At 37.7% G+C, this 132098-nt stretch overlaps 2 protein-coding genes across 2 annotated transcripts; both read right to left on the bottom strand.

The window, feature by feature from the left end:
• Positions 1–38705: 38705 nt before the first annotated feature.
• On the bottom strand, positions 38706–98601 carry CCDC172 (coiled-coil domain containing 172). The gene is made up of 8 exons (XM_030334621.1): positions 98493–98601; positions 98230–98315; positions 74236–74352; positions 72903–73068; positions 54437–54538; positions 53976–54078; positions 39576–39663; positions 38706–38741 (listed from the first exon to the last, which is right to left on the bottom strand). The coding sequence occupies exons 1-8, from the start codon at positions 98569–98571 to the stop codon at positions 38706–38708; spliced, it is 777 nt and encodes a 258-aa protein (XP_030190481.1). The 5' UTR covers positions 98572–98601.
• Positions 63099–65380, bottom strand: LOC115527172 (heat shock cognate 71 kDa protein). The gene has a single exon (XM_030334620.1). It carries the CDS (start codon positions 65296–65298, stop codon positions 63358–63360), a length of 1941 nt encoding a protein of 646 aa, XP_030190480.1. The 5' UTR covers positions 65299–65380; the 3' UTR covers positions 63099–63357.
• Positions 98602–132098: the final 33497 nt, after the last annotated feature.

Raw genomic sequence — 132098 nt, forward strand, 5'->3', positions numbered from 1 at the left:
AAGGTAATTATGAAAATTGAGCTAGGAATTGAAGCCAGTAAAGCCTCCAAACATTGCCCAAATGGTCAGTACCCCCTGCCCTCTCTGCTGTATTTACTTTTTTCTGGCTCTTGAAACACACCTCCTTATTTTCTGTTTTCTTACCTATTTTTTCTATGGATTCTCTGGTTCCATTGCTGGTGGCTTTTTCAATTTTTTTTTTCTTATTCTTCAAATACAATATTTCCTCCAAATTTTCTCCTTTCCCGACACGGTAGATTCCTAGATGTTTCCACCAGTGGCAAGAGCGTCCCCTCCTAGGATTTCACGTTTTGTCTCTATGTGAGAAACTTGCCTCCATCCTCTTTCCGAAGCTTCTGGCCCAGCAAGGCCAATTGTCTTCAGGACCTTTCCAACAGGGTGTTTTGAATGAATCAGAGAGTCATCCCATTAAGCAAAAAACTCTTTTCTCTCCAAGGAACTCTTCCTCACACCTTCCCTGTTTCTACTGTAGGAACTGTTATTCTTTGAGTCATGAGCTGGAAACATCCAAAGCATCTCTGATACTCTCAAGGGTCCTATTGGTTCTTCCTCTGTGGGGTCTCCCTCCTTCATTTCCTGTGAGACTCACCATCACAATCCCCGGTCAGGACTTCATCTCTTGCCTGAAATTTTGCTCTTCTCTCTGCAGTCATGAATTCTAGGTGTTATTTACAGACCCACCATCTTGAATCACATCTCCCATCACATTCTCCTCAACGTCTCTGTTGAACGAAGCTGAAACTATTTAACTTGAATAAAGGACCTCTTTGTCCTCCACTCAATTTAGCTTTTGAGCCTTCAAGTCCACACCCCTCCACACCCATTGCTCCTGTTGACTTGCTGAGGTTTTTGTTCCTGCTCGTTCTTGCACCTTGATGGCCCTTCCCCACCCTTCTCTATATGCTGAATCCTCCTCATAATTCAAGGCCCAGTTCAAGTGTGACAGTATATTTCCTGAATATTTCTCCTGATTCCCTCCAGTCATATAAGATTTCTTCAATTTCTGAATACTCACTGTAACTTGTATTATTTTTATTCTTATAACTTTTCATTGTTATTCATAATTTTAATATTGTACCATTCCATTGTGTTTTCTTTTCTTTTTTCTGTTTACCTTGGCCCCCCCCCCTTCACCCATTTCTCCCCTCCTTCATTCTCAATCTCTGGCAACCACCAGTCTGTTATCAGTATCCATGAACTTGATTTTCTTTTTTTTTTCTTTATACCACATATAAAAGAGACCATAGGTATTTGTCCTTCTCCGTCTGACTTATTTCACTTAAGCATAATGCCCTCTAAGTCCATCCATATTGTTGTAAATGACAAGATTTCATTCCTTTTTTATTGCTGAATATTATGCCATTGTGTGTGTGTGTGTGTGTGTGTGTATGTATGTGCGTGCATATGTGTATACCACAAATTCTTTATTCATTCATTTATCCACTGATGGATACTTGGGCTGTTTCCATATCTTGGCTATTGCAAAACAAACTGCAAATAATTATTTTTATCCTTCTTATAACTTAAAAAAGTCTCAAATTATTTATTTTTTCATCTTCACTATTAAATTGTAATGAACTACATTGTAATGTAGTAAATTCAAGGCCAGGGATATATATTTATATGCTTATTATGATACCTGATGAGTACAGTTTTGTTTTTTCTTACAACAATGATCTTATCTTTTTTTTTTTTAAGTTTACTTATTTATTTGGGGTGGGGGGAAGGGCAGGGAGAGAGGCAGAGAGAGAGAGAATCCCAAGCAGGCTCTGAACTGTCAGCACAGAGCCCGATGCAGGGCTAGATCTCATGAACAGCAAGATCATGACCTCAACCAAAATCAAGAGTCAGAAGCTTAACCAACTGAACCACCCAGGCACCCCCACGTTTGATTACTTTATTCCTCTACTTTGTCTAAGTCCAAATTCACCAGCATATGGTGCATGGCCTTTCTTACACTACCCCCTTGGGCTTCTTCCACCATTCCTCACTTTACATGCCCTTCAAACGGAACCACTTAGAGCACTGCAACAAGCTAGCTCTGCCTTCATTTCAGCCATTTTTGCAACACTATTTCCTTCCCTCCTCTACTGGGTAAAATCTTAATCTTTCATCCAGATCCACTTCAGGTATTACCTACTGTCTGAAATCATACTCAACCTTCAAGTTGCATATCATCACTTACTATGGGCTCCCACATACTTTAGAGACATCTTTAACTCTGACACTATTACATTATAATTAGTGACATGTTGGACTGTCCCATCTGACCCCTCCTTGAAATTAAGGAAATCAATGCCTCATAGTTGTCTTTGTGTTTCTCACTACCATGTAAGGGGCCTGTCACTTGGTGGGCACTCAAAACTTCTAGAACAGATACTTGAATAAATACATGAGTGAAAGAATAAACAAAGGAAGGAAGGAAGTAAGGAAAGAAGTGGTCTAAATAAATATTGAATGGGCTCATCTTGATTTTGCTAAACATATCAAAAAAATAGAATTCTTGCCAATGGTCCAAATTTCTATTAGTCTTCAACAACTTTTGGGAAAGGAAGCAACTCTATGAGTTTATTCATTCCATTCTTCATGTTTCTAGTACATGAGGTTCTTAAAAAAAAAAAATCAACTGCAGGCCTGGTTTCCATTCTCAAGGATCACTGTTATGTATTGCTCTCCTTGATATACTAAATAGGTATGTGTATCCCAATATAACAAATGTCTATATTTCCACAAAAAATAATTCCAAGAATTCAACTTTGGTATTGATGATCATTTGTCTCTAATCAGGCTACATACTGATTATTTCATTAATTTGCTGAATATTATTTATTTATGTTTCCATATTTCCACACTGTCTAGTTGCCATCTTTTTTTTGTTTGTTTGTTTTTAACTTTTAACTTTTATTTAAATCCAAGTTAGTTAACATATAGTGTAATAATGATTTTAGGAGTAGAATTTAGTGATTCATCACTTACATATAACACCTAGTGCTTGCCCCAACAAGAGCCCTCCTTAATACCCACACCTGTTTAGGCCATCTCACCAGCCGATACCCCTGCAGCAACCCTCAATTTGTTCTCTGTATTTAAGAGTCTTTTATGGTTTTCCTCCCTCTCTCTTTTTATCTTATTTTTAATTCCCTGCCCCTGTGTTCATCTGTTGTGTTTCTTAAATTCCACATATTAGTTGCCATCCTAATGAATTTAAATTTTCTGAGAAAAAGATGACCTATGGGTAACTTGAAGATAATTGGGCTTTCTCTTTTCACAAGAGACGCAGTATTTGGGCTGTTATAGGGAGAATGGAATGCTGCTATTTGAGGTTTATTGAATACATATATCCTTAAGCTCCTTATGTGATAAATCACAAAACACATTTTAACCAAGTGCTTATTTCCCTCTAGCAGATTTTATATTTAAATTTTACACGACAGTACATGATATAGAAAAGACAACTCAATTTGACATCTGAAGAGAGTTATGTGAGAAAATTCTCTGGATACAGAGGGATACATAGAAATAAAAGGTCTTGGTCTCTATTTCTGATACAGCCTCTAGCTAGCTATGGCCTAGGAAAATAGACACTAGGTCAATAGACATTTTTTTTTTTTTTGCCATACTTTCTGAGTTTAATTTTCTTCTCTATAAAATGAAGAAGTTAAATGTTGTGATCTAAGCTCCTTTGTAGCTCTCAAGCAGTCTAAGCTTTAAATTCTAAGGATCACATTCTTAGATACTTGGATAACGTCATCTTGTGAGAGAAGGAAAAAATCGACAAATTTGTCTCCCTCTCTCACAGTAATGCTTGTGCTTTAACCATAAGACCAACCTAAAGTATGATTATTTCTTGCTGTCTATGCTGACGCAGTGTTTATACCAATTAGGTAGTGTGACTCTTGCCACCACCCAGACAGGAGCTCCTCTGTTGGGGCAGGATATCGTTAAATAATTTTAAGAATTGGGTGGCTCAGTCAGCTAAGCATCCGACTCTTGATTTCAGCTCAGGTCATGATCTCAGGGTTTGTGGGTTCGAGCCCTGCACTGGGCTCTGTGCTGATGGTGTGGAGCCTGCTTGGGGTTCTTTCTCCCTCTCCCTCTGCCCTTCACCCCACTCACACTCTGTCTCTATCTCTCAAAAATAAGCAAATAAACACTTAAAAAAGTGAAGGATGAAAGACTTGAATTTCAACTAAAAAAAAAAAAAGGAGAAACAAAAACCAAAGAATCAGTATGTCTTGATGAGTAAAGGGACTGATTTAGGTTCAGTCAAACCTGAGACCTTGCAGTGGCATAAGGAAAATTGAAACCACTGTTATTTCAAAGGAACAGGAATTGAGATCAGCTTTTTCCCTTCCCATTGTGGAAGGGGATAACAAGGAGGCAGTAACAAGAAACTAAATACCTTGAAGCTCCACTTTAAGGATGAAGCCCCATTCTTGGGCTGGGAGTCTTCTAAGAAAAGAATGGGACCAGTTAACAGAAGATTTCAGGGGGAATTTTCTAAAAAGAATGTGCCCAAACTTGTTCATTAATCACTTCAATAGTATCTTTGAGAACCTTATTGCAGGGAAAGCACTTGTTATAAATAGGATATTAGGGATTTAAACATTGAATCTGCCCTCAAGGAGACTATAGTTTAGTAGAAATCATCTGCCACATACAGTAAAAACTCCAAAACCAGACAGAAGGTAAAATTTATGAACTGAGTAGAAAGGTAATAAATCCAATGTCAGTGACAATGTTCAAGGGGAGGCTGCATGACTGTTTGGGGTGACGTAAGAGAGATTTATACATCCGGTAGGAAGTTAAACTACATGACCTTCAAGATCCTTTCCAACAAATGCTTTGTGGTTTTATTAAGACTGTCACTATAGTAAGGGTTTTTTAAAACACAAGATTGTCTGATTTTCTGTCCTAGTCACATCTCAGTTAGACGCTTTCCTCGTACAAATGTATCTCTATTATTTGGTATCTTTTTCCAACATTAGTTTTTAGAACAAACATTCTTAATTAATTTACTTAAAGTATGTCTGAGAATTCAACCAGAAAAAGTCAACAGAGATAGTTAAAACTATTTCTAAGAGGCTAATATAAACATTTTTTCCCAATATCATCACGATGGATATTTTTATTTATTTATTTATTTTTTTTTTTTCAACGTTTATTTATTTTTGGGACAGAGAGAGACAGAGCATGAACGGGGGAGGGGCAGAGAGAGAGGGAGACACAGAATCTGAAGCAGGCTCCAGGCTCTGAGCCATCAGCCCGGAGCCTGACGCGGGGCTCGAACTCACGGACCGCGAGATCGTGACCTGGCTGAAGTCGGACGCTTAACCGACTGCGCCACCCAGGCGCCCCACGATGGATTTTTTTAAAGGAAAACTTCATTATTTCATATAATACAAACCAGAAAAACAGGACTAATATAACAATGTGACGTACATTTATACTTTCCATTCACTCTTCATACTATTTTAGCTTTGAGATTAATTGTTCAGAATGTTATTTCACAGCCCCTCAGCTTTTATTGACTTCGATATTGACAGACTTGGTACAAGTTATCAAGCCTTATGTGGCGTGATATACAATTAAAATACTTTGTCTCGTAACTTACATTAATGGGTGCATGGCAGAGAATGCTGATTTGCCTCTGAGAAGAATGTAAACCTCCACTAATGAATGTATCGTGGAAAAGCCTATTAGGGCCATTAACCACCTTGTCTTTGCCTTCCATAGTCAAGTGCTAGCAGCTTAAATTTTTCAGAATGTGAAGCCACTGGATCTGGATTAGATGAAACTTAAAAAAAAAAAAACAACTAGTAAAAGGGCAATTTGGTTTCTAAATTATTGCGGTAAGGAAGACTCTCACTGCTGTTCCTAAATATTCAGACGTGAATTCAGTTGAATGGCACTGAGTTATATAAATAAGTAAGTAGCAGGATATGGTGCGTTGCTTATAGGTCAAGATGCATACTCTGTTCTTATGCCTGAGGGTGATAAGGCTTTAGCAACTAATTTAGCTACCCAAACTGACAAGAGGATGCTATGTTAACCGGAAAGCAAATTTATTAATGTGTAGGAGAAAAATTCACTTTTGAGGAGAAAAGATACTCCGGTGCCTAGTCTGTCCCCCAGGCCAGATCAATAATGTTGCCGTCGCTTGGTGAGCACAGCATCTGATCAAGGATAGCTAGCTGAATGATATTTATGGCTACTGCTATCCATCTGGAAAAAGACCAGCGCATCTATCTCCACAGTAACAATATCCTTGAGGCCCCTGGTTGGGACATTTTTCCCCTAGATAGTGCTGGAGACACTCTGACAAATTCTTGCTATTTGGAGTCTCTGCTTATAGATACCATAAAGGTTGTTTTCTTTAATACAGTCTTCCATCAAAGGATGATTGAGCATCATATAGAGGCATAGGTCAAAGCCAGAGTACTCATTCAAATGCCCACAGGGACCAGCTAGTCACAGAAAGAAGTGAGGTAAACGAGATGTGAGAGAAGTCAAGTGTTGGAAAATAACCAAACTTACTTTATTTTTCTTGAACATAGTGCGAACTGGTATGTATGATATTCTTAGAGATATTTGAAATTTTAAAATACAAAAAAAATCACAGAAATAGAAATGTTTCATTACTTGAGTTCCTTCTCATTTGTTACTTCTGGACTTATCATGGAGACATAAGACAATTACCATCAGATCATGTCAACCTACACCACAAGTCCGTCGACTAGGTGTACTCAGTGTCATATGCAAAATGTACTCAGTGTCATATGCAAAAATGGAGTTTACAGGGGCTCCTGGATGGCTCAGTTAAGCATCTGACCCCTCGGTCGCGGCTCAGGTCACGATCTCACAGTTTGTGACATCGGGCTCCGCGTGTCAGTGCAAAGCCTACTTGGGATTCTTTCTTCTCTTTCTCTCTCTCTCTCTCTCTCTCTCTCTCTCTTTCTCTGGCCTCCCCCACTTGTACTTTCTCTCAATAAATAAATAAACTTTAGGGGCGCTTGGATGGCTCAGTTGGTTAAGTGTCCAACTTTGGCTCAGGTCATGATCTTGCGGTTCCTGAGTTTGAACCCCACGTCAGGCTCTGTGCTGATAGCTCGGAGCCTGGAGCCTGCTTCAGATTCTGGGTCTCCCTCTCTCTCTGCCCCTCCCCTGCTTGCACTCTGTCTCTCTCTCTCTCTCTCTCTCAAAAATAAATAAACACTAAAAAAATTTTTTTAAATAAATAAACTTTAAAAATTTTTTGAAAAATGGAGATTACACACATTGGTGCTACTTAGCATGTATAGACTCTCTTTACACAACGCTTTGGGTCTGGAAATGTGTTTGTTCAGTTCTGGCATTCCAATACCATTGTATTTAACTTTCAGTTATGATATTCAGTTCAATAGTGTTAGTGGGTAGCTCTTGTTTTCATATTATCAGTCAGTCTCAAATTATAAAGGTAAACTTTCTAATGTTTAACTGTTACTTTATTTTCCTAAAGTTTAAAACCCAAAAACCTTTTCGGAATTCCATTTTCAAGCCCCTAGCTTTGGTAATGTAGTTCTAGCCATGACTTTCATTTTAGGAAAGTGATTTCAGTGCAGGATAATGGGCCAGATTATTCTTTGCCAAATTAGTTCCTTAAAGACACAGTTTCACTTCAAGTGAGCAAATTGAATCCTACGTTTGTGTAGCTGTTTGTGAATGCCTTTGTAGAGAACTATTCAAAATTGATAGGTTCTAACATCCACCCGAAAAGCCAAGACTTTAATCCACTTTTCATTGTTAGAGATTGAGTAGAGATTTTCTCTTGAATGACGTAAAATTATCCAAAAATATCCTTTAGCCCTCAGCCACATAAGTCCATGTAACTGCAACAGGCTACAACCGTATACATCTAACTTATAAAAAGAAGCCCTGGAATATCTGTATTTCATGCTACGGAGATTATCCAGTTCATGGTGTTAATTACAAGCACATTCATGGTATATTACATTTTAAATTCTTTGGCACAAAGCAATTCCTGGAAAATGATGTAATCAGGAGACCTCAATCCTAGGTTTCCTGGGGAATGATCCTTTCCTAAATTTAAGTTTTCACATTAACACTGTCCGTTGCAAGAGCTGAATCACACTGACTGATTTTGACCAACTACGTTGCCTTTTGCAAATTTCCCTAGACAGAGATCAGTCATTTGCTGAGTCCAATCACAGCCTGTCATCTTCTGACACATAAGCATTCTTGTCAATATCACCAATTCAATATAGCTGACGATGTGATATTATTCAAATCTGTGCTCTCATCATCTTCAATAGAAAATGCTGCAACTGATTTAACTTTTTTTTTTTTTTGGTACAACTTTTCTGTAGCTGCTAAGACATAACTTCAATATTCAGGTCAACAGTACTTCCAGTAAGATTTCAATTTACAAATGCTTGTCTGTGCGCAGAACCCACAATTTCTGCTGTATTCTATGATGCTCTTTCATAAACTTGCCATCCATAAAAGCTTTTGTGGTCTGGGTCATTTTTTCACTTAATATATAACCTCATTTATAGGAGTATCAGATATTTTATTCATAATCAAAAACAATCACTGACATTTCAATCCTATTCTCAGGTTAAGTTTTTCATTTCTCATCTTCTCCATACACCAGTCCTAAATCTTATTATGATTTGTTTCATAATGGTTTCAGATGGTTTATTTCATATGTCACAGCCTCTTAAGTTGTGGTTCTTTCAATACAGATATCTTTTATTTGCATGTTATATATGGAATAATATTCTTTTTTTTTTTTTTTAAATTTTTTTTTCAACGGTTTTTATTTATTTTTTTGGGACAGAGAGAGACAGAGCATGAACGGGGGGAGGGGCAGAGAGAGAGGGAGACACAGAATCGGAAACAGGCTCCGGGCTCCGAGCCATCCGCCCAGAGCCCGACGCGGGGCTCGAACTCACGGACCGCGAGATCGTGACCTGAGCTGAAGTCGGACGCCCAACCGACTGCGCCGCCCAGGCGCCCCATGGAATAATATTCTTAAGTTAATCAAAGAGAGATGATATCTTCCACTGTGCCTGAATCAAACATCTTCTCCCATATTTGGTGGAGGTAGGCATATAGAGAAGCAATTCTCTTCTAGAAGAAGCAAGCACAAGTGGCAACTGAAATGGGCTTCAACATTAGAGAAGCAATAGAGGGTGATGGTGATTGTGGCTAACAGAAGATCCAATGCTCCATCTAAGGTAAGAGCTGCTGTTGCTCCATATAAAAAAAGGTGGCTAATTATTTTCATGCAGGAGGGCAGATCTAGTAATGCCAACATTTATTTTTTAAAGGAGAAGCTCACAATGATTGACTAAATTAAAAAAGGAAAGGAAAGGAAAGGAAAGGAAAGGAAAGGAAAGGAAAGGAAAGGAAAGGAAAAAAAGGAAAGGAAAGGAAAGGAAAGAAAACTACAGGCCAATAGGCCAGACAGAATAGATTAGCAAGTGGAATCAGTCCCATAGGCAATCAGTACACAAACTCTGCATTAAAGTGTTAGATATTTTCATAGAATTTTACTTTTCAGAGACTATATCAATCACTGTGATTAGGATATTATATATTCCCCAACATCTCAAACATTTGCAAAATAACTTATAGATATCAGTTCATAGTGTGAATCTCTTATTTTCATCATCCCAACAGGTTCTCTCTACCGGTAGGGATGTCGATCGCATGGACCTGCGTTCTCTGCATCCACCGTCATTTAGAGAATGTCACGTGATACGGTCTAGCCACAGTTCTGAGATTTACGAATGGGCACATGACCCAAGCCAGGCCAGTCAGAATCCTCCTTGGGTTTTTGTTTAAACGTTGATATACTCATTTTTCTTGGGCTCACTACCAGAAAGTGCCATGACATCTAGAATTACTTAAGGTCATTTTTGGCACAACACAAAAAAAGAGTATAATTCAAAATTATGCCAATATGGAGAAACCTATCAGAGCCTAAAATCTGAAGAAAAGAGATAAATAAGTTGATCATAATATCATTTGAACTGTTGAAGCACGCCATCTCTAAAACCAGAATTTTCCTTGGTCTTCCTAGTTACCTAAACTTCTTGTCATAGGCTGATTTAGTGTGGGTTCTGTAACGAGCAGAGAGTCTTTACTCCGTCTGACTAGCGTGGATAACTAATATTACCCATTATGTCTGAGTTGTTTGGTAAGCTATATGATCCATATAGTCCTAAATTTTCTCTATTACAATATACTATACTTAATTGCAATTTCTATTTAACATCAATTTTATGTACTAGATTTGGAAAACTTTATCTGTAAAGAACCAGATTGTCAATATTTTAGTCATTTTGGGCCAGAGGTACTCTGCCACAACTAAGTCAACTCTGTCTGTTAGTGCAAAATCATCCATAAACAATCCATAAACAAATGAACCTGGTTAGGTTACAATAAAACTTTATTAATGGCACTGAAATGTGAATTTCATATAATTTCACATGTCATGAAACATTACTCTTCTGTTGATTCTTTTCAACCACTTAAAAAATCATTCTTCACTTGTGAGCCATACTTGGCCTGCAGGCTATGGACTGCTGACCTTGTCATAGATTATAACCTTCCTAAGGTGAGGAGAGAGTCCCATCATCATCGTGTCCCCAGCAGTAAGAGACAGTGCTTGCATAGAGCAGCCTATCACTAAATATTGAATGGGTAAATTAAAACTCAAGGAAGATCAAGATTGTGGAAAATTCAGTTTTCACACACAAAAAAATAGTTACAAACTAGAAATCATTAAAGATTTAAGGAACCCAGGGGCGCCTGGGTGGCTCAGTCAGTTAACCGTCCGACTTCGGCTCAGGTCATGGTCTCGCAGTCAGTGAGTTCGGGTCCCGCATTGGGCTCTATGCTGACAGCTCAGAGCCTGCAGCCTGCTTCAGATTCTTTGTCTCCTTCTCTCTGCTCCTCCTCTGCTCATGCTCTCTCTCTCTCTGTCTCTCAAAGATGAATAAATGTTAAAAATTAAAAAATAAAAAAACTAAAAAAAAAAAAAGATTTAAGGAACCCAAAGGAAGGTCATCACTTCTACCCAGTTGTCAGGTCCCTCCTCTCCCCTTCTCAAATCTCTTTACAATCTCCCTCCTGATTTTCCCAGGAACCTCAACTTTTTTGTCTTCTGTTATGCAGATCCATTTTTTTCTCTTTATAACTTTTACCCCTCAGCTTGCATATTGAAGCCAAAGTATTCGGCTGAACAGAGGGATCTACTCTATAATACATGACTAACCTTCCAGTTCTATTAGTGACGTCCTCAACAGGTCATTGGTCTCAGGCAACACGCTTAAAAACGTACTTTTTTTTCACACATAAAGTGGAGATGGTATCACCTATTGAACCAACTCCATACATTTTCTTTTTTGGTTGTTTGTTTTTAAGTTTATTTATTTATTTATTTATTTATTTATTTTTGAGAGAGACAGACAGAGAGAGAGAGCATGAAAGGGGTAGGGGGACAGAGAAAGGGAGAGAGAATTTCAAGCAGGCTCTGTGCTGTCAACGCAGAGCCTGAGGTGGGGCTCGAACCCACAAAACCATGAGATCATGACCTGAGCCGAGATCAAGAATCAGACCTTAACCTACTGGGCCACCCAGGCACCCCTGAACTCCATACATTCTCTTAAAAGTTTCACATGAACTAGTAAACATATAGGATTCATAGGTTTTTTTTTTAATTCTCAAAAAAAAATTAACACATGAGTAGATTTTAGTAGTTTTCACGATGATCAGTGTTTATAAGGAATGTGATCCTGCCTGCTTAACAAAATAGATCGAATCTGTTACAAAGGGGTGGTCATCGTAATGGAATTTCTTGTCCTAAAAGAAAAACAAACTGGACTTCACAGGCTTTCTAAGAAAAAAAATCAACTACAACCAGGATAATTTTCATACTATATTTTTTCTTAACTGAAAATCTTGTATTCAACAAATTTCGAACTATTAATGCATGAAAATAAAAAATGACAACATCTAAATTTTAATTGTGTAAAAAAAAATTAAAAACTCAGCCAGTCTAATCTCAAAAATATGAAAATTTACACTTTTAGAATGTTATGCCCTAGAAAAATGTGCATATTTCTAAACATCTTTTAAAGTGATATTTGATTCTAGTGGAATCTTTTTCTCTTTCATTAAGCTAGAGGATAAACTTAGGATTAAACTGCCTCGGATTCTGTGTCTCCCTCTCTCTCTCCACCCCCCTCCCCTGCTCACGCTCTGTCTCTGTCTCTCAAGAATAAATTTAAAAATGTTAAAAAAAATTTTTTTTTAAAGTTTTAGTCTTTCATACAATAATGAACAAATCTCTTTTCAAAATCACCTTTAATGTTTTGCATAGCTACTGTTGCTAAGATTCTTCCTTGTTTCTTTTTCTTGAAAAAGAATATTATGTTATGTAGCCTATGGGGCCCTCTTATCTGATCTTAACTTCTGCTATCATAAGTACATAAAACTAAAAATCTACACAGACATATCTTTGTTTAAAATAAAGAATGACACATGGAAGTGGTTAGATTTTAAATTGCTTTAAGTATTTGCATTATTGTCCAAACCATAAATTCTCACAAATGTAGAATTTGGGTTTCTAGTCCATACCCTCCAGTTAACCTGTCCATTTTTGCACTTGTCTGTTTACGAAGTATGAAGCTAAAATATAAAATAACTAATTCTAAACAAATGTGGTTCCATTATTTAAGAATAAGATGAAAATAACCGGTTGCTTTAATACTAAATAGAATTATAATAGCTCTCACTGGTTATCTCTGTTTGGCTCCACAAAATCAAGTGTGGACCTAGGATGAATATTATTTCTCCTCCTCTATTACTGTAGTAAGTAATATCATTTTCCATAGCTGACATGGAGGAAGTTTTCAAAAGAGATTTTACTCTCATCTTTTTTTTTTTTCCCCTTGAGGGCGTGGCATGGGGAAAAGAGCAACAGAGGAAGGAAGGAAACTAAACCAAGTCCAGCTGATTTTCCAAAAAAAGATAATGTGTTCTCAGTACCTCTCAGTTGTAGCTCCTAACTGGTAAAAACCAAAGTTGTTCACAAGTCTAACTTCCCCGTTACACTGTGAGTTCTTCAAGGACAGGACCCTGTTTTACTCATCTTTTTTTACCCCCCGTGCCTAGCACACATGATGCAAGAGAAGTAGGAAGAGTTTAGCAAGAGTGTTGAAAGAATTAATGAATGGGCAAAAGGCCAAAGGTTAAGATTCTAATGGGTAGCCACGGCCCTATGTCCCTTTAAAAGGTAAATGAAGACAATGTCTCATTAGCTAGGACTGTAGGGTAAGCCCCCCCAAAAGAATAATAGTTATTGTTATTGATATAGAAAATAATTAGTGGAAGCCCCTCAAAACTTTGCATTCATCTACTGAGATCTGAAAGGTTGGGTTGGTTTATGATTGATCACAGGATAGTAGGGATGAAAGAAACGTCACTGGATTAGAAACTAACAAAAATTTTGCATGTCAAAGACCATTTTAATCAATTGCTAGAATTTTCATTCCTTTTGAATTCCTGTGTTGCTTATGACAATATTTTAGAATGAGGCAGGGTTAGAATCACTCTTTCACCAAGTAAAGAGCTGCTAGGAAAAATTGGTTTCATCTTCTATATACTTTCTGGAGACAAAGATGAGATTCTATTGAGAAGAAACAATACAGGAAAAGGCATAAATAACTAACTCATTCTCAGTATTCCTGGTCTCCATCCTGGTATTCAAGTAGATCTTTTGTTTTAAAATGAGCACTTTGGCACACACTGATGAGTTTGACATTGATCAGTGTATGTCCTAAGATTTCCTTTGCACGAAAGAAATAGATGTCCCTGTGCAGTTTATGGAATCTGCTCATGTATTTGAATAATGCCTCCCATCGTTATTGCTTTACTTAGAATACTACCATTGATTATTACAGCCACAACATCATACATTGCTCAGAGATTATACCTTCAAAAATAGAACCAAAAACTATGCTGCTTATGGTAAAGGCTGGTATATCTATTTCACCATTTAACATTTTTGGATCTCTTTGACAACATAGGACAAAAATCGAATGTGGAGTTACCAATAAAATCCTCCCAAGTTAATTTCTGACTGAACTCAGCCCAATTAAGTTCGCCAGCCAATGAGACCCCATAACCAAACACCACAATAAGTAAAAACAAAACAAAACAAAACAAAACAAAACAAAAAAAACATATCCTGACACTAATGTTGTCCATATCACACAGGCAGGAATCTGTTGCCCACAGAGTCAACAGAATGTAGGAAATTCATGTGTCAGAATGCAAGGAGACAAGCCAAATCTGGCTTTGATTATGCAGGACCTAAAGCTTTATCTGACTAATTCAAGGATGCAATGTGTCCATCTTCTCAGGACGTGCCACTTTGAGTAAACCTGCCCTTAGGATGAAGACTTACCAATATTATAACAAAGTCTGTAACTGGATGTGAATATTCATGTGAACTATAAACGGTTCTTACTCAGAGGTCCTCCACTAGGGCATAGGTTTCAGGACCTATGGCATAGGTTAGCAGTAGCCCTTAGAAATGGCCATGACTTGTCTACGGCCATACCACCCTGAACGTGCCCGATCTCGTCTGATCTCGGGAGCTAAGCAGGGTTGGGCCTGGTTAGTACTTGGATGGGAGAAATGGCCATGACTTGGCGATGTCCACTGCAGTTCTTGGAGTCAATCAACAGTGAGTACTTCCTCACATGGTCTTTTGCACTGATGAACATCATATCTGACGTGGCTAGAGACAGTGCAGAGAGCTGCAAAGGGAGACACAGCTTACAGGGGGACAACTTACAAAAATGTCTTGGGAAAGACATGATTCATTAAAAATCCAGGTACAATAAAACGATAGTATGGCCTCAGTTGTTGAACAATTTCCCAAAATATAATCTGGGGAAATGGGCACTTACAAACTGTAATTCTATCTAGATTCAGATATTAAGCCATTTTACTTAAAAATGTGTATCTTTTTTTGGGGGGGACTGAAAACCAATTAAATTAATAAAAAAGGGGGGTATCAGACTAGTGAAACAACCCCACAGGCTCTACCCAAGGCCCTACAGAAAGGTTTCAAACCTAAAGCCACAGAACATTTTGAGAGGCCACCAATGATCCATCAAATAAGAATCTAAGCACCCATATTCAGTGCTTACAAGGTACTCAGTTTTTACCATATTTTCATTCAATAAACATGAATTACTGCAGAATTATTTTACAGCCCACAAGAAAAATGTTGTTCCATGATATTAAATTTACCAGCACAGAGATGCTGTTTGGAATATCAAGCAGGTACTGAGTTCTGAATTTGTGCCAGAACATTACAAACACAAACCACAATTTCTTTGGCTTCACATTAAGAAATCAGACGGGGCTGAGGGAGAAAATGTGTACTCTTAAGGGACAATGCCCTCCAAATAAAGGAAGCCCTTGATACTATCTCAGAGTCAAGAAGTTCCAGAATTATGTCTGCAATTATGTCTATATAATTTACATTGATTACAAGCTGTTTTCTGGGCTGCAAGGAGGAAGCCTGGTGGGAGTAGGAAACGAGTGGTTAGATAAATAGGACTTGAACTTTCTGACAGGAATCGCAAGGAGAATCTCAGCCTTATTCCCATGGAGTCAAGTGTCAGTGCCTCGGTAGGAGGAGAGATCCAGAAGAGAATCCTCAGGCTCAGGAATATGTCCTTTAGTGGCCAGGACAGTGTCCAGTGATTGTGTGTGTGTGTGTGTGTGTGTGTGTGTGTGTGTTATCCCAAATAGAAAGGAGACCAGCAGGCTGCATCAGAACCAAGTACTAGAGATTTACAAGGGGGGAAAAACCCACCTGACAGAGGTACATCAGTGTCACCGATACTTCCAATTTCCACAATAGCCTACAGAGGAGGGCATACTTTCCAATTCCAATTTCCACAATAGCCTACAGAGGAGGGCAACCCAAAGGCGGAAAAAAGAATGATCTTTGGCTCTGAGCCACCGGCAACAAAACAGACCTTGATGCCTCAATTATAGTGACTTGCAACTGACAGATGACTAGATAGGACAGTTTCTGACTCAGAATCTGAGTGAATGAATCAGTTTGTCTGTGTTGGTATTAGACAGTCTGTGAACTAAGGGGTTATTTGAACTGCCTTCATGGTTGCCTCCAGCAAATGGTCAGGCAGAAAGGATGCTGTAGATAACAAAGATTATCACAATGAAGAAGACTGCTGTTAAGACTCACTGGGTTTTGCATCACTCCAGGCTCATGTGTCCCACATTAAAAATCAGAGTCTGTCCAGGGCCGCCTGGGTGGCTCAGTCGGTTAAGCATCCAACTTCAGCTCAGGTCATGATCTCAGGGTTTGTGAGTTCGAGCCCTGCCCACATCATGCACACTCCTGTCAGTAACAGTGCCTGCTTCGGATCCTCTGTCCCCCTCTCTCTCCGCTCCTCCCTCCCCCTCTCTCTGTCAAAAATAAACACTAAAAAATAAAATAAAATAAAATAAAATAAAATAAAATAAAATAAAATAAAATAAAATAAAAATCGGAGTCTATCCAGTGAAGACAAGGGGATGGTGCCTCACCTGGCTTCAGCGGTCTCTGAGTAAACTCTTGAGAATTCACAACACAATCCTAAAGGCTGTTCTACCTGTTGTACCTACTTTTCAGTCATTTTATAATAGTGGGTTTTGCAGAGAACTGTGGAGTTACCAGGGTTGTTTTCCACCATGGATATTGAGGAATCCAACTTGGAAACACACAGTACAGTATCCATATATCTCTACACTTCTTTAGGCATTCTATAATTTCTCAAAATAACATTGCATACTTTTCAATGTAGAAGTTGTGTACATCTTTTGTAATATATCTGTATTTTCCAAAGTATTTGATGTTTTTGATGCCTTTGTATTTAGTATTATTTAAAATTTAATTTTTTAAAGCTTATTTATTTTGAGAGAGAGAGAGACTATGAACAGGGGAGGGGCAAAGAGAGAGGGAGAGACAGAAAATCTGAAGCAGGCTCTGCACCATCAGCAGGGAGCTCAATATGAAGCTCGAACTCATGAACTGCGAAATCATGACCTGAGCAGAAACCAAGAGTTGGACGCTTAACTGACTGAGCCACCCAGCCTTCCCTAAAATTTAATTTTAAATTGCTCATTGCTCTTATACAGAATACAATTAATTTTTGAATACTGCCTGTGTATCTTGTCTTCATGCTAAATTCACTGGTTAGTTCCACTATACTTTTGGATGATTCCATAGAATTTTTTAAATACTCACTGATGTTGTCTTTGAATGAGGATTTTACAACTTTTTTCAAATTTAGATGTCTTTTGGGGTGCGTGGGTGACTCAGTTGGTTGAGCATCCAACTCTTGATTTTGGCTCAGGTCGTGATCTCACAGTTTGTGTGTTCAAGCCCCGCCTGGGGCTCTGTGCTGGCAGTGCGGACAGAGCCTGCTTGGGAATCTCTCTCTCCCTGTCTTTCTGCCCCTCCTCTGCTCACACACTTGTGCTCTCTCTCTCTCTCTCTCTCCCTCTCTCTCTCAAAATAAATATAGAAAAATTAGATGTCTTTTGTTTCATCTTCTTGCCTTAATGCACTATCAAGAACCTCTAGTACACTGTTGAATGCAAACGGTGAAAGCAAACTTCCACACCCTGTTTCCAGTCTCAGGAGAAAGGAGTTAGCATTTCACCTTTAAGTATGATGTGACCTGTAGGCTCTTTTGTAATGCCTTTTACCAAACTGAGGAGGCTGTTGTCTATTCGTAGTGTGTCAAGAGGTTTCATCATGATGGAGTATTGAACTTTGCCAAGTGTTTCTCTGCATGCGTTATAAGTTTTTCCCTTTATTCTATTAAGGGGTGTACTCCATTCGCTTGGTGTTCAAGTGTTAAATCAACCTTGTATTTGTGGAATAAACCCCACTTCACCATGATAAATTATCCTTTGTGTATATTACCAGGTTGTTAACAATTTTGTGTTATGTTCGTGAGAGTTATTGATCTATACTTTGCTTTTCTTGTAATATTACTGTTAGGTATCTGGGTTATTCTAGCCTCATGAAAGAAAGTATGAAATATTCTCCCCTATTATACTTTATGAAAGTTTGTGTAGATTGGTTTTATTTCTTCCTCCAATGCTTGGTAGACCTCATAAATGAAGATATCTGGGGTGGTTGTTTTCTTGGTAGGAAGGTTTATGATTACAAATTCAATGTATTTAATAGATACAGGTTATTTAGATGTTCAAGACGTATATGTTTTGGTAATTTAGTTTTAAAGAAATGTGTCTATTTTATGTTGCAAAATTGATTGGCATAAAGAAGTCTGTAACATTCACATTATTCTCATACTGTATACAGAATCTGTAGTGGTGTCTCATCATTCCAAACATTGGTAACTTGTGTTTCCTCTTTTCCTTGATTATATTTGCTGCAGTGTATCAATTCTATTCGTCTTTCAAAGTATCACTTTACAGGTTTGTAAAATATTATTGTATGGTATTTTCTAATTTGCTTTTTTTTTTTTTTTTTTGCTTAAAAATGTATCATGGACATTTTCCAAACTGGTAATATAAATATTCTTCAATTTTTAATAGTTGTATAATATGCCCTTGATTCCAAATTTAAGTCATTTCCAAATTTTTCAAAACTATAAATGTTGCTGAATTCTCATTTACAAACGTTCACACAACCCATGCTTATAATTGGTAGTACCTGCTAGGTTATGAACCACAAATTAAAATGTTGAGATTCCCTGAAAATATCGTAAGAGGATGCTTTTTTCTTCCTAATTTCACCAATACTGCTGTAATCATTTTTTAAAAAATTTTGCCAACTCCCTAAGTGAATTTATCTTGTTTTTATTTGCGTTTCTTTAATTATAAATGAGTTTAAGCATCTTTTTATATGAGTACCAGCCTTTGTATCTTTTTCTATTAATTATTGATATTCCTGGCCCATTTCTTTTTTTTATTAAATTTTCTAGGTTCTCTCTGCATTATTCATGTTAACCCCCCACTTATTACCTGTTGCAAATTCATCGTCCTGGTTTTGTGTGTTCATGTGTCTGTGCGTTTGTGTGTGTGTTGGATGTTTTTCGTTACAAGTATCAGAAATAGATGAATGCTTATAAAGCACCTGGCATGGTGAATAGCAGGCATCCAGTGATAGAACTACTGTTACTAATCCCATCACGTGAATGGTTGATGCCAGGAGCTAACCCCGTTGCTTGTCCTACTGAAGTCTGTTAGGAAGCTAAATGCTTCATTTTCTACACACTTCTGACTTATATCCGACTCCTCCCCCCACACCAGTCACGGAGAACGACTGCTTTCTTACTTCCACATTCTGCTAACCAGCTAACTTTAAATCTTCTACAGGAAATGGAGTTTTAATTAATATAACCCAACTCACACTAAAACACTGATACCATTTTTCATGACAAGCATCAGAAAACAATTTAAATTCTTATGACTCATCCTTGAGAACAAAATGTCCTCAGACAGTGGAACACAGGTGTAACAGGTGTCGGTCAGCCCTGCAGGTCTGTCTTATGCTCCCCAGATGAGAAATCATAAAGTACTCTGGATAAGGAATGAAGAAATGTTGACGTAATTTGCTGTATTCCCTGTGTACCTTCTGCCACAGGAAAATATTTTTGTGGACTATCTTGCTCAGCTTGATCTGACAGGTCTCAATGACATAAACTGTTTGTGCAGCTGTTATTAGATAAGATGGGCATTTAAAAAAAAAAGAATCATAGGACGCATGTGAACCCAGGTGAAAAAAGTGGTGGTTTCCATGAGGAATCAAGAGAGTGCGAGAGCTGACAGTTAACTACACTTGGAAACAAGACTTTTCAAATGGGAAACTCTAATTACTCCTGTGTGCTCTACCAGTAAATCCTTTACCTAAGACTGATACCTTCCTTTGGCCCAGATTGATTAAGCCCAAACCAATTTTCTGTCATTGAGATGGTTCAGCTACTAGGAAATGTTGAAAGCTGGGTGAATATTAGCTTCACAATGATGTGTGTCCTTACATATTTTATCCCATCTTCAAGCAACCTCATCTACATTTTTTAAAAAGTTTTTTACATTTATTTGTTTTTGAGAAACACAGACAAAGCATGAGAGGGGGAAGGGGCAGAGAGGGAAGGAGACACAGAATCTGAAGCAGGCTCCAGGCTCCGAGCAAGCGGTCAGCACAGAGCCCAAGGCGGGGCTCGAACCCAGGAACTGTGAGATCATGACCTGAGCCGAAGTCGGACGCTCAACCGACTGAGCCACCCAGGCGCCCGACCTCATCTAAATTTTGAACAAAAACAGTTCATTCAGTGACTCATTTATTCAACAAATGTCTTTTAACCACTCACTAAAATATTTTTTCCACGCTTGTATTTTTAGTACCTAGCACTGGCCCTGGCATAATCGTTGTTTAATAATCATTTATTTGACAAATAAAATAATAAATGAAATCAGGTGCTGTGCTAGGCAGGATGGGTATGTTTTCATCCCTACCTTTGTTGACAGCATTTGAAACAGCTGCCCATCCCTTTCTTCCTTAAAGTTCTGTTTCTAGGCACACTCTATGTCACACTCACCTGTTTCTGCTCCTACCTCTTGGGGAAATCCTCACTGTTCTTTCTCACTGTTCTTCCCCGACTCCTCCTCTACTTGCCCATTAACTTTTGGGAGTTCCTTCAGAGTCTGTCATAAGCCTTCTACTAAGTCTACTCCCTCTCCCCCGGTCATTTTATTCATCTCCAAGTCTTCAATTACTGCTTCTATGTGGACAACAAATCTTTATTTCCAATCTGTCTCTCTCTTGAGTGACAGATCATAGATCGAATTGTCTCTGGGTTTCTCCCCTTTGATCTTACAGACACCTCACATTCATCTGCATCAAACTGGAGCTTATCCTTTCCTCTTCACCTTGCTTCAACATGCTTCTACCCCACAACAGCAGTCCCATGCAACCTAGTGTTCAAGCTAGAAAACTGGGAGTCATGTGTGAGTCCTCTGTCTTTACTTCTTTCTACTTCGTTCTATGCAACCAATCATGAAGTCTTCTTAATTCTAGGGCTTAAATTTCCCCCAAATCTGTCTCCTCTTCCCCAATCTTCTTTACAATGATTTTGGTCCAAATTGCTCTCAATGTTGACCTCCTCCTACCACAATAGGGTTCAATCTCTCTGCCTTCAGTCTCGTGCCTCTTCAATTTCTTACCCATACTGTAGTAGGAAAGAATGATTCAATGTAAATATGGTCATATTCTTCTCCTTCTTGAAACTCCTTGCCCATTGACCTCTAAGTAAATGCAAACAGATGAAACAGCTTAATAATGCATTCCAAGATCTGGCCTATGCTGTTTCCGTACTATATGAGGTTCAGTTCCTTGAACACTCATGGTATCATTTCTTACCTCAGAGCTCTCACCCAGGTCCTTCTGTCTTCCTGAAACAGTCACCTCCCATCTCCACAACACCCTTCATCGTGCTAACTCATTCATTCTCTCCGTGCCTATTACCACAGTGCTCTTACAACTTGTGTCACACAATTTAACACATAATCTGTAATTTTTTTCTTCCCCATTAAAATAAGCTTTGTTAGCGCAGGGACAATATGTTTATTGAAATCCACCATCTTGCTGGCATTAGCATCAGTCATGTCCAGTACATCGTAGCCACTCAATAAATACCTGTTGACTAAATGAATGAAAAAAATGGCATTCAAACAAAAATAAAATACAGTCTCTGCCCTCAAAGAGGCTGGAGGAAACAGAGAGGCAAAATGATTAATTATAATTGAGCCAAAATTATGTGTCATGACGTAGATATGTGTAAAAGTTAAACGAGAGGTGAAGGGCTGATTATTTTTGCCTGTATTGACAAGGACCCAGAAAGGCTTTATTGAGAAAGTGACACCTGAAGCAAACCTTGAAGAATAAGTAGACATTCACAGTGCTTGGGATACAGAAGCGTACTTTTGCTGGTAATGCCCAGCATTAATTCCACCTCCTCGTTGTAACAGCACTGCCATTTTCTTTTGGAGAACTAGCTTTCTCTTTCCTCAGTGGACTGATCTCATTCCTTGGAACACCCCCCCCCCGCCCCCCGCCAGCCACCCCAGAGTGGCCTGGCCAATCAGAATCGTAGAGAGTGGTTCAGGTGCAGGCACCTAGTCCATGCGGGCCAACGAGAACCAGTTCAGAGACTTGCCAGGATTAGTAGAGAAGGAGCACTCTTTCCATGGGGATAGCTAGACTGCTGATAAAACCCTGAAGCTGCTAGTAGCCATCTTTGCCACCATATCGGCAGAGTTCACCGGCAGATGAAACTGCAAGAGTGGAAAAAGTGGACCTCGCGATGGAGACAGAGTGTGGTGGAATTCCTTTGTTTAAGCCCTTGGACCTAGCTGTGCCGAAGGCTAGTACGTATTCCGGGACTTAACTACTTAAGCATGAGACAGCACATTCCTTCTTTGTTTTTTTAAGCTAGTTTGGGTTGGATATCTGATCTTTTACAAGTAAAAGTGTCCCAACTTACTCAACATTCAGTAATTAACTACTTGAACGTGTACAAAAGTAACAGGCAGAAAACACAAAACAAGGTTTCAGGTCAAAGGAATAAATGGCATCAAGTGAAGGAGGAAATTAAGTTTTAAACAGCTTAATTTAACTTCTCTTAAAAATGGGGGAACGTATATATATTCCTGTTCTCAGCAGCCCATAGATGCAGGGTATTTCATGCCTCTTAAGGCACCTATCTGAACGTTCCTTTTCCCCTGTCAAATTGTCATACATAATAATGATACATTATAAAGAAATTGTCCAGTTTTGTTCAAAGAAGGCTATGTATTTTGTTCATGTTCTGAACAAAAAGATTGAAGGCAGTGTTACAGAGCTCATTTATTATCTCTATTTTCAGCTATTACAATCAATCCTTAAACCAACCATTATGATGTCATTCCTCTTGACACGCACCAGGAAACAATTCCTATTCTTAATTTATAACCAAAAGATTTGCATAATCTGTACTATATTCAAACAGCATATATTATGACTAGAGCATTGCCAGCTTATGATGACGTAGTTTCACTACCTTTCCTATATGATCAAATTACACATCTACTGAAGTAGATCTTTTCAACTTGTCTTGTGTAACTTTAATATCGCAACTTTTCTATACACACAAAACCTCATTTCTCTTTCCTAACATAGTTCAAACATGGTTCTGTTTTAGACAGTCTTATGCCTGACACACCTTTCTTTTTCTTAATTGGAAATCCAAAATTTATATACTAAAGAATTTATGTAACAAAAAATATTAAAAGGGCCTGGTTGGCTTCCGTATCTCTACAACTCAGGTTCTAAATTAACTTCAGCATTTGCTAAAATGCTCTAGTAGACAGAAGTTCATAGGCTTAATATTAGTGCTGAAAATTATACCTGGAGATCCCACTAACTTTAAACATCATGATTTCTATAATCTTAAGAAGGAAACTAAATGTAATATAAGGGAAAAATAGATATGCCTTACTTTAACTGTAGCCTTGCCTAAACTTCCTCTAGTCATAGTACCCTATGGCCTAAAATATCCCATACTGGGTATAGATGTTCTAACATCTATATATTATATAGTGAGATATATATATATATATATATATATATATATATATATGTATATATATATATACACACATATATATATATTATAGTGAATAATAAATGAAAACTAAGAAAATTTTTGGCATTTATAAATTAGCTTGATAAATGAGACCTCATGGATACCCAGTTAAAATATTTAATTTGTTCCAGCGTACATTAAAACAAAACTTTCAAAGATAGAAACTTATTATATAAAGCCTAATTAATAAAGGATTGATCATCTCACCGCTTCTCCATTTAATAGTCCAATTTTTGCCTGTTTTTACATTTTTACCTGGAAAAAAATAAAGCACATTCTGTGGTGGATTACTATAGACTGTAAGTTATCCATTAAAGCTCTATCCCCAATATCCAATATTCTTAAAATTACTGATTCCATCCAGTCAATAACTATAAATGAAATTGTTCTATCCCTTGCTTTGTGTAGAGATTACATGGGTGCTTCCATCGGTAAACACTTATCAAACTCCACTCAAAATCTGTGCATTTTATTGTATATGAATTACATCTCAAACGGTGACTTAAATTTAAAGAAAAAACAACTGCAAAAAAATATATAGAGCCTTGTTTCACATAGCAACAGTGTGCTTTTCACGTAAGCTAGAGAGGACTTTTTTCCTTTAAAAACAAAAACAAAAACATGTACTTTTACTGAAGTCATTATAAGCTGATTTATACTGCCTTGCATGAGCCCATTGTTGTATTTTAGGAACTTTGTGAGCCAGCTGTGAAGCTATTGTTATCTTGAAATTGGCCATGGTGGTAGCCTTTACAACACATTACAAATCAGGGCTCCTCCCACCCCCATCGTCTCAGAGAGCTGGTTTACTAGCATGTCACCGTATTTGATTTATATTAAAATAAAGATGTACTTTGCATGTCATGTTTAGAGTTATGGTCCATAAACAAAGCAAACTTCCCAAAAAATAGTTTTATAAAGATTATTTGTATTAACATAGACTATCAATCTCTCCTTGCCTGCTCCCCTTTACTGCTGCCAGGCAGTAACTTCAACTTTTTTGGCTGTTAATTTTTTTTGTTTATTTATTTTTGAGAGACACACAGAGAGAGAGCATGAGTAGAGGAGGAGCAGCGAGAGAGAGGGAGACACAGAATCTGAAACAGGCTCCAGGCTCTGAGCTGTCAGCACAGAGCCCAACGTGGGGCTCGAACCCACGAACGTTGAGATCATGACCTAAGCCAAAGTGACCCAGGTGGCCTTGTGGCTCTTAATTTTTGAATTTGCTTTCATGTCACTAAATAACATGCTGCTTTTTTTTTTTTTTCCAGTTTTGGCATTATCTGCTGATTTTCTACATGGAGGATATGAATTTAGTCTTTTTTCCCACAAAACATCTACCATCATCACAAACACATTTCTTCCCACCTCTAGCCTTCCAATATTGTGTTATACTTTAGTTAGATCAATAGTCAATGTTTACACTGATATGATTATGAAAATATGTACAGACAAGCTGTGTAGGATTATGATTGGTATTACTCATCCTTCCTTGCACACCTCTTTGTTTTCTCTGGAGTTAGTAATATTCTTGTGATTTACTTTATTTACTGAGTTTTCTATATACTTAGCACTGACCAAAACTCTACTCCAGTTGTTTAAAATTCCTCTCAGTATTTCCAACACGTAAGTATTGTAGACATTCCACTTTGGAAACACCTCTCTAGAGGCTACTCTCATTCAGATCAGTTGCTCTCCAGGCTGATGCACAGCTTTGATCCTGAGAGTTATCGTCTCCTTATCTATAAGATTCTCATTACCTCTCTTGTGAATTGGTAAACCAATTGTTGGATCAGTCATCCTAATATTGTTGAGAAGTTCAAAGCATGCTGACACCTGATCCCTTAGAGGTGACCTAGTTTTCACTTTGTAAGTTCACAGGATCTTACTTTTGTCTTTCATATTCTAAAATCTTGTGATGATGCCATTTGGACAGCAGGTCTATGCATTGATTCCATTAGGTTCTTAATGGGTTCTTTTAATCTAAAAACTCAGGTCCTTTAATTCTTGAAAAATTTCTCTGCTTTTTCTGTTCTCTTTCCAAACTCCTATTATTTAGATATTGAACAAAATGAACTGATTCTCAAAATTTACCTTTCTCTCCTAGTTTTCCTCTTTTTTGTTTTTATGCTCTACTTTCTGGGACATCTCCTCAACTTTACCTTTTAGCTCTTTTATTTTAAAAATCTTCTGCTAACATTTTAAATTTCATTTATTTGCATCTTATAATGGCAAATATCTTCTCATATCTCAGGATATCAAGGATTTTTTTGAAGTTTTCACTTCCCTGCATACTGTCTTCCAAGTTGCTTTTCCCCCTATTTGTTTGGATACGTCCTCTTCTTGTTAAAGGCATGTCTTGTGGATATTGATTGATTCCATTTAAGAATGAGGCTGTAAAATGTTTTAAAATTTCTGGACACATGGGTGGTACTTGTCAGCTGTGAATTTCACTCTAGAGTGATCTGGCTGGACTGTTTCATTGAAAACTTTCTTTCCTTAAGTCTTTTCTGTTGAGCTTCCTCAGAGAAGGATATTCCAGTCTTTTGCTTGGAGTGGTGTGGTTCTCAAACCTGAATGTATATCAGAATCACATAGGTGGCTTGTTAAAACACAGAATGCTGGGCCCCACCTATAGCTTTTCTGAGAGCCCTAAAATTTGCATTTCTAACATGTTCCTAGATAATACTGATGCTGCTAATCCTGAGACCATCCTTGGAGAATATTGGCTGGCCCTTTTAAAGGATATAAATTTGATTGTCCAAAACAAGACCGAAGTTAAAGAGTTGGACTTACAACATTTAGAATGTACGCTTTTCTTAATCTCTCTTTTTTCGGTAATTATACTCCATCCTCAACAGCGCCTGGTACTCTCTGTCCAGAGGCCTTCTGTTTTACAGTTTCCAGAAAATAAGCCTAAGATCTTTTGCCAGAGTTGGGGAGGGGCTGTTCCTAGCTGGAATGGCGAAGAGGATCTAAGGGTCTCAGTGTTTCTTAAATACACATTCAACCAACCAATCCCTTTTCTTTTCAATTCTACCTTTACCTCCCTCCCCTTATAAAGGTACATAAGATTGCCAATTTCCAAGTGTTTTGAGAATTCTTGAGGGGAAAATCAAGACGGTTTTCACCTTTCTCTCGCCAGTTTTGGAAACTGGATCTACTTTCTCAAGTTTGCTAAGTCATTGGCTAAGTCATGTCCCACTCATCCATCTACTTCCAGCTTCCAAATTGTGTCACTACCAGCTCTTCTCCATCATTTTCTCTTTGCCCTTTTATGCTTTTAAAAGAAAATCATTAGGTTAAAGTTTGTGTTTAATCTGCTGCCTTTAACTGGAAGTTAGATAACTCTTTAGTATCCAATAAATGATATTCCCAGACTAATTGTATTTCAGAATATAGACGTGACAAAAGCAGATTGAACCATCCCCTAAAGTTCTGCCAGGCTGGTCAGTTCAGTTGTTGCCGACTTGGCAAAAGCTATAAACTATGTTTGCATGGGAAAATCTGCCTCACAGCTTCAGACTGCACCTCTCCCACAGCCAAATGGGTCATGGGTCTGGGATACAAGCCACACATAGAAATCCTGGTGTCTCAAAGCAAGACATCAACGTGATTGGACTAGAAGGTTCATCTTTGCATACAAAGAACAACACTAAAAACATTAATACCATGCTAAGGTACTCTATCTGTTCCACATGGTCTTCTGCCCAAGAACAATTAAAATGACTCACTGAGCATAATTATGCTAGCTCCTAAGGTCAGAATTATGCTAGCTCCTTTATACGCTCTGTCTCATAGAATCTTTACAACAACCCCACACAATAGGTATTATTTTACTCTTTATTACCAGTTAGGTAACTGAATTCCAAAAGGGTTACGTAACTAACCCAAGGCCACATAGGACAGGGCAGAGCCAGAAGAGGAATGCAGGCCTGTCTAATTCAAAAGCTACCACATGACCATTTTGAAATTGAGTGAGTTAAAAGCAAATACAAATATTTACTTTGGACACAAAACCCAAGTGAATTTCATAAGGCAACACAGTGTACTTGAATTTAAGTTTTTTACAGATTTGGAACACATCTTATTTTGTGTAGGTATGACCTATACACCATTGGAGCAAAACTTCAAGAAATACTCATTAAATTGAATTGAAGACGGTTATAATATATTTAATAGCTCTATGCATAATACACAAGAACAGGTTCATTAAAGATTATTATATCTATGTCTGGCAAGTCACTAGACAGACTTCTGCCAAGGGAAATCAAAAGGACAGATAATCCCTCAGAGAAGTAATACACAGAAGTAATAAAAGTAACATTACTTTTATTATTTACCATTACTTACTTACCATTACTTTGCAATATCTTCTGTCTTTCTAAATAAAAAGATTCCAAACATTTGAACCAACAAGGTGGTTTTTCCAAAGGGTACTCTGAGGGTGGATAATTTTGCTTTAGTATATAAAGGTCACTCCAAAGTTTTATGTTCTTTGGGGAGTCCTCCAAATGAAGATTTGAAGATTTTTACCAGAGAAGAGAGATTAAACTAGGGGTAATGATCACATTTTCCAATCTAAGAAGGGGACCAAACTCCTTTTATTATCCGTGAAAGTAATCCAGTAAAACAGATAAACAAGATAAGAGTGGGCAACAAGGGAAGTGAAAAATAAGAGAAACAAATTTATTAAAACATATTTGGCAGAAACTCAGAAAGACAGAGATGTTAACAATTAGGACAAAAGGAGATGAAGAAAAAAATGCTAACTTAGAACTGCCCATGAAATGTCTTTGTTATAGAACTACAGGACCCACTTGCCTGGGAGGGGGGGAAATCACTCAACTACATTATGTTTTCACTTTATTGCAGGCCAGAAGATGGGCCACAGAATCATAAAAAGTAAAATGCCATTAACTAATATTGAATTTTTCATTCAATTTAAAAGGACTTGCTAAGAAACTGAACACAAAATGTGCCACACAGGTAAGAAGGCAGCTTAGCCTGTTTTAGAGAGCACAAACATTTCATCGATGTGCTAGGCAGAGTAACGCCCCTTCCAAAGACGTGCACATCCTGATCTCCAAAATCTATGAATATGGTGAGTTACGTGGCAAAGAGAAACTGGCTGACCTTGAGATGGGGAGACAAGACCGGACTGTCCAGGTGGGCCTCATAATCACAAGGGTCCTTGTAAGTTGAAGAGAAGGGCACAAGAGGGAAACCAGGGAGACTCAACGTGAGAAGGACGTGGCTTACTGGGCTGGCTGGAGTAAGGTGCAGGAAGGGGTCATGTGCCACAGCATGTAAGCGGCCCCCAGAAGCTAGAAAAGGCACGCGTTCTATACATCCTACCCTAGAGCCTCCGAAGGAACGCAGCTCTGACGTCTCGCTTTCAGTCCAGTGAGGCCCACGTCACACTTCTGACCTCCAGAACTGTAAGATAACAAGTGTGTGTTGTTTTAAGGCACTAAATTTGTGGTAATTGTCACAGCAGCAGTGGGAAACTAATACATCTGACCAGCCAATGCATGTAAACTCATTGTTAGTCTTCCCTTATTCTTTAAAGCAAGCCAGTAGACCCTCATGTTTTGCACAGCAAAAATAAAACGATCACTTTTTTGTTACAACAAAAATTGACTCTATTTTTCAGTTTCAAATAAATGTATTCCCAGTTAAACTCAATTAATGAGGTTTTATGAAAACAGAAATCAGAACTGAATTAAACATGTATTTGTAGCCTGTTTAGTACATCGTCATCATTGCATAATATCGCCGTAGCGTAGCCAAATCTGCTTCTTTCCTCACTTGCAGAATGGAGTAACCAAACATCCTTCCCTAAGAACTTCCTCCACTGGTTTATATGTAGTTCTTAATTCTTTAATTCTAGTCGTCTGTCATCAGCTATGTTTTTCTAGATGCTTCCTCCATTCCTTCTAAAGTGTTCCCATACTGGTGAGTATTCCCAACTCCCCTTTTAACAATATCAAGCTGTGAATGTGAATGGCCAATGGTAATTGGTTGTACCGAGAGCAAATTTGAATTTGGGGGTGGGGGAAATCACCAGAACAAGAATTTGAGAAAGGAAGAATTGTAGGTACCTATTCAAACGTTAATATTAAGTAGGTTGTTTTTTATTTTGTTTCAAGTTTGTATTTCAATTCCAGTTAGTCAACATATAGTGTAACATTAGTTTCAGGAGAAGTACATTGTTCAAATCTTCGCATTCACCTCCTTTCACCAAGAGTACTGAAGATGATTAGGTTTCAAGCCAATCTATAAAACTTAATCAACCCGTTAAGTATGTGAAGTGCAAATTAATCATATGCATGAAGTCTTCCACACCTACTGGGTACCTGCAATGTGCAAGGCACTTTGATATGAATTCGAAATACAAAGATAAATGAAAATTCTTGCCCTCATATAGTTCACAATCCAGAGGAGACTAATAATTATACCACTGCTAGATAGTACTATAATGTGCATTTAGCAAAGGTTCAGTGGGGCAGAGAGGGCATGCTTGATTTGCCTGATGGTTTAAGGAGACACGTGGCAGAGAAAGAAACACTTGGGCAATATCGGAAAGGAATGAATATTCTTATTCCAATTACCTCCACTTGCTGGGAAGGAGGAAGCAGTGGCCACCACTGGAGAAGAGGCAGTTTAAACAGCCCTGGTACCTGGTTAACTTCTCTCTGCATCTACGAAAACAAAACAAAAAACAAAACAAAACAAAACAAAACAAAACAAAACATCTCTTTGTTGCATTTCTAAACCCAGGCTACGTTTTATGAATTGGGAAAGATAGCACTTATTAGAGAGCATTGAATTTAGGTAGTCCTGGGTTCAAATGTGCCTGGAAACTGTCACTGCATTATCTTGGTAATTTTCTCAGGCTTTCAACTTCTGGTTTCTTGGCTATAAAGCAATCACCAACATCACCATTTTCCAAGATAGTGGTGAAGAGTAGAGATGGTTTATATAAATCACCTAGCATGAGAGATCAAAAATGGAATTCTGAATTCGGATTCTAACACCAATCCACACATAAGTCAAGTGTTCACGGATCAGGAAATTCACCGAACTCTTCAAGAATCTCTGCCAAGTTTAACCGAGGCCCCTCAGAAAATAAAGCAAAATGCAACACAACTAAATCCATCTCCTATTTAACTGAAGAATAAATCTAGCAGCTCTGAGTCTGAATTGTTTTGTCACTTGACAACAACAATTCTCAGGAAGAAGTGTAAGTTCTGTAAGCAAAAAGACCACATCTTCGTCACCTTTGGTCCCATACTACAATTATCATGATTTCTTGTGTAGTAGGTGCTAATTTTTCACCTTAAAATGTAGTGATAGTCTGCATGCATGTAAACGATAGAGATTATACTTTCTTGGACATTATAATTTTGAGCTAACAGCAGCGCCAAGAATATATCTCTACTAAATGATTTATAATGTGAGACGAGGAAAATCACTCAAACTAAATCCATTTATTTAAGAAATAAGCTATTTGAGTACATACTATGTGTCAGGCACTGTCCTGGGCACTGGGGAGACAGCAGTGAAAGACTCACAAATCTCTAACTTAATGAAGCATATATATTCCAGTCTGAAAGACTGAATATGACAGAATTTATAACTAATAAAAATAATAGGATAAGCACTAAGAGAAAAAGCAGAAAGGAAAGGCAGGTTATCAGGGAGACTATGGCAGGGTGATAGCCATGTTGTGATGGCAAGAGCTCCCCAGATTCTATAAATATTTTGAAGACAGAAACAACAGGATCTGCTAGTGGACCGGTCATATGAAATGCTGTCAAATATTCAACAACTGGGATATTCTTGGAGTAACAGAGATTTACCCCAATTTCCCTTCATCAACAGAATTGTGCTAGAAACTATTTCAATCACTTAACTCCTGAAACAACATGAATTCTGTAGATGTTCAATGACAAGGAGACAGGAATTTTAAAGTAAAGCTTTAAAGAAAACACATATCTGGTGATAAAGGTGATGGGCAGGTCAATTGCCAAAGAGCTTAAACAGAATGACTGCACTTCATTTGGTGGTCCACCAATTCATGAGTGAATCTTTGAAGATTAAAGATCAACACTAAATAACAAAGGTTAACAACTCAGAAGTTATATAAACAGTCAATTTAATTTTACACTAACTTTTCATGCGGTGTCACAGCACAAGATTTATATTTTTTGATTCAAAAATAAAGATGTCTTGATTAAATAAGTTAGGTTCTTTTAATGTTAGCAAAAGTAGAAATAGTAGTATTACTAAAATTTCACTATTACAGCCCTTAAACTTTATATTTTCTGTAGGATACATGTCATACTAATTTGAAAATTAGTATCAAATACATATTTGAAAATTATATATGGAACAAATGAAAATTATAGATAGAGATTTAAAATCTATATCTACATAAATGGGGGAAGGAGGGAATAAAGGAAGGAAAGGAAGGAGAAAGGAAGAATCACTTGTTTATAAGGATTTGTCATTCCCAAATTTCCTCCATTTTTAGCTCATCTTGTTCAAGGTAGTACCAAAGAAATCCAGCAGATGGCATTCACACATTTTTCTAAATATGGTGCTGCATAAAACCAAGATCGCTTAAACATTGTATTTCAGACCAGAAAGAGCGAGTAAATCACAGTCAGAAGCAAGTGCATTTCAAAATTTTCTATTACCATGGAGAAATAATGCTTTTAAGCTATTCTAATGCACATTCATAGCTTGCAAGCAACTTACAATTTTCACTTCCTATTCTAGTAGCTGGTGGAAAGTAGGCATTCAAAGCCATTACTTGCCAATCAACAGCTTGATAATAGAAAGCTGTAAGTAAACACTTAGAGACCTACAAACTTTTTCCATGATGGGATATGGAATCATTATTTTCTTCTAGTTTCTTTTCAACGCTTTTATTGGTTGTTCTACAAAGATAGGTTCTGAAATTAGCAAACATTATTACTGCCAATTTTTAGCTAAGTAAACATAAGCTCAGAAAGAGTAAAAAATGAGAGGACAGAGTAAGAATCTATCAGCCAGGAAAGAATCAACAATAAATGAATCTAATTTCTTTAACTAGAGAATCAATAGTTTATGTTCAAATTCTCAATTAATAAATATGGGTTACACGAACAAGTTAATTAAGGAGCCATATTTTCACATACACTTATTGAACACTTCCTAAATGCCAACACTGTTCCAGGCTTTGAGAAAAAAAAATGACGTATAAGTAATACCCCTGCTCTCATGGAAATTGTGTTTCAGTGGTTAGAAACAGAAAAGAAAAAAAAAAGACAAGAAAGATATCAGAAATGACAAGTAGTATGAAGAGCATTAAACTTGAATGTGAACATGTGACTAATTTAGATCGACTGTTTAAAGGAGGGCTTCTTTGAGGAGGTGACATTTCAGTTGACACCAGAATGATAGAGCAGAAAACCATAAAGAGATCAGGAGGAGGAGCATCCCAGGCAAGAGAAACGGTTCCCAAAATGATCCCAAGGCCAGAGTGAGCCTGGCCTATCCGGAGAGCAAAAGACCCAGTGTGTCTGGAGAGGAATGTTCAAGGAGGAGAGTGGCATGATACGAGTTCTGAGAGGTTGCCAGGAGTTGGGATGGATGGATGGGAGAACAGAAGGGGAACAGAAAGAAATGAACAAGAGTGCTAATTTCAGGTTAATCAGAGATTCTTTAATATGTTGCTCTTTTTGGAAGTTTTTCTGTTAGTTCACAATCCTGCCTTAGCAAGTACTGAAACATGAATATAACACTTATTATTTGATATTTTAAGAAGATGCCACCCCTTAGGTTATCACCTTAAATTATCAATGACCACAGGGTAGCACTGAAAAAAATACATCTGTAGAAAGTATAATAAAGTGGGATGAATAGGTATTAATTTCAAGCGATATCCGGGAGGTAAATTTTCAGTAATACTTGAATTGAGTCTGTTTTGTACTGATTTGCCCTTTTCTATTCATGGAGAATAAAAGATATTCTTAGTTAATGATATAGATTCACAGATTCTGATCGATGTTTTCTGGTCCAAAAAGGTGTTTTAAGGGATTCTCAAATTTCTCTTATATTCTAATATTTACCTGTTGGTTAAGATTTTATTATAAGCAAATTTTCAAAAGCAATGTATTTTTTTTTTCAACGTTTATTTATTTTTTTTGGGACAGAGCGAGACAGAGCATGAACGGGGGAGGGGCAGAGAGAGAGGGAGACACAGAATCGGAAACAGGCTCCAGGCTCTGAGCCGTCAGCCCAGAGCCTGACGCGGGGCTCGAACTCACGGACCGCGAGATCGTGACCTGGCTGAAGTCGGACGCTTAACCGACTGCGCCACCCAGGCGCCCCAAAAGCAATGTATTTGTAAGGCTGTTGGAACTGAAGCCCAAGCAATGAAAATGTAAATAAAGAGGCCCACTGCCCTCTGTGACCTCACACAAATCAGATTATCAATCAAAATCTCAGTTCCTTCTGCAAAAACTGGGATATATGTTTAGTCTCCAACCAGAATCTCAATAAAGAGATTTGATTTTATTGGATAAAATTATTTTTATAAATACAACATTGACATTTTACAAATTTTAATGGGCAATAGATTCTAGAGCTGACATTGCACTGACCTCAGGATTACTCCCATGTCACCCATTCCCAACCAGAAGCTTTCTTGTGTAAAGTCCACAAAAACTGTCAACAACCACACCATGTAATGGTGGTTTGAATTTGCAAATACTTTCTCTCAGCAATCACAAAGCCATATCCAGAAATATTCATTAGTAATTATATTTGCATCTATTAAATGTAGATTAAGAGGATTTTATTTTAACAAGATTTTATTTACCAACTAATTAGAATGACAATTTATTACAAGTATGAAAATAATTAACTTAGAATTAATAGAGTAGTATAGCTTTTCTGGTTGTAAGAGAGAAATAAAATCATTTCTCTCCCACTCTGTGGGCCTTGTTTTGCAGCTACTTGTATCAGTCATTGTTATTAATTTCACATTTTTACTTACTCTTTATTTTCCTAGACATTTGAATTCTGGTGCTGTCAATTTCATAAAGGTCTTTTAAAGATAAATGTGCTATGTATCAAAAGCAGTTGTTTAAATAAGCTTTCAGTTCTGACAGCTTTGCTCTTGATACTTTTCACAGCAGCAGCAAGGAGAGCATTTTACCGTCAGTCATGGCTTTCTTTGTAATGCTTCCTTTTTCTTCCCCCAATCAAAGTAAATATGTCCTTACAACTAGCATTACCCTGCAAAATGTTTCTTCATGTTTAATGAACATGATCCTCAGTATAATGAACAACAACAAATAAACAAATGAAATCCCGATACTCCCTTATAGAACAGGCAGAATTATTACATTATTTCCTTCATACATCAGTCAGTGTCATCTCCATATTATTTGGTCAAATGTCAGTAAATGAACTTAAAAAAAAAAGTTTCTTTGCCAGCATGATAATTAGATCATTAGTTGGCCAAGCAGAAATTTACTTGACTTGAAAATATAATGTTTAGAAAGCGCAAATGCAAGTAACTATACATTCCTACCTCTGACATTTTCAAATACAACTTCATCTTCCCCTTTCCTCCATCAAAAAAAAAAAAATCTGTTGTCTTAAGATAAAAGGGCCACAAAACTCCAAGACTTAATCCCTGCTTCAGGCTAATGACAAAAAAAATTTTTCATTTTTTTAGTTCACATCCTGAAAAAAATTCCCTTGACAGAAAATGCTCTGAACTAGACTCCGAAAGGCAAATGCATTTGCTTCATTTCAGTTTTTCAGGATGACAAAGGAGAGAAGAGTCATGAAGAAACACAGAAGTTGACCTCAACAAAATCTGTTTCAAATATTAATATATTTTTTAGAACATTGGACAACTCCAAATTTCAAATGTTATGCTAGAAATAAATATTTGAATGACAGAACACCTTACCCTTGTACACCCAGGATTAAAAATCATATCATATTTATTTCTAATCATGTCACCGCACTGCTACTGTTTTCTGGGCTGCAAATAAATGACTTATTCATAATAATGTGACACAGTTATGTATGATTGATTGGTATGAAATAGAAAGGGACTTTGTCCTCAGTGTAAGCTTAGAACAGGGCCTGTTCAGTGCCCGCTATCCGTCCATCTGCAACCAGCCAGCTGAATTACACTTCTGGTAAGAGACTCAGTAGATTTTCTCACAGTATAATATCCACTCTACAATAAATTACCAATCCCAATTGCCTCTGTTTTAAGACATTTCTAGATTGCAGTTCATCATAATTCTATGACTTGAACCTTATTTAGGACTTTTAACCATCTCATCATAGTTTTTCAAGGTTCAAGGAGAAAAAGACAAGCAGACAAAGTACTCCTCAATTTTTGTTTCTCTTATAAGAGAAAACACTGCTATTGATAAAACAATGAGTAGTACAGAAATCTTCTTGACTCTCCATACCTTAAAGCTTTTCCTTTTCTTTGATTTTTTTCCTTCCGTTTCAATAATTAGGCCAGGGAAGGAAGAAAGGAATTTCTAGTCTAGTGGTCACGCTCCACATACTATAATTTTGTTGCCGTTTTTCCCCTAGCCAAATAGTGCCATTAATCAGCAGGAAAAATATGCAGCAAAGTATCTATACATCCTCGTATTGTCCCCAACAGAGAGCTGAGAATGAAAAAGTTGCTTCTGGAAGAACTTCTGTCACAGTAAAGAACTATGGTGGCGTGCCCAGAACCTTGGAGCAGGATCACTGTTACTCTGGGTTAATTTGAGCTTTGGTTATAGATCAGTACAAGGAAAATTTAGCGAATTCACTTAATGAATGAGCATTCATTTAAAAACTGCCTTTCTGTATAGCCAAAGTCTTGCTTCCAGAATAATTAAAGTCAGTCTGAGACACGTTTTTACCCAGAAATTTCAGTTATTTATCCTACTTATGAGGTTTATGAATACTAATTCTTAAAAAAACTAAAAACTGACCAAATCTACTACTGATATTTTACTTTGACAGTACAGTTCAGTTTAGTACACTGTGATTTCTATTGATTGTTGTATTTCCTTTGTTTGGTAAAACTCTTCCTTTGATTACATTGATTCTAGAAGTCCCAGTTATTTTGTCTGGAATCACATGGGTAGTGCTTTGAATTACTCTAACATGTAACACTAAAATATTCATTTGATTGTTTGAAAATTACCTTAAATCTTAAAATATGCATTTTAAGCATTCTGAAATAATGAAAATACTGCATCTTCCATTTTTTCTCAAATTCAGTTCATATGAATCCTGATTCCATTAGTGAATATTTAATCTTGATATTCTGGATGATACACATATGAAAAGATAGTTGTATCAGTAAGAGTTTATTCTGCGTATATGTCATTGCATGTTAGTTATGCAAATAAGTGGCATATCTGTAGTTTACATTATATTTAGCTACAAAACCAATAATGAACAAAAATTATTGGTAAGTGCAAGAGGCTTTATGCGTAAGCTCAATCTGCATATTAATAATAGAATACACATTTAATAAGTAGATATTCATGAGACTTAGAATTTAGATAGATAAATGGACTAAAATAAGACAAAACTGAAGTCACGACTAATCCCAATAACCACTTTCCGCTTTATATTTGCATATAAAATAGGAAGCAACTCCCTGGTACCATTAATTTTTTTCTTCTTAAGCAAAAATAATCTACTATCAAACATTTAAGGAATCAAAATAAGAAATCACTTCTGAAAATGCAAATTACTTAAACAGATGGCAACTGCTACACATCTCAAAGGAGAATTTTAACTTTACTAATTAAAAAAAATAAGAGTACAAAACAACATACACAGAAAACTATACCAAAATAGGACTTGCCCTGAAACTAGCCCACCTCACTGTCGGTAGATAGAAGACATCTGTAAACATCTCATATTTGATGTTAAACTAATTCAACTACAGCCGCAAAAGAAAACATGATTCCAACATTTGCACTCCGAACTTTGCAATATATCCCCAAATAGGTTTTGTTCCCCTCCCTGATTCACCACAGTTTAGGGCATCGTTGGACAATTTCCATCCACTTTTTTTTAGAAACTAGTGAAAAATACACCTCCCTAGGCGGGATTGCTAACTGTAGGAAGCTATGTGTTGCTGCAAATTTGGTGGAAATACCACGTTTGATCCAAACGTGAGTTTTAGTTGCGATGTTTCAGTCCACCAGCGAAATGAATCCTGATGGCCATAAGGAGATCATGCACCTCCCCAGGTGGATGACTTAACTTCATTCTAACCAACACCGGCACTGGGAAGAGGACAGCAGGCACAAAACGCTGGGAAATGGCCGCGGGAGCCCCAGACTTAACTCTACAAAAATATCTAGAGAAAAGGGGAGAAAACTGGCTTTTGCAGATGAAAGGCCTCAGAAGACTTCTGTCAACAGACATTTTAAAGATTAGAGAAGGATTAAAATGAAAGTGAGCATCTTTGTTGAGGGAAATGGCACCGACAAAATGGGATCAATAATCTGATCGTTTCTCCCCACCGGTGTTTGACCAGACCCAAGGTAAACTGCAATAAAGAATGAACATCACAAAGTACAGATCAGCTTAAGGGTCAGGAGAGATAAGAAGCGGAGAGCACAATATCCACCTGTCCCTTTTTCTTCCTTTAGTAACAAAATCAAATCCCATAAGAAGCTTTAAAGTTCCAGCAAGTAACAAGACATTACATTTTAAAAATGGTAATATGCCAATTCTAGATATCAACAACTTTGAACATTCAGAACCTCACGTTTTCCACAAAAATCTGTTATAATGGGCACTGTTCGTGTATCTGTCACAGGATTTGATTTTAAGGTGCTTTGATCAAACCTTGGATAGCTTTGGTCAATTGTCCACAAGTTATTTGTTTTCCTGAAGATCCTTCTGTGCCAATGTCTGAAAAGAAAAATATAATAATTTTTCACGAGGAAAAATGAAATTCTTATTGAAGGAATTCCATAAAGTTCATGTAAATTTAGCACAACAATAAATGGGCTTTTCTCAATTTTATTTTTGAAAATTTTCATAAAAAATTTAAATCTTAACATAAGCTATTGGAACACTTTTAAAAGAAATGTTTACAGAAAATAAATATGAAACAAAATGTAATGTAATAAATTAAAATGACATTTTAACATATTCTAAAGCTAGCTATATATGTCTTCCATTAAAATAGAGCATGGCAAATACTGCATTCATTTTATAAACAACCAAAGAGGTTAAAAGCAATTTAAAGTGCTCCCACACAATCCGAAAATAAGTTTCCAATAATTGAATCCTAAGTTCTTGAGATCATAAAAATCTGTAATAAAAAAGTTTTAAGATCAAATATAATAAAAGTATAATTTGTGCCTATCAAAAACAAAAAGCTTTTAAGCATTATGATAGTTAAAATCCTTCAGTGCATTAATCCTCTAACAACTGTTTCAGTCAAGGGAATGTTGTGAGGTCAGGTTTGAATTTTTTTGAAACTTAGTTTGAAATTGTATGTATTCGCTTTGAAGAGAACTTGCTTTATGTAGCACCTAACTCTCCAGGAACTCAAAAGACTTCACTGACTTCGATCCTGACTTTAGCCTGGTTCGTTGGTGCAGTTTTAATTTTTGTATCTAGTGAAAATCCATGCGAAGGGCAAACCACTAGATTGACGATATGTCTCCCGGCACACCCATTCTCGCCAATGGGTACAATAATACTGGACAGAAGTTAAAGAATCACTTGGTGGCTTACCAACTCCAGAAATTCTATTTCTGTTTGGAGAGCTTCATAAGCAGTTTGCATGTCGTCTTCCTTACAAAGTTCTAATTCTTTCTTAAGTCTGTTTTAAAGGAAAAATTCACGCTATGAGTTCAGCAATAAACTTTTACAGTAAGTTTTGGTTATATGGATAGTGGCAGATTTGAGTTTAACACTAAAGAGTTTGGAAAGAAATTTTAATTCTCTAAAGACTATATAAAATTTGCAGAAGAAAAAAAAGCTTCCATAAAGAAAAAGGCAGACTAAATGCATAATAGGCAATTTTATGTCAGTTAAAAGAGCATCGCAGCTTAGTGGGAAAAATACAGTACTGTCTGAAGAGCTCTGTATTAGTCCTGGCCACTAACAAGCTGAATAACTTGGCTAACTCATTTCGCCTCTCTGAACCTAACCTGAAAAATTTTAATTACAGAAAAAATTGACCTCTGAGATTTCTTCTTGCACTAAAATTAAACATTAACTTTATAGTACACACATGTAATTAGAATATATTTTAATTTTAGAGTAAGAAAGCAATACTTCTTTCTTCCAGTTAAGTATTTAATCCTTAGAATATTCTGAAATTAAAAAAATATTTTATGTCTGTATTTCATGTAAAAAGTAGTGAAGTCTTCTATTTCTAGCATTACAGACTTCCAAAAAGAAAAACATAAGCAAAAGCCATGAATGGCAGTTGGAGAGGTAGAGAGCAAGGGCAGCCGGGCAGGTGAGGCCAACCTAAGGGCGGATACCAAGAGCAATCCTGATCTCACAAACCTAAGCCAGTTGGGCCAGCCCCAAGGTGCAGAGACTAGATCAACTCGAACCTCTGCTGAGCTCCAACCCTTAAGGAAAGTCTGAAGGGGTCCTAGGCCAGTGGCATTCCCTGGACGCTAGGAGAAGCAAAAGAAAATCCTTTTGGAAGGAAAGTTGAACATATTTAGACCTACAGGCCTCCCACAGATTAAGAGGAAACCATAAGCTCAAAATCAGAGATCACCCAGCGTCCAAGAAGGCAAGTAAAAGAAGACACAATAAATAATACAGTATATCCGTAATATATGAAGAAGTACAAGTCAATAAGAAAAAGACAACACAATGGAAAATGGGCATACAAGCACGCGCACACACACACACACACCCACACACACCCATACACGCACCTCTACCAGATTATCCACCAAATGTGCTCAACTTTGTTAGTTATCAAAGAAACAGAAAAGAAAAACACAATGAAATGCTTGACACACATCAGAATAGCTAAAATGTAAAACAAGCAACAAGTATTGACAAAGATTATGACCATATGCCATAGGGGCTGCTTCTTCATATTTGGTTGCAGAATGAAGATGAGGAGAAGTGTGGCTAACTCCCAATGAACATGTAGTGTGATTAAGAAATAAACACTCGGGGCGCCTGGGTGGCACAGTCGGTTAGGCGTCCGACTTCAGCCAGGTCACGATCTCGCGGTCCGGGAGTTCGAGCCCCGCGTCAGGCTCTGGGCTGATGGCTCAGAGCCTGGAGCCTGTTTCCGATTCTGTGTCTCCCTCTCTCTCTGCTCCTCCCCCGTTCATGCTCTGTCTCTCTCTGTCCCAAAAATAAATAAACGTTGAAAAAAAAAAAATTTAAAAAAGAAATAAACACTCACTGCACATCACTGAGATTTAAGGGTTGTTTGCTTCTGAAGCATAATTTAGTCTAGGCCGTTGGGGGTGGGGTGGGGGGCGGAATTAGAAAGTCTGGAGAAACTGAACATTGATGGCCACTAACACTCAAAAAACAAGAGGCACAAGGCCTCCTGATGGGAAAACATTCCATCTATGCTATAGCTTTGCCAAAAAATTTCAACCTAAATTTGATCAAGCTTTTAGATCCAATTACCAATTTCCAAAAAATATATTAGGTCAAACAAATACATTTAACCATACAATGGGAACATAATCAACTACATCCAAATTGTGGGAAACTCTACAGAATAAAAAATGTAATTTCCTTAGGGTGCCTGGGTGGCTCAGTCGGATAAGCATCGGACTTCAGCTCAGGTCATGATCTCACAGCTCATGGGTTCAAGCCCCACATCAGGCTCTGACATCTCTCAGAGCCTGGAGCCTGCTTCAGATTCTGTGTCTGCCTCTCTCTCTGACCCTCCCCCACCCATGCTCTGTCTCTATCTCTCAAAAATAAATAAATGTTAAAAAATGTGTTTAAATCTTAATTTCCTCAACAAATAAATTACAAGTTTAAAAAATAAAAGAAAATAGGGGAGCTTCAAGATTAAAAGAGATTTAAAAGACATCAGGTCACTGTCATATGTAGACCTTATCTAGAACATAATACAGACAAACAAAAAACTGACACCTATAAATTGTAAGTGTGAATACTGACTAGATATTTGATATCAGTTAATTATTATTTGTTCAATTGCTATTAATTATTTTATGTGTAATAATGGACTCCATGGTTTTTAAAAGTTATTTCTTAAGAGACATACTAAGATAAATACATAATAATGATATGATGTATATGATTTGCTTCAAGTAATACAGAAGAAAAACAAGTGGAGACATAGATGAAACATGACTGGCCATAAATTGATAACTGTTAAAGTTGAGTGATCAGTACATAAGATTCATTATATTTTTCTTTTTTACCTTTGTATGTGCTTTAAATCTTCTAAAATAATTCTCTTAAGAAACAGAGCTTAGCAAAGATAGCGGTCATAAAGTCAAAACACAAAAATCTGTTATATTTCCATGCACCAGCAATAAACAATTAGAACATGTCACTTAAATTAAAACCACCATTTTCAACAGCATCCAACACTGCAAGGTACCTAAAATTAAAACTTACCAATGATGTGCAAGATCGACAAACAGAAAATTCTAAAGTTTTATTAAAAGATATTAGAAAAACAAATTGAGGTATCCTAAGTTCATAGACAGGAAGTCTCAGTTTAATAAAGACATACAGTCTCTCAAAAGTAACTATGATAGTAAGTACAACTGTAACCAAAATCACAACAGATTTTCATGGATATGATAAGTTGATTCAGAACTGTATATAAGGACACCTGGGCTGGGTGGCTCAGTCTGTTAAATGTCCTACTCTTTTTTTTTTTTTAAGTTTTTTATTTATTTTGAGAGAAAATGGGCAAGCAGGGGAGGGGGAGGGAGAGAGAGAGAGAGAGAGAGAGAGAGAGAGAGAGAGGAAATCCCACACAAGGCAAGGCTCAATCTCAGGAACTGCGATCATCATGACCCGAGCCAATGGGACACTTAATCGAATGAACCACCTAGGAGCCCCGTAGCATCCTACTCTTGATTTCAGCTCAGGTCATGATCTCAAAGTTCCTGGGGAGAAGCCCTATGTCAGGCCCCACACTCTCAGCACAGAGCCTGATTGGAATTCTTTGTCTTTCTCTCTCTTTACCCCTCTCCCGCTGACACATGCACAGTCTCTCAAAATAAATAATAAAATAAAAACATTAAAAAAAAGAAATGTACATAAAAAGTAAACAGCCAAGTATAGCCAACATGCTCCTGATGAAGACCAAAAAAGACAAAGGGGGTGTCATACCTTGTATCATGACTCCTTATCAAGTAATTAAATAGTTAAAATGGAATAGTATGCATTTAGTAGTAATTAACACAGTCTTACGCAGAAATCAATAAACTGACCAATGAAACAGAAGAGAAAGTATAATATGAAATATATCCATGTTATTTTATTATTTTTAATAAAAGATGTGACACTGTAGATCACTAGAGGAAGAAGAAACCATCCAATAAATGTTGCTGGGACAAGTGGTTATCCATGTGCAAAAAAATAAAAATGGATCTTGTTATACACATAAAATCAATTTCATATAAACTAAAGACTTAAATGTGAAAGGCAAACCTTACAAATTGTTAGAAAAAATATAGGACAATATCCTTCCGATCTTAGATGGGGAAAGAGTTCTAGAACAAGACACAAAAATGCTAACCACAACAAAAAATGACTGATAATTTAAACCACAGCAAAAGTAGGAACTCCAGTAAAGCACAACAATATAAAGAACTCCAAAACACAAAGCAAAAACAAAAAGCTTCATAAGTTGGGAGAAGATATCTTCAATGTGTAATAGACAAAATCCAAAATTATTAAAAAATATAAAAATAAAAAACTTGTAGAAACCAGTAAAAGACAAATACTCAAAAACCCAGTAGCAAAATAAGTATGAAGCATTTTACAGAAAAGAAAACACATGGTCTATTAACATACGAAAAGAAGCTCAATCACATAGATGGTAGGGCAATGCAGATCAAGACCACAAAATACCATCTTATGTCCCTGAGATTGGCAAAAGTTAGTAAGTCTGAAAATAAAGTATTGAAGAAGTTGGAGATCAGTGGGAAATTTTATCATATGCTAATGGAAATATAAACGAGTTTAATCACTTTGGAAAAATAGTTTGTTGTTATCATGTAAAGTTCAACATTCATGTGCCTTATATGCAGCAGTTCTGCCAGGAGTAAAACTTTTACGCGTGTGCACCAGGATGATCACCTGAGCACTGCCAGTGAAAACAAAAACTGGAAGCAACCCAAATGTGCATTGAAAAGAGAAAAGAGTGGCGCCTGGGTGGCTCAGTCGGTTAAGCGTCTGACTTCGGCTGTCATGGTCTTGAGTTTGTGAATTTGAGCCCCGCATCAGGCTCTGTGTTGACAGCTCGGAGCCTGGAGCCTGCTTCGGATTCTGTGTCTCCTTCTCTCTCTGCCCCTCCCCCACTTGTGCTCTGTCTCTACCAAAAATAAATAAAATATTAAAAAACAAAAAAAAGAGAAAAGAAAGTTGTGATATATTCACATATCTACACTCAACAACATAGGTGAGTTTTAGAAAATAAGTTGAATAAAAACAGTATCATACCATTTTTACATAACTCAAATATAAACAAAAATAAACAATATGCAGACATATATATAAATGTATGGCATAAATTTAAATAAATCATAAGGTAACAAAGAAAATTATATATAAGAAAATGGACTAAATGCCATATCACACACACACACACACACACACACACACACACACACAAGGAAATGAAACACAGTGTAGGACAGCAATTACATGTGGAGTAAGGAAGGGTATGGAATAAGGGAGGAGCCATGGTTAAATGCAAGGTTTAGTTTAGTTCACAGGCGCCTATTGTATTATTATACTTCATAACTTACACATAGTTAGGGAAGAAAAACATAATTGTAGGGATGGAAAAGGAAACAATACCCTATATATGTGAACTTCATTGTGTTCTGAACTTCTATGAATTTAATAGTAAATAGGAATCCTGAAGGAATGCTTACATAGGAAAGATAGAACAAGTTATTAATTTTTGAGCATTAGATGTTTACACAAGCATAAAAGCCTTATAATGAATATTTTTAAAAAGGGGAAAACTGAATGGAGAGTTACAATGTACTGTGGAGGCTGCTCTAAAATGTACTTCAGACCTCATTTGAATATATTTATCTTTTCAAATAAAATAGTAGAGATCTTTCTTCCCATCATACCATCCATACTTGCTCCTCCCTCTTTTCAGTTCAAACGGACTGCAGGTTCTCTAAGGCTGTTTATGCCCATCAGAACTGGGCAGTGACCACTTTCCCTTTCAGTTAGCTAACAATAAAAATGAGAGACTACTGAAATTAAGGAGGGCAGTTAGAGCAAATTATAGGAAGTATTTCACTATTCAGCATATAATCAAGCTGTAGAATTTAGATCTGCACTTAAAGAAAAAATTGCTGTTGCTAGCTTTAAAAGAGGCTAGATAATAATGGTATGAATATTAATACATTTGCAGCTAGCCAAAGCCATATAATGGTAAGCAGATCTCATGCTTCAGTGCATAGACTGATTGCCTATAGGAGTCAAGAAGGACTTCCTTCACCTGCTGCACAATAACTAAGGGCAGTTTGCATTGGTTATCGTCACCTTTCTCTGAATCATCAAATAATGACAAGGATGGGCCAATATTGCTAGTTAGCTTTGCAAAACTTATGTTCCATGTATTTTTATGATTTCCTGCGCCATTCCAATTTTTGTGTTACTTCTGAGTGCTAAAGAAAAGCCTTTACTGGAAGAACACTCTTTTAAGCTATAGAACTGTACACAAGTACTATTAAAGTGGAAAGAAGGAAGAACTTCACCCAAAGTCCTAGTACACAAAATCAAACGACACTAAAATTTAGGTATATTTCATCATGGTCTTTTGTTTCCCTATAATAGGGACTATGTACACTTACTTCCTAGTTTTTTCTTTGGCTCAATGTTATTACTTACATTTCTCCCAGTTAATTACACATGCCAGTTCATACCATATAAGAAAAACATGTAGTGATCCAAGTGGCTACATCAGAGTTAACTTAATCATTCATTTATAAGTTGTTTTCTACGTTTTTCTACCATAAATGACATCTCTATGCACACCTTTGTACATAAAGTTTCTTCTGTACTTAGAATTGTTTTCCTTAAGACAGAGCTCAGAGGTGGACTCTTAGATTAAATGGCATAAATATTTTTAAGTGCTTACAATGATTTATTTTATGTACATAAAATTGCATTCCAAACATATGCAATGAATACTGCCACAGCAATGTATTATCTCCATACCATACTCTTGTCAATTTTGGTATGGTCATTTAAGAATGGCTTTCAAAATTTGATAGAAAAATTGTATTTACTGGTTTCAATTTGCATTTAATTGGTAAGCAGTATAACTGCATTACTATTTGACTTATTTGCCCTGTTATCCCTACTAACTTGTATAGTGTATGATACAAAGTATGCATTCTATGCATGTTTGTTGGATAAATACATGAATAAAACTATCGACTTTAGTGTTTTCTGACTGATTTTTCATCAGCTGATTATGTGGTAAGCTGTTATCTGTTGTTTGTCATAATTACTATAAATTTCTCCCAGTTTATCATCCCATGATGCTGACTTTTTGACACATGAAATTTTAAATCTTACATGCTAAGTCTATTAATCTTACACATTTTGGTTTCCTTGATCACACCAGAGGTTTAACAAGTAGTTCTGTCTACTTTTTGCTAGTGTTTCCTTGGCTTGACTGTCTTAGTATTCCTTCTGTATATTAACTCATATGAAAATTATTTTAGCGCCACTTAAACACATACTATTTTTTAAGACATGTAGGTCATCCTCTCTCATGTACAATTTATTTCTGAAAATAGGCTTCAAAGTTGAATGTGTGAAATCAGGGTTTTGGTGTCCTAATTATCCTTTCTTCAGTCCAGGCCACAAGCAGACAGTTACGAACCTTCACAGGTGTGTCAGTCTGAACCAGAGAGATCTGTTGAGGAGGAGGTAAAAGAGAGTGGGGTCCTGCCAACAGCTATTATTGCAAATCCTGGGCGAGCTGAATTAGGCATCTTCTTTAACCACATACTTTCTATCACCTTCCTTACCCCCATGCCAAAAGGGGTTATTCGTAAAAGTAACATATGAAAACGGAAAAAAAATCTGTTTTCCTTCAAAGACACCAATGATTTTTGAAAATGATTATTGTAACATTATACATGGCTTGTACAATAAATAGGCAAAATTATTTCAAAGTTTAGGAACATTTACGAATAGCCACATTTATATCAGAATATAATGTTTAAAATAATCAATTGACTCTGTCATCAAAGTTTCCCTTGTATTTACTTAGAAGCTTTAATAACTATAGAATGTGCCAAGAGTTCACAAAACAGGAGATTTCTATTAGCTTGAAGGCTACATAATCAATGCTGTAGAGACACTTCTGTTAGTGAATAAATGATGAAGTTTTACTAGAAAAGATGCAGAGTCAACAGAAATATTCAACATAGCTAAGAATAATCCTGGAATTAAATGGAGATTTTCATTTTTTTATAAATGCTAAAGAGAGAGAGAGAGAGAAAGAGAGAGAGAGAGAGAGAGAGAGAGAGAGAGAGATGGTATGGATTGGCTATAGATATATAATTATTTGACTAGTATTTTCCAGAAACTTTACTGTTGAGATCTTGTTATACTTACCCACATAGAGTTCATTTTTATTGATAACACAGAGTACTGCAAAATACATGTGCATTATTTTCTCAGTGTCACCTGAATAAAAATTCCTGTTACTCTACTAAATAACGCTTATTCTGGTTTTTTTTTTTAATGTTTATTTTTGAGAGAGAGAGAGAGAGAGAGAGAATGATCAGGGAGCAGCAGAGAGAGAGAGAGAGAGAGAGAGAGAGAGAGAGAGAGAGAGGAACAGATCCCAAGCAGGCTCTGTGCTTGTCAGCATAAAGCCCAATGAGGGGCTTGAGCTCATAAACTGTGAGATCATGACCTGAGCTGAAATCAAGAGCCAGTCGCTTTACCAACTAAGCCATCCAGGTGCCCCAATAATGCTTATCCTAAATAATGCTATAGAAACACCCCCGTAAGTATTTAGGGATACATGTATAAAAATGTTTTCAACTATGAAACTTTAAAAACTCTTGTACATCCATCAGAGGGAGAAAGGCTACATAAATATGGCATCTCCATGCATTAGCAGTAAAAAAGAATGACACTGATCAGTACAAACCAACATGGGAAACGTCCATAATATTTTGCTAAGTAATAAAGCAAATTGCAGCCCAGTAAGTGCTGAACACACACACACACACACACACACACACACACACACACACATACAGACACACCCACACAGATACATAAACCCTGAAAGGATGCATGTCAAACTTTCAACAATGGTTACGTGGGGGGGGGGGGGTCTGGAGTAAGGTGATAAGAGAGGAGACTTTGATGTTTTAAATTTTTGTAGTGTTTGAATTTTGGATTCAGTCAACATAACCTACTCCCAAAATTTAAAAACCCCTCTACACATTTGGTAAAACAAAAAATATAAATGTGTGTAAATATACACACTTATCTGTGTATCTTTCAGAGAGGTTGGGAGTGTCTGAATACCATCCTATATTTATGCCTTCTTATAAATCGAAGGACCATCAATGTGACCTCTACATCCAACTTAACTGGATGGCTTTTTCACTGAAAAGGCAACAGCACTGATTTACTACTTCATATAAATGCATTTAGAGTCTCTCAGTAGGAGGTGTATATTAACTTTTGTGCAGTTTCCATTGCAAATATCTCTTCACAAAGCCTCACTATCTTCAAATGTTCAGAAGGACAGCCCCATGCTGTTGACTCTGCAGCTTTGTTTCTGAAATAAACTTCCTGTTGTATTAAACAGGCACAAATATTGGTTATAAAAAAATGTAAAACCTTCTAGAAAGATGTTTTGTGGGTAAGAAAAATGCCTGAAATGCTTCAAGTTGTCTGGCATGTCACTATTTGGAGCAAATAAAAAGTCATGATCAAGAGCTGTATTTTGTTGACCCTGGTGTTGGGTAATAATAAAAAAAATATTTTCTGTTGGGAGTTTGAAAGGGCCCAATATATAACATTCTTCTTTCCTCACTGAATTCTGCCCTATTGAGAAATAAGCAAAGCAGAAGATATCACATTTACTACGAATATGGCAGATACTGGAGAATGTGGCTTATATCTGCAAGCAAAGGACTGACTAATATTGAGCCCCAGAATTAGACTAAGGTAATACACACACCATTAAAGGCACAACTGGATGCCATAAGCTTTCTCTTATGTAGTCCTATCACTGTGAAGCTTATGGGACAGAGGAGCAGAGTGGAACATACACTATGTGAGGTAGGCCACCTTCCAAAGAGACAGGCCAAAGAAAGGGGCTAGCTCCAGCTTACCTTGCCAAACTCACCAGTCAGACTGAGTTGCTCGTCCTCACCTTCGAAAAAGAAAGGAGGGTGTTGGGGAAAGGCTGGGGGGGTTAAACCTGTAAAAGTCAGGAGTGAAGAAAAGAATTCCATGGGGCTATCCCAGTGGTGGGAATATACCATGCCTTTGTAAATAACATTCAAAATAGGTGAAGGACTTTATCTTCTTTGTAGTGAAAATAAAATTACATGTAGACTCAATCGCTGGAACATTTATTGAACACCATGTGCCCTTGATTGTGCTAGATGTGAGACTGGTCGAAAAATGAACAGGAAGTAGAGGGAATCCTCAGTCAAGTGGGATAGGTTGACACACGTAACTATCATAGAATATGATTAATGATGTAACAGAATTACAAACATATTCTCTATGAACACAGAGAAAGGAAAAGTAGAGGAGAGTTTTCATAATTTATTAGAATCATTTATTCATTTATTTATTTAATGCCTACTATATGCCAAGCTCTGTACCGATGTCTTGGATTCTGAGTATGCAATGGTAAACTGAGTAGACGAGATCCCTCCTCTTGTTGAGCACATGGCAGAGGAGATACTAACAAGATAAATCACATAAATATGTAATTACAAAATAGAATTCGTGCTATAAAGGAAAAATACAGGTTGTTATTTTAAAAAAATAACAGAGGGAGGGCTTCTCTGAGCAAACATTTCAACCGAGATCTAAAGGACAGGGTATGTTCCACCTAGGCAGGAGACAGGCAGGCAGAAGGGGAGAAGGAAAGGTAGAGACAGAGGTCCTCAAATGGAAAAAAAAGCTTGGATTGCTTGAGGCAGCATAGTGAAGAGGGGACCATGGCTGAAAATAACATCAAGGAGATGGTCAGAGGCTATATTGTGACAAGGCCACACTAAGGACTTTAGGTTTTATTATGTTCATTATGAAGTCATTGAATGATTTTAATAAGGGGATGACATGATTCGATTTACAAATCAGCCTGTGCAAGAGTGGATGAGTGGGAGAGAAGAAGTAGAGAAGAAGAGAGACTTACTGTGATCCAGGTGAGAGAGGGTAGTGGCTAGAACTACGATGTTAGCAACCGGGAGAGAAAATTGGAAGGATTCAAGAAATATTTTGCAGACAAATCAATAAAACTTGGTAATGGATTAGGGTAGGGTGAGAATGATGAGGTTTGTAAATATGTCAAAAATGCCTGCTACATTTTAGGTTTGAACAAAACCCATAAAAAATGACACGTGAGCTGGGCCTTAAGGACTAAGTTAGATTTTAGCTCATGGAGAAGAAAGAAAGATACTGAGGTGTGAAGAAGTCCTGTGGCATATTTGGAATTCCGTAAATGGTATTCTGATGCAATAGTAGTATAGGGCACAGATTACGAAGACCTTTGAACTCCACATCCAAGTACTAACCAGGCCCGACACTGCTTAGCTTCTGAGACCAGACTAGAACAGGCATGTTTGCAGTAGTATGGTCATAGACAAAACCTTTGAACTTCTGATAAAACTTTTGTGTTTGCTTTTTTGCTTATTTAATCAGGGCAGCATCACTTCAGATCTATGATTATATCAAACTGTTGGGTATTCAGGACCGGAACTTAGGAAAGAGAGATTCAGGACAAATATTTGGAAATTATATGTGATCATTAAAACCATTACAACATATGAGCCAGCCCATAAAGAATACAAAGGAAGAAGACAATCAATGATTAACCTTTAGGGATCCCCTGCATTTAAAGGACAGGTGAAAGGAAAAATGAGAAAGAAGCTTGAAAGTCACGAAATCCACATGGATAATATGAAGTAAAAATGTAATCGTAAGTAATTATATAATTATACCTGATTATAGCGCATTTCTATGTTCCAAACACGGTTCTTAATTTTTACTATACCCTTGTGAGGTAGGTGCTATTAAGAACCTCATTTTATAGATCTAGAGACTGAGGTACAGACAAGTTAAATTGTTTGTCCAAGACTACTCACTTAGTAAACAGCAGAGCTGAGATTCCAAGGGGTTTGTAATCTTAATCTCTATGGTTACTGTCTCTTAAGCACCTGAGATTTATCATTTCTATCCTCCCTGAACTATATGAAAAAACAAAACAAAACAAAAGAAACAAAAATCACAACAACTAGATCAGTCATTATTGTACAACCTTCTGGGAGCTTCTTAGGGATTAACCCAACCTTTGATTTAAGTGTTAATCACAGCAATATTCTACAAGTTAGCTGACTTAACATGATCCCACACTCTTCAAAATAGAACCTTTTAAATAAGTAAGCATCTTGGTATTTACAAACAGGAAAAGATTACCTAAAGCAGAGACCATCAAACCACTGAGAATGTAAGTACCGAGTCTACAATAATGGATGACATCACGATAGTGTCCAACAAATAACCTGAACATGGCAGATTGACTTACAAAATAATTATAAAAGAATTCCAATAATGTAGACAGAATAAAATATGTATAAAAATTTCCAATTACTAAAAGTAGAAACAATAAGCTCATACAAATAAACTAACAGTAATTTTTTTTATAATTGCTTTCTTACTGGTTCAAGTTTAATAAAAGTAGAAGTACAATTATAATAACCTTAAAATAAAACTGGTTCTCAACTGGGGACAATTTTACCCACCCCTCTCTGCCCAGGGGACATCTGGCAATATCTGGAGACATTTTTAATTGTCAAGGCTGGGGGTGGAAGGTGCTAGTGGCATCCAGTGGGCAGAGGCCAGGGATGCTATTAAACGTCTTAAATTGCATAGGACTGCCCTCTCACAACAAAGAATAACCTGGTGCAAAATGTCAACAGTGTGAAGTTTGAGAAACCCTGCCATAAATATAGCATCTATACCCACAGAAGTTAAACCTGAAAATTTAGGAAAAAGGCAACAGAATTCAGTATACATTTGAACAGAATGTTCAAATGGAACAGAATATTCCAAAGTTAGGGATAAAACCAACTTAATTTTGGCTTTCATGATATGGAATAAATGTCATATCATTTCTTGCCATCATAAGACTCTTGTTATACTAATTATGAGACTTATGGCCCTATTTCCTAAAATCATTACACTCAGTACTTTGACTTGGTTCTTTATACTTGAAATAACTTTTATAGAACATACCAGTTGGCAAAATAAGCTACACATATCAAACAATTTAAAGTGGGAACTGGTAAATAACTGCTAAAATGCAGAAAATGGACAGTGTATACAGACTGATGTTTCTTTCTATTCAAATTTCCTGTCACCATCTGTGAAGGAAAAAACACTCTAACAGACTTTGTGTGTTTAATTTTAACCCAGGGCAAATTTTTATGACTGAGTGATAAACCCACAAAACTGGAGTTCACATCGGAAGTCCTTACACTACTAACCATAATGATACCAGTGGGCATTATCATTTTTAAAAGTGTAAAAAAAATCAATGAGCAGATTGTCATTACAGAAACGCATTCTGCATCACACATATCACCCAAGAGATTGATATTTCATGCTTATAAAACTTAACATAAAATTAAATTGCAAATATTTTCTCACAATCTACTAAAAGTATGGCCTAAAGCAATACACTGCTAATATGAAGCATTTGTTCAGCTCTAGTGGACATATTTCTATATGATTTATGTAAAAGAAGACTTCATTTGCTTCTCATAGATTCAGTAATGAGGTTTCTTTCCTTATATTTAGCCTAGAAAGTATATGAGCTTCTTTGAAATTAAGCCAGAAAATATAACATTGAATTATTAATAAATAATAGTAAAATTAATAAACCGAAGGTTTTCTCCTTGTGTGTATGACTGTGTTATTTCAAACGCCAGCCTTTCTTTCATTATCCAAATGCATAAAAAGCATCTAAACGTTCCATACAAAAAATACATTTCGTTCTTTCAGCACCAAACCGGTAGTAATAAATTTCAAGAAAAATAGGAATTTGTGATTTTCCCCCCTTAGATCTAAAAAGATAAAAAATAATTTCAATACTTTTTAAAAAAGTTATGAATAGGGGCACTTGGGTGGCTCAGTCAGTTAAGCGTCCAACTTCGGCTCAGGTCATGATCTCCTGGTTTGTGGGTTTGAGCCCCGCATCTGGCTCTGTGCTGACAGCTCAGAGCCTGGAGCCTGCTTCAAATTGTGTGTCTCCCTCTCTCTCTGCCCCTCCCCTGCTCATCTCTCTCTCTCTCTCTCTCTCTCTTTCTCTCTCTCTCAAAAATAAATGAACATAAAAAAATTAAAAAATAAATAAAAATAAAAAGTTACAAATAACAAAAACGGGGGTTGTGGAACCAATACTTTGTCTTAATCTATTGGCATGTGAATAGCACTGAGTCCATGAGGCAGAAAGATAAAACTGATTTCAGTATTATCAACCTGATACACTGTGAAACTTACATACAGTTCTTTTTAGCTAGTGAAGCGTTTTCTCATTAGCATGTTTCATAATATACAAAGAAGGAATTAATGTCTTTATTTGGAACTTAAATTACACATTCAGTTTTATGCTCAAATCTCTTTGACAACTTGAAAAATTACTAGATTTTATACCAAAATGTAATAGGCAATTCTTACCTTAAGCATTCAGCATCATTTTGAGGCTTTTCATTGATTTTTACTTTTTCTGCCTCTAGGTATTTGGTAGTACAAATGGCTTCATTCTTTTTATCTTCAAAAACTAAACAGTTAAGAAAATGCTTACAATCTTTAAAAAATAAACAGAAGAGCTACCTTCATTCATTCATAAGAACAATACTCTAATTTTTGGTGCTTCATATAAAATGTATGTACTAATGATTTTTATTTTTCTACTTTAACATAGCAACTAAAGGCACAAAAAAGATCTTAACAAAATTTATGACATTAAAAATACCAGATCTAACACTAATCATTTCAGTATTTTACCTATTCTTTTTTTATACCAATAATAATACTATATCCCAATAAATTAGTACAACCTGAAAGAATATTATGACCCTGTTATGTGTATATAACTATATTAATCAGCAAAATAAACTAGCTCACAAAGATAATACCTTTAAGTTTTCTCTGCAGAGTAAATAATTCTTGTATTAATTCATCCTTTTGTTTTTGAAGTTCACTTAACTGGCCACTATCATGTTCCATTGTCTTCATTTCTAGAAACAAATAGACAAATAAAAATCACATTTTAACTCTTTAGGCTTTGCCTTAAATACGTCAGCAGGTATTAACATTGTGTGTGTGTGTGTGTGTGTGTGTGTGTGTGTGTGTGTGTGTGTGTAGTAATAATAATTTAAGCATCATATGGTCAATTCTAGGCCCCAAAAGGCTTCCTCTGGCCATCTAGAAACTGTTTCTAGTAAACTGACCAGGATTCATTAAGCAACAACCAGGTACAAAAGAATTCGTTGGTGGTTGGACCACCAAGAGATAATTCCAAAGAATGTAATATCACTAAGTAAAACAAGATTCCAAATAGGATAGTAAGAAAACTCTACCCTTCATAACTAAAGCATATTTAAAATAGCATTCCCCAGTACTCACTATATGGCTACAAACCTCCATAGTATTGGTAATACTATTTTTTCTACCTAGAATGCCTTTCCTCTCTTTATTCCCACAGTAAATTCCAATTCATTCTTTAAGATTCACCTAATTTTTCAAAAGGTAAACAATAAATCAGGACACAAAATTTCTAGCACACAACACTAAATTAGTAGCCAACTTCCTTAATGTACTAAGAGCTCATATAAATCAGTAAGAACAAAAGTGCAGAAAAATGAACAAAGAATATGAGCAGACTGTTCACAGGACAATAAAAATATAAGCAGTCAATAAATTCAGAGAAAGAAATTCAACATCATGCAAAAATCAAGGAAATGCTAATTAAACCAACACATAAAATAATATTTTTACCTGTCAGATTGGCAAAGATTAAGGTCAGCGATAATGCCCAGACTGGTAACGGTATAGGATAATAATATAGGAAAACAGGCACTCACTTATAGACTTGGTAGGAAAATTAATTAATTCAGTGCTTTAAGGAGTATAATTTGGCTTGAGTCCCTTAATATTTTCTTCTGATCTAGCAGTTTCTTCAGTAGATTTTGCCACACAAATATAGTCACAGAAGTATAGGGAGATATATACTCAGATAGTGAGAGGCCCTTATTGATGGTCATGTTGGTTGTTTCTTGATTTTTATTTTTATTTTGTTTTGTTTTCTTCTGAAATCACCACCAGTCCTTCTACCTGTGCACTTTCTATCTTCTCTGGGAACTGAGAAGTGCACACTGACGATGCGGAGACTGCTTGGGATTCTGTCTCTCTCCTTCTCTCTCTGTCCCTCCTGCACTCTCTGTCTCTCTGTCTCAATCAATCAATAAACGAACAAATGAACAAACAAACCTGAAAAAAAAAGAAGTTGAGTCTAATCCCCTCCACTTGAGTGTGGGCCGACCTCAGCGATCTGTTTTGAATAAACGGAATGAGGTAGAAGTGATGCTACCCAATTCCTGAGTCTAGATCATACGATGATAGAGCTTCTCTCTTGAATTTTCAACTCTACTTCTCCATGGGTTTTGATCCATCATCATTTAATATATTCAAATATCTCCCGTCTCAAAAAAACACTTCCCCAGTAAAAACCCTCCATTGACCTCATACCCCTCTGGGTTACTGGACTCTTTGTCTTCTCCAGAGAAACTTCGCTTCAAGGACTTGTGTGCGCTCATGATCGCCATTTCTTCTGCTGCCACTGCTCAACCTGTCTTACGACCTGGTTCTTTCTTTCTTTTCTTTTTTTTCTTCCCTTTTCTTTCTTTCTTTCTTTCTTTCTTTCTTTCTTTCTTTCTTTCTTCTTTCTTTCTTTCTTTCTTTCCTTCCTTCCTTCCTTCTCTTTTTCTTTCTCTTTTTCTTTCTTTTTCCTTCCTTCCTTCCTTCCTTCCTTCCTTCCTTCCTTCCTTCCTTCCTTCCTTCCTCTTTCTTTCTTTTTATGAAATTTATTGTCAAACTGGTTTCCATACAACACCCAGTGCTCATCCCAACAGGGTTTCTGCCCTTTCTTACTTCCTCCATCTGTTGCTTTCTCTAAAGCTCACCAGGGACCTCCTCTTGCTGCTTCTTAGTCCTTATGGGTGACAGTTTGGCAGCAAGTAATGTGGGTTGATCACTCCCTCAAACACTCCCTCCTGTAGGTGAATTCGTTGTCACACAGTAATGTTTCCTGCCTACCTCTCACATTGTTCTTTGCCGTTTCCTTTTCCTTGCTTTGAAAATCCTGGGTTCTATTATTTTCTTTCAATACATTTTTCCTGGGTGACGCTCAAATTTAACAGTTCCAGCCAAACCTCTTTCAGCACTTTTGACTTATAGACACAACTTTTCAACATTTACACTCAGATCTGTCACTTGGCTAATCTCTATCGGCCTCAGACTTCAGACTGGACGTCACTTGCTTGGAGAGATCTTCCTCAACTCCTAGTTCACATTAAGTTCCCTTATTATATGTTCTCACACCATTTTGTACTTCTCCTTTTGAAGCAGTCATTAATTCATAATTATCTCTTTCATAGTGTTGGAGACAGAGCATTAAATAAAACAAAGTCCTGCCATTACAGAGTTTAAAGTCTCATGTAAAAATGTTAAAAAATACTTAGAGACAGGCTTTGTGAAAGTACAAAGACCAACAGTACCAGGTACCATGGAGGCAAATCTATTAAAATAAATTCATATTTCTGGAAGAAAGGATACAAAATACAGGGCTCCTACAGTATTTGTGGTATCAAGGACTTTTTTCTTCATCATTTTTATAGACGAATAATTTACAGAAAGTACATCCATTTACAGCATACAATTCTGAGTTTTGGCTGTCACAATACACTCATGAAACCGCCACAATCAAGAAATTGTATATACACTTCCTATCAATTCCTAAAGCTTCCTCTGCTGCTTTGCAATTTATTCATTCTCACCCAGGCAACCACTGGTTGACTTGTCACATGCCTGCTTGTTGTCACACACAGTTTGCATTGTACGTAGTGTGTGTTCTTCCGTATCTAGCTTCTTTCACTAACAATATCATTTTGAGATGCATCCATGATGTCTATGAGCAGATTTGTTATTTTTTACATCACTGAGTATTCCTACGGCATGGATATACCAATTTTGTTTATCCATTTACCTCCTAATGGACATTTAAGTTATGTTAAGTTTTTGGCTATTGTGAATAAAGTTACTAAAAAGTTAGTGTGGACATAGGTTTCAATTCGTTGGTGTATCTAGTTGTAGGATGACTGGGTCATACAGTAAATGTATGCTTAATGTTTTAAGAAACTGCAAAATAATTTTTCAAAGTGTGTACCATTTATTTCACATTCCCATCACTACTATACGAATTCCAGATGCTCCACATTCTTGCCAACACTTGATATGACCGGTCTTTTTAATTTTAATTAAATGAATGTACAGTGATATTGCATTGTGGTTAAAATTTGTATTTTCCTGAAGACTAAAGATATTGAATATCTTTCCATATGTCACTGGTCATCAGTGTATGCCCTTTTGTGAAGTTCAAATCTCTTCCCTCTTTCATAATCAGTTGTGTTACCTTATTAACTTGTACAGGTTCATTATATTCTAGATAACAGTACAATGGCAGATATACGTATTGCAAATATTTTAACCAAGCCTGTGGTTTGTCTTTTGATTTTCTTAATACTGTTTTTTCAAATTTAAATCCAATGTAATTGTTTTTTCTTTTATGGTTCACGTTTCTGTGTCTCATCTCATTGCCTATCCCAAGATGGCAAAGATTTCCTATTATGTTTTCTTCTAGAAGTTTCATAACTTTAGCTTTCATCTTTAGGTGTATGCTCATTCTGAGTTAATTTAATATGGCGTGAAGATTTAAGAATAATTGTTTCACAACAGATGTCCCAATAGTCTTAGCACCATTTACTGAAAAGACTGTCCTTTCTCCCTGGAATTGCCATGCTACCTTTGTTGAAAATCAATTGACCCTCTATGCAGAAGGCTATTTCTGGACTCCTTTATTCCAGTGGTACATATGTGCCTATTTTTAAGCCAAAAACACATTATCTTGGTTACTATACCTTTTTAGCAAAATTTGAAATCAGGGAGTATAGATCCCTAAATTTTGTTCTTTTAAAAAATTGTTTTGGCTATCCTAAGTAATTTGCATTTCCATATAAATATTAGAATCAGCATCCAAGGCATAATAAAATTTGATGGGATTTTTACTGAGATTCTCTTGAACCTATGATCAATTTGAAGGGAACTGCTCTATTAACAAAATTGAGTTTTCTAATCCATGAACATGATAGATGTATTTATTTAGATCTTCCTTAATTTCTATCAGCAGTGCTCTGTGGTTTACAGTGTAGAAATCCCTGATGTCTTTTGTTAAATTTGTTTCTATTTTGTTTTTTTGATTCTGTTTAAATGGTATTTTTATTCCACTTTTCAATTGTTTGCTGTTAGTATATAAAAATTCAAGTGATTTTAAAACATATACCTTGTAGTCTATAACCTTATTATATTAACTTACTAATTTTGGTAATTATTTTGTAAATTCCTTATAATTTTCTATATAATCATGTAACCTTAAATAGAGGCAATTTTATTTTTATACTTTCTGATCTTTATACCTTTCCTTCTTCTTGCCTCATTGAAATGGTTAAAATTATTAGGACATCCAGGGCCATATTGAATAGAAGTGATAAGAATGGGCATCCTCACTTTACTCTCAATCTTTGTGGAAAAGTATTTAATATGTCACCATTATGTATAATATTGGTGTTCAATATTTCATCATTAAGTGTAACAGTAGCTGTAGGCTTTTCATACAGGTTCTTTATTAGGTTGAGAAAGTTCCCTTTTATTCCTGGTTTTCTTAGAGTTATATAGGACTGTAATGATCCATTTACCAGTCCCCCTTTCCAGTCCTTTGTTATAGCTGTCACATATGCAAGTGACACACATGTATACAAATCGTCTCTACATACATTATAAATTCCACAAGATGATATATTATTTGCTTTAAGCAATCATATGTATTTTTTTAAATCAAGAGAAAAAATAGGTATTTATATTTATCTTTATATTTGCAATTTCTGATTATTTTAATTCATTATGATCTGAGTTTCTCTCTAGTGTCATTTTTGCTTCTACTTAGAGGACTTCCTTTAGCATATCTTGTTGAATCATGATGGCATTGAATTCCCTTAATTTTTATTTATCTAAAAATGTCTTTATTGTAACTTCACTTTTGAAGGATATTTGCACTGGATAGAGAAAATTTTCTTTCAATATTTTCAAGATGTTATTCCACTGTCTGCTTGACTTCATCATTTCTACTGACAGGTACATAGTCATTAGATTTATTGTTCTCTGTTTTCAAGATTTTCTCTCTATCTTTGGCTTTTCAACTGTTTGACTATTATTATGTGACTAGGCCTGGATTTCTTTGAATTTATCCAGTTTGGGTTTGCTAATTTCTCGAATATGTAAATTATTGTCTGTTAGAAAATTTAAGAAATTTTCTGCCATGATTTCTTCAAATATATTTTCTGCCAATTCTCTCTCTTCTCCTTCAGAGACTCCAATTACATGAATGTTAGACCTTTTAAAACTGTCCCACAAGTCCCTAAGTTTTTTTTTTGTTTGTTTCATTTTAATTTTTCTTTGCTTTTCCAGATTGGACAATTTCTATCAATCTATCTTCATGTTCACTGGCTTTTCTATAAGCTCCATTCTGCTATTAAGCTCATTTAGAGACATTTTTTTTAGGTAATATTATCCTCATTTTATCATTTTTATTTTCTATTTTTATTTTTTAAATTAATTTATTGAAATTCAAGTTAGCTAACATGCCATGTAGTATTGGTTTCAGGGGTAGAACCTGTGATTCATCATTTACATTTAACACCCAGTGCTCATCCCAACAAGTGCCCTCCTTCATGCCCATCACCCATTTAGCTCATCCACCCACCCACCTCCCTCCAGCAACCCTCAGTTTGTTCTGTGTATTTAAGACTCTGGTATGGTTTGCCTCCCTCTTTCTTTTTTTTTTTTTTCCAAGTTTATTTATCCTGAGGGGGGAGGGGCAGAGACAGAAAGGGAGAGACAGAGAATCCTAGGCAGGCTTTGCAATGCCAGCACAGAGCCCAGCACAGGGCTCGAACCACGAACCCTGAGATCATGAACTGAGCCAAAATCAAGAGTCAGATGCTTAACCAACTGAGTCTCCCAGGCGCCCCCTTCCTCACTATTTTTATCTTATTTTTCTTTTCTCTCTCCTATGTTCACCTGTTTTGTTTCTTAAATTCCACATATGAGTGCAATCATATGATGTTTGTCTTTCTCTGACTTAATTTCACTTAGCATAATTCGTTCTAGTACCATCCATGCTGTTGAAAATGGCAAGATTTCATTTTTTTTATAAATGAGTAATACTCCATTGTACATATATACCATGTCTTCTTTATTGATTCATCAGCCAATGTATATTTGGGCTCTTCACATAATTTGGCTATTGTTGATACTGCTGCTATAAATATTGGGGTGCATGTGCCCTTTCGAATCAGCACTTTTGTATCCATTGTATACCTCGTAGTGCAATTGCTGTGTCATACGGTATTTCTATTTTTAACTTTTTGAGGAACATTCATAATGTTTTCCAGAGTGGCTGCACCACTTTGCATTCCCACCAACAGTGCAAAAATGTTCCCCTTTCTCTGCATCCTCGCCAACGTCTGTTGTTTCCTGAGTTCCTGATTTCAGCCATTCTGACAGGTGTGAGGTGGTATCTCATTGTGATTTTGATTTGTATTTCCCTGATGATGAGTGATGTTGAGCACCTTTTCATGTGTCTGTTAGCTATCTGGATGTCTTCTTTGGGAAAGTGTCTATTCATGTCGTCCGTCTATTTCTTTACTGGATTATTTGTTCTTTGGGTGTTGAGTTTGATACGTTCTTTATAGATTTTGGATACTAACCCTTTACCCAATATGTCATTTGCAAATATCTCCTCCCGTTCTGTCAGTTGCATGTTAGTTTTGTTGATTGTTTTCTTCACTCTGCATAAGCTTTTAATATTGAGGAGGTCCCAATAGCTCAGTTTTGCTTCTTGAGACATGACTAGTAAGAAGTTACTGTGCCAAGGTCAGAGAGGTTGCTGCCTGTTTTCTCCTGCATGATTTTGATGATTTCCTGTCTTACAGTTAGGTCTTTTATCCATTTTTAATTTATTTTTGTGTATGGTGTAAAACAGTTGTCTAGTTTCATTATTCTGCATATCACTGTCCAGTTTTCCCAGCATAATTTGCTGAAGAGACCATCTTTTTTCCATTGGCTATCTTTCCTGCTTTGTCAAAGATTAGTTGGCCATACATTTATGCATCTATTCCTGGGTTCTTGCTTCTGTTCTATTGATTTATTTGTCTGTTCTTGTGCCAGTACCATACTATCTTGATGATTACAGCTTTGTAATACAGCTTGACGTCTGGAATTGTGATGCGTCCAGCTTTGGTTTTCTTTTTCAACAATACTCTGACTATTCAGGTCTTTTCTGGTTCCATACAAATTTTAGAATTGTTTGTTCTAGTTCTGTGAAGAGTTCTGGTGTTATTTTGATAGGGATTGCACTGAATGTATAGATTACTTTGGATAGTATAGACATTTTGTTCTTCCAATCCATGAGTATCTAATGTTTTTCTACTTTGTGTCTTCTTCAATTTCTTTCATAAGCTTTCTATAGTTTTCAGCGTACAAATCTTTTACCTCTTTGATTAGGTTTATTCCTAGTTATCTTATGGTTTTAGTGCAATTGTAAATGGGATCGATTCCTTAATTTCTGTTTCTGCTGCTTCATTATTGGTGTATAGAAACGCAACCAATTTCTGTACATTAATTTTGTATCCTGAGACTTTGGTGAATTCATGTATCAGTTCTAGCAGTTTTTTGGTGGAGTCTTTTGGGTTTCCCATGTAGAGTATCATGTCATCTGCAAAAAGTGAAAGTTTGACTTCTTCTTTGCCAATTTGTATGTCTTTTATTTCTTTTTGTGGTCTGACTGCTGAGGCTAGGACTGCCAGTACTATGTTGAAAAAGACTGGTGAGAGTGGACATCCTTGTTGTGTTCCTGACCTTAGGGGGAAAGCTCTCAGTCTTCTCCACTGAGGATGATATTAGCTGTGGGTCTTTCATATATGGCCTTTATGATGTGGATACATGTTTCTTCTATCCTTTCTTGAAGTTTTTTTTATCAAGAAAGGATGCTGTATTTTGTCAAATGTTTTTTCTGCATCTATTGAGAGGGTTCCTATGGTTCTTATCCTTTCTTATTAACGTAGTACATCATGTTGATTGATTTGTGAATATTGAATGAGCTCTGCAGCCCAGGAATGAATCCCACTTGATCATGGTGAATAATTCTTTTAATGCACTGTGGAATTTGATTTGCTGGTATCTTGTTGAGAATTTTTTCATACAGATTCATCAGGGATATTGGCCTGTAATTCTCCTTTTAGTGGAGTCTTTATCTAGTTTTGGAATCGAGGAAAAGCTGGCTTTATAGAATCAGTTTGGAAACTTTCTTTCCATTTCTTTTTTCTTTTCTTTTCTTTCTTTCTTTCTTTTTTTTTTTCTTTTTTTTTCTTTTTTTTGGAACAGTTTGAGAAGAATAGGTATTAACTCTTTTTTTTTTTTTTTTTTTTTTTTTGCCAATTTTAAATACAGTTTTATTTAAGACATTGCATTTTCCACTTAACAATACAGTGCTTATAAAGTGCAATGTTGTATTTCCTTTCCTTGTGCACATATTCCATATTCAAGTATCAAGAATGCCCAGTTTATTAACTATAGCAGCTCAACTTCACTGCCATGGAATTTGCTACAAATTTGGGTCCTTCAAATGTTTTGTGTGGAACAATGCTAGACCTATTCTCAGGTTGGCTTAATCAACCTCTTCAATGGTGGGCCCAGAGGAGGCACCACCAGAGGGGGGAGCTCCACCACCAGGGAAGCCTCCAGGCATTCCTCCAGGCATGCCTCCTGCACTCTGGTACAGCTTCGTAATGATGGGATTGCAGACCTTCTCCAGCTCTTTCTGCTGATGTTCGAATTCTTCTTTCTCTGCAGTCTGGTTCTTATCCAGCCAGTTGATGATCTCATTACACTTGTCCAGAATCTTCTGTTTGTCCTCATCGTTGATTTTACCCTGAAGCTTTTCATCTTCAACAGTTGCTTTCATGTTGAACGCATAAGATTCAAGGGAATTCTTGGAGGACACCTTGTCTCGCTGCTTCTCATCTTCAGCTTTGTACTTCTCAGCTTCCTGGACCATGCGCTCAATGTCTTCCTTGCTCAAGCGACCTTTGTCGTTTGTGATGGTGATCTTATTCTCTTTTCCTGTGCTCTTATCCACAGCAGAGACATTGAGAATGCCATTAGCATCAATATCAAAGGTGACCTCAATCTGAGGAACGCCACGGGGGGCAGGAGGTATGCCTGTGAGTTCAAACTTGCCCAGTAGGTTGTTATCCTTGGTCATGGCACGCTCACCTTCATAAACCTGAATGAGTACACCAGGCTGGTTGTCAGAGTAGGTAGTGAAGGTTTGGGTCTGTTTGGTAGGAATGGTAGTATTGCGCTTAATGAGAACAGTCATGACTCCACCAGCAGTTTCAATGCCGAGAGAAAGGGGAGTGACATCCAACAGCAGCAAATCTTGAACGTTTTCAGATTTGTCTCCAGAAAGGATGGCTGCCTGCACAGCTGCACCGTAAGCGACAGCCTCATCAGGGTTGATGCTCTTATTCAGCTCCTTCCCATTGAAAAAGTCTTGTAGAAGTTTCTGAATCTTGGGGATACGCGTAGAGCCACCCACCAAGACAATATCGTGGATCTGAGACTTGTCTAGCTTGGCATCCCGAAGGGCTTTCTCTACAGGGTCCAGCGTGCCACGGAACAGGTCAGCGTTTAATTCTTCAAACCGGGCACGAGTAATAGAGGTATAGAAGTCGATTCCTTCATATAGAGAATCAATCTCAATACTGGCCTGGGTGCTGGAAGAAAGCGTACGCTTGGCGCGCTCGCAAGCGGTACGGAGGCGACGGACCGCCCTCTTGTTCTCGCTGATGTCCTTCTTGTGTTTGCGCTTGAACTCCGCAATAAAATGGTTTACCATCCGGTTGTCAAAGTCTTCTCCACCTAAGTGGGTGTCTCCAGCAGTAGATTTGACCTCAAAGATCCCGTCTTCAATAGTGAGGATTGACACATCAAAAGTGCCACCTCCCAAGTCAAAGATCAGCACATTCCTCTCGGCTCCAACCTTTTTGTCTAAGCCGTAAGCGATAGCAGCAGCTGTTGGCTCATTGATGATTCTAAGTACATTAAGACCAGCAATAGTTCCAGCATCTTTGGTAGCCTGACGCTGAGAATCGTTAAAATAGGCAGGTACTGTGACTACAGCATTAGTAACAGTCTTCCCAAGGTAAGCCTCTGCGATTTCCTTCATCTTTGTCAAAACCATGGAAGATACCTCCTCTGGATAGAAACTTTTGGTCTCTCCCTTGTATTCTACTTGGACCTTGGGCCTGCCAGCATCATTCACCACCATGAAGGGCCAATGCTTCATATCAGATTGGACAACAGCGTCGTCGAATCTACGTCCAATCAGGCGTTTGGCATCAAAAACTGTGTTGGTGGGGTTCATTGCAACTTGATTCTTTGCAGCATCACCGATCAATCGTTCGGTGTCAGTAAAGGCGACATAACTTGGAGTGGTTCGGTTTCCCTGATCATTGGCAATTATTTCCACTTTCCCGTGCTGGAAAACACCCACACAGGAGTAGGTGGTGCCAAGATCAATGCCAACTGCAGGTCCCTTAGACATAGTTGCTTCAGTATGGGCCCGGCCCCGCTTGCCAAAGAAACAGCTACCTGGAGAGCTAACGCCGCGTTGAATGAGGCCGGTATTAACTCTTCTTTAAATGTCCGGTAAAATTCCCCTGGGAAGCCATCTGGCCCATTACTCTTGTTTGTTGGGAGATCTTTGAATTTTGATTGAATTTCTTTGTTGGGTATGGGTCTGTTCAAATTTTCCATTTCTTCCTGTTTGTTTTAGTAGTTTGTATGTTTCTAGGAATGTGTCCATTTCTTCCAGATTGCCCAGTTTGTTTGCATATAATTTTTCACAGTATTCTCTTAAAATTGTGTTTCTGTGGTGTTGGTTGTGATCTCTCCTCTTTCAGTCATGATTTTATCTATTTAGGTCCTTGCTTTTTGATAAGTCTGGCTAGGGGTTTATCAATTTTGTTTATTTTTCAAAGAACCAGCTCATAGTTTCATGACCTGTCTTGCTAGTTGTTTTTGTTTGTTCCTATCATTTATTTCTGCTCTAATCTTTATTATTAAGATAAAGATGTGGTTGATTTCAAGTTTCATAGTGTTGTGATCTGAAAATATGCATAGTATGATCTCAATCTTTTTGTACCTGTTGAGGGCTGATTTGTGATCCAGTATGTGATCTATTTTGGAGAATGTTCCATGGGCACTCAAGAAGAATGTGTATTCTGCTGCTTTAGAATGAAATGGTTTGAATACCTGTTAAGTCAATCTGGTCTGGTGTGTCATTCAAAGTCATTGTTTTGCTTGGATGATTGGTCCATTGTTGTAAATGGGACATTAAAGTCTCCTACTATTATGGTATTATTATCAATGCCCTTATGTTTGTTGTTAACTGATTTATGTATTTGGGTTCTCTAAGTTGGAGGCATAAATACTTAAAATTGTGAGATCTTCTTGATGGATAGATACCTTAATTATATAATGCCCTTCTTCATCTCTTGTTACAGTCTTTGTTTTAATATATAGCTGACGGGTAGATGTTTTTCCATCCCTTCACTTTCCATCTGCACATGTCTTTAGGTCTAAAATGAATCTCTTGTAGGCAGCATATAGATGGATCTTATTTATTGTTTGTTTGTTTGTTTTTGTTTTTTTACATTCTGATATCCTATGTCTTTTCACTGCAGCATTTAGTCTATATTCAGAGTGATAATGAAAGATAAGAATTTAGTGCCATTGTGTTACCTGTAGAGTTGGTGTTTCTGGTGATGTTCTCTGGTCCTTTGAAGTATCTGTTGCTTTGGTCTTCTTTTTTTTCTCCACTCAAAGAGTCCCCCCCAAATTTCTTGTAGGGCTGGTTTAGTGGTCATGAACTCCTTTAGTTTTTGTTTGTTTGGGAAACTCTTTATCTCTCCTTCTATTCTGAATGGCAGCCTTGCTGAATTAATTTAGCACATTTAATGTTTCCTGCCACTCCCTTCTGGCCTGACAAGTTTCAGTGGTCTGCTAACTTTATGGGTCTACCCTTGTAGGTTAAGGACCTTTTGTCCTTAGCTGCTTTCAGACTTCTCTCTTTATCTTTGTATTTTGCAAGTTTCACTATGATATATCATGGTGTGGACTTGTTTTTGTTGGTTTTGGGGGTAGTTCTCTGTGCCTCTTGGACCTGAATACCTGTTTCCTCCCCCAGATTAGGAAAGTTCTCAGCTATAATTTGTTCAAATAAACCTTATGCCTCCTTTTACCACCATTCCTCTTTTGGGATTCCTATGATATGGATATTGTTTAATTTTATGGAATCACTAAGTTCTCTAAATCACCCCTCATGGTAATAGTTTCCTTTCCCTTTTCTTTTTAGCTCCATTATTTTCCACAGTTTTATCTTCTGTATCACTTATTCTCTGCTGTTTCTTCAACCCTCATTGTGACTGTATCCAGTTGGTTTTGCATCTCAGTTATAGCATTTCTGATTTCAGCTAATTTTTAGGTCTGTGATCTCTGCAGCAAGGGTTTCTCTGGTGTCTTCTGTGTTTTTTTTTTCTCAAGCCCAGCTAGTAGTTATGAGTATTGTTCTAGATTCTTGTTCAGATATATTGCTTATGTCTGTTCTGAGCAAGTCTCTGGCTGTAATTTCTTCTTGACCTTTCTTTTGGGGAGACTTCTTCTGTCTTGTCATTTGGCTAAGTTTCTGTCTTCTACATGTTTTAAATGCTTGTTATATTTCCTGAACCTGAGAGTAATGCTATATTCAAAAGGGCTCATACACTTCAGAACCTGGCACTTCAGGAAGTGTTTCTGATGTAAGCTGTGTGCACTCTGCTGTTGTGCTTTGCCTGCTTTTTCCCACTGGCCAGTACTCCACAGAGTTCTTCCTTACTTGCTGTGTGGGGTGTTTGGACCTTTAGGTGAGCTTTGATTTGGTCATTAAAATGTGCTTTAATTTGTTTGGAAAAAAAACAGAAAGAAAACACTGATCCCCAAAAAAGATAAAAGGAAAGGGAACAACAACAACAAAATGTAAAAACAACAACAACAATAACAACAACAACAACAACAAACTATAAGACTGATTCCAAAGAAAAAGAAGAGGGTGGGGGGGGGGGTAAGAAAAGAAGAAAAGAAAAAAAGAAAGAAAAAAAAGAAGCTTGATCCTAAAAAAAGAGAAGGAAATTTAAAAAAACAAACAAGACACATGAACCTGATTCCAAATGAAAAAAAAAGAAGAAAGAATAAAAGTAAGTCTGATCCTGTTTCCACCAGAACTGCAGATGCTGTTTTGAAGCATTCGATTTTCAGTATACTTGGTTCACACAGGGTGCTGGCTGCTCTGGTCTTCTGGAAGAGAAGAAGCCTGCTGCATTGGCTCAGCATCAGTCTTACCTCAGTGAATAAGTGGTTGCCAGGCATAGGGGGATAGGGTTTGGTGTAAGTGGGTCCCACCTCCACTGGGGGCCACTGTGTTGCACTCTGAAGTCCCATCTTGTTGATAATGGGGGCGGGGGGAATGGCACCACCTCAATCTCTCATCCCTTGGCTGGGGATGTCACACCCCCTACTGTTCAGGCAGCCCTCACAGAATTGTGAGGGCAGTTGACTCACCCTGCACCGCAACTCTCCTGCATCTTTTCTTTGGTGTGAGGCTGGGATTCAAAACTCAAGTCTTAAAGTCCCTGGCTCTTCAGACCCAGCCCCCTTCTCTAGAATAGAGTTTCTCCACACTCTGAAGTTCTTTGCCCCTGAAAATCAGGCCCACACCTGTGCAATCTGTGGAATCTATGGTATAGCACTGCTAAAAGCAGCAAAGGTTGTATTCCCTCTGGGTGCACCTCTGTCCCCTACTGTTAAAAGGCCTTTTGCTGGCACCTTCAGGGTCTTTTGTCCTTGGGGAGGCAATATACCCTCTTCCAAAAGTACTCCAGGAAGGGAAAGTTCTCTCTTAATGCACCCCAGAGATCTCTACACCATGCTTTGCAGTCTGGGGCCGGCTCCCTCCCCGCAGGAGCTTGCACCACCGCTCCACTCTGGAGAAAGGCACTTCCAAAGCCTCAGAGTTTGAGCTCTGAAGACTGTTTGCAAAAAGAACCCTGCAACACTCAGTACTTCTCACTCCCCAGTCTGTTGTCCACAGAGGTTTTCCTCTTTTGCAAACTGATGCCGCACTCTCTTAACCCCCCTTAGTCTCCCTTTTGTCTCTCCACGAAAAGGGTTCAGGAGTGCTGTTTTCCTCTCCCCCCAATTCACTTCTATGTACCTCGCAACTACCACACTGTCTCCCTCCAACCTTGGAGATCCTCCTGCCAGTCTGCAGATCGACTTCCTGGGTGTTCTAAGTGATCTGACCTCAACACAGCTGAATTTGAGGGACTAGGAAAGTCCAGGGTCCCCCTACTTCTCCACCATCTTAACTCCTCATTTATCAGTGACATTTTTATTTCAGATAATGTATTTTGACATTCTAAAATGTTCTTTTTTTACGCTTTCTATTTCTCCACTGAGATTACCTGTCTTTTCATCTATTGCAAGTGCATTTTCCTTTATTCATTGAGCATAGCTCAATAATAGCTGCTATAAAATATTTGATAATTCCAATATCTAGATCACTGTGAGTCTGGCATCTCATGGTTTTCTTCTGATACTAGGTCACATTTCACTGATTCTTCAGAGGTCGAGTGATTTTGGATTGCATCCTGAACATTGTGAATATCATATTGTGGAGACTTCTGATTTGTTTTGATAATAGCCATCCTAATAGGCGTGAGGTGGTATCTCATTATGGTTTTGATTTCCATTTCTCTAATGACTAGTCATGTTGAGCATCTTTTCATGTGCATATTGGCCATATCTTTGGAGAAATGTTTATTCAAGTCCTTTGCCCATTTTTTAATTGAGTTATTTTCCTAGTGTTGAGCTGTAGTTCTTCATATATTCTGGACACTAGGGGCACCTGGCAGACCCAGTTGATACAGCATGTGACTCTTGATCTCGGGGTCAGGAGTTTGAGCCCCACATTGGGTACAGAGACTACTTAAAATATTCTGGATATTAATCCCTTATCAAAGATAGGATTTGCAAATATTTTCTTCCATAAGGAAACACAACCCATTATTTCTGAGAGTTTTGTTTTTATTCTCTTGATAGTGTCTTCTGATATACAAAAGATCTTTATTTTAATGAAATACAACCTATGTATTTTTTTCTTTTGTTGCTGTATTTTTGGTATCCAAGAAATCATCTCCAATTCCAATATGACGAAGTGTTTCCTATATGATTTCTTCTAAAAGGTTTATTGTTTTACTTCATAAGCTTAAGACTTGGGTCCATTTTAGCTAATTTTTGTATATTGTGTAAGGGAAGGGCCTAACTTCATCTTTCGCATGTGGTATCTAGTTTTCCCTGTACCATTTCTTGAAAAGATTGTACTTTTCCATTGAATAGTCTTGGCACTCTTATTAAAAGTAATTTCACCACATACATGAGGGTTTATATTTGAGTTCTCTATTCTATCCCGTTTTTCTATATGTCTGTCCTTATTCTAGTACCACTGTTTTGATTACTGCAGCACTTTAGTAAGTTTTGAAATCAGAAAGTGTGAATCCTCCAACTTTATTCTTCACTTTTATTTTTCAAGACAGTTTTGGCTTTTTGGGATTCTTCAGGAATCTATATGAATTTTACAATGGGTTTTTCTATTCACGAAAATAATGCTGTTGGAATTTTGCTAGGGATTACATTGAATCTATAGATCAGTTTGGGTAATAATGTCATTTAACAATGTTAAGTTTTCCAATCCATGATATGGGATGTCTTTCCATTTACTTAGGACTTAATTCCTTTGAGCAAAGTTTTATATGGTTTTCAGCGCACAAGTCTTTCACCTCTTTGGTTAAATTTCACCTCCTAAGTATTTATTCTTTTGGATTTATTATAAATGGAATTTTAAAAAATTTTTCTTTTTGGATCATTTAGTGCTCATACATAGAAATGCAACTTACTTTTCTGTGTTGATTTTGCATACTTCAACTTTGCTGTATTTATTTATTAGCTCTAGCAGGTTTTTTTTTTGTGTGTGTGGTATCCCTAGTTGTTCTATATATACGAGCATATCGTCTGGGCACAGACAACATTTTACTTCTTGCTTTCCAATTTGGATGCCTTTCATTTCCTTTTCTTGCCTAGTTGATTCGGCTAAAATTTCTAATAGTATGTTGAATAGAACTGGCGATATCCATTACTTCTCACAGAAAGTTAGAGTATGTATCTATTTAACTTTATATTCTACACTTGTAGTTATTGAATAGTACACATCAATATCACCTAAGGGACTTATAAAAAAGTTATGTTCCCTATCCTCTCCCACAAAGATTCTGATTCAATAGGTCTGGGATGAGATTCAAACATTTAATATTTTTTAAAGCTTCCCAGATGTGTGCCTCTGTCCTATATTCTCTACCCAAAGTAATTCATCTCTGAGAACCTTATTTCCTTCATCTATAAAATGAGATTAAAAAATATAATCACCACATTTTCTGAGGGCTTAACTATGTGCCAGGCAGCATTCTATGTGCTTCAGTATTATTTCATTGAATTCTCACAACAATCTTTGTTAAGGTCATTACTACTAACCCCCATCTTTACAGATGGGGAGGCTGAGCCAAAGAAATGTTAAATATGTTGCCCCAAATCACACAATTATTAAATGGTGAAATTAAGATTTAAATTAAATCAACATGACATTAGCATTTATAATCTTTAGGATGATGATGATTGTTATATAGTATAAGCCCAATAAATAGTAATTAAAATAATAGTTGTCACATGCAAAGAAAATAATAAATTATTCATACTGATAGCTCCAAGTCAATAAAAAAGTTAAATGTGTTTATTATTCTCCACCTACTGAAGCCATCAAAGTAAGAGTACATTTTAGAAAGGCTTCCATTAAAAACTAATTTCCCATTGAATATCATTTATATTTTCATTCTCTATTTCCTCAATTCCCATTGACTCCAATCTATTACTACCAGTCTTCCTCTACTGTTCTACTCCACGATACTGCTCTTGACATCTGATCGTCAGATTAACATCCTATTTTGATTTCCGCTAATTTGAGGAAAACATTTTTTGCTTTTGGTTTCCAAAATATTACTCTCTGCTGGTTCTCCTCTTGCCGTCTTTGACTACTCTGTCTCATTCTTCTTTCTTTTCCTAAATGTTACGCTTTCCCAGTTTCTGGCTTTGGTCTTCACTCCTCATCTATGTTCTCTCTACATACTTTCTCTGAATGAGGTCACAAACTCCTCTGGATTCAGTCCCAAGCCTAATACTCTAGCTCTGATCTTTTACTAGCTTCACAACCAAATTTTCCCTTGCCACTTGGGCATCTCCCCCTGTATATTTCATAGATATCTCCAACTAAAAATGCCTGAAACAAAACTCAATCTTTTTGTCCAGAAAAGGCTATAGTTCCAACAGGCTTCTTTCTCTACCTCTGCTCTTCCTCCTGGTACCATATTCTACCCAATCTCTGAAGTTTGAAAACTATGATTCATCCCTGACTTCCTCTATTTCTATTCACATTTATCAGTGATAAAGTCCTGTCATTATTCCTACACATCTCTTTAATTCACACTCTCTTCTCCTTGGCAATGACTTTAGCTCAGAATCTTATCACAGATTGCAATAACCATATAATGTTCCTGAAATGAAATTCTCCCCACTCCACTGTGTAACCTTGTTTCCTAGTTTAAATTGTACTGATGGTAAATGAGGATCACTGCACCAGTCCTATACCTATTATAGCGTCTATCACATTGTACTATAAATATCTGCTTCCATATTTGATTGTTCCACTTTTTAGTTTTATATCCTGATGACCCAGAACAGTGCCTATCACGCAACAGAGAGTAAATAGATATTTGCTTCTTGAATGAATGACTAAATGCTCTTGTCACACTTACTTCTAAAGAACGTGGGACTGCGCAATAAAAGGTACACTTTCATTAGGAGAATTAAGAAAAAGGTAAAGGAACAGCTATGAAATAACCCAAATTGCTTGTGAAAAAGTTAAATTTCTAGAAAATCCACTGATTCAAAATCACTTAGTTTCGTTAGTGGCAAATAGATAAATGAGGTGGTACTTTGTACTCATACCTCTTTTCAAAATGTTTGCCTGGTTTTCTAAGTCAGATATTTCAATCTGGACATTTTCTTTTATCAACAGCTCTCTTTTCTTTGTTACTTCATACTCATTATTGAAGTCTGTAATTTCCTTAATAAATTTTTCCTCCTCTTCTATCACTTTTTTCTTTGTAGCCTCCTAAAAAACAGAAACAAAAGACCAAATATAGATGTTAATTTGTAACAATATTTTCTTTAGTGATTTACAGTGCAGTCATTTGGAATTATTAACAACAAAAATATATAATTGTATATCCTGGTATTATTACAAAGTGCTTTACTCCTCTAGCAATATTAATAACAGAGCTGAAGCTATTACATAATGACAACCAACTATTCCCATGTGGAAGTTTTATCCTTAATGTTTTGGGAGTATTACTGATGTAGAAATTCTACTATTTATCTTTGTATCTGTGTTTGTGTATTAAGCTTAGAGCCGTATGTGCCATTCTGTCACTGCAATGTGAAATTGGGTAAAATAACTAAATGTCCAAATTTGAAAATAAAAATCTATACTCAAAGGAATAACCGCTAAAGAAAAAAGACAAATAAACAGACAAGGAAATCCAAAGAACCCTTTTAAAATATAGGTAAAGAAGGTAAAATTCTATATTTATTTCCAATTCAGTTCTATGAAATAGCTTACATTCTATGAAACATCAACATGAAAAAGAAGTAAGAATTTCCAAGAACTCTGGGCAATGCTCGAACCTAAATATTATTGTATTTTTCTATTTTTTCAAAGAAATGTCCACTGATTGTGAACTGCATTGAGAAACTGGCCATATCATATGTAACCACCAAGTCTGTTGATTCTGAAATCAGATAAATATTTTTAGTATTTCTAAATATATTTTCTTTTGAAATGTCAATTAACTATAAGTCACATTCCTAAACTGGCCCTGTCATTTAAAACTACTGAGTCTATTGGTTCTGTCTTAAGGTAAAAAGATAAAAACTATCTTTTCACCAACATCCGTAATATGACTAAAGTGTGAACCTCTCTGTCTTTCAAAAGCATTAAAACCAAGGTCTCAAAGCCTGAGCAATTCAAATCAGTTTGACCGTTTTTTAAATGCTTATTATAATTGCAAATAATATCTATATTGCATCCCTGCCAATAGAACTCTTTCAAACTGTATTACTCTACCAACTGGTTTTAAATAGCACTTAATACTTTCCATATCTGAACAGGACTATCTGCCAATATGCGTACAGATAATTTTCTAAAAGTACACCTAAGTATATTTAAATACTTTTCAATACAGTTAGTGAAATAGACATTTCTTAGCGGCTGAAGGCTTACAAAGGTTTGGAGAAGCATATTCCTCTGGTTTATAATTTCACTACACTGTCTTTCTAAGGCATTTTCATGAATCTTCCAAAGCTGTAAGAGGAAAGTTTTTTCAGAGAATTGCTGAACCTTTAAAATGAAAAAACAGAAATGAGAATGAAACAATTAGTCAGACATTTTAGGTGCCTTAGTTAATAGAACAGATCTGTGTAGTGTAAGATATTTTCTGTATTAAACTTAAATACAAAATAAAATTCACATTAAACATCGTATTTTATAGGTACTGTCACATATTTTTTATAAGTGTTCTATAATTACAAGTTTTATAATCTTTCCTCCCAATTAGACTATAGGCCCCTCAAGGGCAGAGAACGTGTTTTCTTTTTTCTTTCCAATACCTAGCACATTTCTTAGCTTAGGTACCAAAGTTTTTTGACTACACACACTGAAATCTGTTGCAAGACAGCTTGTGTTAAAGAACAAGTTTCTATTCTCATCATTTATAAGGAAGATATGGACGAATTAAACATGTATACAGTATGACTAATAAAATGAGATAAAATCTACAAACCACAGGCAAAAACCTAGTCCCATGACTACAGTTATACTAAAAAAACACAAATCTGCTAAAGCCTTCAAATGCTTTTGTGAAATCATTTTTTTATTTTAGTACCTCATTTGGTTCTAGTTAGCAAAAGACATAGTAACATTAATATTAGATATGTAACTATTATTTCATTTGAGCCATAAAGAATAGCATCTCCTGAGACCATGAATATTGAAGTGAAAGTCAGGAAGTTTTAATATATAAAAGCTAAAAATGATGCCAGACTGGAAATAATCTTTCCTCTATATTCAGTACTGGCCTTCATAAGAAAGCATCACTTTTAGTTTGGGGCTGTTCCCATCTCCACAGTGAAAAGAAAAAGGAAATAAATTCAATTTAAATTGCAGAAAGCAAGATTTACGGTAGCCATAAGAATTTCCTGAAGGTGAGAGACAGGGTGTGAAATCTCTGTCCCAGAAGATATTGAATAGTAAAGAGCTTAGGAATAGTCTAGTCCAGAGGCAAAGGGTTGGCCTGAAAGATATTTTGAAATGATATGGCTAAAATGTCCTGGAAATATTGGCACTAAAAAAGTAGCAGAAAAAAAGTAACAGGAATAAAACAGAAAATATGATGTCGCATATATGTAATATCATGCCACGTCTGCTCACACCTTCAGTACTTGGTACCGTTCTCATCAGCTCTATCTTAAGAAAGACATCAACCAAAAATGATGAAAGAGATGTAATTTTCATGACCAAAGAAACTCAGAAAAAATTGTTTTAAAACTGGGGGCAGGAAGAATGGGGCAGTTAGTTATTTTACTGTCTAGAAAGACAGAAATTAGAAAACATAAGGCCAGATCTATAAAATCATCTAGAAATTGGTCATAATAGCAAGCAAGAATACGATCATGAATTCTATTACGTTTATTTAGAATAAGAAAATACTTCAGAGCCACTTACTATTTATTAGTAAATGAGAATAAAATGAGTTCCAGAAAAGTGAAATTCTTTAATAAAGGTAATATATTAATTATGGGCAAACTCAGGATTGAAAACCTGACTTCCTTTCTTCTAAATTATGACTAGAACTATTTCAAAGTAATAGAGGTACTTCTGGAACTAAAAGGGACTTCAGTCTCTGACAATAGCAGAAGTTCAAAGTATGGAAGTTTGAGAAAGAGAAAAATTATCAGACCCTAATGAAAGAAGATTGCTTGCAGTCTACACCTACCTCCCAGAGCTGCTATTCTGGACAGTAACCATGAATGCCTGAAAAACTGCTAGGACCAAATACTGGGATGGATAAATTTTGGCTTAAGCCAATAAGGTGTGTCAGGTATTATGCCCTTCAGAATCAAAATTCCTGAATTCGGGTTGTTTCTGCCACTGATCTGTTGTGAAAGACTTAGGGTAAAACCCAAAGGTGAAGAAAATATTACCTACAAGGTTAAAAAGTTTTTTAAATATGACATAACCAAATTTATTATTCAAGTTCAGAAAAGCCTTATGTTGAGAACTAAGAAATTAATATATTAAAGTGAGCTATTAGATAAGTTGGCATTTAATTGGAATATTTTACCACAATCTGAAAAATGAAACCTATGTACCCCAAATGAAAAGTAAACAGCTATTCAAAAGCTTTGTAAGAAAGATGTATCTATACATTTCCTCTTCCCCTAAACTCCTATGGGAATTATCATTTTGAGGTCTTTTCAGCTTCTTTGATATATTTTTTTAAATTATTGGCCTGCTTCTTCTCATCATTCCCCTTTTCTGTCTTACACTCTGTCTTTATCTTTTACTTCCACATTTTCCTCCTTAAATTAACCTTAAAAAGTCCTAGAATCAATAACTACAGAAAAATTACAGTAACACTAATTTTTAAATTTACTAGGGTCTGTGATTAAAACATTTAGTACAAAAAGGAATTGGCAGGTAGAGGAAAGAGCCTAATAGAAAAAGAGGCAAAGAGTCTGAGAAAGCTCAAGTCGGTAAGGTTAAAGAGGAGATGCCCACAATATGCTGATTCAAATGGTGAAGACAGCAATAAGTTAAGGTTGCAGAAGCTACACAGGTTTATTAATAATAGAGTTCTTCATATTTTAACAAAACCAAAAGGACAAAGACTTTTGGATCTTCCCAGTTCCTCTTGGCCAAGTATGTTGTTACTCTTAAAAGCTGAAATAGCTTTTCAAGGCCACCTATTTGCAGAATGCGTTTCTCATTATTCCTTTTGTTCTTTCTGTTATCATAACCAATCTCTTAAACTATTTTTCACATTCTTGTGTTTGAAAGCCAGACTTACTGAGGTGTAAAATTTAGGTAAATAAATCCAAATATAACCCCACACATATTGCTATGATCACAAGGTCATTTCACAGAATAAACCATCGTCAGAAACATCTCTTTCATTATAAAAGTGATGGGTGGAGATCAAAACTTGAAAGATGCTGGAAGAAATGTGAAACTGTGACTTAAAAATAATTTTAACTAAGGTATAATTGACATATTATATTCGTTTTGAATGTACGACAAAATGATTTGATATTTATATACATTGCCAAATGATCATCAGAGAAAGCCTAGTTACCATTTGTCACCAAAGTTGTAAAATCTTATTTTTTTTCTTATGAGGAGAACTTTTTAAGATTTATTCTCTTAGCAACTGTCAAATATGCAATACAATATCACTGAGTATAGTCACCACGCTGTACATTATGACCCGATGACTATTTATTTTATAACTGGAAGTTTGTACCTCTTGACCTTCTTCACCCATTTTGCCCACCCCGCAAACTCCTCCCAGCTGGTAACTACCAATCTATTCTCTGTATCTCTTAGTTTGGTTTTGCTTTGTTTGTTAGTTTGTTTTGTGTTTAGCATATAAGTGAAAGCATATGGTATTTGTCTTTCTTTGTCTGATTTATTTCACTTAGCATAATACTCTTCAAGGTCCATCCATGTTGTTGCAAATGGAAACATTTCATTCTTTCCAATGGCTGAATAGTATTCCATTATAGATATATATTCACACACACACACACACACACACACACACACACACACACAGAGTAAAACCTTGGACTGAGAGTAACTTGTTCTGCAAGTGTTCTGCAAGATGAGCAAACATTTCTAATAAATTTTAACTTGATAAATGAGCCATGTCTTGCAGTATGAGTAATACGTGATGCCAAACGTCACATGATCACAATGGAACCAATGGTTCTTCTCTCTCTCTCTTGCTGCAGAGGAGGAGGAGAAAAAGGCAGAGGAGTATCCTCACTTCAGATGAGATTAGGGATATGTGTAAAATGCGGGAAAGTGCAAAATCTTGTAGAAAAGCACCACCTGAATAAGGCTGTAGCAGTGTGAGCAATGAATCTGTTTCAGGACAATGCAATGTCACATTTCTATGAAATCCTCAAAAGGAGTCAAAAGCAAGTGTCATTGGATAGGCTCCTTGTTAAAGTTGCACAAAAAGAAAAAGATTCCATTGAGCCAACAGATAGCAGTGATTTCATTAGTGATAGTGAAAGTCACCCTACACAACAACCCTCCTCTCTCTTGTCTCCCTCACACCAGCCACGAAGGTTTTCAAAGGTAAGTGCAGATTTATGTTTATTTTTCTTTATGTCTTTTATTTTCTTTATTATTTTATATTATATTACAGTAATGTAATCATTCTTATATGAATACTGTTGGGTTGTGGAACAAATCATCTGAATTTCCATTAATTCTTATGGGGACATTCACTTTGATATACAAATGCTTTGGATTACAAGTTATGTTTCTGGAATGAAATACGTAGGTATATATATATATATATATATACACACGTATATATGCGTATATATGTATATATACGCATATATATATACACATATATGTGTATATATATATATGCGTATATATATATATATATACACACATACACACACACACACACACACACACACACACACACCACATCTTCTTTATCCATTCATCCATTGATGGACACTAAGGTTGTTTCCCTATCTTGGCTATTGTAAATAGTGCTGCAATGAACACAGGGGTGCCCCTATCTTTTTGAATTAGTGTTCCCATTTTCTTTGGGTAAATGCCCAGAAGTAGAATTGCTGGATCATATGGTAGTTCTATTTTTAATTTTTTGAGGAACCACCATACTGTTTTCCATATAGTTGCACCAGTTTACATTCCTACCAACAGTGCATGAGGGTTCCCTTTTCACCACATCCTTGTCAACACTTGTTATTTCTTGTCTTTTTTATTATAACCATTCTAACAGGTATGGGTTGATATCTCGTTGTGGTATTTGATATGCATTTCCCTGATAATTAGTAATGTTGAGCATATTTTCATATGCCTGTTGGCCATCTGTATGTCTTCTTTGGAAAAATATTCAGATCCTCTGTCCATTTAAAAAAAAAAACTTTTTTTAACATTTATTTTTGAGAGACAGAGACAGAGCAGAGTGGGGGAGGGGCAGAGAGAGGGGGGTACACAAAATCTAAAGCAGGCTCCAGGCTCTGAGCTGTCAGCACAGAGCCGTACGCAGTGCTCAAACTCACGGACCACGAGATCATGATCTGAGCCGAAGTCAGACGCTTAACCGACTGAGCCACTCAGGAGCCCCTCCTCTGTCCATTTTTTAATCAGATTGTTGTGTGTGTGTGTGTGTGTGTGTGTGTGTGTGTGTGTGCATGTCTACCAGCTTTAGCAAAGCAGCAGGAGACTGCAGAGGTGGGCATGCCCACTGGCATCAGAAGGCCAGCTGGAGACTGCTGTGACTATGTGCACCCACCAGTGCTAGCAAGGTAGAGGGAGAGTGCAAAAGTGGCTCCCGCCAGCACTGGTGCTAGCAAGGCAGCAAAACGGCACAAGGTAGAGGAAGAGCGCAAAAATGGCACCCACCTCCGCCTCCATCTCTGGAGAGAGTCCCAACAGGCCCCTGTCCCTCTGGCAGATGCTTTATAATTAGCAAATAAATTTCTCCTTCGCATATCTATAGTCTAGGTTCTTTTCAAACTGCTGTTTTGTACTGGGTTCCGGGGCAAATGATTGTGTAGATGAGCCCTTTAAGAACAGAATCCCAGTTCCCTACAGCCCTTTGGATCTCTTGGATGTAAGCACCATTGGTTTTCAAAGCCAGACGTTTTGCAGATTCATCTCTCCTGTGCAGGTCCCGAGGGTTGGTGTGTCTGACGGGGACGTGCTCCTCAGGGAGAAGCTCGTATTTGTGAGCTTCCTCCTGATCAGGGGTTGCTGTGCCAGGGTGGGGTTTCTGGTGAGACTATGTCTCTGCCTCTCCCACCCTCCCGGTGTGGCCCTGTCTAGTATCCTTTGCTGTGGAGGCATTTTTCAGCTAGTTTTCAGGTCTTTTTCAGAGAGAATTTTTCCGTATGTGGCTGTGGATTTGGTGTGCATGTGGGAAGTGAGTTCAGATATTCCTATATGGCCATCTTGAACCACCTCCCAAAATAGTTTTGAACATGTCTTATGGGGGCAGGTTTGAATTGAAGCACCACCTCATACCCATGGTAGCTTGAACATCTTACGATAAACACTTAAGATGCTACTGACTCTATCTCCTGAGTTACCCAAGAATATCAAGAGGCCACAACAATAAAAAGGGTAGAAGGTTCCTAGCAGCAGTAATACAAATTTCTCTTTCTCATCTCTCTTCTTTGACTACAAACGAAGAGAAAAGATTTGCATGCCACCTTAAAGTTACATTCTAGAATCAAATAGCCAAGCTTTGTGAGAAAATATTGCTGTTTTGGAAATTTTTAATTTATAGCACTGCCAACACTCTGGTTAATTCTGCTTCCCTCAGCAATAAAGGTCTTTCTTTCTTTCCCTGTTTTATTCCTCTTGGGATATTTGATTTTTCAACAGAGCTTATAGTTTTCCCAGTGAGCTGACTTATCTGGTCAACTAGGTCAGTTTTCAGCATAGCCATGATTTGTGACTCTTCACTATTCTTGCTGCCTGGGTGCCTTAAGGTATTTTTCTACCAGAAGAACTTGAAAACTGGAAATGACTGAGAATTCTAAATTAATGTTTAGGTCCACGTAAGCAAAGTACAAAGCTACTCTGTTGTGATTGCTATTGCTTAAAATATTCTCAGCCTTTAGGAACTGACGTTTTGCTGATTAAACGCTCTGCCCAATAGTGTAATAGGCAACTCTACATAAGAAAACATAGTTAATGTACATTTCACATTTGTAACATCATAGCAATTGGGGGAAAGAATGTGTTATGACTATTAGGGCAAAGACATTTTAAATGTTAGAGTACATCAATGAATATTGTATCAACAGCAGATATTAAGGTTTTATAAAAAAAATCTATTTTTTATAAATGCATTTCTTAACCACGATGCAGTACTTAAAGAGAAACTCTCCATGACACAGTAATCCTAGTTTCAATGTTAGGAAATATTAGTTCTTACAATGGCTTATAAGGCTTTTCATGATCTGCGCTCCCTTATTCCCTTTCCAACCTTATCTTCTACCATTCTCCACTTCAGTCGCTCTCTCCAGCCACACTGGCCTCCTTGATATTCCTCTGACATACCAGGCACACTCATTCCTTACGGCCTTTGTATAGGCTCTTCTCTATGCCTGAAAATCTCTTTCCCCAGATTCCTCCTGGTTCGTTCCTTTACCTCAATCAAGCCTTTGCTCATCTCTCATCTTTTCACTGAAGGTTATTAGGATGCCAGAGAAAACCACTGCAATTTAAGTTTCTTCTGGAAGTTCTTATGAATGCAATGTGGCAAGAAGAAGGAATAAGAGATATAATTATCCAAAAAGCTGGCACAAAATTCTCTTTCATTTGTTTAGGCAAATGCCATTATTATATACCTAATAAGTCCAAGAAAATCTACTGAGAACTGTTGGAAATAACAAAAATTCAGGAAAGAGATTAGTAACAAATAAATACCAAAACTAAGTATCTTTTCTAATTACCAACAATAAACAGAAAAAAAAGCATGGAAACAATCTCATTTATAACAGCAAAAACCAAATAAAGAAAACACAAATAAGCTTTAAAAATATCTGAAAGCTATATGAAAAAAATTTCTACTGAGGAATATAAAAGATCTATAGCATTTAAAAAGCTACATATCAGTAAGAAAAAGACAAGGAAAGGATATGAATAGGTAAAACACATAGTAAATATGAGCAATCTATGAACAAAGTAATAAATATAATTAAACAGGAAATTCAAATTAAAACTATAAAAAGACATTTGTCTTATATTTGCCAAAAGAATAGATAATTTCAATTATATGAGTAGTGAAATTACCAGGAAAATAAACTGGAACAACTTTTCTGGAGGACAATTTGGAAATTATCAAAAGCCTTAAAAGTATATACCCAATTGGTGTAGTCGGTTAAGCGTCTGACTCTTGATCTCAGCTCAAGTCATAATCTCACGGTTCATGAGTTTGAGCCCCACATCGGGCTCTATGCTGATGGCACAAAGCCTGCTTGGGATTCTGTCTCTCCTCTCTGCCCCTCCCCAGCTTGTGTGCATGCTCTCTCTCTCTCTCAAAATAAATAAACTTAAAAAAAATTTAAAAAGTATATACCCACTGATAGAGCAATTTGATTTCTAGAATTTTATCCTAAAAAAATAAGTGCACAAAGATGTATGTCCAAAATTATCACCACAGTGATATTAATAATGGTAATTTATTAACAGTAATAATAAATGTTTGTCAGTAGGAAAGTAGTTAACTAAAATACGGTATAGCCATTGAATGGAATACTATGCAGTTACTAAAAACTGCTTATCTAGATATATATTTACTGACATATGCAGGATACATCAAATTGAAAAAAACCCAAATCATTTAAGAAAAAATATATGCACTTATATAATTCTGAAAGAAAACCTATGAAAATATTAACTATATATTGGAACTATGTGGTAGTTTTCAGTCTGCTTTTGGCTTATCTCTATTTGTGGAATCAATTGCAATTAACACATGTTACTTTTATGAAGAACTCAAACAATTAAAGCCAGTTTGATTCAGGAAAAACAAAATGTCTACTGCATGTTCACCAAATATCATGGCACGAGGTAGCCTACCTCCTGAGACTGTAACCCACTCTTCCAGTGGCAACATAAGCAAGGGCTCCTAATAAAGATGGAGAGGAACAGGATCTCATAATAAAGAGAAAAGACCATTGTAGAGTAATAATCAAATCCATTTTCCTACCGTGGCAGTCACGTATCTCCCATTCCTTCCTCTTTTCTGTCTTCTCTTAGGAGGAATTAATAGAATTTTAACCAGGACAAACTGGGCTGTAGTTAAAGCCATGGAACTAGACTGAAACAAAGAAGCTGAGGTAGGCAACCTTTCAACTTATCCTGAGATATTAATTCAGGCAATAACCACTCCTAAGGCCACATGGGTACCAATGGCTACATGAGAAATTCTCCCCAGAAATATCAAGATCACAGGCACAGCTGCAATAGCCAGTTTGCTCTTGACCTCTTCCATTCACCTTTTTTTGAACCCATCTGGTATTACAAAGTCCAACCTAAATCTAATCTTCTCAAAATAACCCCCATACTCCAAAATTATTCTTCCCCTTTTCCTCAAATAAAACTCCCATTTCCAAAGAACTGCTGATTCAGCTAGATATTAATCTGATTAGGGAAAGAGCAGTAATGCACAAATACTGATAGGCCAAGAACACCTTGTAACGATACTTCTTAATCTGAAAGGCTCATGGGGGAGATACTCTGAAATAAGGTGATTTCTATGCTATTTGACAATTCAGGAGGCAGTACCTTATCTTACCTATCGCTACATCTTCCTATTCTGTCAGGATATAAAACAATGGAATGCTGAAGGCAGTGATTTTTCATGTACTGCTTTTAATGGAAGAACTATAAAATGTCACAGGTTCTTTAAAACATACATTTCCTCCTCATAATAAGAAAATTTGGCACATAAGCAAGAAAAGTTCATACCTCAGTCAAGTATACTACAAGAAAGCGGGTTGGGGATATTCACATCAACTTGTCAACCATCAGCTTTGGCTTTAAGAAGACAGTTCATTCTTTAAGAATTCGAGAAAACAAGAATGGGATTAAGAACAATGCATACACTGTATCTGTTGGCAAACTGTAAATCTGAACAGTTCTCACATAATGACAGCATGAATCCCACCCAAAAAAAAAAAAAAATACTGTAATGGAGGATAAGAGAATTACCCAAAAGCTTACAGAGCAAGAGTACTGTAAATCTCTGTAATATAGTAGTACAGGGTACAAAAAGATACATTCTGTTAATCAAGTCTGTGATGTCCTCAAAAGGATACAAAGGTATGTTCCCTTAAAAAAAAACAAGAGCAAGTAAGTACATAAGAGAGTAATATACAAATACACGCTGAGATTAAAAGGAAGACAGTTAACGAAATAAAAAAGTAAGGACATAACAGGATTTAAATTTGCAGAGTATTCAATAACAGAAACAACACTGCAAAAAGATGGAATCAGTAATATAAAGTATAAAGAGTTCTCCAAGGCTGCTGAGAAGTAGCAAATAACAGAAGATCGTGGGTTCAGAGAACAGAGAACAAAGATCTAAGCTCATCGGGAATAGGGGTACTTGAAAAAGAAATCACAAGTAATAGTTGAGGTTCAAATGGGAGGCTCACCCATGGTTTACACAAAACAAACAGATGCATCTGTCAACAAATTTGGAGTTGTTAAGATAAAAAAAATCTGTACAACCAACCAGGGTAGAAAAATGAAAATGGTTACTTAAAAGGAATTGTGAAAGACCAGACTGATTTCAGCATTTCTCTTCTGCATTAAAAATTTCAAAAATCAGTAGTGCTACTTGTTTTGATGATTATCAGGTGTTGTATGTAAGTACTGAATCACTAAGATGTACACGTGAAACTAATATTACACTGTATGTTAACTAACTGGAATATAGATAAAAACTTTAAAAAATCAGTGGTGCTAGATCTACATAATTTTCTAAAAATAGGTGTGAGCCAAGAATTTTGTATGCAAACTAATACTCATTCAAGTGTGAAAACAACAGAAAGAAATTTAGGACCTTAGGGGCTTAGAAAATCCATGGGACACACATTTTTCCTGAAAATTACCTGAACAGTTATACAGATTGACCAAAAGGTAAGTAAGAAATAAGAATTCAAGAATGAGCAAGTTGAGGCATTAAGATATTGTAAAGTGAAAAATTCTGGTTAATATGGCAGTCTAAGCAAATGTGAGCAGGACCCACTTTCTACTCAAATATAGAGAAATGCTATATAAAATAGAACTACATTTAAAATAGACATTGTTTACATAGTCAACCCAGAATCAAGAATGGGAAATCGTCATGCCAGAAACAAAGAGGTGACTCAGGGTAAAATGGTGTGGTAGAATTTAAGCCCAATAGATATCTTTGAGACTGGGTTACAGGTATTAGGGACTAATGTTTCCAATGCCCACATAAGACCAAAAGTCAGGACCACAGGGAGCTGGAACTGGGATCACTGGATAAAGTCAGGAATTGAGAAGTGTCTTTGCCAGCTATGCAGGTGGAGTAACAAAGCCCCCTTCATTGTAGAGACACAGCAGATAAATGAGCTGCTGCCATTGAGCCATGAGTGGAAGGAGTCATCCCTGAGAAGCCCAACCCCAAGCTTGAACTCTTCATAAATATGAGATTCGTATATCTCCTATTCATGTAGTGCAGAAACCCTAAGTTCAGAAATTAACATCAAAACTGGTCCTGAACAGGTGAAATATGTAAGGCTATGAAACTGCTTCATAGGGAGACCTTCCTTATGAAGGGAATATTTGGTACTCCCAGGAAAGATAGGCTCTGCTAAAGGTAAGTTCACAATAGAAAACTTTGAAGCTCATAAGAAAATATATCATTACATAAGAAAGTCATGAGATGAGGGGCGCCTGGGTGGCGCAGTCGGTTAAGCGTCCGACTTCAGCCAGGTCACGATCTTGCGGTGCGTGAGTTCGAGCCCCGCGTCAGGCTCTGGGCTGATGGCTCAGAGCCTGGAGGCTGTTTCCGATTCTGTGTCTCCCTCTCTCTCTGCCCCTCCCCCGTTCATGCTCTGTCTCTCTCTGTCCCAAAAATAAATAAACGTTGAAAAAAAATTTTTTTTAAATAAAATAAAAAAAAAAGAAAGTCATGAGATGAAACAAACAGAATTCACAGGAGAGAACAGAATTCTATGAGAAAAGGTTTATTTTTTTTTTTTTTTAGAACAGAGAGTGCAAGAGCAGGGGAGAAGGGCAGAGAAAGAGAGAGAGAGAGAGAGAGAGGGAGAGGATCTTAAGCAGCCTCCACACTCAATGTGGGGCTCCATCCCATGACCCTGGGATCATAAACTGAGGTGAAATCAAGGATTGGATGCTCAACCAATTGAGCTACCTAGGCACCCCTATGAGAAAAACTTTAAATTAACTTACTCAATAATATTTATTTAACACTCACTACAATTCAGACACTGTTCTATACTGGGAATAACAGTAACAGACAAACTAGATGAATTTGTATTCTTTGTGGAGCTTACATCCCATTGTGGGAAAACAAATAATACACAGATCTATATAAAATATGTCAAGAGGCAGTAAGTGTTACAAAATAAAGGATAATGAATAGAGAGGGGGGGAATGGGGGGATGCTATTTTATATACTGGAGGTCAGGGTGGGTCCTCTACAGCAACCATTACCAAACTTTTTAGTTTCATGACTTTTCTTGTCTTTAAGACTTTATAGTCTTAAAAAATTATTGTAAACATTTTGGTTTTTTTTTTTTTTTTTTGCAAGCTAGACCTATCAATATTTTCTGCATCAAATATTAAAACTGAGGAATGTTAAGAAACATTTATTAAGAATAACAATAGTAAACCCATTGCATGTTTAAAAATATGTATTTATGAAAAGACAGTATTTCCGAAAAAATAGTAAGAAGAGTTGCGTTCACATTTTTTGCAAATCTCTTTAATGTCTGGCCTAAAGAAGACAACTGGATTCTCACATCTACCTGTTTATTCAATCTTTTGCAATATTTTTTTTTGTCGTTGTTGAAATAAATGAAGAAAATGTGGCCTCACACAGTATATTTTAATACCCTTTTCAAATGATTGTGGGTATGCTTTATACTGCACCCAAACTAAACTGCTGGTAGTCCGTAAAGGTTAGTTGCAATGTGGAATCTGAAACTATTCCAAAGACCTTTTCCTCTTCTGTTACAATAAAATTTATTGGTCTATCTTGTGCTTTGAGAGGATCTTTTATCCATGCATGGTTTCCTAACATTATGTGCTGGTCATTTGGAAAATACCGTTTCACTCAACTATTCAAATCCTCCAGATGTTGATACATTTCAAAATATGATACTAAGAAATAACATTCATTAATATCATCACCAAACTCATCAGAAAAATCTTTAAGTATTGGGAAACTGTCAAACTTATAGGGACAGGTAAGAGTCTTCCAAAATTCTAATTTTTGTTTGGAAGGTTGAATATTATCAATGGCAAAATATTACTAATACTACTACTACAACTACTTAACTATTCGTTGTTTGCCTTGAAATGTCAGGGTTACTTCATTTTTGAAAAAAATTTGCCAAGTACTCAAGTTCAAATAACTACAGCCTGTCAGTTATTCAAGTAAAAATGGTGTTCCAGAAAAAAAAGAGAGCTATTTCATACTGCAACTCATCACACACAGTATTGAAAACTCATATACAGAGTGGTCAACTTCAAAACAGTCATGGCATATAGTGAAACTGGTGGGTTTTATTTTTTACTGCGAGTTTATGACAGTGAAAAATACAATGACTGCTAGCACAGTTTGGTGTCACTGCCTTGATTTGTGCTAAGGCACCAACACTTTTACTCACTGCCTTTATATCAATGTGCATGCAAGCATGGTGAAAATGGCAAATAATGTCTTTGCGTTATTAAGAAAATAGTTTGACGTCACAAGACCTCCTGAAAGAGTCTTGGGGATGCCTTTGGCTACAGATCACATTTTGAAAATCAGAGCTCTAAAGTGGCAACTGCACCCTAAGGTTTTCATGGGACTGTCCTTTTCAAAAGTCTCACATTCCAGTGGAATGGTTGGCCACCCTCCAGAAAGAGACCTAAAAGAAGCGAGTGTACACAAAATACCGCTAGCTGAGGGAAGATGCATTTCGGGAAGAGGAGACACCAAGTGCAAAAGCCCTGAAGTCAAAGAACGGCAGAAAATTAGATTATCCTCAGGCAGGTAGGCTACTAGAAAATGCCCAGTACTCAAATACTCAAAGGACATCCAGTGACCTCATGCATTTTCATGTTTTAGATAATTACTCATGACAAATATGAAAAGTTTTTCTTTATAGAACTCCACAGAAAAAAATTAAAAGTAATTACACACTTTTTTTTTAGAAAAGAAAACATCAAGAATTTTAAGTTTTAGGACACCTGGGTGGCTCAGTTGGTTAAGCGTCCGACTGCAGCTCAGGTCATGATCTCACAGTTTGTGGGTTCAAGCCCCGTGTGAGGCTCTGTGCTGACAGCTCAAGCCTGGAGCCTACTTCGGATTCTGTGTTTCCTTCTCTCTCTGACCCTCTCCCACTCATGCCCTGTCTCTCTCTCTCTCTGTGTCTCAAAAATGAATAAAAGTAATTTTTTTTTAATTTTAAGTTTACAGTTAAGTTTATATACTTGAAGCTGTTTGATGTCAACTCCAAATTAAGGTAGAGAGTCATTGTGTAATTGATTTTCAAGTATTCATAGTGTGATTTAGAAGTTGCTTAATGAATGTTTGTTGAATGAATAATTCTCCAATGAGTGATCGGAGATATTTATAAATGAGGAACACAGTTAACTGATTTTCTAAGAAATCACAAATCAAAAGATAAACTATTGAAAAAGGATTCTTTTCTGCTGTATAAGGAGGTCAGCAAACTAAATTTAATCTCACGCTTTCTGCATACTGAGCCACAAACTTACTATTCTTTAATTAGAGAACCATTCTCTCAGTTCCTGGAAAGGAAACTTTTTTTTCTTCCTGTTGAGAACATTTCTCACATTTCAAGCTAAACAATTCACTTAGAGTAGCTCTTGAAAGAAAGAAAAGAAAAGAAAGAAAGAAAGAAAAGAAGAGAAAGAAATAGAGGCACATGTGGTAAATTTTACAATTAGAAACAGTGCAGTAGATTTTCCACTTTGTGAATCCAAGCCAGGAAGTGTGCAACTTTTGTGATTTATAAGCACTTGCAAATAGAAAGGCTATCTGGCATACTGTTATAGAGTTTGCTCTACACTGCTATTATCATGAAATATTCTTTGGATTTTAAGATCGTGAAAACAAAGTTGAGAAAAAGGAGTTCAATAAATGCTATACGTAATATTTCTCATTTCATTTATAAATGTAATCATTCCAGTTCTATCAATATGAAGAGAGATCACTGCTTCTCAGAGACCAGCTCTCCACACCTTACAAGAATTGGAACCGTGCAAATGACCATTAATCAAGCAGCTCATCTTACGAATAGATGTGCCAAATGGCCAATAAGCACCTGAAAAGATGTTCAGCATTAATGCCATTAAGAAACTTGAAATACAAACCAAAACCAAAGTATAAACCAGATACCATCCCACACCCGCTGAGATGGCTATAAAACAAAAACAAAACAAATTAAAAACCCAGGAAACATCAAGTGTTGGGGAGGATATAGAGAAATTGGAACCCTGCTATATTGCTGGTGGTAAAGTAAAATGGTGCTGTTGCTATGGGAATAGTGTGGCATTTCCTCAAAAAGTTAAACCTATACTTACCATATGACCCAGAAATTCCACTCCTGGATGGACTACTCAGGAGAACTGAAAATGTGTGTTCATACAAAAACTTGTGGACAAACATTCATAGCGGTATTATTCTTAACAGCTAAAAGTGGAAACAACCCAACCTTTTACCCAGGTCTGATGAATGGATAAACAAATGTGGTAGATCTATCCATACAATGGACTATTATTCAGCCACAAAAAGGAACAAAGTGGTGATACATGCTCCCATATGGATGAACCTTGAACACATGCCAAGTGAAAGAAGCCAAGCAGCAAAGGCCACCTATCATATAAATCCACTTACATGCAACATCTGGAGACAGAAAGTAGACTAGTGGTGACCTAGGGTTGGTGGGGTATGAGGGGGATGGAGGGGGATGCTAAAGGTATAGGGTTTCTTTGGGGGAGGTGATGAAAATGGTTTGCAATTAGTCACGGTTGCACAACTTTTTGAATAGGCTTAAAAACAGTTTTGTAACTTTTAAAATGTATCTTTATTTTTAAAAGTAACATAACAGCTATGTCCCCACCCCCAGCTTAAGAAAGTAAACATTATGTGTACAGCTAAAATGCCCTGTATACCCTTCCCTGATTACATTTATCTTCTACCCCCATCAGAGATAATCACTATCTTGATGTTGCTACTTATCATTCCACGCATGTCATTATACTTTCACTATATATTTATAATCCCTCATAAGATCCATTATTGTTTTGTGTGGTTTTAAATGGTATCATACTTATGTACTTCTATAGGTTGCTCTTTTTTTTTTTCTCACAGTATTATGTTTTAGAGCTTTGTTGATTTGGTGGGGGGGGTCATTATTAAGTGGCTTTTTCACAATGACATTTAGTACTTAGAATTCTGAGGTCATACTCCCTGGAATAATAACTAAATCTGTTAAATGTCTTTGCCTAATTTTTTTTTTAAATGAATTCAATCAGGTGATTTCTTCAAGCATCTCAAACCATCATTGAGTTCTTGTCCAAAATAAAGGAATTTTAAGGCCACGTTAATAACATAAAGGCTTTATAAGGACCCCAACATAAAACAAGTCTTACTGGACAGAGGGATAACTTACAGAAGAAAACCTGGCATTATATACTTTCATATATGATAAATAATACCAAGATTAAATGACAAACAATCAATTAGCCTTACATATTTCAACCAACTACAGGGACTCTCTACATGGGCCTTCTGGCTTCAACCGCTGAAATATTTGTTGTAGAAACTGCAGGTGCCTCAAATACACATTCTTCCTTTCCTCGGTTAAGCATTACTTCTCAGAAACTTGTACCATTCCTAAACTGTCCACTGAATTTGGGAGAATTTTCTACTCTTGACTACAATTATTGAGTTAGGGATAGTCACATGTCACAATTTGTAGAAATGACAGGAGAGGAGGTATCTGATGAGGCTAATTTACTTGCTTTTCAGAGAAAGCTTCTGCAAACTTCCTTCTCTCTCCCCCGATTCAGAACGAGAAACCATGCGACTCTAGGAATTGTTAGTTACTTTTCGGGGAACACAAGGACAACCAGCATTCTACCATTCTTCTTTATTAACAAAATTACAATTTTATTCAGAGGAGGAATGCATCCCCTTAAAAGTATCTACATTCCCAGGCTCCATTTTCCAGGCTTGACCATGTGACCATCTAATCCTTGAGATGCAGGTCTAAGTCCTTAGAGAGGCCTTCCCTTCCACCAAAGCAATGATAAAGCCACATGAGGAGAAGTCTTTTGATTTTCATGTTCTCCTCTTCTTCCAGCTGGAATTCAGATATAATGCCTGGGTATGGAACAGTACTTTGACTGTAAGGATGAAAGCCACATGCTAAGGATAGTGCAACAGAAAGAATGTTTTAATCCTTAAATCTTCCAGGATTTCCTTGAGCACCTTAATAAATGGCTTTGGATTTCCTACCTCCACATTTCCCATTACATGGAAAAAAAATAAACCTTTATTTGGTAAAGCCACCATGGTTAGATCTTTGCTATAGGGAAGCTGATGCGATTCCAACCGACATAACTTCTGAATCCAATGTTTGGTTTTCAAATACGTAAGAAAGTAGTTTCTCAAAATTGTTTAAGCTCTTTGGAGTTGGATTCTGTTTTTTGCCACCAAGAGCACCCTAAACTGATGGAGCCCTCTAAGGAAGGAGTAGTACCTCTGACTTGACTCTAAACTCTCAAGGGCAAAAGCTGTATATTACTCATCCTACCCTGCTGCCTGACTGAAATGGATCTCTGCTAATGAGCAGCCCATATGATTACAGGGAAACCTTTGTAAACTCACAGTATTACCTTGCTTGCATAAGGCCACCCAACTGGAAAAGCAGAGGAACAAAGAAATGAAACATTCTTATTAATAATTTCATTAGACACATAGGACACATATTCATCAAAATTGCTGAAATACCAAAGCAAGGAGGCTTTTAATGAATCATGCCTTTGGTTTGCTTTATGTCTCCAAACTTTTCTACATCCTCATCCTGTCCTTATTCCTTTCTTTATACTATACTACAGTGGTTAACAGCAAGACCTCTCTAGTTAACCCCACACAGATTCAAATCTTTTATCTATTACCTCTTATGTGACCTCGTGTTAGTTACTTCATTTCTGAGTCTCAACTGTCTCAAATGAATAAGGGTGGAATAATTCTACCAACCTCGCCGAGTTCTTGTGAGAATTAATTGAGATAGTGTTTGTAAAATGCTTACCATAAGGTGCGATATACAGTAACAGTTTGCTCAATATTACCTTTTATTTTTAGTTTGTACAACAGAGGAGGTATCCCTCCTTTTGTCTAAGGCTAATTCTTACCTTATGCTCTGGGTCCCATGCTCCTTTGACTTCCTCAGAGACTTTTAACTATTGATTATCTTTACTCTCTAGTCTTTTTTTTTTTTAAGTTTATTTATTTTTGAGAAAGAAAAAGAAAGAGAGAGAGAAAAAAAAAAACAACAAAAACTTGAGTGGGAGAAGGGCAGAGAGACAGGGAGAGAATCCCAAGCAGGCTACACCAGCTCAAACCCACGAACCATGAGATCGTGATCTGAGCCAAAATCAAGAGTAGGGTGTTTAACTGACTGAGCCACCCAGGGGCCCCTCTCTAGTCTTTATCTTTAATCTCTCTCTGTAGAGCCCTTCCCAAGAATATGCATAACAATGATGATGGTAAGGATAATGATGAAACAGGAGATGATAGGATCTGAAGATAGAAGAATTGTCCTTTGTCAGAAGGAAGGGCACTCCTTCATAACAGGAAGAAAAGGAGAGAAAACGGGTCTTCACATAGGCAGGTTTGGAGAACTGTAGGTGGGAAAATAAAAAAATCTCCTGTTGGATGGTTTCTATTTTCTCTGAAACAAAAGGCAAAGTTATCTATCGCCTAAGTGTTAAACAGTTCAGAAGAGACAATAAAATGTATAAAAATAGTGAAGGTTTAAGTAGCCACTACAGAGGGTGAGAAAGACATGTAGTAGTATTTCCAGGCAGTGTGGAGGTCTCAGTTGAAGCTGAGGCTAACATTCATGAATACTGGATCCAATCTCCCCTGGAATTGTCCAAGTGCTGACACAGTAGCAGCTAATTGGTTCACTTAGAGTCGGGAGTCTTGCAAGGGGGCGGGGTGTGAAAGAAGAGGAGAGAGAGGAGTCAGGAAGAAGAGTGGAGTGACCAACCATGAAATCTAAGAATAAAGAGGGAAATGAATGAACAGACAAGTACTAGTGGAGAAAGACAGAAATGGATTCAAGGTTCAGATGAAATTGAAAAATATAATGGAAAAAAATGAAATATTTTATTGATTTTGAAAGTGAAGTGGTTTTAAGGTGATGGCAAAGTCCAGAGTATGATTATGGAAATAGGTGGCTGAGGTGGAGTGAGGAAAAAGGTCACTGAAAATGTGGCAACCAAAGAACTAACAGGCCAGGGTGGTAGCTGAATAGTCCATATGGACAATGACATTCATAATGACGGGGAGAGTGGAGACAGAGTGGAAGCCTGGGACCAGGTACCATATTCTAAAGAACGAGTGAGTAGGGTAACAGAAAAGAAAGAGGGGAAAATATGGTAGAACACAGTATGAGCCACCATAAGAGGGTGGAGAAATATTCTGGCAGTAGCATGGGGGAGTGAAGAAAACATCTGCCAAACCTCTAAGAGGAATCTTCAGTGTGAAAGAAAAATACTCTGTAGAATAGATTCCAGACTCAAAAATATATTGACTGGCTATGGAATTATACACACGACCAAGGTGAATGCAAAAGACATAATGTACCTAAAGTTTTATACTACAATTTTATTTTTTTTTTAATTTTTTTTAACGTTTATTTATTTTTGAGACAGAGAGAGACAGAGCATGAACGGGGGAGGAGCAGAGAGAGAGGGAAACACAGAATCGGAAGCAGGCTCCAGGCTCCGAGCTGTCAGCACAGAGCCCGACGCAGGGCTTGAACTCACAGACCGTGAGATCATGACCTGAGCCGAAGTCGGACGCCCAACCGACCAAGCCACCCAGGCACCCCTATACTACAATTTTAGAAAATCAGCTGTGCATGTTCAGGACAGGAGGGATTTTGCTTAAAGGACTTTCATGTAAAGAAGTCAGAGAGACTGTAAGCAACTAAGTGTAACTACCCCCAAAAGTGTCTTGGTCACAATTAATGAAACTATAGGAATATATTAAATTGTGATAAGCAGAATTTCCATGTTACTTGCTAAAATTGAGATTAAACAATTCTCATGTACTGCTTTTTAAACACTGTTGATTAGAGGGAAGAAATAATGCCCTTCTTTTGTTTATGTTTTTAAGTAAATTTTAATCAACAATAAAATTAAGAAGGATATGAATTTTTCATTGTTCAACTTTTACAAAATGAAAAAATCTTAGTAACAAAACTCCCTTTCAATATCATAAAGAACAATTTGTGATTTTGTTTGTTTCATAATTAGGTAATAGAGTACTAACAGACATGACTTTTACCTACTGTTTTGGGTGGGTCCCTGGAGGGTTTTTATCAACTTAAAAAAAAAGAATATGTACATTTTGAAGAAAAGTAAAAGAAGCCCCCTTAAGTGACTTGTTTATTTAAATATAATTTTCTTTTAAAAAGTCATTAAATATTATCTTATTATTGTTATAATGTTTATATAGGAAGTTAAAATTGGGAGAAGAAAAATTAAGCAAAATAGCCTCAGACTTTCCTCCAGTGATTCTCTCTTGAGGCAGTATGGCATTATGTTAGGTTTTATGTAGTACGTGTATAAAGATTAAATGCCCAAATTTTAACTATATACCATTTTTAAAACAAACAAACAAACAAACAAACAAACAAGATACCTTTCAAATGCTTAGAAGGAACTACAAATGTTCTGTGAGTCCTTTATTTTGATTTGCTCAGTCTTTGATTTGCTCTGTCCTCAATACTATAAAACCTTTCCTTGACTATCAGAAGCTTTAGGTATATTGGTAAGCATTAATGCAAATCCAGGGCATGTTCTTGTCTTTCTGTTTTCATATTACCAAACCTAACCAGCCATACTGTAGCCCTCCAATTCACAAAGTACTCATACTATATAATCTTGAGACTTTTGCAACCATATATTTTAAAGGACTCATCGAGCCCTGAAAGGCAAATGCTATCATTCAAGTTCTAATTACATGCTACCTGGGTTTTACAGAACAGAAAAAAAAAAATGAGTACTGTACTTCCTAAATACATTTTTTGACCACAAGCCACTTCCAAAATAAATGCCCCAAATATTTTCTGAATGTATCACTGTACAAATAGCTCAAGCGCTGGCCTATTCAAATTATGTTCTAGTTTCTCCCTATGCTGCTTCCACTTGATAAATTGGTCAATAAATGCCAAGTCAAATATTCAAGTAAATATATTTTCATTGTTATTGGCAGACATATAATTAACTCTGAGAATAAAAGATACAAGAAATCAATTTATGATTACTTCTTCAGTTGTTCCCATTAGTCATTTACATTATAATTGTGGTTCCACTTTTAAAATCTTTATCCATACACATACACACACACACACACACACACACACACACCACTTTGACTATATTATAAATCAAATTATTTCAATTACAAATTAGTATTGTATGAACTGTGAACCTCTATGTTAATTTTATTAGTAAGATACAATTGTACTATTACCCACGTATATGAGCGGATTAAAAAACAATGCACATTTAAGTGCCTATATTAATTAGTAATTTCAGCAGATGTTTCTAAACAATGTTAAGGATTTGCTCTGTCTTTTCTCAAGTATAAATATTTGAGCCAAATACACATTTTTTAAGAATGTGTATTTAGCCACAAATTACATTTCCATTTCAACAAAATAGGCTGCTAAAAAAGAAAATAGTACAAAGAGCAAACCTATTTTTTTTTTCAAAGAAGATATACAAAGAGCAATTTTTTTTTTAACATTTGTTATCTGTCAGGTCAATATCTTCACCAATCCAGGAAAAATACATTTTGTATAAAAACTTACATAAGTGACCTTTTAAAAATTTGTCCTAAACTAAATGCAAAAGCTTCAGATACATTATAATATGTGGATTTCATGAAGAATAAAACTTAAGATGAGCTCAAGAAATCTGTTTCTTTCTTTTTTATATTTCAAAAATTTTTTTAATGTTTATTTATTTTTGACAGAGAGACAGAGAGAGAGTGCAAGCACAAGTGGGAGACACAGAATCCAAAGCAGGCTCCAGGCTCTGAGCTGTCAGTAGACAGCCTGACGAGGGGCTCAAACTCACCAACCATGAGATCATGACCTGAGCCAAAGTCGCACACTTAACCGACTGAGCCACCCAGGCACCCCAAGAAATCTGTTTTAACAAAATATGCTATCATTACTCAATTGTTACTTTCATTGTGGTAGCTTAATTGCTTTTAATTCTATATCATGAACAAGTCATTTAACCTCTGTGTTTCCTCACCCATAGAGGGGGATTTGTTACGGTGCCTCATCACAGGATTCCTGGGAGGGGTAAAGGAGTTAATGTAGGTAAAGCATTTACAACACTGCCCAGCACACAGTAAGTGCTCAGTAAGTGTTAGCTAAGCATTACCTAATTGCATGTTTTGCCTATTACTTTTATTAGCTTCCAGTTACCAATCTTGAAAGTATCTTAATTCTTTTTAAAGAAAAAGAAAGCTACATCACGGCATTCTTAATGCTCTACCCGCTGCATCAGTTTACAATATTGTTGTTAGTAGCTACTTCGTCCGCTACTCACAAGCAAAGCAGGACCTAGGGTCTCACTGAGTAACAGTTCGAAATTCTACTCTGAAAGACAGCACTCTATTATCCTACTATTAGTTCTCATCAATTCATTCAAACGCCAAAACAAACTATGTGCTGGGCACTGGGAACAAAAGACGGGTAAGAAAAAAATGCCAGATGTGTCGTTCCCCAAACAGTGAGGGATACAAACACAAATACAAGTATGTACTGTTGTTTAATTGTAACGTGGTATAATGAATGCTATAATAAAGAAATTTTCTAAGCTGTCCAAGGGCAGGCTTCGCAGGTCACCAGGTAAATAAGGGATCTAGGATTACTTTGTTGAGAAAGATAACTGGAAATCCCTCGCACTGGTTAAAATAGACATATTTTAAGCAAACAGACTTCCTCAAACAGATTTGCCATTGCACACAGCTTGTTTAGTTTATCTCTAGGTGTTGAACAAATATTTTTGAATGAATGTCTCCCCCACGTCCCCCATAGCAAGGCCTTCATTAGGGCATACTTGGATGATGTTCGTAGCTCCCTTCCTCCCAGAGCTCAGAGAAATCTTCCTAAAACCACTTTTATCACACCACTCCCTGCTCAAAAGCCTGGAATGGTTTCCTCCTATTCCCAGATATCAGCTCTCTGCTTTGACTAGATTTCTCTCCCAATATGCCTTGGGCATGATTCCCTTTTGTTCATATCCTCTCTCTGCCCCAAATGCTTTTCTCTTATTACTTATTTCTGCCTTTCCAAAATCCTACCCACCCTTCAAAATCCTCCTTCAAGAAGCCGTCAGATTTCCTTGCTTCTATTTAAAATAACATAACTTTTCAAATGACGCAGAAAACAGAGAGATGCTAGTGAAAAAATTACACTTTTGGATGAAAGAAATGTCCAACATGTCATAGGGAACTGAACAACAAATGGCAGAGGTTGGTTCGAAAGCTACATTCAATTGTTATATCAACACAGCCCATTTCCTAAATTATTTACTATTCAAAATTTATACACTGCACCAACTACCTATTGAAAAACTTTTTTTTTTTCCCCAGTGACATCGGGCTCTTTTAGAAGTTAACCATCCTACAACAAGGACAATCAATTCTTCATTACTTTTAAACTGGTTTCTTTAGGGCAAGTTCATATCAGAATGAGCCTCACGGGACTCAGTGCTTGAAACACTACCCGGCAACATGCAACTCCACTAACCAGCCTAGTAATGTGCCTCCTACTGGAAGGACAACTAGTTACAGGGTAAAATATCCTCAAGAACCCAAGTTAAAACAGATTTTTTGTATCCCAAGTGACAATGAGCATGCTCCACCGGTCAATCTACCTTGGATTCCAACTTGATTTTCTCTTCATTCAGCATCTCAGTTGCTTTCTTAATGTCTTCACGACATCTGTTAATTTCCGACCTTACTGTAACACAAATTAAATCCTTAAACACCTCCACCTTTCTCAAGCCCCCATGTCTCTTGATGTAGACAGCAGACCCCCCCCCCCCCACCCGCTCTGACTTCGCCTGCGGGGCTGCCTTGAGCTCCAAGCCCCCACCTCGAGGAGCCAGAGACCCCAGCAGGAGACAGAAACACCCACCTTCTCGGATCAAGCGGCGACTCTCCTCCGCCTCATGCTCCGAGAAGATGATGTGCTGAAACAAGGACTCTAAACTCATCTCAGGCCCGGGCAGCCACGGATCCTTCCTGGGCCCTTCAGTATTTGGTAGCCGCGGGTCCTGGAAAGCACAACAGGGACAAGGATTGTTCAGGGCTATTCTTCCTGCATCGGCCTCAGCCCGGGTCTCCCGAAGCGGGACGCGAGCCCGGCTCCAGGCCTTTGTTTCCCCTGTTCACTAAGGACTCACAACCGTTTTTCCCCCACGCTCTTCCCCGGGACAGCAACTCTGCTCTCCTTCCCTGGCTGAACGCAGCTCCCTTTCCTTCAAGGCCGCGGCCCTTCTCGGGGTTTCTTTTCTGTGCTGGTGGCAGATAAAAATGGAGGCTCCGAGAGCCGAGGCTTTGGAACCTGCCGGGGCAGCAGCCCTTTGTGGCCGGCCTTTTCCTCTCCGTCCCCTCCTCTCTTTTATGGAGAAGGGCCACATAATGCTCCCTCCATCAGCAAAACGTGTACTTGCTCACAATACCATGGCCTGGAGACCTTCCTGCAGGCGGCCGCCAGCACCTAGCCTTGGCCTCGCCTGCTGTGGACGTAAACTACGGCGTCTCGTTGGGTCCATCTGCCTTCAAATGTTTTGCTTTGCCCATGTGGCCCCAAAGGTCTTAAGACCTCGCTTGGGCTTTGGGGGAATCTATCTCCAAGTCACAAACACCCCGTATCATAAAGAACTAAGTACTCATGATTCTAAATATACACCGCAACAGCTTATCCTTTGACTGTGGCAAAGACTGCTATAAATGTGCAATGTCTGACATTCCGCCTTAATCATTCCTTTGTAATCAGGGCATATCTTTTTAGTCTGCTTTAAAATTAATCATTGCCTTTTGTAATCAAGCTTCAGTAATGTTAACACTTCGATATCTGCACAATATGTGTCAGAGACCAAAGTGGTTGCTAATTAAAGCTTAAACATGAAAGGCACCTTTGGGACTTTTGCATGGGATTTTTAAATTAAAACATAAAGTATTTTTTTAGTTTTAGTAGGTCAAAATTGTAATACTATAATAAACATTTGTCTTGATTTCTGAATGTAGCATTGACATTGGCTAAACCTAAAAAAGTAATTTTTAGTTAGATTGTATTAGAATTGAAAGACGGCAACATCATCTGTCACATCATCTGTATAAGAGACTTAATTCATACTTCATTAACGCTGTAGCGTATTTGGTTATAAGTTTTAACCTATTCCAAATTTCCACCTCAATTTCCATCACGCCATGTATGATTATAAGTTAATTTTTAAACTTTATTATAAAAGAATATATACAGAAAAGTGAATGATATAGAAAAGAATTGCCCATAAACATACCGTTCAGAAGCAAATATTAAGAACATTTTGGCTACTGTCTTCCGAGTAATCCTCCTCACCTTGAATTGTTCTTTCCCAAGCTTGAAAATATTATGAATAAGTAATAATTACAACTAATGCTATTTATTGAATGTTTGCTGGGTACTACTCTGAACACAACAATTTTTACTATTACCTTCACAATATTGGTATAGAAAACTGAGACACGGAAGAGTTAAGTATCTTGCCAAGGTGGCAAAGCTATATGGCAGACCTAGAGCTGAAACCAAGAAATCTGAGATCAAAGACCATGAATTTAATTTTGGCTTCGACTCTGTTTTCCTTTGATTACATCATAAGCAGTTTACCATTTCGTTGAAAACTCTTCATAAGTACATTTTTCTATCTTCATTATCCCCATCATGTGATGCATGTGTAAAATTTAGATGTACTGAAATAAATTTGACTCTTTTATCTGTTCAAGGATGGAAAACAAAACTGAAATTGTGGTTTGAACCATTTTCTTTGAGCGCTCGTTTGGAGGCTTATGAACTGTGCCACAGCACTGTCAAAGGAAAGGGCTTCCAGAAGATAAATTATATCACTAATTAATATCACTCCCTTCAGAATTATTTCCCGTGGACTTGCACAGGGAGCAGCCTCACAAGGAGGCTGCTTTTCAAAAGCATGCTGCTCTTTAACATCCCAATTTTATTAGTTATACTCAAACTCACATTTATTATTTAACATGTTCTTTCTGTGCTGAAACTTGGCAGAGTGGAATTTGGGCAGCCTTTGGGGAGCCTGGTCGCCTCACTCACGCAGGCGTATCCAAGAGAGAACTGTTGGAAATTCTGGAATGGGGTAAGGGGGAAGAAATGTCTTCTTCGTCTTCTGCAGTATGTAACAGAGTATTTTGGTGCTCTTAAATCCCAAGTTCAATTCTTAGAGGTACCAAACTATAGGTACCTCTAGGCATGGTTCCTTTCTTTTAGTTGTTCCAACAAACGTGACTATACAAGCCCACAATCAAATTCTAAGTGTTTTTTAATAATGAGTAAAAGTACCATGTTACGATATTAAAATATTGTTATCGTGTACTAGCTTTATTCATTTGTCATATACTAGCTTTATTCATATATTGTATTCAGTAATATATTCTTATAGATATACATGCTAATTACATTCTATAATATTCAGAGCAAGGGTAGCATTACTTAAATTGATGCCAAATAAAAATGGTATATGGCATGGTAAAACTAGGGCATACCGTTTTCTGAAAATGTTATCTTATATGTATAAAAAAAGTGATTTATTCGACAACTGTTTAATGAGTCTGCTATTCAGTCAACATTCACTCAACAAATATTATTGAGCATCTCCTATGTGCCATATTAGAGAAACAACAACAGGATTTAATAAAAACAGAACTACATAAAAACTATTTTTCTTCCCCCGGATATTTCTAACCTCATTGGAGAATTATTATATTTTTCAGCATTTTGGCATCAGTATAAACAACTGCTCTCAGATGTTTCAACAGATGTTCTTTAGAAAGAAAGCCAATTATTTGCATTATGATACCCACATATGATTCTCAGATCTAAACTTTCCATCTGTACATGTTTCATTGAATTGCATACCTATGAAATATAAAAGTTAAGATCACTCATTGTCTCTCAACCTCAGACTTGTGTTCATAAAAACTCTAGCACCTGGGTTATTGAGCCATTGATAATTGCTTTGCTAGAAGGCCTTACATAAGGCTAGATTGCTCTTGTGATTTAAAATGCATTTCCTCTCCTTTCTTAGATTGATGACTTCCCTAGGTTCTAAACCAGGCTTGCAAATACCCACTAGCCCAGGGCATATATATTGCAATGAAAAGAAGAAAAGTAATTCATTTATTTTATGTTTTTCTTAGGGCATCTGCCAAAAAAAAACAAAACGTAGGTTCAACCAAGTTTAACAACCATTTATTGAGTATCTACTAAGTATAAAAAAGTCTCTGCCAGGTACCATGGGGATACAAAACTGAAAGGTACAAGCCCTGCCCTCCTAGAGGTCATCAGCTATCAAATGAGATATAGCATGCACAAATAACTCCTAAGCAGGCTGTGTATGAGACCTTCACCCCCGTGTTACAGGAATCTGGCAGAGGGAGAAAGAATAAGTCTGATGTGGGTGACCTGGGAGACTTATCACTTGGGGGTAGACTCTGAGCTACATTTCAGTGAGGGTGCAACTTCAACAGATAGCGAGTAAGGGAGAAAAAAAGCAGAAAGTTAGATGAAGTCAACATTGAGATGGTGTTTAACATTTTCATAAACTATATAATGGGAAATCATGTAATGTTTTCTAGCAGGTGAGTGGGCCTGTCTGAGGTGCTCTAGGTAATCAATCTGTGGCAGTGAGTTAGAAGTACTAGAAAGGAAGAGAACAACAGATAAAAATGTATTAATAACTTTGTACGTGCCAACCACCATCTGAGACCTTGACACGTCTTAATTTTCCTTATCAACCCAATAACCTTATAAGATCAATGCGTTTATTTGTTCCACATTACAGTTGGAGAACTGAGGCAGAGAGAACTAACCTGTTCAAATCACATACAGTAGCAGAATCAGGATTTAAACCCTGATAATATCTTAAGGCAGATCCTTAACCACTTCATTTGCCGCCTCCAAAAACTAGAGGCTGGAGAAAATAAGACTATTTCAGCAGCCGTGTTTCGTTTCAAAGCAGATACGTTTAAAGAAAAAAAAAAAAAGCTCATCACCAACAAATTAATATCTTTTCAAAGGCTTTTTGGATTTATGGAATTTAGATTAGTAATGCAATCCATGTATAACAAATTAAAATCAAAAGTGATTTAAAGAAAAATAATTGAGAATGGATCATGCTTTGTAAATGTTTATTTAACCAGCAATATATCTAACATGAAAAACTAAAAATGAAAATTGTATACAAAGTATTGTATTCACTTCCTAATATTTATATTAGTTTTCTAGAACTGCTAAAACAAAAGTATCACATCTCGGTGCTTCAGAACAACAGAAATATATTCTCTCACACAATGGAAGCCAGAAGTCTGAAATCAAGATGTCGGCAGGGTTGGCTCCTTCTGGGCCCCCTAAGGGAGAATCTGGTCTTTGCCTCTTCCTACGTGCTGATCCTTACTAGGAATTTTTGGCATTCCTTGATTCATAGATGCAACACTCCAATCTCTACCTCCATCGTCCCTTGGAGTTCTCTTAATCTGTCTCTGCCTCTTTGTCTCTTTCCTCTTCTTGTAAGGATACTGCTCATTTTGGATAAAAGGCTTACCATACGCCAGTATGACCTAATCTTAAATAATCACATCTGTAATAACCTTATTTCCAAATAAGGTCACATTCTGAGCTACTGAGGGTTTAGGACTTCAAAGTATCTTTTTGGGGATACAATTCAATGCATAAAACAGACATTAAAACTCAAGCTGCAAAAAAATAGTTACAAAAAAATCTAAGTGACTGATTTATTTCTATTACAATCAAAGCATTTTTAGTGTTTAAAGCATTTTAGTGTTTAGTGTTTATTTTAGGCTTTAGAAAACATCTTGCACAATCCTTTTATTTTATAGGTGTTAGCACTGAGCCCATGGAAGTTGATGGATTTCCCCCACATTGCACAGGCAATTAATGTCAGAACTAGTCTAGAACTCCTTCCTAATTCCTTCTGCTCCAATGAAAGATCTTTTTTGTTCACCAGTGGCTCTCAACTACTTTAGTTAAAACAATTCCTCTTTTATCTTTTTTCTATATTGAACTTTCTAGTAAGAGTTTGAAGAAAGGGTATACAGCTAGGGTTCAGAGCTGGCCTGGGGCAATTCACCTACTGTAGGAGCCCTTCTTCATTAAGGAGATTAGATAGATAGATAAAGAGAAAAAGACAGGTAGATAAATATAGGTGCATATTGAGAAAACACACATGCATACACACATACACATACATATATAAATGCACCCATACATATGGTAAAGTCATATATGTAAATATAAACATAAATACTTAAAGGTGCCAATTTTATTTTTGGTCTTGCAATTCCACAATAAGAGTGAAAGTAAACTGTCAATTCTTAATTATTGATTGAGAAAAGCAGACTTGTTTTGGTTGTGAAATACATTGCATGAAGAAATTCCAATAGCCCATTAAGAGTCATGGGATTAAAAAAAAAAAAAGAGTCAGGGGATAGCAAACTTTGGAATTAGGAAGCCATAGTGAAGGTGCTGAACTTGGATCTTCACGCTGTCAGAGTCAGGAGCCCAGCACAGGAGCCAGGAAGGCTGCCCCAGGTGCACCTACCCGAGATTAGCCCATCAGCACCCCACCCAGAACAAAAACAAAACAGACCTTGGAAGCCATTCTTTTCCACCTTGTATAATTAATTTGTTTAGTTGATAAATATTTATTGCGTGGACACTATATAAGGCAGGTAAGAATTTTCTATTACAAAGGTGAATAAAATGAATGAGGGCCTTGAAATGTGGTTGTGTCAAATTGTAGTTCTCATGACAATAAATTTGAGTGGTTTGGGATTGCACAGAAAAAAATTAAAAGAGAAATTTAAGCCTTTTTTTGTTTCTCACCGGTTATTTGTTTTCATCATTAACATAGTCTCTGACTACCTCATAAGACATGGTTGCTTAGTAAATAAATGACTTTAGCTATTGAATACTTTCAAATTTAAACCAACAATTAACATGTCCTACTCTTATTACAATCTCCATGAAGATTTCTATTAATGTCAGGAAATTGGTCATAGTGACTATTTGGAAATTTGGGATAAATTTTAATACTTCTATTACTTTCTATGAATTATTCACAGCGGCTCTTTGGAAAGTTTGAAAAAAAATGTGATGTCCATATATACATATAGGCAGAGTGAACCATAAATCCTCTTTCTTCTTAAAACAATTTGCTAAATTGCTCATTTATCAGGATAAAATTACTTTATGCTTCCAATGCTTAAAATGACTTACTGGCCTTAGTACAATAGTATTGCATTATAAAAGCCAGACACTGCCATTATTTTCCCTTCACGATGCCATAGACAGTTCAAAATGTTTCATCATAGTTTACATGGCTCATAAACCTTATCTTTTATTTGACATTGCAGGTGTGTTGATAATAGAATATGGAAACTCTGTAAGATGGTTAAAGGAAACAATTAATTAGCATTTAAATAAAAGAGCTCAGTAAGAAACATTTTACACAGAGAATAAACTGATTATTTTATAGGTAAGAGTATGCAGTTCTGGAATAGAATTGAAAGGAATGCATACAGAGTGAAAGGAATTTAAATATCTGAAAACTAATAAGGAAATATTGCAAATATTAGAATTACTGAAGTTGTATATACATCATCATTTGGAATTTGACGGCCTTGTAATTCCGTGCTTGCTATATACCGTTATTCCACTTATAAAACACGTACATGAATAGTTTTCTTAAACTGTTTGATGATCTACCTTTACCATTTCGTTTTTCAAGATGTTAATGCAGAGCAAAGCAGGAAAGAGCTGAGATCTTGCACTCCACTGTGCCTTAGCCTCAAGTGAATAAATGCAAAGATTGTGCACACGGGATCCAAACACTCATAAAAAAGATTCATGGTGATATTCTTAGAAGAAATTAATAAAACCTAAGAGAACTTGTCAGAAGAATGTCCTCAAGATGATTTTATTTCAGTGATTGTTGTATTTTAAATGCTTTCATTTTCTTTTGTGATGTCTTTTATCTTACTTACAGATGCTATTACTCATAAAATATGATATTTCAGTCCAGAAGGCTGTAACTATAAACGAGACATAATATTCTCATCTGGAAGTAGATAAGGGGATTCAAATCTCCTGCTTCACGGTGTAAGCTGATTACCGCAGAGGTCAGAAAGCTAGTTTCCACTTCCTTTAAGTACCAGCTATGATATTTTCCACAAATGACCAGGCACCTTGTCTTTCCTTTATTCAGCCCCCGCATCTGGTTGGCAGCCTGTGTCGGTGGCTGACGAGATGGCCTAGGAATTCTGTGCCTTGAGAGTGCTAAGATGACTTTAGGGTGAGGCCTCGAGGAGTGACCACGAACATCATTCACAAAGTGTTCATTAAAGCACTATTGCGTACACAGAACAGTGAACAAGATGAATAAGCTCTCTGAGTGCATGGAGCCTCTGGGGGAACAAGAAACAGAGTACAGCCATTCATTAATTCAACACGCACAGAGTGAGTGAAAGTGTAAAATCTATCAGCGTGAGGCAAGGACCTGCTGTGGCCAGCGCGGACAACACATCTATGCTCCCACAAAGCCCCGAGGGCAGGACAGAACTGGTGTCTGAGAAGGGAGGGACCAGTGGGATCACGGTACAAATGGGGTTGATGAAGTGGTCAGGGCCGGACCATGCAGGTCCCTGAGAGCAGTGGAAACAGTTCAGATTTTATTCAGAGTGCAGCAGAAGGCCATAGATGGATCTGTGGGAGACTGAACCCAATTTAAGAATGAGAAGATGACCGGTAAGCATCATTCCCTTGGTGGAGGTGTGATTTCACATCCCTGAACGGGGTATTGACCCAGGTCCTGCCCTCAGTGTGGCTGGCAACTAGCTTGGGGACTCTGAGCAAGTCTCTTTCCCCCTTATTTCACTTGTTTGCAAATGAGAAGAGGAGAGGCAGGGTTAAAGAAAGGAGGAAATAGGAAAGATGAAAAGGAGAAAACATCCTCAATACTTAGAGATGGAGTGTTCAGATGGTAAGTTGGAAAAACAAATGAACAAGAATTTCATTTTTAGAGAGAGGGAAACAAAGCATGAGAGACTCTTAAAGATAGAGAACAAACTGAGGGTTGATGGAGGGAGGGAGGTGGGAGATGGGCTAGATGGGTGATGGGTATTAAGGAGGGCACTTGTGGTGAGCACTGGGCGTTGTCTGCAAGTTACGAATCACTGAATTCTCCTCCTGAAACCAATATTGCACTGTATGTTGATTAACTAGAATTTAAATAAAAATTTGAAAAAGAAAAAAAAGCGTTTAATTTTTTTTTAATCTTTATCTATTTTTGAGAAAGAGAGACATTGTGTGAGCAGGGGAGGAACCGAGAGAGAAGGAGACACAGAACCCGAAGCAGGCTCCAGGCTCTGAGCTGTCTACACAGAGCGCGATGTGGGGCTCACACTCATGAACTGCAAGTTCATGACCTGAGCTGAAGTCCATGACCTGAGCTGAAGTTGGATGCCTAACCGATTGAACCACCCAGGTGCCCCAAGAATTTCATTTTTTACAAGTTCCTGAGCAAAAAGGAGTCATTCCGGTCCACACCCTGTAAAATCCCAGTGTAGGACACATAGAAATGAATACAGAATTCTTTTATTTTTAATTTTTTTAACGTTTATTTATTTTTGAGACAGAGAGAGACAGAGCATGAACGGGGTTGGGGCAGAGAGAGAGGGAGACACAGAATCGGAAGCCGGCTCCAGGCTCTGAGCCATCAGCCCAGAGCCCGACGCGGGGCTCGAACTCACGGACCGCGAGATCGTGACCTGAGCTGAAGTCGGACGCTTAACCGACTGGGCCACCCAGGCGCCCCTAAATGAATATAGAATTCTATTAGAATCATTGCCTTGACCACTCTGATTTTTTTTTTTTTATTTTCTTAAAAAAAATTTTTTTTAAGGTTTATTTATTTTTGAGACAGCGAGAGAGAGAGCATGAATGGGGGAGGGTCAGAGAGAGAGGGAGACACAGAATCTGAAACAGGCTCCAGGCTCTGTGCTGACAGCTCAGAGCCCGGCGTGGGGCTCAAACCCATGAACTGCGAGATTGTGACCTGAGCTGAAGTCGGAGGCTTAGCCGACTGAGCCACCCAGGCGCCCCTTGACCACTCTGATTAAGAGTTCATATCGGGGCCTTAGGGAAGAAAAATTCAAGACTCATGCCAGAATCCACTCTACATCCATCAGATTTAGTTGTGCATGAGTGTGTGCCTAGCAGAAATCCACCAGTACACCCATTCTGACTATAAAGATATTGAAATACTGCCACAGTCGTTGGTAAATAACCACTACCAGGCTGTCCCAACTCCATGACCATGCAGATCTCCCATAACCTGGCAACTAAGAGGTAACATCCAGCTTAGCAAAGAGCCTCAAGGAGCCTGCTCAGGTTCAGTTCTGATTTCTCAGCGCCTGGGCCTGTGTACTGTCTTATTGATGGATGCTACAACAGATCACAACTTTAGTGGTTTAAAACAATGCGAATTTGTTGTCTTACAGTTCTGGAGGCTACAAATCTAAAATGGATCCTACTGGGCTAAAATCAAAGGATCTGCAGTCCTTCTGGAAGCTCTCGAGGCTAACTCGTTTCCTTACCTTTTCTAGCTTGTAGAAGTTGCCTGCGTCCCTTGACTCCTGCTCCTTCCTCCGTCTTCGAGCCAGCAACATAGCACCCTAAAATCTCTTTCCTTCTCTGCCATTCTCTTTCAAGAATGCTTGTATTTCTGTTGGGCCTACCTGGATAAGTCAAGATGCTCTCACCATTTCAAGATCCTTAATTGGATCACATCTTGAAAGTCCTTTTTGCCACGTAAGGTGACATACTCCCAGGTTTCAGGGATTAGGATGAAAATATCCTTGGGGGGCCATCATTTCGTCTACCATGGTGGTTATACATTTCAAGTAACATACCTGAGCGTATATAATACGCTACCTAGAATTCTCATAAAATAAAACTGAGTGTGTCACAGTCAAAATATGAGATACAAGAGTAAAGAATCTGAGTCTATAGAAAAAAAAAATTTTAAGTAAGTAGGTCTGTATCTCAAGAACTTTCTGAAACACTGCAGACCTTTAATTTTCCTCTCTTGCTTAGTCGTTATCAGCATCAAATAGATGAAATACTTAAAAGGAGAAAAGAGTTGGGGAGTACAGAGAGAAGAATTGAAGAAGACGGAGAAAGAATGCAAATGTCACTTGTCTGTCTGAATCTCCTGTGAGGGCTCGGCAGAGGAAAAGGACTCTCAAGCGGATGGATCCCAGCAAGGACAAGGGAGGACTTTAGAAAATGATGGTAAGGTGGGACTAGTCAATGTCCCACTCTTCTAGGGTCAGTTGTCTCTTAATCTGGGGTACCGAGGGATAGAGAGAGTGAAAAAAGGCAATTTCAATTTCTTCTGTAACTGAAGAACGACTTGGGGTTTGGGAAAATTTTAACATGAGTAAGGGACAACAAATCTAGTATAGCTTATCTGCTTTTGGGGGCAGGCCCATATCTGCTTTGGGTCCTTGTGTATAACAGTTCCCTGTATGCAATAAAAGTAACAGTCCTGGGATGAAATCCAGGAGCCACAATAGAACGTTGGCCTCATGAGGAAGCACCCATTTGTTTTGTGCACCATCAATTCCAAGCTTCCAGAATAGTGCCAGGCCAATAGCAAGTGCCCAGGAACTCCGCATTGAATACATAAGGGAAAAATGAATATATGCAAAGCTTCGGTGTCAGTAAGTTTTTGGCATGAACAACAAACGTTAAATGTTTGTTTTAATAACCAGAAAATGCTGGAAACCAATACTCCAATGAACTAACACTTTGATCTGCTGGATCAAAGCTGAAGTGACCAGGTGAACTGAAAAGGCCTATATTCCTGCCTATACATAGTTGCCAGATTCAGCAAATAAAAATACTGGGTGCCCAGTATCTGAATGTCAGGTAAACAATGAGTAATTTTTTAGTGTAAGTGCATCCCAAATATTGCAGGTCAACCTAGCTCTAGAGTCATATTGTATCGTCTTTCAGCTAAATTCTGACTTGGTAAAAATGCTGTGTGTTTAATGATGGCACTGTTCAGGAAGAAACAGGAGATGCTGCCCTAGATTATGTTGAATATGAGGGTAGGGGAGAGTGAAAACTGGCTGTGTCATGTTACCCTATGAAAGCATGCTTTTCTGTGAGCGAGGGCCCATGGAGGAGGACTAAAACTCAGCTTCTCATAAATTCTTCAGAGCTACCAGGGAACAGTAATCAACAAGGATATAATCTGAAGGGAAGGTCAGCGAGGCAGGTAAGAGCTGCTACATCCGTATTACCTAAAGCACACGCAGCTCCACACAGCGGGACAGGGTAGAGAGCATGCGAGGGAGGAGAGAATCATCCCACGCGAGCCTCCTTCGACCGCCTTCAGGAAAAAGCCCCCGTCTGCCCCAATAGCACTTTTATTTTATACGAATGTTGTGCTTGCTTAGTTCACGATATAAAGGTGAACATGTTCCACGTGCTAAGTGGTTTGTCTTTCATGCGTCCTGTCGCTGATGAAGCAATTCAGTTTTTCTCAGAAAGGACGTGGTATTGCTACGTTCATTTGTGTCTGATCTGGAGAATCTCTATCAATACTTTTTTCCCCCCACTAAGCATTTAGATGCTACCTGGCTGTTAGGCCTGAAAATACCAGATGGAGCCGGGGAGCAGAGCAGACACTGTTGTCATAGAAACAAGATGCTATCCCGGCTCTATGCAGCTGCCATCTTTTTTTTTTCCCTTTCACTGTGAGCAGTTCTGATAGGAGCCCATACTGATAAAATATAGAGATTCCCCCCCGCCCTTGGAAAATAGAGCTACATTTCAAGTACTGCCTGGACAATTCGTGAATGTGTCCCTCAGTTTACGGAGAGCCTAAACCTATGGGAAAATGACTTGATTTCCCGGTCTTCTAATCAGAGTATATATAACTGGGAAGCCCATGCTTTGATATCATCTTCTTCCCCTAAACTGAAATGATGCATTTGTCTTATCCCCAAATGAGATGATATCCCTTGTAGCCAGGGAGCCTCAATGTTGACGTTCCTGGAAAATGCAACCTAAGTGTTCATAATCACTCTGAAATGTGTGTATTCAGCAGGAGAATAGGGAGTGACTTCTCCTGGTTCTCTGAATTCCCCACAGTAGCTACAGAATGCTGAGTACACAGGCGGGGAATGATGAATTCCTGTGGCTTGATGTCCAAATTTGAGGGATGCAGTTATTGGCCACAGTCCCACATTGCTGCCTTTTCTCTTTCGGGTAGTTATGGCATCCTCAAGGGCACATGACTGTGAAGAAAGTGGCCACCACAGATAGGAAGGGGAGTGGCAGTGTTTTCTGGAGGCAGGGCTGCATTTGTGCTGGGAAATGGGTTAAATCCTAGAGCCTTGAAGGTCTGGCTTAAAAGGCTGTGTTTAGCAACAGAGGACTACTAGAACTAAGGTGGCTGAGGGCAGTGGTTCATGCGTAGTTTCCTAATGCTGCTGGAAAAATGACTTCAAATAATGGCTTTAAAAACAACAGTTTATTTTACAGTTCTGAAGGTCAAATGTCCAAAATCTGTTTCACCAGGCTAACAAGACATCAGCAGGGCTGGCTCCTTCTGGAGGCTCTAGGAGAGGCTTCTTCTTTTCTCACTTCCAAAGCCTACCTACCTTCCTTGACTCCAGGCCCTTCCCTCCATCTTCAAAACCAGCAGGCCACCATCTTGTTTCCATCCTCACTTTGCCTTCATCCATTACCAAATCTCCCTCCATCTCCCTCTTAAAAGGAAACTTCTGATTACATTTACAGCCCATCAGATAACCTAGGATAGTCCCCCCCATCTCAAGAATCTTAATTTAATTACACCTGTAATCTCCTTTTTGCTACATAAGGTAACACCCACAGGTTTCAGGGATGAGGATGTGGATATTTGTGTGTGTGTGTGTGGGGGGGCAATATTCTTTCTGCTTCCAAGTGATCATCACAATTACCTGGGAAACTTTTCAAAAATAAAGATTTCTAGGCCCTGCACTAGAGTGATTCTACTAGAATTTCTGGGCAAAGGCCTGAAAATCTCTTTGTGAGACTCTCTCAGGTGATTCTCTGGAAGACTTCTGTTAAGGGCTTCTTCAGGCTCTTTCTCAGACACATGCAGTAAGAATTATAACACTGTGATTAGGTTTTCTGGATCATGTTCAGGGTCAATGAGTGTATGGGAAAGTTTTTAAAAATGTATTTGTTTGAAAGCTTGGAAGGTCATACTATCCTCTGAGGTTCAGAATACTCCCACAGAATGGCTCCAGCAAAAGATTGTGTCACGTGAACTGGGCCTAAAATCTCTTCAGTTTAATGGTAAATATACCAAATTGTTTGCCAATGCCTCCCTAGACCTTTAACCATATGAAATATGTATCTTGATATCTGGGATTAGCTGCTGTTTCTTCTCCTTGTGGAGACTTTTGCACTTAGTGCCTCAGAACATTCTCTTCCTTCATAGATGCTTCCATGTTGTTCTCAGAGCTCTTACAGTTGCCTATTTTGCCTGCTTCGAGAAAAATGGCTGTGGTAGAGGAAAAAACCCATACAGTGTCTTTAGAAAAACTGTAAATATTTCATCATTTCTTACTAAACATACATTATTTACTCTGTAATGTAAATATTTTATGGCCTGCAACTGGCAATTTTGGAATATATTGGTATGTTTGGAGAATTGCAGTTCAGTTACAAATCCAACACTGCACACCCAGCTCATATTTAACTTACACAACTCTTTATAAAGCATTTAACTCTCAGAATGAAGGAAGTAACAGAATCTATTTTTCAAAGGGGCCTTGAGGACCAGACTTAGAACCTGAGACAACACATCTTTGTTAAGGACGAAAGTTGGAGGCTGTAATAGCCCAGGACTTGCCTTCCCTACAGGATGACAGCATAATATAGTTCCCCGCGCCTGAGTGGGTCTGATTTCATCCAGTGGAGAGAAGGGCCTACAAGCAGCCCTTTAGAATGTTCATGATCTGGTTGAGAGTGGAATCTGAGAAGAAGAGTTTTACCACACACAAAAAGGCAGAAAATCTTCCCCAGCTTTGGGATAAGTATTTGGAGCTATGCATTGGACAGGAAAATCTTTTCATTAAATAAAATGGCTAGATGTCAGAACATTTAAGCCAGATTTTCAAATATAAACCTAAACTGTTTAGAGATTCTTTTTTTTTAATTTTAGTGACTCTCCAATATAGAGGTCATAGAAGCTGCCATCATTCTAAATTACAGCCCATTTCAGAGGTTGGCTGTAATCCAGGAGGTTGCATTATTCCAAATTGCCTGTCAAAAACTGTCAAAACACTGCCATTATCAAAAAGTAGTCCTTTTAAATAATTTTCTCACTCTCTTCCCTGAAACTTTACTGGCATTGAACCTTAATATCATAGCTTATAGGCATAGTAAGTGAAAGCCTTTGAAATGAGAAATGGGGGGAAAACATTCGAGGCATACAACAGCAACAAACAAAATTCTAGGCAGAAAATTGAGTCAAGTTTGGAAATGCTGTAACCCCCAAAGCAAAACCATTACTAATCTACACGTGAAATGGAAACCAAAGAAAACGTAATCATGAGGCCTAATAGTATGACTTCCCACCGCCCCCCCCATGTTTAACATGTGGAAAGAATCCTATAGTTAGTTGCTACACTCCATATTTTTCCTTGTTTTCCTCTCCTTCCATACCAACTTTCTAAGGAAACATGTTCCATCTTCCGGATTACTGATGCCCTTTCCTTTCATTTCATAAATATGGAAATTGACACCTGGACTACGGCCTGATTTAGCCAAGGCTTCATTTCAGGTCTACACCTAAACCCTGTACTCTTTTTAATACACATTCCGGCTCTCCTTTTGAATTGGAAACCCCTTTCATCTTCTTTTCTTTACTTTAGACTTGACCCTACAGAATTCCACTGCTTGGATTAGAAAAACCTGCCCCCCAAAAGAGCAATCCCTGCCACCTACATTCCCTTGGATATAGACCTTGATGCTAAAACTTCCATTCTGGCAAAGAATCTCAGCAACTATTTTGTTTAAGACCATTTATCTTTCAAACGGTGTAAGATGACAAAATATTTTAGAGAGACTGCTTTTATTTTGAGTCATTACAATTCAAGCAACGAATTAGGAAATCAACAGGGTAATTCAGTCCTACAATCACTGTGACAGTCGTATTTGTCAACAACTAGTTTTCAGAAGAAATGGAACTCAGAGAAAATACATAGCTTCCAAATTCAGACAAAGAGATACACAGAAATATTTCTTTAAGCTATCAGTAGTATACTATAGAGAAAATTTAACGTGCAGGTGAATTCTTTTAACAGAAAGACAATGCTTTGAACAAATGTAGCATAAAGATATTTCAAAATAGATCCTCAACTTCTGAGGATGCCGGTAATATATGTAATGGTGCTTGATCTCATTAACAAGCAGCTCATACCCTTCAGCTACCATAAAATACAAATCATCATCAGCACATTCTTGAGAGCAGTATATCTGTCTGACCCGACTTCTGCTCTACAGTTAACAATTTTGTTTTAATCCACAAAAAAGAAATTCTCATCATCTCTCAATTGTACAAATGGGTTCCCAAAAGATCACACTTAAGTCTGGTGTTCATGGTGCATGTGGTTCTACGTTCCACAGCAAACTCTCAGGTTTGGGAGATGTTCTTTTTAAATCACTGACAAGCCATTATTAACTCATTATCAACAATGACAACCCCAAGACCTTCCAGTGGAAGATTCCACAAAGCACTACCCCCCCCAAAAAACAATGGAGTATTTTGTTGAGTACTCTTTACTGGACGAAAATATCTGAATTTGAGAAAAATTATTTAAAGAAGTATTTTCCAAGCTGTGTTTTAAGGAATTTTTAATACTCCTCGTGATTTTATAGGCTTTCCTTTAAAAAAAAAAAGAAGGGACAAAAACAATGATTCTGTATGAAAATAAGTAGTCCCCTGGAGACTCAGAATGCACATTAGTTTATTAAGGTTTATGAGACATCCCACAATGAAGAGACCTGATTTGTAGAGTTGAACACAGCTTCCCAAACATATTTGGCCATAACCCTTTTTTTCATGAAGCATATGTCACCATGTTAGGGCCAATAATGTTCTACAAAATACAGTTGGTAGTTCAAAGCCTGGTATGGATTTCTGTTTAGGTAGCTCCCAGGACTTGTCCACAGGCCACTCAGCTTTCTTTCTCCAAGGAATTCCAAAAGTTACTATCCTGCTCTATGCTAGTAGTATTCTGCTAAAGTATTGGTCACCAGGGAGAAAGGACATGAATGTGTGTTTTGAACAAAGTAAATCACCACTGATGATTTTGCTTAAAACACAGGTCCTCCTGATGATAAAAATAATGAACATGGATTAGGCCCTTGCAACATGTAGAGACACCATTCTCAGTTCTTTGGGTGTGAACTCATTTAATCTGTAGGAACATACCTATATATTTTTTTTCTTTTCCAGATAAGGAAACTGAGAAACAGCCAGACGGAGATGAAGCTCCTTGTGAAAGTTACAAGCAAGTAAGTAGGATTCAGATTTAAGCCACGTGGTTCCAGAATCCCAGAATTAACTGTTAGGCACACACACATACACACATGCTCATTTTTACAAATGCATAGTTGGGCTCATCTATGCACATCAATTCCCATAGATATCGAAGTGTGACCAGTATTTCCTTATGACCCCTCAGCCTGAGGATGCAAATAAGATTAGGAAACAAATAGCACAGGATGCCTGAGTGGCTCCATCAGTTAAGCATCCGACTTCAGTCAGGTCATGATCCAATGGTTTGTGAGTTCGAGCCCCGTGTCGGGCTCTGTGCTGACAGCTCAGAGCCTGGAGCCTGCTTCAGATTCTGTGTCTTCCTCTCTCTCCGCCCCTCCCCCACTCATGCTCACTCTTGCTCTCTCTCTCTCACTCAAAATAAATAAACATTAAAATTTTTTTTAAAAATAAAAAATAATAAAACAAATAGCACAGTATTATCTCACTTTCAAGACAAGAGTTACCTTTGGAAATAAGGTCTTATGTCACCTTGCTCCCACACAGGGCTACATGGGTGTGACCTTAATTCTTCTTAAATTAATTAATTATAAGATAATAATAATGGTAGCTTAGATCTGCTTTCTCTTTTTTTAATGTTTATTTCTTTTTGAGAGGGAGAGAGAGAGAGCACATGAGCAGGAGAGGGGCAGAGAGAGATGGGGACGGAGGATCTGAAGGGGCTTTGTGAGCAGTAAGCCCAACATTGGGCTCGAACTCACAAACAGTGAGATCACGACCTGAGCCAAGGTCGGACGTTCAACTGACTGAGCCACGCAGACGCCCCACATCTACTTTCTTGCTTGATCTTCACAATTTGTGGCGGAAGCAGAGCCGTTAGTATCATTGCCTGCGTTTTATAATTTGAGCAACTGAGGTTCTGGTTTGCTCAAGTGTTCATGTGCTAGAACTGGTTCTACACTCCAAAGCCCCCACTTGGGGTTGACGTTTTCTGAACTGAGAAGCCCTAATGGATACAGCTTCTTTGTCCGTTTAAAAAATTCTCTCAACCTTACTCTTGTTAAAGAAAAGTGAGAAGCCATTGCACGCAGAGCCGAAGTCCATTACAATGTCACTTGAAAAACTGACCTAAGAAACTAGTATTTAATTATGAGTACAAATCATAGTTTCTATCCATTCTGCAAAGTTGTGTTTATTTGATCTTGCAAAATCTAACATGTCTATTTGGTTCCCCATTAAATATTTTTTTTTTATTGTGAACACAACCACGGTGTGGCCCATTCCTGTTATCCCAACTTCACTTTGCTCTTTTTCTAAATTGTATCTCCCTTTGTACTTAATCATCATTTGAAATGATAGATGACCACAAGGAGCTGTATCTTGCAACCGTTCAGCTGTTTTAATAAATCACAAACAGTCGACACATCCCTTTGGTGTACGTATCCAGCTAAAGATGAATTTAAATGGCAGGTATGTGAACAAAGTCATAGGACAGCCTGCCCACAAAGTATATAGCCCTAAGCACTATCTTCCACCTGTCTATTTTCAGTTTGGTATCTGTAATCAGTCATATTTTATTCCTTGTATGTTAAATGAAGCCGTTAAGTATAAAACTAAGGCACAAAAAGGTCTAATTTACAACACAGGGAAGTGAGAATTTTGCCATGACTTGTGTTTGCCCACACACTCTTATTTTAGCTCCTTTGTAAGAGATCAATCCCAGTCAAGAGTCCAACAGGCAAATCTATCTATCTATCTATCTATCTATCATCTATCTATCTATCTATCATCTATGGATCCGTCTATCATCTAGCTAGCTATCATCGATCTATCTATCTATCTATCTATCTATCTATCTATCTATTTATTGGATTAAAAACAAGGAGCACTGAATTATGCTCCTACTTCTTATGTGTAACATAAAGAGAATGTTCACACTCACTTTTGAACTATAGACAACTCCACTATTACCCACACTACACTTCAGTTAGAAGCTTTTGTATGATACCTTTTGTCTTACAAAAAGAATATGCAACTCAAGCTTAAAGGTCAAACATTAGCAAATTCGAAGCCTTAATGGAAGGAGATGCTTTTGAGATGTATTTTCAGAGAACAGGAGGGTGTTTTGCCCTGGGACAGGGAAAGGCTTGGTGTCATGGCCTTTGGAGCTCAGTGTTAACATCACATTCAGATCTCCCCCTTCTCTGCAACCAAACTCACATGGTGCCAAATGGCCAATCCCCTCTTTTCAGGAAAGAGAGTTCAGTGCTTTTCTCAGGCAGAAAGGTTTTCAGGGAGAGTAAAAAGCACTGAAGGTCATCCCTTGGCCCTCTGGTGATATCCAACACAGATTAATGTCATAGTGACAGTCTGCAAATCATGTTAATACAACACTTCAATGAAGGGGCAAACAAATTAGAATCTTGTTATAATATCTGCTTCTGTGGATAGTATCAATTCTGGGGGCAATTTCATAGAATTCATTGCTCCGTTCATTTCAAGATAACACTGTGCCGGGCACCATGTCGAGTATTTTTACATGGATTATCCTCTTTAATGCTCAAAATACCTCTATGTAGTAGATACTGCCATTATTCCCATTTTAAAACTGAGGTCTAGAGAGATTAAGAAATGTGCCCAAAGTTACACAGCTAATATATTAATGGTGGTGCTGAACTTCAAATCAGGGTCTATTCGATCAGTTTCTGTTCATGTGTGGTGCATTTTGTGGACTTTAAGCCAACATCTCTTCCCTGTTTAGATTTCTGCATACATTTCTCCCAAAGAGTTGTTTTCACATAAATTCATAATCTCTTTCCTTGCAAGGCAAAAATTTAATGCTATTTAATCTTCAAAGGATGTGTTGAATGCTAACAAGCTACTCAGGCATTTGGGGAGATGGGATAAGGGAGGGGAGGGCGTGGGAGTCAATTCCTGGAGTTGCACTTTAAGTTTGATGTTAGGAAATTCTTGAAAAATTATTTGAGTAATTACCATCATCCTACTACAACTATTTATTTTATTTTTTAATGTTTTTATTTTTTTTTAATTTTTGAGACAGATCATGAGCAGGGGAGGGGCAGAGAGAGAGAGGGAGACACAGCATCTGAAGCAGGCTCCAGGATCTGAGCTGTCAGCACAGAGCCTGACGCAGGGCTCGAACTCATGACCTGAGCTGAAGTTGGACACTTAACCAACTGAGCCACCCAAGCGCCCCTACTACAACTATTTATTAAGTTCTCCCAAGTCACCAAATGCTGTGGACACATGGTTTTTGCTCCATAGATTTGCTCTTTGAAGTGAAACCTTCCTCCACCCATCTCCCTCCACCACAGAAAAGGAAGAGGGAAGACAAGAGGGACAGAGAGACAGAGAAGAAAGGGTTTTGTTTTCCTTCCCTATGAAGTCTGGTTTTCCCAGACTAGTTGAATTCAGGTGCTCTGGTTTTTCTCTATACTATCGAAAAAGTAATTCTTCCATCACTTACCATTGTGTGGTCTCTGGAATCAAGGCTCTTTTTCTTATGAAAATGAAGCAATGGCCAAATTTCCACAGCCTGGAGAAAAGGAAAGATTGAGACAGTTTTCTCAATAATTGCTTCAATTCTCCCTCTTGCGCTAGCTGTGGGAACTTGGCCAGCAACTATTAAAGAGATGTCAGATTGATTTCCCCCCCTCCCTCTTTTTACTGTTTCCTCTGCCTAAAATGCTGTTCTCCCCCTTCTAAGTTATCACACCCCCTCTCATTCTTCAGGTCAGATGTCACCTCCCCTGGGAAGCCTCAACCAACATCCCTGTCTTTCCACTTCCCTGATTACTGCTCATTCCCTCTATCCCCAGAAAAATTAATCACCTCTCCCCCTTTGCTCCTGTAACACTTCATTATACTATTCCCATAGCATTAATCACGTAGTATTATAGTTAGCTGTTTGCTTTTCTATGTTCCCCTAAAAGCTGCGAATTTCCTAGAGGCAGGGAATTTTTTAAAAATTCACCAGTATGTCCTCATAATGCCTGGTACACAAGAGATGCACAGTACTTCTTTATTTGATCAGGCTTGCACCGGGAATGGCCTCTACACCACCTTAGCCAAATTTCAAGGGAAGAGAATTTTCCTGTGTTAATCCCTCCCCTCATTTCCTCGCAGTAAACACCAGACTCACTGCTCCATGGGGTGGCATCATGTCTACACTTTGAAGCCTAGGTACGCTTCAATGAGTTTGAGCAACACGTTTTTGGTGAGGATGGGACCTATTTCAACTGGCTTTACTGGTGTCAACTGAATCGGAAAACAGAGATCAGAGAAAATCACATAAAACAACAAATCCTTATTCTTACAGTGGTTTCAATAGTTGACGTAGAGTCTGTTTCTTATGTGTTACAGAATACTTTCTTCTGGGGACTGCTTCCCTTACCCCAACTGCACATGTAATCAGTGGGGCTGTCCATCATGACATGTTCTTCTTCTCATGGGGTTGGGCATGCCCAGAACACTCTATTCCACTGGGTATCATGATTGGTCAGGATTGGGCGTGGTTCCCTCAGCGGAACCAATTGGTGCCCTGTTTCAAACTTTGATACCGATTGGGAGGGTTGTTGGGAGTTGGGGAGGGAAGGAAGAGAGAATGTGAAACAAAAACAGAGCAAGATAGAGACAGATGGAATCTCTTACCTTGTAAAATCATCATGGAAGCCCATGAACTGGACCAATGAGGGGAGAGGATAGTACACGTTATGGGGTAAGAGATCCAGAGGAGTGCTCTGGGCCTCCATGTACTGTTCCATACAAAACCAGTGTAAAGATTTTTAACCAGTTTCATCCTTGCCAGAACGCCTGAAAAAAGAATTCCTCCAGGCTACACCAGCTCTCAGCAGCCCTGCCTGCCAGGGGTCTTCACATAGTTACAGCAAGTGTGGGAATAAATCTATTATAGAGGAAGAACAACTGAGAGATGGAGACAGACATCTTCCTGATAACATCGTCTGAACACTTGGATCCAGCCTTACTTGAGCTCTCCAATAACATGCAACAATAAATGATCTTTTTGGCTTAAGATAGCTCGAGTTTGGCTTTTCTCACATGCAACTGAAAGAGTTCTGACCAATAGATGTTTCTAATACACAAATCTGCTTATCGTTTTCAAGTTATGGGAAGAGCACTTCAAGAGCAACGATGCAGGACCACTGAGTTAATCTCGATGGCATATTTGACTGCTACTTTTGGGAAGATTGTTACCTAAAGATGATTTCAAAGGAGTGGGTAGGTCGAGAGGGTTCCCATTCAGGCTCTGTTAGAGCACGTGTGTCACCCGTATATGGGAAGTTAGTTCCCAATAAAATTTCTTGCCTACATGAATACATCTGGGTCTCTCATGAATACATCTAGGCTGCTTTGGCCTACTAGAGTTTCCATTAGGGATGTCACTGCCTATGGGTTCTGCCCAAATGTACACTTCCTCTAACATACAATGAATTTATATTTTGAGTGTCTGGGTAATTTTCAAGTACCTTGCTCGGTAACAAAGGCTTGAAGTTAAGGAGATTCCTCTTAGTTTGCATTGTTTCTTCTACTACCTAAAAACAAAACAAAACTCAAACCTAAATAATTTAAAATGACCATTGACCAGTCAAATAGTTCTCACATTTTCAATTTTCCTGTAATAGATCATGTCTCCATTGAAGTGGACTATTACAGCTGCCTGAAAAAGTATTGTTTGATGTCTGTAAGCACAGTCAGCAATCAATAATTTGAAATTTGTACCATTTGTACCTTTAAGTCCTGGCACATCATTTTTTTATTTCATTCAATCTGCTTACTGTTGAAGAAAAGGGATTTTGAACCATTGCCACAGAGCACATTTATGTGTGAAACAAGGTTCATTTATATGGTGGGAAGTATATCATTTTGACGTTTATTTGCAATATTAATTGTATATATTGATTCAGTTTTTTCAGAAATTGTAAATTCATTATAAATACTACCACTGATGACCTTATTTTGGTGGGAATATTTTCCTGCAGAACTTGAAAACATTTTGGAGTCAAGTCATGGATTTTTAAATTCAGAAAGACAACATATGCTGTAATATTAAATTAAAATTCCATAATCAGTTGTTAGTTCAAGGACACACTGGAACAGGAAATGCATTTTTTTTTAAATGTTGTCTCTTAGCTGTGAGATTAAGAATGAGTGGCCTTCGTTGTCAGCATTTCTTCACTCATTTCTTGTGTTTGATCTTAGCCCAAATATGAATGTAGTGTGGAAAGTTACCTTTAGCCATTTCCAGGTGTCACTAGTGTTTTTAGTTAGTAATCATAAAAGCAGCCTAACCCAAGGCCCTTCTCTGCCCTCCTCAAGTATGCCCCCACCCAACCCCCTATACGCAGACACACAAGAGTAGGTTTGGCTTTGGAAATAGCTGAGTAATGATCCTTTCAAGGAACACTTGAGTTCAGCATACCCGGGAAGAAGGGGAGTCAAATAACCACCACCCAAGATCCCTGGACACGTCTTTGGAAAGAAGAAAAAAGATTTGAGACTCCTCACAAGGGATGAGATGTTGTCAAACTGTTAGAAGGGATATGAGATTTTGGCCAGGCAGGCAAGCTTGTCCCCGAAGGATTGCTGCCTGCCAGGGAGGAACACTCGTCAGAGAGGATAACTACCCTGTGGGAGAGAGAGAATCTGGATTCTATCCTTTTACTCACTCAAAAGTGTAGGTCAGTCCCCTTAGTTTGCAGACATGGTAATTAAAACAAAAATTACACCAAGCGCTTTAGTATTTATCAAGCGCCCACCTACTGTGGGATGATGTGATGGGCATCATGGTGGGGATGGGGGAGGGGAAGATGGAAGAGGTGACCCTCGCAGCTAAGAGGCTTCTCATACGGTGGGGACCTCTAATACGGTGGGGGTATAAAGCAAATGTACAGAACCCTAAGACAATGCAGAAGGAGATAGGCACCTGCAGAGAATTATACATAAAGTGCTATAAATACTTCCGGGAGGGAAGACTATCTCTGCCCTGGGGAATTTGAGCGGACTTATCCAGGAAGGGGCATTTGAGTTGAATCTTGAAGGGTGAGTAAAGAGAGATGGAGGGAAGAACATTATACAAAGGGAATCACATAAGCAAAAGCCCAGAAAATATATAACATATTCAGAAAACATTGTCTCGTATAAATGGCACATCGAATATCTAGGGGAAAGAAGGGACTGCAAAAGCAGATTGGAGCCAAAGTGTGGCAGGATAGGTCTTAAAGACGAAAACAGAATTTGAACGTTCCTCTCAGACACTGGGAGACCAGTGCTCTTTGGGAGGAGAGACAGGGTCCTCGGTAAGGTCTGGGAAGGTGTCCCCAGTACCGTTCTTCTTGCAGAGAAGGATGGGAGTGGACCGGAGGAGCTTTCCAGGAGAAAGGCAATGAGGGGCCGAGTGGAGTACAGGCATGGAAAGAAGGGGAACAATAAAGGAGTCATGGCAGAGGTCAAACTGTCAGGTCTCAGAAAGTGGGGTGGGGGAGGCAAGAGCCCAGGGAAGGGCTGGAGCCCTGGGAATGACAGGGCGGTAGGAGGTGATGAATTCCATTCTGGACACGTTGACTTGAAGTTTCCGGCATGAGACTGAAGAAAAGAGTCCAGCAGACATCTGGAAATGTGGTTGGGAGAGAGGACGGAGCTGAGATAAGCACCTGGGAGGCAGCCACAGCGAGGTGAGCGTAGAAGCCCTGAGAATGGATGAGAACCACCAGGAAAAACATATGGAGGGAGGGCCTGGAGGAGCCCAGAGGAAACGGAACATAAAAGGAGAGAAAAAGCACTTTGGAAGACTGGCGAGTGCCAGAGAAATGCTAGATAGTAATGAGGATTCATGGACTGAAAGGCTATTATTTGGAGCTGAAAGAGACCTCAGAGATCCGTGGGTCCAATCTTTTCATTTGACAGGAAGCAGCAACTTAAAAAGGTTAAATTACAGCCGGCAAACAGCTGTAGTCTGGGCTGTACTTAGGCCAAATGGCGAAGTAGGTAAAGCTTGTTTCCCTCCCGCCTCCTTTTCCCAGACTACCCTCTCCCTCTTCATTATTTATAGTAACATGCAAAGTAGTGGCCATTGTTAAGCTCTTTCTCCAGAGGTGGCAGTGGCACGGTGTAAAGGTTGGGACTTTGGAGCCCAGCTTCCTGGACTCCAAACGTGGCTCCTCTGCGTAAAGTCTGCGTGTGACTTTAAACAAACTCCTTGAACTTTCCAAGCCTCAGTGTCCTCGACCGCGAATGGGGTAATAACAGTACTTGTCTCCTCACTAGTACACGTAGAACACTTAGAGTAGTGCTTGGCCTCTCCGAATAGCTATGTAGGCATTAGCCATTATTTTATGAAGTACTCTAAATTAAGGAACCGTGTAATTTATTGTTCCAACTGGGATGCTTTCGAGCAGTGCCATGTGGAGCCATATGGGAGCCCGAGGCAAAGAAAAAAAATCAGTAATGCTGATCTTTCTTTTACTTAGAATGTGGGTATTTTGATAATCATGGGTTTTTTGGTATTGATTTAGATTTTTAAGAGGATTGCCTTAAAATGTGGTGTATCTTGCTTGCTGAGTTTTTGGTGCCCCTTGAATTTTGCATCCTAGGCAAGTACCTCACTCACTTCCTTCCCCTAGTTTTGGCTCTGTGGTGGGGGTGATATGGAAGACTTTGAAGAACTCTGTGGGGACAGCAGGCATCCGTCAGTACTTTCCTGGGCACAGTGATACCTGTGCTTGCCCTCGCTCTCAGCGCACCATCTATAGAGCATCTCTTTGTGTGTATGTGTGTGTGTGCACATACACGTGTGCGACTTATCTCCCACCAGTGTATACACTACCTTTCCCAGGGCATAGCTGTGGCCTCAGGACCAATCAGGAACCATGTATGAAATTCAGGTGTGTTCTTCAAAGGGTCACCTGGCATTGGAACCTGGACCCCAAGCCATTACCTCACTGAACTTGTTTCCCTGGAAGGGTGTGGCCTGAAACTTCAATCCTTATAGCCTTCAAATCATGCCACAAGGCCCAGTGAGAAGCTGATCTCACAAGGTGGTGACTAACAGCTTAACATCTTACGATTTCCTGGAGCGTTTACCTAATTTGAGGGATAATATTAGAACCTACTGTCTCAAGATTAAATGAAAAACTGTATATAAACTACTTAGTAAAATGTGTGGACATGACAGATATTCATTAGGTGGCAAGCAGTAACCACTATTATTTAATGACAAATAATTATACAATACCTAAATAGGTAGTGATTATTACTATAGTTGAATTGTATGAAGTTGTTGGTAGTCAACAGTGTTTGAGCTACAAAAATAACAACCTCGTAGAGTTCAACCTACTACTACTACGATCATGATAATTAGCATATTAGGTTGAACCATATCGAACCGCCATGTGGGAGATCAAAAATGATCGAGTGTTGGCAATCTCATATGGTTCCACCTAATAAAAACAGTACATTGTTGGCACCATTGGATTAATCCAAAGGTCTGAGTGATTAGCAATTGTTACATTGGGTAATCACTTCACATGGGCAACTGCTTACTTTATGAATTAGAAAGCTCTTCCTAATTACATGCTATACAATTATCCGCACAGTATATTGTGTTCATTCCCCTCCATTCTACAGACATTTCTGGAGCTTCCCCCATGTGCCAGGTGTTGAGAGAACGCCGAAGGGGACTAAATGGCTGCCAGAGCGTGGGTTTTCTCCAGAGCACGGCGTTCTGGAAACAGAGGTTGTACCTCAGATTGTGTTCTCTTAGAAGCTAGAAATTACTATACGTAATTGCTACACGTGGTGACTTCCCTATGTTGATGACTCCCGAGTTTAAAAACAAAAACGAAAACGAACACAAAAAAACTTCACTTTTTTTCAGCAGAGCCAGTGAAGTTATCAGAAATGATATACGAGTCAGTGTCAAATGGTAGAGGGAGTTGTTGCATTTCCGGCTTTATTCCCAGTTCTGTAGGATACAGCCCAGAACAAGCTGAAAGGAAACCCCCACACTTGATTTTGATTTGCTGACACACTGTGAACCCCTTCTGCCCAGACTCCTAAGTCATCTCTATAAGAAGACAGCGTTTCAAAACGTGGAAGGATCATACTCTCTGGAAACAATATGGTTTAAGTTACACTATGTCAGCCAGCATGACCTTTTTATGTTTGCCTTTGGACAGAAGTGGAGGGATTTGCAGATTCTTCCTTGTCTTTCCAAGTCTTCACTACTGACTTCCTAGATTCTCTCCCCAGTGTAATAATTCAGCCTCCCTTCATTTACAAAGAATTTGACCTCATCTGAAGTTGACCCAAAAGTAAGTGTTCTGGTTAAATGGGGGTCAAAAAACTGGGACTCATCAGCAGTACAGGAAAATGCCCAGGAAGTCAGTTGCCAAGGATCTGTAGAAATAAACAGATTCAAGATTTGTTTTTGGTTTTGTTTTGTTTTGTTTTGTTTTGTTTTTGAACTCCCATTAAAACCAGTGAAGCAGAAACTGGGACACGATTAGCCCGCAGAAACAGTGGACGGCAGAGAGGCAGGTGTATGTGAACCCAACGCAAACAGCTCTGACTGCAAGAACTTTTTCCGTCGAAAATGACCAACTACAAAAATAGTTTCTAGGAAAGATTTTCCGAGGATGTCTCAGAGTCACTTAAACAATATGGGGAGGCTCAATCTTTGTTTTACTGACTTATTTATTTATTAGCTACAATTTTTCTTTTCTTTTTCTATTTCTGCTTTGTGCTAAGAACATTTAAGATCTACCCTTTCAGCAAATTTCAAGGACACAATACAGTATTAATAACTACAGTCACCATGAAGTATAGTAGACACCCCAGAACTTACTCACCCAGCGTAACTGAACCTTTATACTTCTGACCAATATCTCCCATTTTCTCCAGCCTCCAGCCCCTAGTAATCACCATTCTACTCTCTGCCTTTGTGAATTTGACCTCTTTAGATTCCACCTATAAGCGAGATCTGCAATATTTGCCCTCCAGCTTGGTTTCACTTAGCACAATTCTTCCAGGTCCATCCATTCGGTTGCAAATTACAGATTTCCTCCTTTGTAAAGGCTGAATACAATTCTATTGCCTATGGCGGCTTTATTTAATTCTCTTTCTTTCTGGAATAGAGGCGAAAGAGCCTTCAAAACTTCAAGTTAACAGTTCCGCTGGTGTTATTATGGTCAGCGTGAGCCGCTGGATTCCTCCATGCACAGAGTACAAAATATGTCTGCTTGTTCTCTCATGTTCTATAACCTGCCCCCAAACAGTTCCTTTATTCCAGGCGGCGTGGAGTCCTCCATTTCTCTTCCTCTGATTCTTGGTCTGGTTTATCCTTACAGACAGGAAGGAGTATTCTCACTTCTGAGAGAGGCACTTTTTGAAGGATAAGCCACAAGCTTCTTAAGGCGCAGCTTTTCTTTAAAAGAAAAAAAAAAAACAAGTGAAGGTTTTATTTGCAACATTTTGTTTTCATAATTGTTTTGCTACCCAGCGTCTCTAACACATAAATGTATTGATTTTAAGCAGCTGGTAAGCCAATTTGCTTCTTCCAAAATTGCTGTTTGTGGGTCATATTCATTTATTTGTTCATTCACTGACTCTTTTTTTTTTTTTTTTGGATCTCTATTTTATTAGGGAAGAATAATCCAGTGTGAGTTATCCAGTGCTGTGAGTTACTCAGTGAGTTCTCAGATGCTGAGAACTGATCAAATCTGATTGAGAAATAGCTCCTACCTTCAAGAAACTTGCAATCAGGTAAGGCAAAAATCATTACTATACGCAGTAACCTATAACACAAGGAATGCTGTAATAAATATCATCAAAATTAAATAACCTAAGTATTCATAAAAACATTCTTCTGAATTTCTTTGAGACTCCTGTAGCCTAAAACTTTAATCTCTGATTCAAACATTTAAACAATCATGTCCCACTAGGCTTTTTTTTTCTATCAGATCTTTTAAAAGTAATTTAACCAGAAAGACTTCCTCTATTTTCCCTCTCAAAGAACCACAGCTTTCTAGTCAATGCGTCAAGATCACCCTTATGGGGCATTGGTAAACTCTGATAAACGTGAGTCATTCTTAAATGTGAACACCCAGGAATCAATGTCAATGTTTCATCAACAACAAAAACATAGATTAGTGACTGAAGTAAAAGATGTCTCAAAAACTCAGAAATCATCACAGGTAATAATTTCTTCATGGCTAAGGAAAAACATTTTTAATGTCATCAGCTCAGGGGCCTACAGGTAGGTATTCAAGTATCAAATAATTCTTTGACATTCTCAGAGAACAGCATGGAAAGAGATTTTAATACTGATAAGTGACACAAAATTATATACAGCAACAATTTCCTATAATTTCCCAGTACTTGGCATAGAGTTCCGCGGACTATAAGTGAACAGATAAATGGGCACACGTATTTCTTTGACCTAGTAAGGTGCCTGGCATACAGAGGCGCTTACATATTTGTTAAGGGAATGATCGATTAATAACTCCTGTTTTAGGTACTCAACTAAGTTATGACCCCCATTTACAGTCCTCAGTACTGATGAATGTTCATGGCAACTCCAGTATCTCAGTATGTCAGGTGAAGGGGTGAATGCACACGGAACAGGGTTACTGCTTTTCCCTTCCCTTCACCTGATCAAATCTTACGCATGCTTTGACTCAGTGTGAATGCCAGTTCCTCAAAGACACTTTCCCTGACTCCTAGACCAGCATTGATCAAAGTCTGGCTCATGACCCACCTGTATTAGATTCACCTGGGTTATTAGTCAAAGCGCAGATCCCGACTCGAGCAGATGCTTGCACACCCATGTTCATAGCAGCATTAATCGCAAGAGCCAATAGATGGAAAGCATCCACGTGTGCACCCACAGATGAATGGATACACAAAATAGGCTGCATTCCATATCCACAATGGAGTATTACTTGGCCTCAAAAAGGAAGGAGATTCTGAGACATGGCACAGTGTGGTTGAACCTGGAAGACATTGTACTGCTAGGGTGCTAGGGGAGAAGGTGAGGAGTGAACATGTGGCGTTTCGGATCGGGAAGAGAAAAACGGTTCTGGAGATGGATGGTGCTGATGTTTACACAACGATGAATATATTAATGCCATTGAATTGTGCACCTAAAATTTTAAATACTCAAATGATAAGTACTTTGCTTTCTACCCTTTACCACACACACACACACACACACGCGCGCGCGCGCGCGCGCACGCAAAGGGTAGGGGCAGATTCCTGGCTTCTACTTTGGCCTATGTAAATCACAAAATTGAGAGATGGGGATAAGCATGCAGCGGGGACCTGAAATTTTCCCGGGTGACGCTGATACAAAAATCTGGGACCACTGATCCAGACCAGAACAAATTCCCCTGCTTTATACCTCCATCACAGTCTACCCTTTCACTTTACGATCACGCTCGTAATTCGATCGTAAGCTCCATGAGGGCAAAAGCCATGGCTTGGCTTGTCTTGGTGGGCACTGAATCCCCAGCATTTAATACAATACCTGGCTCAGAGTGGCATCCATTATATATTGACTGAATTACTTTATTTGAACAAGAGTTTCATATTCCTTGTTTGTAAACTATAATAATTATCTTGAGTGGTTGGCATGCAGATTTGAGATAATACAAATACAGGACCTCCCACCATGCCAGATTTATAGTAAGTGTTCAGTCACCAGAAGCTGCTTTATTATTATAATTATTACTGGGAGGAGGAAGAGTATAATTATTCAGGGTTTAGACCAGGAGTTACAGACTCGGATGCTTACAGGCTCCAAGCAGGTAATGTGATTGCATTCAGCATACTGCTTTTATACTAGCCAATAGGAAGGGGTGGGCACTGCAGGGAACTGAACGTGTACCTGCCATATAAAGGAGGTTACCACTACTGACCTCCCAAGGACGAGAGGTGCCATATAGGTCCTTGGTGCTATATAGGTTCTCCGGCCCAGAGCTACCAGATCTTTTGACTCTTTAAGAGAAGCGGAAAGTAAACTTTTATATGAAATTTCCCAATTTGTAAAAGTCACCTCGTTCTTTAAAGATTTTCAAAGCTCTGTGCAAACCAAACAAAACATGTTTGTCCACGGGCCATGAATTTATATCCCCTGATATACCTCAAGCCCGGGTATCAGGTCCCTAGGATAGACAATAGAACTGCTGACAATAGAACTGGAATCGTCCATCATGATCCTGCTTACTGTACTTCTGGGTTTAGGAGACCATCTAGTTTAAATCAATCCAATCAATCAAAAGAAGGGTGATGACAGTGTCCTCCTTATAACTGACCTATGAAGGGGTTCAGGAGTGTGGAGGGCCAGGATAGATGTCCATGGACGCTCAGACCAGCGTTGGCATGACTACCAACCCAAATGGTAAGACAATAGCGGAGAATCCTGCCGTATGCTTTTATTTCATTGTTTTCCAGTAGGTTTCTTGGTGAAGTACTTACTGCCTTTGCAGTTAGGTTATTTACCCACACCTAGGAGGACAGAATTATTTCCAACAGCTAGGGGGCTCTAGCAGTCCACCTTTCAGACACAAATGGATTTGCAATAATTGTTTCAAATCTAAAAATGGATGCCTTGCCATTGGAATCTCTAAATATCGATATATTAATGTTATTGACACGCTGACGTTCTTTGTCAAATATTATTTTCTTTTTTTCACTTTTTCTTCCGTCCATGAATTTTTTTTCTTTGTGTAATTAAGCTTCTTGATTTTATGTTACAAGTGTTTTTTAAATGATCTCAATTAGAAAGTAAATTTCTATGATTGTGGTAAATAAGGGAGAGGCCTGGTAATCATACTAAGCATTTAAGTTGGTGTATTTTCACTCAATTCTTACCCAGCACATCTAGGGAAAAATTATATATTGATACCGATAGATAAGAAGTTCTCACTCCACCAAAATTACATAATTTGACCATTTTAGAACCCAAACAACTTTTCAGCTCTTAGGGATGTTCAATAAAAGCAGCTTTAAATGGTGCATCTACGTTCTAGCTGCTCGTCACTCCTGCTATTTTTTCTGACATTTCCACCATCAAGACACTTAAATGTAATAAGTTAGCCTTAATTCCCAGTTTCTCTTTATTGTGCCCTCCATTCTGCTCTAGGACATGTTTTAAAAGCACTTAGAGGCCCTTAATGGGCAGAGTTAGCAAAATCTTCATCCTGTTTCCACAGCTCAGTTGCATACAAAAGCCTGAATAAACTCTTTCCTCCTTCTGCCTTCATCCCCTAAAAATATTGATTGTGGTGGGGGTGGGGGGAGCAAAGGGAGATTTCTCTTACGTGAAAGCTACACAGAAAAAAAAATTTTTTTTTGAATTGGTTCTTTTCAGATGCTAACTGCCCACTTCCTCTCTCTTATCAGCCACTTTAGTGCACTACTGGAAATAACAGTACTTAAACAAGTAACATAGCTTCAGTTTTCTGAACATCTCCAACATCACTGTTTCCCAAATATACTGACTTCGGGAAAATAGAAAATGCATTTTCTTCCAGACCTTTCTTTCCAATTTGCAATCCCAAGAGAGTTTAAGGGAAATGCAAGCCACATGTTCCTGGCCATTTCTCCTCAAATACATTCATCTAAAGGTTCTATTTTTTTTTTTCTTTATGAAAGTAATTTGAAGTCTACAAAGCTTTTAAAATCAATTTTGGTTATCTCCCCTCCCACCCCCTATTTTTTTCCTAAGAAAGAGGATGTTTTTTGGATAAGATTAAAGTAATATAAACTCTGTAGGGTTTGACTTTGGCTCCAAATTTAAGTCCTTTCGGTAAGGGTGGGAGTTCCAAATTCACTTCTTTTTTTTAATGTTTATTTATTTATTTTGAGAGAGAGAGAGTGAATACAGGCAAGTGTGTGAGTGGGGGAGGGGCAAAGAGAGAGCATCCCAAGCAGGCTTCATACTGTCAGCGCAGAGCCTGACATGGGGCTCAAACTCAAGAACCTGTGAGATCATGACCTGAGCCGAAATCAAGAGTCAGACACTCACCCTACTGAGCCACCCAGGCGCCCCCCGAGCTCACTTCTAAACTATCACATCACCTAGTTCCTCATCTATTTTTATCATTTCCTGTATTACATTGCTTCAAATTCTTTAGTAAAGCTTTCACTCACTCCGCTCGTGTTTAGAGTGCCCATTTGTGCCAGACCCTGTGCCAGGTGCTGGGGGTACAGCAAGAACACGGTGGACATGTTCCTTGCCTTCATGGAGCTTAGAGTCTAGCAGAAAAGAGAGATGTTGAGCAAGGGATTACAAGTCTGAAGACAGAATGCCAGGGCATGGCAGACAAGGCTTCCTAGAGGAAGTGTCCTATAACTCAAGACCTTCGGTCAAAGACAAGAAGGGCAGGTCAACGGTCAGGCTCAGCAAGCAGCAAGTGCAAAGCTCTGCGGTGGAAAGGAAAAACGGTCAGTGTGGCAGGTGTTTAGGAAAGTGAGGGGGAGGAGCATAAGATGAGGCTAGGAAAGACCACACAGGAGCCTGTTTCCCTGTCTGCCTCTTAGAATTCATGGCACAGTCATGGCCCCTAATAGGGACCAAACTAGATCCTCCCAGACTGACACGTCTCCCAGACCAGTCCGCTATGAGCTTTTCTACTTGAGGGCCACTAGCCGGGCAAAGCAAAGGCTCAAAGGGCAAAGGCACCTCGTTTGAAATCTTTTACATATATAGGCACACATCTGTATGTTTATTTACATTTATGAATATATATATATTAACTGTGAATAATTTTCATATATATTTTATATGTATCTTTGTGTATGTATGCGTGTGTGTTATGTGTGTGTGTTTA

This window comes from Lynx canadensis, chromosome D2 (genome assembly GCF_007474595.2).
Source record: "Lynx canadensis isolate LIC74 chromosome D2, mLynCan4.pri.v2, whole genome shotgun sequence".
NCBI classification, from domain to species: domain Eukaryota; kingdom Metazoa; phylum Chordata; class Mammalia; order Carnivora; family Felidae; genus Lynx; species Lynx canadensis.

What these genes read in the sequence shown, in the direction of transcription:
- LOC115527172 (XM_030334620.1), bottom strand. Translation starts at nt 65,298, where the DNA reads ATGTCTAAGGGACCTGCAGTTGGCATTGATCTTGGCACCACCTACTCC.
- CCDC172 (XM_030334621.1), bottom strand. Translation starts at nt 98,571, where the DNA reads ATGAGTTTAGAGTCCTTGTTTCAGCACATCATCTTCTCGGAGCATGAG. An exon ending in TCTGCAGAGAAAACTTAAAG is followed by an intron (nt 54,079 to 54,436) that starts GTATTATCTTTG and finishes TTAACTGTTTAG; the next exon opens with TTTTTGAAGATAAAAAGAAT. An exon ending in AATGATGCTGAATGCTTAAG is followed by an intron (nt 39,664 to 53,975) that starts GTAAGAATTGCC and finishes CCTTTAAAACAG; the next exon opens with ACTTAAGAAAGAATTAGAAC.